Source organism: Pongo pygmaeus, chromosome 9 (assembly GCF_028885625.2).
Source record: "Pongo pygmaeus isolate AG05252 chromosome 9, NHGRI_mPonPyg2-v2.0_pri, whole genome shotgun sequence".
Lineage (NCBI taxonomy): Eukaryota > Metazoa > Chordata > Mammalia > Primates > Hominidae > Pongo > Pongo pygmaeus.
In genome coordinates this window covers 111,761,540-111,876,953 of record NC_072382.2, presented here as the reverse complement: position 1 = coordinate 111,876,953, position 115,414 = coordinate 111,761,540, and the positions used below count along the sequence as shown (strand labels likewise).

Genomic DNA, 115,414 nt, shown 5'->3' with positions numbered 1-115,414 from the left:
AATTCTTTGAGAAATCTCCAAACTGCTTTCCACAGTGACTGAACTAATTTATATTCCCACCAACAGTGTCTGAGAATTCCCTTTCTCCACACCTCACCAGCATCTGTTGTTTTTTTTTGACTTTTCAATACCTAACCACTCAGACTACTGTGAGATCTCATTGTGGTTTCGATTTGCATTTCTCTGGTAATTAGTGATGTGGAACATTTTTTCATATGTTTGTCATTGCTTGTATGTCTTCTTTTGAGAAGTGTCCGTTCATGTCCTCTGCCTACTTTTTAATGGAGTTATTTGTTTTTTGCTTCTTTAATGATTTAAATTTTTCAGAGACTCTGGATATTAAACCTTTGTGAGAAGCATAGTTTGAGAATATTTTCTCCCATTCTGCAGATTGTCTGCTTACTCTATTGATAGTTTCTCTTGCTGTGCAGAAGCTCTTTAGTTAAATTAGGTTCCACTTGTCAATTTTTGCTTTTGCTGCAATTGCTTTTGAGGACTTAGCCATAAATTCTTTGCTAGGGCCAGGTTTTCTTCTAGAATTTTTATAATTTGAGGTCTTGCATTTAAATCTTTAATCCAGCTTGAGTTACTTTTTGTATATGGTGAAAGGTAGTGGTCTAGTTTCATTCTTTTGCATATGGGTAGCCAGTTATCCCAACACCATTTATTAAATAGGGAGTCCTTTCCCCACGGCTTATTTTCGTCAATTTTGTCAAAGATCAGATGGTTGTAGGTGTGTAGCTTTATTTCTGGGTTCTCTACTGTGTTCCATTGGTCTGTGTGTCTGTTTCTATACTCATATCATGCTGCTTTGGTTATGGCAGCCTTACAGTATAGTTTGAAGTTGGGTTATGTGATGCCTCTGGTTTTGTTCTTTTTGCTTTGGATTGCTGTGGCTATTTGGGCTCTTTTCTTGGTTCAATATGAATTTCAGAATAGCTTTTTCTAATTCTGTGAAAAATGACCTTGGTAGTTTGATAGGGATAGTATTGAATCTGTAAATAGCTTTGGGCAGTATGGCCATTTTAATAATATTGATTCTTCCTATCCCTGAGCATGGAATGTTTTTCCCTTTGTTTGGATCATCTACGATTTATTTTAATTTTTGGTTTTTTTTGAGACAGAGTCTCCTCTGTCACCCAGGCTGAAGTACAGTGGCACGATCTCGGCTCACTACAACCTCCACCTCCCAGGTTTGAGCTATTCTCCTGCCTCAGCCTCCTGAGTAACTGGGACTACAGGCACACAGCACCACACCTGTCTAATTTTTGTAATTTTGGTAGAGATGGGGCTTCGCCATGTTGGCCAGACTGGTCTTGAACTCATGACCTCAGGTGATTTACCTGCCTTGGCCTCCCAAAGTGCTGGGATTACAGGCGTGAGCCACTGCACCTGGCACCTGATTGCTCTTGCTAAGGCTTCAAGTACTATGCTGAATAGGTGTGGTAAGAGTGGGCATCCTTGTCTTGTTCCTGTTCGTAAGGGGAATCCTTCCAGCTTTTGCCTGTTCAGTGTGGGTTTGTTATAGATGGCTCTTATTATTTTGAGATATGTTCCTTCAATGTCTACTCTGTTGAAGGTTTTTATCATGAAGGGATATTGGATTTTATCAAAAGCTTTTTCTGCATCTGTTAAGATAATCGTATGGTTTTTGTTTTTAATTCTGTTTGCGGTGAATCATATTTATTGATTTGTGTGTCTTAAACCAGCCTTGCATCCCAGTAATAAAGCCGACTTGATTATGGTGAATTAACTGGGTTTGATTTGCTGGTATTTTGTTTTGGATTTTGTGTCTGTGTTCATCAGGGATATTAGTCTGTAGTTTTCTTTTTTTGTTGTGTCTTTGCCAGGTGTTAGTATTAGGGTTGTGCTGGCTTCATAGAATGAGTTAGGGGGGATTCCCTCTTCCTCGATTTTTGGGTATAGTTTCAGTAGAATGGTATTAACTTTTCTTTGTATATCTGGTAGAATTAAGCTCTGAATCCATCTGGTCCAGAGCTTTTCTTGGCTGCTGGGTTTTTTATTACTGATTCAATTTTGGAACTTGATACTGCTCTATTCAGAGTTCCGATTTCTTCCTGATTCAATCTTGGGAGGTTATGTGTATCCAAGAATTTATCCATTTCCTCTTGATTTTCTGGTTTGTGCTCACAGATGTGTTGATAATAGTCTCTGAAGATCTTTTGTATTTCTGTGGGAACAGTTGTAATGTCACCTTTCTCATTTCTGATTGTGCTTATTTGAATCATCTCTTTTTTTTCTGTTAATCTAGGTAGTGGTCTATTGATCATTTTTATTCTTTCAAATAACCAACTTTTGGTTTTGTTGTTCTTTTGTATGGATTTTTGGGTCTCAATGTCAGTTCTGCTCTGATTTTAGTTATTTCTTTTCTCCTGCTAGTTTGGGCGTTAGTTTGTTCTTGCTTTTCTAGTTCCTCTAGGTATGATATTAGATTGTTAATTTGAGATATTTCCATCTTCTTGATGTAATTATTCATATTTATTTATTTATTTAAGATGGAGACTTGCTCTCTATCACCTGGGCTGAAGTACAGTGGCACAATGTTGGCTCACTGCAGCCTCCGGCTTACTGCAGCGTCTGCTTCCCGGGTTCAAGCAATTCTGCCTCAGCCTCCCGAGTAGCTAGGATTGCACCACAATGCCCGTCTAATTTTTGTATTTTTATAGAGATGGGGTTTCACCATGTTGGCCAGGCTGGTCTCAAACTCCTGACCTCAAGTAATCCACCCACCTTGGCCTTCCAAAGAAGTAGGCATTTAGTGCTATAAACTAACACTGCTTTTGTTGCATCACAGAAATTTTGGTATGTGTGTCTCTGTTTTCATGTATTCCAAATAATTTTTTTTTTTTTTTGAGATGGAGTTTCGCTCTTCTTGCCTAGGCTGGAGTGCAATGGCACGATCTCGGCTCACCACATCCTCTGCCTCCTGGGTTCAAGCGATTCTCCTGCCTCAGCCTCCCAAGTAGCTGGGATTACAGGCATGTGCCACCACACCTGGCTAATTCTGTATTTTTAGTAGAGACGGGGTTTCTCCATGTCTCCAGTCTCAGGTGGCTGGTCTTGAACTCCTGAACTCAGGTGATCTGCCCGCCTCGGCCCCCCAAAGTTGTGGGATTACAGGCATGAGCCACCACACCTGGCTGAAAGAATTTTTTTGATTCCTGCCTTAATTTCGTTGTTTACTGAAAAGTCATTCAGGAGCAAGTTGTTTCATTTCCATGTAATTGTGTGGTTTTGAGAGATCTTCTTTGCAATGATTTCTATTTTTCTTCCATTGTAGTTCTAGAGTATGGTTGGCATGACTCAGGTTTTTTAATTTATTGAAACTTGCTTTTTGACTGAGCATGTGGTCAATCTTACAGTATGTTCTGTATGTAGGTGAGAAGAATGTATATTCTGTGGTTGATGGTTAGAATAGTCTGTAGATGTCTATTAGGCCCCATTGGTCAAATGTCAAATTTAAGTCCAAAATTTTTTAGTTTTCTGCCTTGATGATCTAATGCCGTTGGTGGAGTGTTAAAGGACCCCACAATTATTGTGTGGCTGTCTAAGTCTTTTCATAGTCCAGAAGTACTTGTTTTATTAAGCTGGTTGCTCCAATGTTGGGTGCATATATATGTTCAGGATAATTAAGTCTCTTGTTGAATTGATCCCTTTGTCATTATGTAATGCCCTTGTCTTTTTTTTTTTTTTAACTGTTGTTCATTTAAAGTTTGTTTTATCTGATATAAAACTATTGACTCCTGCTCTCGTTTATTTTCCATTTGCATGACAGATCTTCCTCCAGCCCTTTACTTTGAACCTATGGGTGTCATTACATGTCGGTGGGTCTCTTGAAGATAGTAGATGTACGGGTCTTGTGGTTTTTTTAAAATCTAATTTGTCACTCTGTGCCTTTTACGTGGGGCATTCGGAACATTGACATTCAATGTTAATGTTGATATGTGAGGTTTGGATCCTATCATGAAGTTATTAGCTGGCTATTTTGTAGTTTCTATTGTGCGGTTGCTTTATAGGGTCTGCGAGCCATGTAAAAGTGTTTTGTGGTGATAGGTATTGTTCTTTCATTTCCATGTTTAGAACACCCTTAAGGATCTCTTGTAAGTCTGGTCTGGTGGTAAAAAAATTCTCTTAGTGATTGCTTGTCTATAAAAGAGGTTATTTCTTCTTTGCTTCTGAAGCTTAGTTTGGTAGGATATAGCATCTTTGTTGGAATTTCTTTGAGAATGCCATAAGAAGCCCCCAGTCTTTTCTGGCTTGTAAGGTTTCTGCTGAGAAGTTCCCTGTTAGCCTGTTAGTGGTGTTTGGTTACATGAATAAGTTCTTTAGTGGTGATTTCTGAGATTTGGGTCCCCCCATCACCCGAGCAGTGTACACTGTTACCCAATATGTAGTCTTTTATCCCTCACCCCCCTCCCATCCTTCCTCCCAAGTTCCCAAAGTCCATTGTATCATTCTTATGCCTTTGCATCCTCATAGCTTAGCTCCCACTTATAAGTGAGAACATACGATGTTCGCTTTTCCATTACGGAGTTATTTCACTTAAAATAATGGTCTCTAGCTCCATCCAGGTTGCTGCAAATGCCATTATTATTATTATTATTATTATTATTATTATTATTATTATTTTGAGACAGAGTTTCGCTCTTGTTGCCCAGGCTGGAGTGCAGTGGTGTGATCTTGGCTCACTGCAACCTCTGCCTCCTGGGTTCAAGTGATTCTCCTGCCTCAGCCTCCCGAGTAGCTGGGATCACAAGGCACACCACCATGCCTGGTTAATTTTTGTAATTTTGGTAGAGATGGGGTTTTGCCATCTGGGCCAGGCTGGTCTTGAACTCCTGACCTCAAGTGATCTGCCTGCCTCGGCCTCCCAAAGTTCTGGGATTACAGGCATTTGCCACCATGCCCGGCCAATGCCATTCTTTTGTTCTTTTTATGAATAGCCCTATGCACTTCTGTTAGCAGGTTTTATATTGGGCAGTGTGGTTTGACCTACAGACCAGTGGATGGCACTTGTGGGTAAAAGCCAGCTGCAGTCAACACAGATGGGTATATACTTGATCCTTGTCACTGGAAGAAGCTCTCTTTTTTCCTCAGGCAATGGATTGATCTGTGCAGTGCACCATAGTCTGAGCTCCCTGCTCAGCCCCCGGAAGGGGAGACCAAGACGGGTGGGTGGACGGGACCAAGATAAGTGGGGCTGGACTAGGAAGGACTGCTTACAGGTCCCCTAATGGCAAGCATAAGCACCAGTGCAGAGGAAGAGGTCCAATGGGCAGCCACCAAGCACCCAGAGGTGTGCCTAGGTGTGGAGCTGGGAAACTTCTCAGCTCCAAGTTCTCTGCACAGGGAGTGGGGGCATCCTAAACTCCTACTCCAGGAGAGTGAGTGGGTGCTCCAGATTGCTGGAGATCTGCCTGGAGGATCAAAAATGGCCCCCTGCACCATGATCTCTGCTCAGGAAGGGTGGAGTGACTCAGGCTATCAATCTGGGTAGGAAGGTGCTCTATATGCCTGGAGATCTCCCTGGGCATGGAGCAAAGAGAGTGCCTCCTACACCACAAACTCCGTACAGGAAGGATGGGGGTGATCCAGGCTGCTAATCCATGGAAGCAGGTGCTCCAAATGCCTGGAGGTCTCCCTGAGTGGAGCAAAGAGGGCCCCGCTACACCAAGGACTCACTCAGGAAGAGTGGAGCAGCTCAGGCTGTTAGTTCAGGTGAGCAGGTGCTCCAAATACCTGGAGATATGTCTGGGGGTAGAGTAGAGAGGGCCCTGCTGTGCCACGATCTCTAAGGCACCCAGCAATTACACATGCAGGCAGTTCCAGGGAGCCAAGTTGGCTCTGACTACAAATCTTTTTGCCCACAAGAAACTGTGGCCGTGGCAGCCCTCCTCCCACTCCAGGCCTGTAACAGAGGAGAGCACAATTCCAGTGCCTACTGCTGGGACACCTTCCACATTTGCTGCCCAGTTCTGGCTGTGGAGGACCCTACCCTGCTCCAGAGCAATGCTCCAATCTCTAACCTGAGACTAAAATGACTGCATGGCTACACTGCCAGGGTCACCAAAGAATGACTGACTTTGTGTGAGCCTGGATTAAAAGTGGCATCCTTCTCTTGATCCCCGGTCTGGGAAAATATCTGCCACTTTTCCATGTCCAAGCTGCTTCCTAAGTTAGCTCCAGGGCTTGGGAGAAATGAAATGCTCTCCCTTGGCCTGGGTTGTATGGAACCCCTGCGGAAAGATGGGCCATGAGGGACTCTCTGACCCTCCTAGGTTCTGGGGCGTCACTTACTTTTATTGGCTGAGTGCCATCATGGGGGCTACCTGCCTACCTTCTCCTTGGGATCTGGGGTGTCTTTTATTATGCTGGTGGCTTCCCATTTTCCATCTTAAAGCTCACAGAATTGATCTTTATGCACTATTTTGCTATTTCCAAGTGGCTGAGGCATGCTAGAAGCCTGTAATTCACCATCTTGTGGGGAAAAAAAAATGAGTGATGAAGATTGCTTATATTCAGATACCAAAAAATGCATTAAGATAATGACAGGTCAAAGCACCACCTAGTCAAACCCTTTCTGAGGAAACAGAACATACTCAGCTCTCACTTTTCATGCCCTGTTGGCTGGATTTCTTCTTGGCTCTCTTCTGCACAGGGCAGAAAGACTGCAGTGTGTGTTTATCATTAGGATGCTGTGATGGGAAGCTGAAGCCTCAGAACAAGAACCCACTTTTCTTCACCTGTGAATTGCCCACATCGATCAGGCTGGGCAGTGACCCAAGAAGAGTGCTTCTGTAACTATCAGATGTCAGTCCTGGTCAAGTTCTTTTCCCAACTGTGTAAGCCCAAAGCTGATGGGTGTAGCAACACAAAGCGGGGAAGCTAGTCACTAATACTTAGGAAATGCATTGATTTGGGGGGGCTTCCCTCCTCCAGCGTGGATGCAACAGTCATCAATCAGCACCATACCCTTTCCCTGGTGGTCCACTCATTTGTTTCCAGGCAGGTGGGGTGAGTTGCTTGACTGGTGGGTTTGTAGCCCAGTCCTGTTCCCGGATTTTCCTTTGGGGAATGAGCTGTCTGCAGGAAGCATAAGCACCTCCATGCCATAGTCTGCTCTTCCATGCCATAGTTTCACAGAGGCCAGGCTCCCTCCTGGGAGTGGCAAGTCTGGGGTTCAGTATTAGCCCAGTCGCCACAGGCATAAGCCCACATTCTCTAGTGCTAGCTTTATCAAGGATGAAGGTGGTCTGACAGCTTCACCGCCTTATTCTTTTGCTTTGTTTCTCAATGGATTTAGCCCGTGGTTCTCACTCGAATGTGCAGCAGAACTGCCTGCAGGAGTTGTGAAAACACACGTGCTGGGCTCCGCTACCAGAGTTTCTGATTCAGCATGTCAGGAGTGGGGCCCAAGAATTTGCATTTCAGACAAGTTACCAAGTGAAACCGAGGCTGCTGGACTGGAGACCACACTGAAGACCCAAAGAACACTTGGCTAAGAGAAGGCGTTCTGTTATTGTTCCCTCAAACTCCAGAAGAACCCAATGTTCTCAAGGCTGTCTGAGTCAGCTGGGCCTCCTTTGCTAACCTGGGGCTAGCAAACAGTCCTCGGTCAGCATGAGTAATTCTTACAAATCAATATCCTCTTCTAGCCCACAGCCTTGGGGAGAAACAAGTGGTTATGGATTATCCTCATTTCTGTTCTATGCAGAAAGCAAGATGAGTCAACAGCAGCTGTACATCAGCCCTGAAATGGCTATTTTAAAACAGAGTTTGAGACATGCTCAGTTCTCCTTGGATAAAACCTTGTACAGCACTGTGCACAAATAAAGACTTTTTAATAATGATGGAGCTAGTGGATTTTAATGACTTGTCATTGAAGTATAAAAGTACAAACATTTGCAGGTTAGGGAACCGTGTGATGAATGCCAGTGGATTCAGGAGAAGGCCAGAGCAGAGTGTGCATCCCCGCAGACATCCCTAGTGCTTTTCTCAGGCCCTAGCCCTCCCTCCAAGGTCAGCACCGTCTCAAACTCTAACAGGTAGGTATGTTTTATCTGGCTTGCACTTTATATAATTGACATCATTCAGCAGGTACTATGTGTCATGTCTGCTTTCTTTTACTCCACAAACGCAATGAATTCCTAAAAATGTCTCTCCTCTGATCACCCTTGTTGTTGACCACACATCCTTCACTCCAGCCTCTGTGAGTGGGCTGCCCGCTGCACAGCCTGCCTCCCACCTGCAACAAGTTTTTGCAACTTCCGGGCACAGTGTGGCTGTTCCAGTACAGCCAGTGCCCTCTAGGACTTTCCCATCTCCAGGGCTTCCTTCAGGCCTCCTACCCCCATCAGAAGGGCTTTCCCTTCTTCCCTCTGCCCATTTCCATCAGTCAGAGCAGGTGAGGCTCTACCACCCACCCTGCAAGGCTTATACCTTAGAGGCCTGTGCCTTGCTCTCTGTTCATCTGGGGGCATCTTGCTCTGCACAGTCCCTCAGAGACCTTCATTTCCCTACACCAGGAGGAACATACGACCTCTTAGGCACCATGTCAGGGAGACAGAGGCTGGAGAACCCCACAGGGCTGTTCACTGCCTGGGCTTGGGAATGACACCTGTCTCTTCTGCCAATATTTCATGGTCAGAACTAGTCATGTAGTGAGTTCTCTTGGCTACAAGGGGGATGGGAAAGGCAGGAGAGCAAAGGGAAGATTTGGTGAACATCCCTGTTGCTGCCACAGTGCTCAGATCAACTCCGTCTCCAGTGCCAGATTGTTCTATCATCCCCTCTGCCCTTGGGCTCTCATGTGCTCCCTCTCCCTCCCATTATTCTACAGTATCTGTATCTTGCACACCAGTGGTCTTCCAGGAGACATGTCTGGGGATGTTTGTGATTGCTGAAATTTGGGTGTGTGTGGCACTAACATCTAGCAGGGATAGGGCTGGGATGCTGGAAAACATCCTACAATGCACAGGACAGCCCTCCCAACACAAAGCACAGCCCAGTCCTAAGCATCGATAGCAGTGTGGCCAGAGCCCTGTAGTCCAGGGTGCCATTTCACCTGGTGTAGGTCTTGCTTACTCCTGCTGAATTGCAATCATGGGATAACAATCTGGGGAAACAATCATGGTGGCCTAAAGCCAGGCTTGGTGATGGACTGTGGCCTGCTGCCCTGGCCCCTTCAGTGGGCCTGATGACTCCAGGAGAAATGAGGGGCAGAAGTGACCAGGTAATAGAGCAGTGGCAGAGAAAAAAAGGTCATCTGAGTGTTATTTGTAATGGCTTCACCAGCGTTAAAAATATAGCAGATAGTCTGGGTGCAGTGGCTTATGCCTGTGATCCCAGCACTTTGGGAGGTGGAGGCAGAAGGATCACTTGAGACTAGGAGTTGGAGACTAGTCTGAGCATCATAGTGGGACACTTTCTCTACAGAAAAATAAATTGGCTGGGCTGGTAGTGTGTACCTGTAGTCCCAGCTATGTAGGAGACTGAGGTGGGAGAATCACTTGAGCCCAGGAGTTTACAGCTGCAGTGAGCTGTGATTGTGCCACTGCATCCAGCCTGGGTGACAGCGCAAGAACTTTTCTAGTATCTGTAGATACAAATATACATATATTAATAGCAGATGGCAAGCCAAGTAGAGCTTCTCACCTGGAGTGCTTCTCCCTCCATGTAGACTGGGCACTGGGCTGCATCGCCACCTCTGAGAGGAGCTGGCAGGTCCTGAGTGTGTACACTCAGGTCTGTTGCACCCTGTACCCACCATATTTCTTCATCAGTGCCTGTTTTTTAGTTGATGGTTGAACCAAGGTGCGGGTAACCCACATTAGCAAGCTTGAGTCATCACCCTTCACTGTCCTCACAGTGGGCTGACTCCTGTGGTCTGGCTGTGCCTAGCATTGGTTTGAGATGAGTCACATTCTAAGGCCAACTCTGCCATTTTGTGCTGCATGACTTTGGGCAAATCATTTAGCCTCCCTGGATTTTAATTCTGACACCTGTAAAAGAATGATTTGCTCTCTGTAACATAGATATTTTATTTTGTTCCTCCCCAAATACATAGAATCCGTAGATGCTCAGAACTCATCTTCAGTTCCTTCTGGTTTAATTAAATGCAGCAATGCTATTCATATGTCCTGTTACCCTGGACAGCCTGCTCACCTGGCCTTGAGGGATGGTTGTCAAAAATTTCCCTAAAGGCAGAAATGAAGAGACTTGGTACAAGTTCTGAGAAACCATTGCCCATGGCAACAAGGAACAGGATTACCCAAGAGAATTTACCATTCTCCTATTCATTCATTCAATAAGTTGTTGTTGTTGTTGCTGTTTGAGACGGGGGGTGGGCTGGCTCTGTCACCCTGGCTGGAGTACCGTGGCAAGATCTCAGCTCACTGCAACCTCCACCTCTCAGGCTTAAACCATCCTCCCACCTCAGCCTCCCGAGTAGCTGGGACTACAGGTGTGCGCCACCACACCCAGCTAGTTTTTGTGTTTTCAGTAGAGACGGGGTTTTGCCATGTTGCCCAGGCTGGTCTGAAACTCCTGAGCCCAGTGATCCAAGGGCCTTGGCTTCCAAAAGTGCTGGGATTATAGGCATGAGCCACCATGCCCGGCCACATTCACTCAACAAATATTTCTGACCCTCCTTAAAGTCCTGGGCACTGGAGATGCTGCAGGATGAGTGGCTGGAAGGCGTCTCTGCCCTCCTGGAGCCCCGCCTCTTCCACATCTCCCTCGGCGCCCAGCACTGGGGCAGGGAATCTGTGGAGCTCAGTAGTCCTCACTCGCTGAGAGCTCAAAGGAGAAGGGTACAATTGGAAGTCTCAGCTTTTTCCACTCAGAAAGCTGCTAAAGCAGCTGCTGGGTGTCTCTCCCCCACCTTCTCTCGTGCTGGCCCTGGAGCACAGTAGGCATGGGAGAGGGTGGCCGAGGGAGGAACAGGGAGGGGTGAGGAGTGTGCAGATGGCCAGGTGAGGGGGCCTTGTACCCAAGTCATCAGGAGTTGACGGAGCTGCTGATGACTCCAGGGTGTGCCTGGGTCTGAGTCTGAGGTGGTAACAGTGTCTCAGAATAAAAGCTGCCCCCTTTTTTTTTCAGGCCGCTGCTGCGGGACAGTGAAGCTGACTTAAAATGCCCCTGCCCTGGTAAGCCACCTGGTGTGTGTGTGATAACATGGCCTTGGACGCCTCTCTTCCCTTGCTCTGTTGGAAATTGGTATATATGCTCCGGACTGTACAGCCTGGTACTTGCCTTTGTCCATTGCCATTTCTGGGACCACCCTTCAAAGCCACACATTGTAAAATGAAGGCACAGGGGCCATGCCCCCATTCTTGGCCAAGCCCTGAGGCTCTGCTGCCCAACTCATCTAGGCCCCTTGACCTCTTGCCCACCAGGGCACAGGGCAGTGGAAGATACTGGGAAGGGGCCAACCTCACATAGCTCACGACCTTAGAGGAGCATTAAGATGCAGCCCTGGCCAGGCGCAGTGGCTCATGCCTGTAATCCCAGCACTCTGGGAGGCTGAGGCGGGCAGATCATGAGGTCAGGAGATCAAGACCAGCCTGGCCAACATGGTGAAACCCCATCTCTACTAAAAATGCAAAAAATCAGCTGGGCGTGGTGGCGGGCGCCTATAATCCCAGCTACTCAGGAGGCTGAGAATTGTTTCAACCCAGGAGGCGGAGGGTGTAGTAAGTCGAGATCGCTCCATTGTAGTACAGCCTGAGTGACAGGGCAAGACTCTGTCTCAAAAAAAAAAAAAAAAAGAAAAAAAAAGATGCAGCCCTGAGCTGGTGTGTGGGTGTGTAGCCTGGGTCCTGGCCACCACCTGAGCTGCTCTAACCCAGGCAGATCCAGACACATTCCAAGGTGTTAACTGGAATGGGGCAACCAAGCAGTTTTGTCCACTCATTCATCGTATGTGAACTGAGCAAACAAATCAACCAAGGCCCTGCCTTCATAGAGTGTATGTCCCAGGACCGGGCTGAGCAATAAAGGAGCCACACAGTTCATCTGACGGAGGTTCATGCTGTGGAGGAATATAACATGGGGCACGTCCAAGAGGGGGTGCTGGAGCTCCAATTTTCTAAATATCAGGAAGGCTTCACTGAGAAGGTGATGTTTGAGCAGATACTCGAAGTGAGAGAAGGATCCACGAGGCACCTGGAAGGATAAAGCCAGGCAAAGGGAATGACAAATAAAAATGTGGAGGTTGCAGTGAGCTGAGATCACACCATTGCTCTCCAGCTTGGGGGACAGAGCGAGACTCTGTCTCAAAAAAAAAAATGTTCTGAGATAGGAGCATGCACACAGACTGAGGAAACTGCAAGAAGGCTGATGAAGGGGCCTGGAGCCCTACAGAACAGAACTAGAGGAACAGCTTCACCAGGGTGACCACAGAGCTGTGTGCTGCCTGCTGCAGTGGCCTGGGGAAACAGGTAACTGAAGGTAGGGTGAGACCTGCCATGAGAGTGGCGACAGAGGACTCCAGCAGGAGACACTTTCTTCCTGGCCTGGAGAGGAGGGGAAGATTCTGACTGCTGAAGTTGGGAGGGAACGAATCCCAGCCCAAAGCTGGAGCTAATGAGGAAAACCTTGGCCATACGGGGGTTGGGGAAATAGGATGGGGTCCAATTTGGCTGGCACATAGCATGATGAGCACTGAAGGACAAGGCAGATCTACACAGTCAATTTCACTTTTGCAACTCAATAGCTTTCTTAAAGAACGAAGTCCAAGGCCAGGCACCATGGCTCATGCCTGTAATCTCAGCCCTTTGGGAGGCCAAGGCAGGTAGATCACTTGAGGTCAGGAGTTCGAGACCAGCCTGGCCAACATGGTGAAACCCCTTCGCTACTAAAAATACAAAAATTAGCCAGGCGTGGTGGTGCCTGTCTGTAGTCCCAGCTACTCAGGAGGCTGAGGCAGGAGAATCGCTCGAACCTGTGAGGCGGAGGTTGCAGTGAGCTGAGATCGCACCACTACACTCCAGCCTGGGCAACAAAGGGAAACTCTGTCTCAAAGGAAAAAAAAAAGAAAAGAAAAAAAAAAGAACAAAGTCCAGAGCAGTGCAGGGAGGCCTAGAGGCTGAGGCATTCCATAGCTGGATCTGCAGGTACAACTTACCTTGTTAGATTTTATTATTATTATTATTATTTTTAGACAGAATCTTGCTCTGTTGCCCAGGCTGGAGTACAGTGGCATGATCTCGGCTCACTGCAGCCTCTGCCTCTGGGTTCAAGTGATTCTCCTGCCTCAGCTTCTTGAGTAGCTGGGATTACAGGCACCCACGACCACGCCCGGCTAGTTTTTGTATTTTTAGTAGAGACAGGGTTTCGCCGTGTTGACCAGGCTGGTTTCAAACTTCCGACCTCAGGTGATATGCCCACCTCGGCCTTCCGAAGTGCTGGGATTACAGGCATGAGCCACCATGCCCGGCCTAGATATTTAAGAGAATATTCTGATTACTCTGTGGAGACAGGATTTAGGAGGGCACAAGTGGAACTGGGAAGATGGGGCCTTAACATCCTAGAGACAATGGAAAGGCCAGGGCAGTGACAGGAATGAACATTTGCTGGGTGGTGGCTCTGGGCTGGGCATGGTACTTCCTGGCGTGGTGTTCATCGTCACTTTTTGCTACTGGGGCTCAGGCCCAGGATTCCACTTGTGATGGATGGCTACAGGGCAAAAAGCTTATCCAGCATCACCCACATAAAAAGCCTAGTTTGATCCTACTTCCAAAATGTGTCTGGCATCAGTTCCCCGGCTTCTGGCCCTTGGGTGGGCCTTGGATGAGTTCTCCTGGGATGGCCATTGCGGCAGCTTCCCCCTGGCTGAACCCCTCTAGTCTAATCACCCTCCTCAAAATTGTGCTCCACCATTTGGTACCCATGTAAAAATCTTTGGTTTTTTCCCTGGCCCCGGTACTACCTGTTTGCAGAGACCCCAAACTCGAATGTCTTTAGTTGCTTGGTGTAATGAAATCAGCAGGGCTGGTGGCAGGGATCAATGTATAGTACATACATGGCTGGAGGCATTCAGCAAAAAGAGAAACAGGTTGTGCCAGCCAAAGCAGATATGTCTGTCATCAAGTCAAGCCCCAGTGTTCCCTCTTTATAATCCATAAAGGCCCAAATCCTGAGCTGCTCAAACAGCGGCCTCTGCAGCCTGGCCTCAGTGTCTCTAGCTTCCTTTCTTCGCCCTCACTACATTGGCTGTGCTACACCTCTGTCCCTGGAAGGTGCTCTGTCATGCCTCCTTGCTTCTGTACCTGATTTCTTCTGACTTTTATATTTTCTGTCCCCCAAAAGCTATCAACCTTTGGGACTTAGGTCCAAGTCTACCTTCTCTGTGAACCTGTCCCGTCTTCCCACAGCATGATCGTTGGTTGCAAGCATCATAGATGAGTCCCTCTGCCCTGACTTAGACGGTGATTGATCTCCAGGGCAGAAGCCAACTGATGTAATAGCCATGGCATAGTCCTAAACATGATGTAGGCAGTGGTGACCCTTAGTTCTCTCCACACACTCTTCTTTGGCATGTAACTTAGCAACTGGATCGATCAGTCAAAGGGGAAAATGAACCCAACACAGCCACTGTTTTTGCACCCCTGATTTGGGCAAAGGGGGAAAGTACTGAACCCAAATTCAGAATCAGGATGCAGTTGAGTTCTGCACTAGAAGAGAGGGCCCCCTTGCTTTTGTTAGAAAGACTGGGAGAGCTGCAGATGGAAGGTGACATTTACGTGGAGCTGAGGATTTTGTCTTTGCTGGTGAAGCAGAGATGGAGGTTATCCCTGGCAGAGGAGCCTGCAGGACACAGCCTGGAGGAAAGAGAGTGCTTGCCAGGCATACTGTGAGACGGGCCAGGGGTCCAGAGGCCATGGTGGGTAGGGAGGGCAGATGGTGGACCTGGGATGTCACTGTGCGGGGAGTTTTGCATGTTACGGTCAGACATCCTGGCCTGACCAGAGAGGCAGGGTGTGTGCTGGGCAGGTAGGAGGAGGGGCAGTGTCGGGGAGGAAACAGGGAATGTCAAAGGTTTCTAAGTATATCATGAGACGGTTAACTCTAGCTACAGGGTAGAAGGATTTGAGGTGGGGTGGAGCAGTAGGGAGACTGGATAGGAAGTGTTTACTGTAACAAGAGCTCCCAGGCCGAGCGCGGTGGCTCATGCCTGTAATCCCAGCACTTTGGGAGGCCGAGGCAGGCTGACCACCTGAGGTCAGGAATTCGAGACCAACCTGGCCAACACGGCAAAACTCGTCTCTACCAAAAACACACACACATGCACACAAAAGAGCTCCCAGGCCAGGCCAAGGCCCAGCCAGAGCCACGGAGAGGGACAAAGGTGAGGCAAAGGTGATGAAGGTGAGATCTATTCAGAGGCTGAATGGAGGACTTGGGGGGCTGCATATGTCCTTTGGGAGGGAGAGGGAAGAACGGGCACCAAGGTGGAGGCCTCCAGCTGGGAAGTGAATTCTGTCTTTGACACCTCTCATGTCCTGGACGCTGGAGCTGAACATCCCACAACCCTGTGTGGTGCGTTAAAAGATCCCCTTTCACAATAGAGGAAGTAGCTGAGCTTCAAGATTAAGGACCTGCTCAAAGTTGTGCAGTGCGGCAATGGGGGCACCAGATTAGCAGCTGGGTCTGGACCCCACTACCTCACCGCTTCCCACAGGAGTTTGCACTGTCCCGGCCTCAGGCCTCAGCCAGGGAGTGGTTGGAGTCTCACCGTTCCTGTCCCCGGGTGGAGGTGGGAAATTCTTCTCCATGAGCATCTCTCCTTGCCTTGGCTTTTTCTACTTTGCCCCGAGGCATTTTGCTTTCTAGCTTGACAGAACCAATGTCTCTGGAAATGTGTTTCTTTTCTCTGGAAGATGCATTTGGCTCCAGAAACTCTGAGCCTCTCAGAGGGTCTTTTGGGCACAGCTTCAGTCACAGTGGAAGGGGAGGTGGTGTGCGCTTGGCCCTTGGCAGGCTGCCCGCCAGCTGACTGTGCGATGTTGCGCTGGTTCCTTCAGGTCAGCAGAGAGGACTCCGAAAGGGCCTGGTGATACTGCTACCTGTTCAGATGAACTACAGCCCAGCAGGATAGGCCTGAGTTAGGGGACGCACCCACCACCTTCGGCTCCTAAAGAGTTCAAGGAGCACAAGCTGTGGCCTGACAATCCCCCTCTAACTTCCTGCTAGGCGTCCAGAGCCTGGCGTTGCTCAATCCTTGTAATCCTTGATTAAAATATTCCCTGCGCCACCCCTCACCACTTGGCATTTCCTGCTACCAGTCTGGAAAGCGGTATCACAAGTCTGTATATTAAGTTGTGAGAGAGATGGAGAAGGATCTTTTAAAGTCAGTTGCCATCTTCCTCTTTCCCCATCTGCCTACAGTCACTGCTGACAGGGTGATCACAATGTCCCCAGGCACCCCATGGCTGGGTGGAGCAGGAGGCAGAGTTGAGAATGCTTACCTTTTTGGATGACTCAGAGCCAGGAGATGATGGGGTGTGGAAGGCAGGAGCCAGGAGGGGTACTGCCTGGATGGGCTCTGGGGTTTGTAAAAGCTGGTGCTAGGCCGGACACGGTGGCTCACGCCTGTAATCCCAGTACCTTGGGAGGCTGAGGCGAGCAGATCACTTGAGGTCAGGAGTTTGAGACTAGCCTGGCCAACATGGTGAAACCCCGTCTCTACTAAAAATACCAAAATTGGCTGGGTGTGGTGGTGCGCACCTGTGGTCCCAGCTACTTTCTTGAACCCGGGAGGCAGAGGGTGCAGTGAGCCGAGGTCATGCCACTGCACTCCAGCCTGGGCAACAGAGTGAGACTCTGCCTCAAAAAAAAAAAAAAAAAAAAAAGAGAAAAAGAAGAAAAGGCTGGTGCTGGTGCACCCTCACCTGCACCCGCCTTGGCCCAGGGGCCTCCTGTAGTCCCCACTCCCGCCTCTCCCACTGCTTCCCACCTTCCTTCAATGTAGGCAATGAAGTTGAGCTTGGACTAGAACAGGCATCTTGCTCCAATCCTCCTTGTCTAATTTGCAGGGTTTTAACGTGTATTGCATTCACTATGGCACAATGTGCTTTGTCCTTGTCTTGTTAATTTGGCAACACACAGAGCAAACCCATAAATCTCCTCCAGAGTTTACTGAATAGCTTTTCATGTAGTTACCAAATTGTATTTGCCATCTCCCTCAATCTTTTCACATGCATATTTGAAAGAATTATTCAAATGAATGATAACTACATCCTTGGAAAGTGGAGAGCAGTGGGGAGAGGGCTTTGAAGGCTGAGACAGAAAGTCTCGCCTCTGGCAGGCCCCCCCCTCACCCCAGGGGCTGAAGGGGGACCCTCTGTGCACTGACACCCACCCACCCAGACCTCTGGACAAGAGCAGGAAGTGCCTTTAAACATTATACTTGCCGTTCTTTCAGTGCTCTGTTCCTCACTGAGTTCTCCTGGGGAACTAGGAAGGGAATCTGTTTGGTTACCTAATTAAACTTTCCTATTTTTAATCTCATGGTGAATTTGTGCAAAATACAAAGCACAGGGAAATGCCAGTGGCAGCTGCTTCAGCATAAAAGGTGTTGTGTTTGCAGTGGGCATTGTCAAGAGTCTGAAAGCTAAATAGGCCTTCTCTAAAAACACCCTAGAACGTCCCTGAGCATGATTGGAAACATTAGAAATAAATGTACTGCCTTTTACTCTCCAGGGCTACAAAGAATGCTAGAGTGGAGAGAAGAGTCCAGACTCTGAAATAACCTCCTTTGGACACAGAAGCTACCACTGTTGCTTATCAGAAGCAGCAGGCCCTGGGTTTTTCTGGGGCCTTAAGCAGTGAACCCTGGTCAGCTGGCTTGAGTCCCAACCCAAGCCCATCACCACAAGCCTCAAGACAGGAAGATCTCAGTGAAACCTTTCCTCTGATCCAAGTGACATCGTTGTCGCAGGTGTTTGTACATTAAAGCAGAGTGATGAAGGTGTGTGGGTCCACGGAAGAAGTAAAAATACAGCACTAGTTCATATTTTTCCTAGTCTCTCCCTGTCCCCAGGTAAAGTTATACCATGTTCAAGGATGTGCATTTATAGCATAACTGGTTTCATTCCTCAGACCTAACTTTGTGTAGAATAACTCATACCAAAGGTGACTAAGGGCCCATTCCTAGCACTGCTTTGCTGCACACTGAAATGGGAAAAAGAATTCTGAAAGCATGCACAGTGGGAATTGAATAATGAGGTTGTCTTTGAGTAAGTGCTTTTAGCTTGAGTCTTAGTTTCCTCATTTCTAAAATAGGGATAATGCTTGTTTCATAGGATTTTAATTTATGTAAATATATAGTGCTGGACCCTCAGATGTGAGTATTCTTTCTGCTAGCCTTATCTCTCCAACTTTGAAAGCAGCAGTTGTAAACTAGAAGGGAATGCTTAAGGGAAAAACAGTTGCCCAATGTCATCTGACATCTCCCCAGAAATGTACATCGTCCACCTGAGACCACACAGCAGCTATTGCTCTGTCCAGGTCGGCTCTGTAGGTTCCTATGGTAAGGGACCGACATTCCTTTTCACTTAGGTCAGGGGTGTGTGCGGTGGGGAAGAGATGCAGACAGGTTTGCGGAGCGCCACCTTCAGGAGTAAAAGTGGAGTGCAGGGGATGTTAGTGATGCCGTCGGAAACTGCTTAACTGTGAGATTCTGAAACCTTTTTGTAATCATCATTTGTTATTCCACTTTCCCTATTACAATGCAGATACAGAGAAAAACCCTTAAACCAAGAAGAGCTGAGTGATGGGAGCAGCAAGGAAGTGTGTTCTAAGAACTCTTTGAAGGTTAAAATACCACTCCTGAAATAGACCAAACCAGTGAATATATCAAATTACATTGATTGTTAGCATTCAAACTCTTCCACAGCATGACTATAGAGATAGGGAAGGCTCCATTGAGAACGCCTCAAAATTACTATGCATTTAAATACCCCTAGTTATTTACATAATAATGGCTGTCACTTATTGAACACACACTATGGATTTGCATGTTCAAAGCGTTTTACTTGTTTCAACTCATTTAGTCTTAACAACCCTAGGAAATGGGGGCAATTATTACTCTGTTTAGTAATTTGCCAATCTGCTACATGTATGATGTGTGGAGCTGGGTGTGTACTCTTAACCCAAGGACGATGACTGCACCTAGAGAGGAATACATTTTTTAAAAGGTTATTTTAAAAATCTTTAAAAAGGGAAACCTTTAAAATGTTAAAAAAATTAAAAATCCTTTAAAAACACAAAAATGAAAACCATTAACTCTAAAACAGCAACAGAGGCTGAGGTGCAAAGGCTAACAAATAAGGATGTTTAACTAATGAGAGGCCCAACTGCAGATGTTTTGTTTTGTTTTGAGTAAATTCACTATCATAGTTGTTTTTTACCAAACTCCCCTTCTCCCATGCCACTTCATTCATCAGTGAGTATTTTTTTCTTTTTTTTTCATTTTATTATTATTATTATTATTATTATACTTTAGGCTCTATGGTACATGTGCGCAACGTGCAGGTAAGTTACATATGTATACATGTGCCATGCTGGTGCAGTGCACCCACCAACTCGTCATCTAGCATTAGGTTTATCTCCCAATGCTATCCCTCCCCCCTCCTCCCACCCCACAACAGTCCCCGAAGTGTGATGTTCCCCTTCCTGTGTCCGTGTGTTCTCATTGTTCAATTCCCACCTATGAGTGAGAATATGCAGTGTTTGGTTTTTTGTTCTTGCGATAGTTTACTGAGAATGATGATATCCAATTTCATCCATGTCCCTACAAAGGACGTGAACTCATCATTTTTTATGGCTGCATAGTATTCCATGGTGTATATGTGCCACATTTTCTTAATCCAGTCTATCATTGTTGGACATTTGGGTTGGTTCCAAGTCTTTGCTATTGTGAATAATGCCGCAATAAACATACGTGTGCATATGTCTTTATAGCAGCATGATTTATAGTCCTTTGGGTATATACCCAGTAATGGGATGGCTGGGTCAAATGGAATTTCTAGTTCTAGATCCCTGAGGAATCGCCACACTGACTTCCACAAGGGTTGAACTAGTTTACAGTCCCACCAACAGTGTAAAAGTGTTCCTATTTCTCCACATCCTCTCCAGCACCTGTTGTTTCCTGACTTTTTAATGATTGCCATTCTAACTGGTGTGAGATGGTATCTCATTGTGGTTTTGATTTGCATTTCTCTGATGGCCAGTGATGGTGAGCATTTTTTCATGTGTTTTTTGGCTGCATAAATGTCTTCTTTTGAGAAGTGTCTGTTCATGTCCTTCGCCCACTTTTTGATGGGGTTGTCTTTTTCTTGTAAATTTGTTGGAGTTCATTGTAGATTCTCATCAGTGAGTATTAACCCATTCTTCTTACCCAGTGATATAGGTGGAGAAGAAATACAGTCCTTACCCCAGGTAACACTGTTGCCTAATAGAATATTCTCCTGGATTCTTGGCTCAGCCTGTGGAAGTACCTGGGGAACTCTCACACCTAATGCTTATTTTAAATATGCTGACTCCTCTGTCCACAATCAAACATCAATAATCAAATCTGCTGGCAGAGCCAAAATAAATGGTCTAAACCCATAAGCTCGCAGTTACACAGCTTAAAGTAATCAAGTGGGGGAAAAAAAGAATACTTAACAATGCAAATGGAAATTTTAGGGAAAAAGAAGAAAAGCAAAGGTCCAAAAAGCAATGTAGGAGGAGAAACCTGCTCTCTGAAATAGTGGCTTCTCACGCAATGACACAGAACGTCCACATGCTAAATCATGAAGACCATGACAATACGGTGACTGCATCGGAAACAGAGTATTTCATTAAGAGAAAATTATTAGGACAATTGGGTCAGGAAGACACTGCTGTCTAGAATAGTCGGGATACAGCGAAGATTGCTGTTTTACTTCAGCAAGAACAGGGTGGATGCCGCATTGTATTTGTTTGCATCTGTCCTTGAGTCATCCTTACGCCCACGGTCATCGCCACCATGTAGCTAGTGATAATAAGCCTGTGAGATAGGCATTCGGATCATTTCACAACTGTGTATGAAAGACTCTGAAAGAGAATTTGCCCAAATTTTACATATTGTGTCTCATATATATAGTTACCATAGTAATAGGTGCAGGACTGAGATTCAAACACAGCCCTGGAGTACCTGACAGCTGACTGCAATCTCTCCCAATCTGTGCAGGAATTTCACAGAAGCAGAGCATTTCCCCACAATGATCTAAGTTTTCCAGCCTCAACAACTATTAGAGATAAAAATTTCAGCTTCTGTTCATTCAAATCTATTCAATTTATTTTTACAAACAAAATCCTTATTCCTGTTGGCTATGTGGCCCCGTACATTCCAGGCCAGCTAAAGAAGTTAACTAGAAGCGGGATGTGTGGACCCTCGTTCTCTGTGCCCCACTACCTGTCAGGGTGTCATGGACATCAGGGCTCAAAGTTTTGTGCATCCTAGTAAATACCACTGCACCAATATGAGTCTTTTTGATACATTTTTTTTTTTGAGACGGAGTCTCACTCTGTCACCCAGGCTGGACTGCAGTGGCGCAATCTTGGCTCACTGCAGCCTTCTCCTGCCTCAGCATCCCAAGTAGCTGGGATTACAGGCGTGCGCCATGAAGCCCAGCTAATTTTTTTTTTTTTTTTTTTGTATTTTTAGTAGAGATGGGGTTTCACCATGTTGGCCAGGCTGGTCTCAAACTTTTGACCTCAAGTGATCTGCCCACCTTGGCCTCCCAAAGCGTTGGGATTACAGGTGTGAGCCACTGCGCCCAGCCTTTTCGATACAGTTTAAATCAACTGGCAGCCCTCATAATCAGAAAAGAGGATGTCCGTGCCATGTAGCATTACCTTACAAACTCCCTGGATGAGGTCCCTACCAACAATACTCTTAGCCAGACACCTGATCATACTTCAAAAGCACCGGGAACCAACACTATAATGACGGGTTCAGGAAAAAAAAACACTCTCATCATGCCTTAAGTTATGTCTAGTTGTCTTTGACATTTAATTTCAATTTTCATAGGAATTAATCATGGCTCTAACATTTACATTGATACTGACAATGTGTTTATCTTACACAACGCTCATAATGTGACCCACTGAATGCAAACTAGAGAAGTATGATGCTTTTATTTATTTAGCATCTATGGTGCCATATGAGATCAATTTCTTCATTAAAGAAAAACAAACCAGCATAAGAAAAACGAATTAAAAAAATTTTTTTTCTCAGTGGCAGAATCACATAGCTGTTTTGATACAGATTTCCAGTAGGTCTAAAATACTGCTTTGGGAATTGTAAAGATTCCATTACAGAAATACACAGAACAGAGGATAAATACAATCACATTAGTTTATCAGATGGTTGCACTAAACATCCTTTGCCTTACTTTTCCTATAAGAAAAGTTCGCAGGATCAAATAAAAAATTCTACTAGCAGCATACGACTCTGGTTTGGGAGGAAAAAACCCTGAAAGGAAAAGATAAAATCAATAACCTGGTACACTTGCAGTGAAATGCTTTGTCTCTGCAGAAGTTTGTTTGCACGTTTGTGAATATTTCACATAAGGTAAGAAATTTATAATTTCAAAAAAACTGAAGGAATTTGAACACATATTCTTCATAAAAACAAACGATTGCTTTTCAATGCCTTTTTCCCTTGGAACATAAGCTGCTTTAAGAAAGGTGGCGAAAGCTTTAATGAACAACATTTTGTTATTCATCTGAAATACTTGGACAGAAAACTGGCAAATTTGGTACATGGTTCAAGAAGTAAAACGTTATGGATTTTATAAAACCAAGTTAAAACATGCACATTTTCTACTGCCAAATGGCCAATACCTTAAATTGTCTTTAAATCTGAAAGACTAAGGATCTTAGGGGAAAAGCCACTTCTAATACATAACAGTAACACTGCAACAGGAGTAATAAGTAAGTTAATAGAAAGTATTAAGGAAAAACAAAGTAACCACTTAAAAAACAATAAACATTGTTAAAACCTAGAGTTGCATTCCAATTTTAAAAGAAAGTTTAACTATTTAAGTGGATAATGATGTTCATGCTGTTTAAATGTTCTTATGAAAATGATGTTATTGATGCAACACCCGGTATAAAGCACTGCGAATGAACATGCTCAGCAGCGTGTACTTCCAACGAATTCAAAATTACATATCATCATATGAAGAATATCATTCACCAAGGACAGTCCCAAGGCATCTAAAAATCCTAAAGATCTGGACAGACAAAGCAGAGATACCTTTTATTTCTCATAAAGAGTTACACTGTAACATGCCACTCATATTATAGCTACAATCATGCTAGTCACAATTTTTAATCTTACAGAATAAAGCTATAGCATGTGAAATTACAGTATATTTATCTTTTTAAAAATCATTTTTAAAGAATGGCAGATATGTTATTTATTAGAAGCCAAAACCAACAGAAAAATGTAACTGGTAAATGCAGCCAAAATGTATTTGTGGCTAATTAAATGCTGCAACAGAATTTCTTTGGTCCATGAGACTTTAAAAAACAAAAGTTTGGTAAGGGATTCCATTTATCAACAGAAATGAAAGGTTCATGAAAGAAATTCAATACATATTAAAACATTTTAACAGAGTGCTTCTTTTGTGGTTAAATACAAGAAATCTCTCTAATAAATAATGGGTGTAAACAGGTAAAAAAAACTCAAATGAATTAAGATGTTTTAATATGAATGTCTAACAATCCTCTTTTGAAGGACATCGAAAACTACCAGATTTTCTTTTAATGTCAACTGAAATGCAATTATGATTTCTTCTATTAACATACTAGGATTTACTGCTTGAGATCAGCAAACTATGGCCCACAGGCCCAATCTGACCGGCTTCCTGTTTCTGTAAATAAAGTTTTATTGGAACACAGCCACACTCATTTACATGTTATCTGTGGCTGTTCTTATGCTATAAAGGCAGACATGAGTAGTTTTTACAATGGCATTTGAAGTCCATATGATTCCTGTATTATTTACTATCTGATCCTTTACAGAAAAAGTCAACCCCTGCCCTAGGGGGCTAAGACAGTGTATGTTTCTTTACTTTTATTAACACTCTGTTTTCTCTTATTCTAATGCATGTGTGTAATTCGTCTCTTTTTAATACCTCATTTTATTTGTTGGTGTATACCTTGGAAACTTAACTGTTAGCTGAATTACCATATTTAATATATTTATGCCCAGCCAGAATCTGTTTGATTTCAGGTCACGTGGGAATTCTCCAGGAGTTAGATGACAATAAAATGGGTGCACCACATACCAACAGAATGGCCAGAAAACTGTACATCTTATTTTATCTTGAATAAGGAAGTTGGAGAGCAAAAAGAATAATGAAAACCAAACATACTTTAAAGTAAATACCATTGTAAATCAGAGGGAAAACAGCTTGAGAGTTCTGAAAACACACACACACACACACGCACACACACACACACCCAGAGCCATCCTCCAACCTGTCACAAACTAAGAGCTATAACATAAGCAAAGTATATTTGTTTTATAAATATATTACTGTCTATATACATATAGATACATCCATAGAACATGTTAAATAATCATTTGTATAATCAATACTACTTTAAGTTTTTTGTGTATTTTAAAATTACACATTCTATTAAAAATATCAAAATAATTCTTTGAAAATACCAAGAATAAAACCAGTGAAGAATTGCTTTCCATCCAAGTGGTTCTAAATCTTATCAATGGCCATCCAGACCCCAGACTTGGTCGTTCACAACTCAAAAGAAACATAGTTTAATTAGAGAAAAGTTAGCCATCAGAAGCACTCCCCCCAACCCCTGTTTTTAATACCTCATAACAAATACATATTTGTGTATATAGATATACATAAAATACTCTTCAGTTATATTACATATTCTCATAAATGAATTTTCATAAAAACACAAAGTTCAAGTTTACACCAGTATCAAATATATTATACTGGTGCGCATTTCTTCCAAATGTGTAAGTCAATGACCAACTCTTATCAGGATATATAGAGAGATCATAAAAACAAGACTGAAAACATCTGTATCCCATGCAAGAAAGGAGGAAATACTAAGGGCCAGTATTTGGCCAGTTGGGTACTATTCCCTCTGGACTAAGACACAGAGACAACAGACTGGCTAATTACTGTGTAAAGTACAGTCAACTGTCAATTATTCAGGAGCAAAATACTCCAGTCTGAATTCTTTTTTTTTTCGATCAGTTGACCATTTCTGGCAATTTCACTTATTAACAGATCTCTCTGGTTATTTATTAGCAAGTCTGGTAAAAGATTTGGTTAGAGAGAAAGTTTTGGCTAAAATGAAGGCTTGTGATCAGCTATGGATTTAATTTAATGATGGACTCCTTTGACTTATTGCTTTAGATAAGTAAGAATTTGCTGTACCTAAAGTCTGCCAATTATCTCGTTCTACAGCTCTGAACGCAACATTGCTGCTTCAAAAAAGGGGACAAATTGTCCTCTTCACATAAGAAAACTGCTATTTTTAAACTCATAATTAATTACACTGAAGGATTTAGTGTGGGTAGTTCAGAGCTATTCACTTCAGTAGAGGTGGCAGCTGGCTACACTATTTTCCCATAATTTAAAATCCACGAGGCAATGACAAATAGTCAGCTAATAACACGAGGTCAAATTCAAAGTGTCACACACATCTCACCTAAGATCTCATTTAAATAAATGTAAAATTTGGCGAATGTTCAAATAATTAAAATGGTAAAATGAAGAAAATGGAAGCAAAACCTACATGTATAATTTAAAAGTGATTTCATACTAAAAAAAAGTCTTAGAATATGACTAAAATAAAAGATATTACACATTTGTAACCCTGTTTTTGGCACTGAGTTAGCCTCTACATTTAAACTTGCTTTATAGTGACCAAATCAAGGAGAACAATTTCACATGCGAGTAGGGTTGCTTTCAGACAGACACCACTCAGAATGGGTTGTGTGGCTTCACCCATATTATTTCTGGGTACAGATGAGTGCCACGCTCATTTCAAACACAACAGCAATAATTGTGTAGAATACCACTTTCCTGAATTAAGTTTGCTGAACACGGTTCAGATTATTGGTTATGTCAATATGCACAATGCCTTTTAGAAGCATTTACTGTATACCCAAATCCTACTTCGTGCAACACACAGTGTCACACAAGTAGTGAAAATGTTATCCTAGTCAAAGGTGCTTGGACATTATTTTCAGGCAGCATTTTACCTTTATTTTAAGTTCACACTAGGTAAGTTTTAGGAGAAAGAAAATGCCAATAAATTTATTTAATGTGTTTTAATATATTATATAAAACTAAGACAGACACTTTCATTTATCTAAATTGTTATTTTTATTTTCTAACCTATTCTAGACCTCAATTTTACTTTAAAAATTTGTATTTAAATAAGGGATAAAATGTTGCCCAAAAGTCTAATCATAGTTACATACTTGTGTTTTAACTAGATCTACAAATCAAAATAGTTCTTATAGTTAAAAAGATACAATTTGTATCAACAGTAAAAGGTACTTTCTGGTTTTTCAGGGCTTCACTTCAAACTGTAGCATGTAGAATAATCAGAATAGCCAGGGCATCTAAGCAGACTACAGAAAAAGATCTGAATGCATCTGTTACATGAAGTACAATTCAAAACCTGGACGCAACAGTCAAGTGACGTCAATCACACAACTGTCTGCCACTGACTGCAAAATCTATCTTCAACTCCACAGAAATGTATTCACCGCTAGCAAAACCCATGACTTTGAAACCAGAAATATCCCTTACTAATACTAGAACAGACCTTAGTCTGTATCTAAAACTACACTATTTGTGGCAAGAGTCTGGCCTTAATAATATAACAGGCCCCCCAAGAAAACTACCTTCAGGAAAATGGAAAATATACAATATCTTACAAAAATTTTAAGTTACCATTTACAACTCCTCCATCACCATTTCTATAGTGCAGTATCAAGAAATGTTGCATATCCTCAACACATAAACCCACCTCAGGCCAGCCTTGATAAATAGCAGGAAAGCTAAAGAGTATGTTAAATATAAAAGTTGCATTGTGAATAATTAGATTCATTAAAAACAGGCAAGTGCTGTGAAAGGGTTGTTTTATCCAGTATTGTTGTGCCCCAAAACAAAAAGACAGACATATTAAAAATACAGGTTAATGGAAATCTAGGAATTCAGTTCCACTTCTACTGTCAAGAAGCACATCATAGCTGGATAACAAAGCTCTAACCTGTAACAGTTACAGCTTTTGCCTTATTCATTTTTAAAAAATGGAAACATTTTTCCATTGATTGCATCTGCTTTCTTTTAAATTGACCATATTAAATTAACTAATTTCTTAACAGAAAAAGAAAATCCAAACAAAAATAACACATCGAAAAGTGCCATATTGTAAATCATTCTAATATATACTGTAACCCATTTCAACATAAAACTGGTAACTTACATTTTGTTTAAAATATAAAGTCAGTGCTGTAGTATATCTTTGTTTCTATAAATAATGATTATAGCACAAAGAAGCCCACTTTCCCCAAATAAAAATAACTTAAAAAGCTGTAAAAGAGTCTAACTAAGCTTGGCTCGAAAAAACAGTTTGCTAGGTCTAGTCAAATGTCCCACATTCTGAAAGTATTGTAATTGCTTGCAATTGGATAGACAAACACCAAGTTAATAAAACACAAAACAAGGATAAAAAGTGCTGCGTATAAACCCCTGATGCACCAAAGATTAATATCAAAGATCACAGAAACATCTATTAAATCAAACTGGAAAAATTTCCAGCCAAGGATATAGCTTTAAAAAGGAAATGTTAAAAAAAAAGTTTAAATGTAAAGCAATCCCGTGATACTTCCACCATGTGGGGCTATACATACAGATTCCATGATACAGTATTTCACATAAATGGATACTATATAACCTCCTTGCTGAGAAGGAGATCACATGTGCTATTGTAGCAAACCTCCCTCAGCATTTGAGCTGAACAAAAAACTACTAAACACCACAAAGATGCATCATCTTTCAATAACCCAGCTGGGATTTCTCCACTAAAATGGCTGCGGCGAGCTGCTGGGCGTCTGTCATGTGAGGATTCCTTTTCATGACAATTCTCACAAGGTCAGGTGGGAAGATGTTGCACAAATTGATATAAATCTTTTCTCGGTTGTCTTGATACCTTGGGGGATCTTGCGGCATTCCACAGTATGGGATCCGCCAGGCTGGCTCCTGCTGCTCAGGGAGGCTCTGGAAGGTGAACTGCTCATAACACGGCTGTGTGGAGTTATCGGGCAAGGAATAAGTCTGCCGGTACCCATAGGCGTCGATCCCATAACCTGGCCTCTCCCAGCTTCCCAGGCCTTCCTGGCGGGAATAAGGCTTTCTTTGTCGTGAAGGAGAACTGTCATAAAGTCGAGAGTCAGAGATGCTGTCTATTCTCGTGGCCACCAAGGACCTCCCTAGGTGTGGTGCCTTAGAGTGTGCTGAACTTGGAGGAGAGGGGTAGTCGCCAGGACAGCTGGACCGGGCGCCCACAGCGGAGTGCTGCAGGTGCAGAGCCAAGTGCGGAAGAGGAGGCTTGTGATGGAACTTTGGTTCTTCGTGACTGTAACTTTGCCCTCTGGTTAAGGGGTCGTGGAAATTCTGGAGGAACGGTTGAGGATTAAGGCGGCTGTGAGGGTGCATGTGTTGACACTTCAAATTCTCCTCTAGCTGTGGGTCGGGGGAGCTGACATAGGACCGGTCATTGTAACCCACGTAGGAGTCACTGCTCCCACAGCTCATGCTCCCTTCACTGCTGCAGTCAGAAGCTACGGAACTTATTCTATAATCTGTGTCTAAGGAGAAACGCCTTTCAGGGCTTCGTGGGCCTGAGAGACTCAGATTTGAGTATGCATTCAACATGGAATAATATCCGATGTCGACAGGTGAGTCGCATTTTGGATACTGCTCATGAGGCATTGGCGTTCCATGATTTTTGGTTACCATCATCATTGAAGGATATTGTCCCTGTGGTCTTTGATCCTGAGGGGGGAAATGAACTCCAGATGGAAGGCCATTGCTTAAAGATGTAGTGCTTTGGGGTTTTGCAGTAGAAGTAGCTGGGATGCTAACTAAGGAAGGTACAGACCTGGTTTCCAATTTGTTTTTGGTGGGAAGCTTTTCTTCTAGGTCTTGGTAGACTTGAGTCCTTATGCTTGGATCTGATTGCCTCTTTGGAGCACCTCGTTTGACATCAGAAGTGCTATCAGCCTTGGTGCTACAAGGAACACTGTTGCTTTTCACCAGTCCTCCTTCGTTTGCAGTTTTGGCTGCCGTATTTCTAGACATAGCACGGAGTTCATCAGCCACTGACCGCTGTGGCTGACTGCCCCTTTCGGGATGGTAATATTTGCACTTGTGTCCATAGGTACACTTCTTTCCTAAGAAGAGTAAAATTAATTAGGCAAAGGAGCACACCATCAGATCCTGAAAACTCAGTTTGGCCCTATGATTTTAACTTGTAGAAGAGACAATGATAGAAATGGGAGCTGTGCTAAGTGTCACCCTGTTCTTTACTCTTGAGAAACGTCACTTCTCAGTCTTCTCATTTCTTTACTATCAAGAACAGGAGGAAGTTGGCTGAATAAGTAATAATCACCTCCAGAACTTTTTTTTGAGACAGGGTCTTGCTCTGTCACCCAGGTGGAGGGCAGTGGTGTGATCTCAGCTCACTGCAACCTCTGCCTCCTGGGTTCAAGCAATTCTTATGCCTCTGCCATCTGAGTAGCTGGGATTACAGGCATGCACTACCATGCCTGGTGAATTTTTTTGTATTTTAAGTAGAGACAGGGTTTCTCCATGTTAGCCAGGCTGGTCTCAACTCCCAGCCTCATGTGATCTGCCCACCTTGGCCTCCCAAACTGCTGGGATTACAGATTTGAGCCACTGCACCCAGCCACTTCCAGAACTTTTGGCTAATACCTCCGTGTCCTCAACTGCTACCTGCCTCTTCTCTTCCAGTAGGACTTTATAATTAGGTAGGAAATTGTGTTTTGAAGAGCACAGTGTACTACTGTAGGGTGATAGAACCATGCTCATCTGATTTGTATCTAGATGAAAAAACTCCAAATTTTTATTCACTTCAAAACTAACTTCATGTAGAATTAACAGTGTTTTTTGAACCATGTTTTAATATAAGGAAATGCATTTGTATTGAATCCAAAAAGGTAAAAATAATTCTTTTTCATGGCTAAGACGTTTTCTGAAATTTAATTGGAATCCAAAGAACTGCATATTTATTATACCATCCAAAATTTTAAGTGTTTATTTTTGTTAACAGAAGTTTAATAATATATTGTGTTCTAAAGGCATATACCCAATATTCATAAAGCAAGTTACCATATGGACAAGGCTGCTTTTTGTGTTCAGGAACAATAGGTTTCTTCCTCAGAAAATTATCCAGACTGGGGCCGTGTCGGCCAAGAGGGTCATCAGGGGGCATGAACCTGTCATGGAGATAATAAAAAAATGATACCTAAGTAGGAGGCTGATAATTTAATTCTAAAAAGAGTACAAAGATTTGTTCCCTCTATAAGGAATTTTTTTAGCAATTTTAATCCAAGTGTTTTGATTCCATGTTTACAGAGTAAAAAAGAAATCAGTAAATGAAGTTCTCATTTCTTAATGAAAATTGAACTGTTTTGAGCTGAAATTGTATTTGTTTTAATTCAAGTAAGTTTTGAGTTGAGCATGTCCTATTAATTCTTCCTTCCTCTCAGTCTTGGGATTTTCTAAGGGTTTTAGAAAACGATTTCAGTGACACTTTAGGAGAACTTTATCAACATACACCTCATGAAGTGGATTGCTGCAGGTGGGGCGAGGTGGAGCAGCTGAGAAGAAGGGAGGCGGCTAGAACACAATGGGAAGGTACGAACTTACCAAACATCGGTTAGTGCTAGGCACTTTACACACTACACCATGGCATCCTAACCATGATCCCATGAAGTATTAGCTCCATTTTACAGATATGTAAACTTTTCTAATTTAGGTTTAGATAAATTAAGTGATTTTTATCCAATGTTGCATGGTACAGTCAAGATTCAATGATATCTAACTCCAATCTATTCTCTTCCCCTATTTGAATGAGCTTCTCAGTTGAGATAGAAAAAAATGTTAAGGAAATAAGCCTACTATTTCGGATGGGCTAATAAAGAAGAGAAGAATTTATGCCATGAATAATGAAAAGAAGTTATGCTTGAAGAATTCTGCTATTCATTATATCACCATTTGAACTTAAACCCAAGTATTTACCTATAAAATGTGAATAATGGGAATAATGTATGAACCCTTACAGGAGTGTCAACATGGCTGAGTAGTAACACTTAGCAACCACAGTGTTTATTATTACAAAACAATATGGTAACATTACATGTTACAAAACAGAAGATAAAGTCACTCAATCCCACAATCTTAATACAATTACTTTCCAGGTCTGTGTTAGATTTAAGTCTTTTTCATTGTGCACACATCATTTTACATGGCTTTAATGAAACACAAATATAATTTTACACTTTGTCTTTTTAACACAAAAAAACTTTCCCATGTTTCTTAATAGCCTTCATAATGATTCTTTTTTTCTTTTTGACACAGAGTTTCGCTGTTTCACCCAGGCTGGAGTGAAGTGGTACCATCTTGGCTCACTGCAACCTCTGCCCCCCTGGGGTTCAAACAATTCTCCTGCCTCAGCCTCCCAAGTAGCTGGAATTACACGCGCCCACCACTATGCCCAGCTAATTTTTTTTTTGATTTTTAGTAGAGACCACACCTGACATAATTCTTTTTTTTTTATAATAACTCTGAAGAGCTGAATAATATTCCAGTAGGAGATGTATCATAATTCGATTGATTTCTCTATTGTACATTTAGTTGCCCTTGAATTATTGCAATTATAAATAATACAGAAATGAACACATCTGGTCTTTATTTATTCCTCATTATATATTCCAAGAAATGAGATTTTTGGGTTGATGGAACACAGTATTCTTAAGGCTTCTGTGAACCTCTGCCGAATAACCTATCAGTGCCTCTTTAATAGCACAAGGCATACACAAAATTATTTTTGTGAATTAAATGAGAAAATATATTCTTTTTAGATTCATTTGCATTTTTAATTAGCACAAGAGGTGAACTTTTTCTACATATTTATAAATATATTTACTTCTCATGAGACATGCTTGATGTCATTTGTTCATTCATCAACTTTTAGACTCTGATCATGACCAGAGTCTTACATTAGTATAAGAACTTTAAAAATTCAGGTACAGTCACGCACTGCATAACATCTTGGTCAACAATGGACTGCATATATGACGATAGAGCTGAAAAGTTGCTGGTAACGTAATAGCACAATGCATTACACATGTGTTTGTGATCATGCTGATGCTGGTACAAACAAAGCTACTGTGCCCCCAGTCGTATAAAAGTGTAGCACATACTATTATGGACTGTGCATAATAGTTGATAAACCATGATGTCACTGGCTGTGCGTGATGGCTCATGCCTGTAATCCCAGCACTTTGGGAGGCCAAAGCAGACAGACCACTTGAGGCCAGGAGTTTGAGGCCAGCCTGGCCAACATGGTGAAACGTCGTCTCTACTAAAAAAAAAAAAACGAAAATTAGCCAGGTGTGATGGGGCGTGCCTGTAATTCCAGCTAGTCAGGAGGCTGAGGAATGAGAATTGCTTGAACCTGGGAGGCGGAGGTTGCAGTGAGCCGAGGTGGCGCCACTGCACTCCAGCCTGGGCGACAGCACAAGACTCCGTCTCAAAAAACAAAAAACAAAAGAAAACAAAATATCCCCAACTATGTTACTGGTTTATATAGTTACTATATTACACTTTTTGTTTTTATTTTAGAGTGTATTCCTTCTACTTGTAAAATAATGTTAACTGTAAAACAGCTTCATGCAGTTCATTCAGGAAGTATTTCAAAAGGCATCGTTACCATAGGAGATGACAGCTCCATGCACAGTACTGCCCCTGGAGACTTTGCAGGGGAACAATATGCGGGGGTGGAGGACAGTGATTTTTGATGATCCTGACCCTGTGTAGGCCTAGGATAATGTGTTTGTGTCTTAGTTTTCAACAAACACTTAAAAAAGAAAGAAAATAAATAAAAATAGAAAAGAGCTTATAGAATAAGGATATAAAGAAAGAAAATGTTTTTGTACAGTTGTACAATGTTTTAAGCTAAGTGTTATTACAAAAGAGAAAAAAGTTTTAAAAACTAAGAAGTTTATATATTAATAGTAAAAAAGTTATAAGCCAAGGTTAATATATTATTGAAAAAAGAAAAGTATTTTTTGATAAATTTGGCACAGCCTAAGTATACAGAGTTTATAAAGTCTACAGTGGTTTACAGTAATGTCCTAGCCCTTCACATTCACTCACCATTCATTCATTGACTCACTCAGGACAACTTCCCGTCCTGCAAGCCCCATTCATGGTAAGTGCCCTACAGAGACGTACCATTTAGAAATCTTTTATACCATATTTTATGGTATATATACCTCTTCAGTGTTTAGGTATGTTTAGATATACAAACATATCGTACCATCGTATTACAGTTGCCCACAGTATTCAGTACAGTAGCATGCTATACAAGTTGGTAGCCTGGGAGCAACAGGCTGTATGTACCACATCGCCTAGGTGCGTAGTAGGCTGTTCCAGCTAGGTTTGTGTAAGTACACTATATGATGTTCACACCCACAACGAAATCGCCTGAGGATGAATTTCTCAGAACGTATCCCTGTTGTTAAGCCAAGCATGGCTTATTTAGTAAGCTATCAATGCTCTAAATTGATTTTAAAAGGCAGTCCTTTGAGGGTGAAGATGGGAATTCCCCGTGTCTGTTTCCTCAGGTTCTCCAGACAGAGTCTTAGAAGACTTCCTCTGCCTCAGGTGTTCTATGAGTGACTTACAGGGAAAGGTGGGGCCTGCCACTCACACCGGGCCACCTCCGGCAATGATTCTGCAGTTTTCCTGATTCCCACTGAGGAACAGTGGGGAGATCAGTTGTTAGAAACCTGTTTGAGGTCTGGACAGTGGCAAAAAGAGAATTCTGTAGCAGCTGCCAGGGATAGTTATATTTTCACAGAAGCAATATCATTGGCAAGTAAATGGTTTTACTTACTTGTCATTGACAAATGAATACATTAATAATCGTTCATCTATGAACTTCTTCCATTCTGGTTTCTCATTAGCCAAATCCCTGTAGTTATCATTGGACACAATGATACCGTCCGACTCAAAAGCCAGCTTCACGATGAACCTGTCGTCATAGCACACCACTCTCCTCCCCTGGACTCGCCGGGATGGCGTGAACACCAGGATTTTCTCCTTCTCTAATTTACGTAAAATTTCCTGATCTGCAAGAATAATGACAGTAGGATTGCAGAAAGTAAATACACAGGTAACACACATGGCAACTTTCATACGATGTGAAACTCTAAAACATAAGCTGTATATATGTAATCCTTTAATTAGGGATTATGATTTAATTTGTAGATACAGCATCATTTCCAACTCTCAATAGTATTTTTCCTTCAGGAATTTTAATAATAAAGACTTTAAAACTAGTTAAAAAAATATGAACCATGTAAAAGTGAAACATGACTGGGCAAATTCTGACTGTCATTATGCGAAGCTTTTGCTTAAGAGCTGGAGCCATCAGCATGAGCACTATGGACACAGCTTCTTCCACGTTCCTACTTGAATACCATTCTAATAAAGCAGCTGTATGTTGTGTGGGGTTCAGGTGTGAGCAATACATTTTTTTCCTCCTAAGTTTGTTTGCATACTTTGTAGTTATTTTCTTCTAACTAGTGGGAGAGTATGAAAGGAAGTAGAAGTTGTCGAGGTAGCAAAGGGAAAAATCTTTAAATGCAGAAAGTTCAAAGAGAGAGGAGGCAGTAAGGTCAGAAGTGTTGTTATAAACATGGCTACAATACGCTCCATGACCTTTCTGTAAGACATCGTAATGAATGCCAGCATTCTTGTGGGGGTCAGACTGAGTAAAAGATAAGAAGTCATTGTGTGGAGAAAACATCTGTTGATTAGAAAAGGCCATGTAGAGATATGCTCATTTTGTCTGTGGTTGGCATATTCTTTTCTTTTGTGTGTGTGTGTGTGACTGAGTCTTGCTCTGTTGCCCAGGCTGGAGTGCAGTGGTGTGATCTCGGCTCACTGCAACCTCCGCCTCCCCGGTTCAACTGATTCTTGTGCCTCAGTCTTCTGAGTAGCTGGGATTACAGGCGCCTGTCACCACGCCTGGCTAATTTTTGTATTTTTAGTAGAGACAGGGTTTCACCATGTTGGCCAGGCTGTTCTTGAACTCCTGACCTCAGGTGATCCACCCGCCTCAGCCTCCCAAAGTGCTGGGATTACAGGAGTGAGCCACCATGCCCGGCTGGTTGGCATACTCTTCTCTTATAGCACTTTGTAACTCTATTGACTTGTTTTGTGATTTAAGAAAGGGTACTAGAGTTCATATGTTAATCAATGATAAAAATTCTCTTTCAACCATCCTTTCCTTCTACTTTTGCTCCTCTGTCCCCCATTTTCCCACCATTGTAAGTTCTGGCACGGAGTGTGGGGCACAAACCTACAGATGTCATGATTTTTTTTTTTAAAAACCTCACTACTTCTCAATGCTTATTAACTGGACTTACTAAGTTTTTTTCAATCCATCTCTGCAACAGATGATTATTACATACCTTCCTGGTATTGTGCTAGGTGTAACAGCCATCAAGATTAAAAATAACCTCTCCAAAGGAGCCTCAGTCTGACTGCACTGGACAAACACATAAGCCAGGTAAGCAAGGGTTGTAATTGCCACAGCAGAAGTGTGAGCTGGGTACAGATGGAAGAGTGACATGGGTCAGCTCTAATCCTGGCATATAGATTGATGATGCTCCTGACAGATGAATTCATTAAGACCAGACATTTGGGAGGCTGAGGCAGGCAGATTGCTTGAGCTCAGGAGTTCAAGCCCAGCCTGGCCAACATAGCAAAATCCTGTCTTTACAAAAAATACAATAATTAGATGAGTGTGATGGTGCACACCTGTAATTCCAGCTACCTGCGAAGCTGAGGCAGGAGAATTGCTTGCACCCTGGGAAGTGAAGGTTGCAGTGAACCAAGATCACGCCAGGCTCTCCAGCCTGGGGAACAGAGCAAGACTCTGTCTCAAAAAAAAAAAAAAAGACCAGACCTTTGTATGAGTGGAAGAAATGTGGGCATCAGCAAATCATGGACAAATCTCAAGTTCTGCCACTTTCCACATCAGACAATCACAATCTTGTTGAGCCTATTTCTTCATGTTGTCAAATGCAGTTGATAGACTATGAGAAGTACATGAGTTAACTTGCGGCAAAGCAGCTAGCACAGTGCCTGGCAAGCTCTCAGTAAACACTGTGCTCTTCAACTTAATTTTGTTCAATAGATGTAACTGCTGATCTCTCTGTTTTTTTTTTTTTGAGATAGAGTCTTGCTCCGTCACCCAGGCTGGAGTGCATTGGTGAGATCTCAGCTCACTGCACCCTCCACCTCCCAGGTTCAAGCGATTCTTCTGCCTCAGCCTCCTGAGTAGCTGGGACTACAAGTGCACGCCACCATGCCCAGCTAATTTTTGTAATTTTAGGAGAGATGGGGTTTCACCATATTGGCCAGGGTGGTCTCGAACTCCTGACCTCGTGATCCGCCCGCCTGGGCCTCCCAAAGTGCTGGGATTACAGGTGTGAGCCACTGTGCCTGGCCTACTACTGTTGATCTCTTTTAGAAATGACAGAATACCAGTGCAAAAGCAAGTGCCCTGTCTCAATTATAGGAGTTGTCATATTATAGTTTTGTGTATTAACCTGATAAGCATTTTGAGGGCAGGTGCCATGAGTCATTTATCTTTGTATCCATCAGCACCCAGCCCATGAGGCACACCAGTAGATGTTCAATGACTGTCTGTGGAATGAATAAATGAGTTACTTAAACCTATATACTCTGAAGTCTTTCAGTTCTTTCATCGTCTTACGTTCATGAGTAATCTATGGTACTTTATTATTTGTGAGGATGTTTACTCATCTATGCCATGTCTTGATCCTCACCAAAGTGAGTTGTAGATTAAGTTCGGTGGCCTCACAGTCATCATGTTGCTTAATTTGCATTTCTTTAATTGTTAATGAGGTTAGGACACTAATTAGGATAACATAAATAATCCTGACATAAGTAATATGGGTTCAGTAAAACTAGCAAGTTAACTGAATTTCTAGTCTTAGCACAGCACTTGATACATAGCTAGTGCTTGTTAAATATTTGATAAATGAATGGAAGATTGGCAAAAGTGCTAATCTGAATCTATGATGCTGACAACTTAAAAATATTTCTTGCCGGGCGCAGTGGCTCACGCTTGTAATCCCAGCACTTTGGAGGCTGAGGCGGGTGGATCACGAGGTCAGGAGATCGAGACCACGGTGAAATCCCGTCTCTACTAAAAATACAAAAAAAAATTGGCCTGGCGCGGTGGCGAGCACCTGTAGTCCCAGCTACTCAGGAGGCTGAGGCAGGAGAATGGCGTGAACCCGGGAGGCGGAGCTTGCAGTGAGCCGAGATCGCGCCACTGCACTCCAGCCCGGGTGACAGAGCAAGACTCCATCTCAAAAAAAAAAAAAAAAAATTTCTTATCAAGTGTCTTTTTTGGTGCAGTGAAAGAGTATTGGGCTACTCAATTTAGCAGGTATTATCTGGTTGAGGGTTTTAGTCAAGAGAATTATTACCCTGGGGTTATAATACCTAAAAGCCTCTGACATTAGTTTGTCATTTTACAAAGCAATCTGCATACTGATGTGTTGCAGGGACTAGCATGCTGGTATTTTTAAAACTAAACTTAGACACACTTACACAGTGTACTATCATTTTCTCTTCTCTCTTCATGTTCAAGAAGCTTTAAAGTCATTTACATGCTTAAATATTGTTTTTCTTTTTTTTAGTTTACTTTATCCCTTCCCCCGTTATCAAAATATTGTTAAGTTCCCTGTAGAAAATTGGAAAGGTAAGGACAAGTACTAAGAAGCAGGGAGAAATAAAAATCTCACAAAGTTGCAACTAAGAGGCAATTACTCTTAACAGTTTTGGTGTATTTCCTGCTCATCATTTTCTGTGTATTTTGTTCTTTCCATTGTTGATATATGTGTATATATATATGTATGCCTGTGTGTCTGTATAGACAGACACACAAAAATAAAATCTGCCTTTTATGTAAAAGAGCATTTCTGCAGATCATTAAAAATTCTGCCTGAATATTCGAATGCATATTCTATCATATTGATATCTCCTAATTGATTGAGCCATTCTTCTAATGAATGAACACTTTTTTTTTTCTATTCTAAATAACGATACTGCATGGGATGTCTTGGGTCATAAATATTTGTCTGTACTTCTGCTTATTTTCTTGGAACTTACTCTTAGAAGGGGAACTAGTGGATCCAAGAATATTAACATTTTAAGACCAACTACTTTCTTGACAGGTTGTAACAATTTCCACAGCAGCCTATGAGTAACTGCTTCAGGGCATTGAATGCTATCAGTTTTTTACTTTCTGCTATTTTTTTTTTTTTTGAGATGGAGTCTTGCTCAGTTGCCCAGGCTGGAGTACAGTGGCATGATCTCGGCTCACTGCAACCCCCATTTCCTGGGTTCAAGTGATTCTTGTGTCTCAGTCTCCCTAATAGCTGGGATTACAGGTGCCCGCCACCAGGCCCGGCTAATTTTTTGTGTTTTTAGTGGAGGCAGGATTTCATCATGTTGGCCAGGCTGGTCTTGAACTCCTGACCTCAAGTGATCCATCTGCCTCGGCCTCCCAAAGTGCTGGGATTACAGACGTGAGCCCTGCATCTGGCCATCTCTGCTAATTTGCTGGGTGAAAAATAACATGGTTTAGATTTGCATTTATTTAATTACTAATGGGGTTGAACTTTTTTTCTTCTTATTTGGTGCTTATATTCTGGGAGTTGTCTATTCCTAGCCTTTTGATGCTTATATACTGGAAAGAAGTTTTTTTTTTAATCAATCTGTATGAGCTCTTTGTATTAAGGGCATGATTCTTTGTTGGATTTTTTTTCCTTAGGCAACTTGTCAATTATCATTTTTAAGAAAGTTTCTCAAAATGCAGGAGCTTTAATTTTGATATAATTTTATCTCTCTTTTCCTTAGTAATTTCTTCTAAAAGTTTTAAATTTAGATAATTCTTATGGTCTCTGATGGTTTGATTTTTGACAATTAGTCTTCAACCACCTGGAATTTATTGTTATATAGTGTAAGATAAGGGTCTAAACAAGTACACTTTTCCCAAAGGGTTATCCAATATTTGATGCTACTGGTTGAATGATGACCTCTCTGCTTTACATTTATACATAGGCTAGGGTCTGGTTCCACTTTGGACTCCACCATGACTTGCCTATTCATTCTTATGTTAATTTAACAATGATGTAATAATTACACATAAAAATTAAATCTTTTTTTTTTTTGAGATGGGGTCTCACTGTGTCACCCAGGTTGGAGTGCAGTGGCGTGATCTCAGCTCACTGCAACTTCTGCCTCCTGGGCTCAAGTGATTCTCCCACTTCAGCTTCTCAGGTATCTAGGACCAGAGCACATGCCACCACACCTGGCTAATTTTTTGCATTTTTGGTAGAAACAGGGTTTCACCATGTTGCCCAGGCTGGTCTTGAATTACTGAGCTCAAGTGATCTTCCTGCCTCGGCCTCCCAAAGTGCTGGGAATACAGGCATGAGCCACTGTGCCCAGCCAAAAATTAAGTCTTAATCATCCCCTTTGGGTATATAGTAGATGGTCTCTTTATTTATTTTTGTTTTAAAATGTTTTACAGTTTTCTTTACACAGGTGCCTCAGTTTTTGTCAATACTGGATGCAGAGAGAAGGACAAGAAAGGTTGGATGTTGATTGTAAATCACTGTAATTGAGCAAAATGTTCACCAACAATAATTAACAGATACAGAGGACATCATTGCCTGAAACTCATACATTTAAAAACTACAAAATAATACAAAATACATTCCTTTCTACTGGACTGAAGCACATCTTACGGTCTTACATGTCTTTTTTGAACTGTTGTTATTAGAATCTGACTGCCACCTAATGTCACAATAGCACATGAGAAAATTGGGGCCCAAAGGGGTTCATTGTGTGGCTCAAAGTCTTCATAGCTAGTGAAGGGCAAAGCCAGAATTTGGATCCAGGTCTTGTGACTTCTGGCATCTCTCTAAAGGTCAGAATTTCACAAAATTTGAAGTCAGAGTTTCCACAAAAGTAAAGAAAAAAAAAGCTGGCTTATGTAGTGATGATTAATGTTTAATTAAGAAAACCAGATAGTTTTCAAACTCAAAAACTGGACAGGCATGGTAGCTCATGCCTGTAATCCCAGCACTTTGGGAGGCCGAGGTGGGCAGATCAGTTGAGGTCAGGAGTTCGAGACCAGCCTGGCCAACAGGGTGAAATCCTGTCTCTACTAAAAATACAAAAATTAGCCGGGTGTGGTGGCATGTGCCTGTAATCCCAGCTACTTGGCAGGCTGAGGCACGAGAATCGCTTGAACCTGGGAGGCGGAGGTTGCAGAGAGCCAAGATCGCACCACTGCACCCCAGCCTGGGTGACAGTGCGAGACTCTATCTCAGAAAACAACAACAACAAAAAACACTTGTGTCCCACTGCATGCACTGAGTAAGTGAAATGGATTTAGGATACCTGACAGTGTCAGACACCTGCACGGGTATTATAGGAAAGCTAGGTACAAGCAGCCGCCTGGAATAAGCCTACCTGTAATGAGAGCATCAGGTCGGGATTGCTCTTTCCTCCAAGCAGGAACAAAAACTGTAATGTCTTTGTGGCCTCTTTCCAAAAACCAATCCACTGCCAATTTTATTCCTCTGCAGGAAAATACTTCTTTGTTTCCATGGCTGAAAGATTATTACAGAACACTTAAAACACAACAAAACCTAAATTTAAGTAAATTAATTCAAGTTTGTAAACAGAAAGTATTACATAATTACAACAGTAATAAGAAATGTCACAGTTAAAATGGAGTTTATAGCTCAGAGACACATAAAGATAACTAAGTTGAAAATCAAGATCTGTGAGGAAAAACAAAAAAGAAAATTGGGATGATTATTTTCCAGAGAAGAAACAAAAGTGAGTTTTCAAAGGCAAAGTTGTAAAGGTTAACTAGTCAGAAAGACACAAGCTGTTCAGAATAAAGAAAACAGAAAGGGCTTCCTTCAACCACAGCAAGAAGAATTTCAGTCAAATGTCAAGAACTCATACAGAAAAAAAAAAATCTGTAAAAACAGTGGAACTGAATACTTATGAGTTTCTAAAAACTTTTCTTTCTCAAAAGTTCTTAGTGTATATTTCAATACTCAATGACTGAATAATGCACAAACTTTATCAGGTGACCAATGTAAAACAACATACTATACACTCACTGAAAGGAAAAACATGTTCACAATGCTTAATCTCATAGAAGAAACACTTTGCATATACTGCAGTGAAAAGACACCTAGTTTCTGTTCAACTATATTGTGTTGGACAAGGATTAATGATGACAAAAGGGCATTCAAAATTGGATTAGCAGCCTTAGTGCCTAAAAGAAAATGCCCAACTAAGAGTGTAGTCATTCAGTACGTATTTATCTAGCACTGGGCCCTGCTTGTACACTTTAACCTAATAATTCAAAAATAATACTCATTCCAATGTTTTTGAAGAAAAAGTCTCCTATTTTGAATGCAGTAATTATGTTCTTTTATAATGTGAAGGCTCCATTTGTTATCTATAACGGAGATATTTTTTCTTCTTAGGACTAAGGAGGGCTGAATGAAATATTGAAGGTAAATGCTTTGTTAACTTTTAGCATAAAGTAAACATTAGGCATATTAATATTTTGTTCTAGGGTTCCCTGGGAAACCCTAGAACCATCTAACATATGGCTAATCATTTTTAGTAAAAAATAGAAATAGACTGACTTGCTTTGTAGATGTTGAAGGCTCCAAACACAAACAAGAGAAAATACCTGGTTCCATAGTCCTGTACTAATGGTCCAGGGCATGATTAGATGGGAAATCAGATGCACTAGAGTTTCAGAAAATGGGATAAGGAAAGGGAGATTTTGAGGTCATTTTCTAGGTAAGAAGGGTGACCTGATAGCCTGGTGAATGCCCTAGCAAAAGGTACAAAGTGATATTAGGTTTCATGGAAAATAATGAAAGACTGAAATCAGTCTTCTGAAAAACTGTAGAAAATGGTATCTCTAGAGAGAACACATGTACCAAGTATTCCTAGATGCAAAAAGTCAGCTTGCTAAAACCTCACTACAATTTTACTTTGCATTAATGCTTTGAAATCTATTGCATTATGTCTATGGCCATACCACCCTGAACGCACTGGATCTTGTCTGAAATCTACTGTATTCAGCTTTGCTAGTAAACTAATGATACTCGGTTTACTGAGAGTTGAGCATTTAATTGCTTCTGGCTCTAACGACAGGCCCGCATAGACATTTCTTCCTGGTAATTTCATTTGGTAAGGATAACTGTCACATTTACTCACTCTAGAAACAAAATTCTATCTCCTAAATAATTAAATAACTTTTACTTTCACAAAATGTGTGCAAACAGCAAACCATTTACAATTATGGGATAAAGATTCTATAGATGATAAAACAGGATACTGTACTATGCAATTCTGATAATAAAGGTTGTTTCATTATCCTCCTTCTCCACAAAGACTCACAGGGAAAAAACAAGAATGAGGATGAAAAACGGCACATCGTTAATGGTAAATATCTCCATCTGGTTTAAAAAAACATAATCCTCCGTGTGTTTAGGAAACTGTGGTCAAGTTTTCTGTTATTTGCAGCTGAAAACATCCCTAATTGCTATGCTAGGCACAGCTCTATGAATACCCAGAAAAAGAATATATTTTATGGCAAAAACCATTATTAGGAGCAGAAAAGTTATTAAGTAACAGTTAATAGGAAGCTATAGTCATTCTAAACTCATCTCCAAATTAGTAACACAAAAGATCACAGTATTACTAGAAGAAATGAAAAAAATCCACAACCATACTAATTGACAGAAGAAGAAAACATTTAATAAGGATATAGGTAATTGGAATAATCAATTACAAGCTTGATCTAATGGACATATACAAATTCTGCAAAAAACTAAAGAGAAAAAATTATTTTAAAAAATATGAAAATTTTATAAATAAATTGGCTATGTACTAGGTCACAGAACAGATTTCAACAGATATCAGGAATCTGTACCATACATACAATACACTCTTTCACCACAATATGTTATTACATTGCAGATATAACGTCCTTGTTAAAAAATTAGTGTTGCTATAGCAGCAAAACCAATTTACAATTTTAATTTAAAAAGATCCAATTTGTAATGTAATAAAAGCCATACAAATCTTTAAAAAAAGACATGCAAGAGCTTTATAGACAAAATGAAATTTGAAAACCTATATTAAAGGGCACAAGGGAAGACTTAATATACTATTTTTATGGACAGTAAGACTCGATTAATAAAGATGGCAAATGATTTCAAATTCATCTGTATGTTGCAATTCCAATCAAATCCTCCAAAGGTTTTTTTCACAGAACATGAGAAGCTAAACTTAAAATTAATATGGAAAAACAAGAGGCCAGCAATAAGGTGACATTAAAAATCAATGAGGAAAAGATGAACTATTTAGCAAATGGTACTAGGGCAACTGGTTATTCCTGTGAAAAAAATAAAACTGCATTTTAATCTCACATCATATACAAAAAACAAATTGTTGATAGATCAAATATTTAAATATGAAAAGAAAAATTATAAAAGTTTTAGAATAAATTACCAGAGAATTCACATCAGGATAAGAGAACACTTCTTAAACAAGACATAGAACTACATGCTATTAAGAAAAACAGATATATTGGAGCACATGAAAGTTCTTTATACAAAAGACTCCATAATAAAAAAACAGGTCATAGCTTTGGAAAGGAGATTTGCAACATATAATACCAATCAAAAGGTTGGTACTCAGAATATAAAGTACTCTCGTATATTAAAAGAGGTAGCCAGTTGTTTTTTAAGGCAAAAGATATGAACAATCAATTCACAGAAGAGGAAACTCAAATGACCAATGAACATAGGAAAAGATGTTCAATAGTAAAGAAATGCAAATTAAAGCCAAAATGAGACACTACTTCACACCCATCAGATTGGTAAAAATAAAGTCTGCAAACACCAGATGTTGCCAAGAATGTGTGAAAGTAGGAACTCATACATCACAGGTGGGAGTGTAAATTGGTATAACTATTTGGGAGAGCAATTTGGCAATACTTCCATAAAGCGGAAGGCGTACTTTCTCTAAAACACAGTAGCTCTGCATCCAGGTACAGTAAAACCCCACGGGAACTTGAAATTAGATTCAATACAATTGGCAGCTGCCTTTCATCCTCCTCCCAGCCTTAGATGGCACTTGGGAGCAAGCTACTGTTCTTATCTTTTAAACGGCGAGGGAAAGGCAGGTAAGTGGGGATAAGCAGGGTGGGTCCCTGAGTTACCAGGACTTTCCCAGCCAATATTCCCCTGATCAGGCCCCAAAATGAATGCTAACTGAGAAATCTCTAGAATGGCTGCTGTTGTCTTGGAAGTCTGTGTCAGGCATCAAGATCCAGAATCATTCATAGTAATAATAACTTAAGCCTGAGCAGACAGTTACCTGGTGGCTCAAATCTGCAGATGGGACTTGTCACACTAGGAGAGGTTTTGGGAGACTGAACTTATTCTAACCTTACTGACGCATGATGAAGGATGTGACTCATCATACGTGCTAGATACAATATAAGGGACAACTGGAGGAGGTACTGATAAAGAATTACAAAATCAGAGTGAGCCAGATAAAGAATGATGAAAAACAGGATGTCAGAGTAAGTGCCATGTATCTACTGATGCAAATGAACTATCTGTTGACTATTTACTAAAAAAAGGACCGTAGCTTTAATTGCTTATAAATAGAGAACATTCACCATAGCTCTATAGCCACTTATGGGCTATCTGCATGGATGCAGGGGTTTTCTGCTTAGTAACAAAATTAGTTAATTCTATATTTATGAATTAGCATGTTCCTCTGGGCCTTGATTACTTTTTTATCCCAACAATTTGGCAATAAGGAAGATTGGTATATCTCAAGTGAGTCCTTTTGGTGGTTGAATTTGTTGGAGGATTTGTGGTCACCTGTGATTAGGTAAGAACTCTGAATGTTTGCCAAAAAGTCTCCCTCTGACTACTTTGGCTGAGTGGGATTTGGTTCCCAGGGAAAATTCCAAAGCCTCTCTGCAAATTCCAAGTTACAACTGAGCAAAATGGGTAACTCATTGAAGGTCCCATCTGATTCATCACTGGCTTTAACAGTAGAAAAATATGAGATGCCTAGAATATTGTCAGTAGGTCTCTTTTTTAAAAGTAAAAGGCTTCTTTTATTCTCTCACATTTGGCATAAGCATACTTATAAAAATCCTGCTTTGTGACGGTCAAAAGAAAGCTCATTTGAAGTAGACAAATTGATGTATTTACAGGAATTCTCAGAAAAACCCCACTCAAAAGGATTATTGGTATCTCTGGATCTCAGGAAATAAAAGAAGGAATGAAGTGGGCAGCCACAAAGAATGAATTAAGAAACTGGATGAAGAGATTAAGTTACTGAAAGCTCCTTTCTCTTCCTCCAGGTTCTTGACCCCTCTCTGCTGTTGCTCTTTCTGCTTTTTCTGCTTCTTGTTACCCTTCTTTGCCTCTATCTAGGTCCTAGAAGAGTGGGGCAATGACCTTCTGGATGGATGGATGATTCCCAATGGCTACAGGATCTGGAGATAACTTCCCTTTGGAAGGGGGAAAATTGCTAGCCTTATTAGAATATTCTAATGTGGATTCCATCTCCAAAACTTCCCTAACTTGAACATGCAAAACACAGCTATGGAGGCAGAAATGATGAAGAAGGAACAAGGAGTCTGCGAAACTGGATAAGAGACTGTCCTAGAATTAAGGTATTAGGTTGGCAAATGGTTGCCTTGGTAACTTGGATGAAAGGGGAGGCAAAAGGAGTAAGGATACCAAACAGCAAAATGAGACTGACACTACAGTGCCATACAAACCAACTTATTTTTTCTTTTCTTTTCTTTTTTTAAATTTTACTTTAAATTCTGGGATACATGGGCTGAACGTGCAGGTTTGTTACATAGGTATACATGTGCCATGGTGGTTTGCTGCACCTATCAACCCATCATCTCGGTTTTAAGCCCTGCGTGCATTAGGTATTTGTCCTAATGCTCTCCCTCCCCTTCCCTCCGACCCCCTGACAGGCCCTGGTGTGTGATATTCCCCTCCCTGTAGTCATGTGTTCTCATTGAATCAACTTATTTTTTCATCTCAATGGAAGAAAATCAGCCCTACCCTTTAGTAGCTCCGGTGACTCAAATGACTTTTTAAAGTGATCCAGGACTGCCAGGTACATCAGACATGGTAGCAGTGCATATGACCTTTTCCCCAGCTGATGGTACCAATCTTAAAGAGTTATTTCCCAGTGCTCTGAAAAGATCTGGAAACATTTGCCAAGGTGCTCTGTGGCACACTGGCTGCTGCATGGAGTTGCTCTGGCTGACTGTGTTTGACTAATGGAACAGGCATGATGGCGGCAAATGATAACCCCTCTTGTAAGGGAGTGCCCTGGCCTCAGGAAGCTGACTGCCTCCTCAAACAAGAGGAGACTACCTCCTCTCATGCCTTAGAAACCCACTGCGAGGTGACCTGGGAGAAGCTGCGATGCTGCTATTGGGTGAGTCCCCATTGATATTCATCAGTGGCTGACTGAGGCATTTTCTAAATTAACAAGGATAGATTTAAGGGCAGATCAGAATAGACCCTTATTCTTCTCTACTTTTATGGCAGACTTGTTACTGGGAATTCAGGCGTAGGTAAAAGAAAAGGTATGTGGATGGTAAGGATAGACAAGTTTCTCAGGTATTGGCAATAGCAATCCAGTTTTGGGAAAAAAAAATGTAGAAAGATAAAGACAAAGAAACTTAAGATTGCAGTGTTACCTTCCCAGTTAGAATTGTTCACAAGGGGAGCAAACCCCTTTCTGGGACTACCAACAAATAAGAGAAGATCCTCTAATGAAAAGTCAATAGGTCACTACTATAGGAAGCTAGGACATTGGAAAAAGGGATGCTGGAAGAGACTGAGGAAGATGCAAGAGATGCAACCCAACCATGAAGCTTTATAACCCCCCACCCCAGAGATTTCTCCCCTCGGGAAATCAGACAGGAAATAACGGTGCAACTAGGAGCAAAAGTGACATAATGGGAGAGCCTCAGTGCTGTAAATGGGACAACCTCATCTGTTTGCTTGTTTTTCCTGTCTTAATCTTTTCCTGCTCTGTCTTGTGGAGACTAGAGCCACGAATTCTGCAGTTTCTGTTCATCTTTCTTGTTTTAGCCTGACCCATTAAAACAAGTTATGGGGCTGGGCGCGGTGGCTCACGCCTGTAATTCTAGCACCTTGGGAGGCTGAGGAGGGCGGATCACGAGGTCAGGAGATCGAGACCATCCTGGCTAACACGGTGAAACCCTGTCTCTACTAAAAATACAAAAACAATTAGCCGGGCGTGGTGGCGGGCGCCTGTGGTCCCAGCTACTCAGGAGGTTGAGGCAGGAGAATGGCGTGAACCCAGGAGGCGGAGCTTGCAGTGAGCCAAGATGGCGCCACAGCACTCCAGCCTGGGCGACAGAGCGAGACTTCGTCTCAAAAACAAAACAAAACAAAACAAAACAACAAGTTATGGGTTTCTCTCAATCATCTTCTACCTTTTCTTTTTCGTCTGAGATTCCTGAGCCAATAGGTCGTCTGTTAGAAGAACATGCCTCTCTCTTGTTTCTTACTGCTGTTAATTTGTTGTGAAGAGACCTGCTGTGTAGCCTAAGGGCCATCACTTTCTGTACTCTGGGTATTTGGAAGATTCTAGGAGACAGGGCACTTGAGCTGGTGAGTATGTGCTTGTTTATATCAAGAGTAAGTATGTGCTGGGGATCTTCCATGCTATGGGCCACATTTTGAAGAACAGAGGTATCCTAACATCAGTGGCAACTAAAATACCACATAGGATATGAGATGCTGATTTACTAGAGTCACTGCAACTTCCCCCCCAAATTTCTGTAATTTGTTGCAGAGCTTATATTGGATAATAAGATGAAATTAATCTGCAGACCAAGCTCTGAAAAGGACTACTACACTTTGGACTGGGTTAATTGAAACCTCATTACTTCTATCCAAAAATGCCTACTCAGTTTCAGGTAAAAGCAACTCCTTATGAACTAGACAATTGGAAATTAGGGAGAGCTAAATGAACATAAATTATCTTAACAAACATATTCTTCATAAGGCTTTCACTGTTATAATTTTTCATTTTTCTGTAAATTCACTTTGTCTCATAGCTCTAACAAGATTATCTTTACTCAAGACTAATATATTGGAAAAGCACATAAATTCTACTTTTCTGTCCTCAACAGAAGGACCTAAGAAGTCAAAATAATATCTTGTATCCTATATCACCATATGAATTGCCACCGGAGAATTATGCTTGTTTATTAATGGCACTACATTAGCCACCTACAATGGTTAATAGATAATAGTGGTGGGTTTTGTAATGCAGAGAAAAATTCAAGGGACCACATATTGTAATGCAATGTGCCTCAGTCTGGGGCCTAGAAGGGAAGATGATGGGACAACCACTTTTAGATCTGCCATATCTAAAAAACCATAATGTTACATATTAATGTTTTCTTTAGGTATATATACAGATACCATTAACTAGGTTAACCACAGAACAGGAAGGGTTATTTTAGAATTATAACTGTTACCTTCCAATGATAGACACGGGGAGTAATTGAAAAACATGGAAAAACCTAAAAAGAGAATGAAGGCATCTATAAAAAGAGACTGCCTCTTTTTAATACTTTATATGGCAGTGAAGAAAAGAACAAAGGAACCTCTTTTCAGTTATCTTTTTATTTCCTCAAATTTGATTTTACTACAATTTGCATATTATATAATGCTTGTTAAAAACCTTGGAAATTACAGGTGATCTTTATTTCTAAAACTTATATAATACGTATATTATTTACCTGATTAAAGAAGACCTAGTCTTAAAAAGTCTTTTTCACAAATCATCTAAAATCTAATGATACAAAGTACCTAGAATGGCACATTTCAGTACCCCAAATAGAGATGGCTCTTGAAGATACTGAAAATAACATAGCCTCTGGAATTTGACAGGAGTTTAAATCTTTTCTTTACCACTTTTCTGTGTGAGCTTGGGATTCTTATTCTGAATCTCAATTTCTCATCTTTAAAATGAAAATAACCTCACCTACCTCATAGCGTTGTGAGAACTGAATAAGGTAATAAACCTAGCCAAGTGCCTGGCATATCGAAGTGTTCAACACATGCTAGTTTCTTTACTTTCTCATGTCCTCTCAGTCTTAATGTTTAGAAAATGGAAAAATCTTGTTTTGGAATCAAAATGAAACCAATAAAATACATCTTTATTTAATAGCTTTAATCTCACAATACTAAACTGTGACTTTTAGAGCAGAATGCATGATGTGTAGAGATCACTAAACAGTGTTTTAAAAAGAAACCAAACAAAAGATCAAGGTCATTATGGGATTCAAAAGGACATGCAACTGATTTTCTATAACCTTCTATATATCATCTTTTATTTAAATTAAAAACTTGACCTGTAAGTTTGCTATATTCTAAGATGTACTTGCATAAGATACCCTCCACTAGAAAAATAAGTATGATTATAAAACTTCTATTACTTTAATGGGTAATTAGATTAACCTACCTATTGTGATAAGGACACAAGTTAGCAGAGTTTGTCAATGAAGTGGCTAGAATGGAAATATAAAGGTATCTTTTTAGGCTGGGCACGGTGGCTCACGCCTGTAATCCTGGCACTTGTGGGAGGCTTAGGTGGGAGGACTGCTTGAGCCCAGGAGTTCAACCAGCCTGGACAACATAGCAAGACCCCGTCTTTATACATATATACACATACACATATACATATACATATATGTGTGTGTGTTTTTAAAAATAATCTTTTTAAACTAGAAAATCATACTTGAATCTTTAGTATCAAAATCCTTCCAGTTTAGATATAGTTAATTATATTAGAGAAAGAGTATAGTAGATTTTAATCACAGAATAATTATAATATTAATAAATATTTATAGAACATTAAATTATTAATATAAAGTCCAGGTACTCTTCAAATATTTGGTGAATTAATTTTATTTTTTTCTCATATTTTAGGTCTGATTTTACATAAACCATCTTGGACACATGAAAATAGATTTTAATTTTAAAGGACTCTAAAAAGGTGACTTTAAGACCTTCTTCACTGATATATTTTTCAATGTTTAATGATTGTTAAATTCTCTTACATCTATTCCGTAGTTCTTAAGCAGGGGGAAGAAGTGCAGCTGCCTCTCATCTTCAATACGAAAATACAGAAACGTAGAAACAGGATATTTTACTTTTTCTCATTGTAGTCCAATTAAATTTCATATTTATTTGAGAATCTATAATTCATCTTATGGGGATCTGGAGTTTTTTCTTTTGTACTGAAGGCTCATAACTACTTATGCATGCCTATTTTGTTATTCTTACAGCTACTCAATGTTATTGTCTCTGATCTCTTTTCCAATATACCAAAATCATTCTGAAGCTAAATCTCATTCACAGGATGCTAAATATTAAACATACCACTAGAAAACTAAATCCATGTCCCTTGTCATAGATCATTTAAATCAACGCTTATCAAGCTGTGTTCCAAACAGAAATTCCATGGCATGGCAGGACCTTCTGGGGAGTAGAGAAGGGAATTTTTAAGTGGGAATACAACCCTGTATGTACATCCTTCCCAATTCAAACAGAACTCTGCTATTGCTTGATTTAAATATTGGGCTTCCATGAAGAGATTTGCAGGATTGTACTGCTTTAAAGGAAAATAGAAGCCTGGAAGTCATCGATTTAGGACAACAAAAATATTTAACACCAAAATTACTATGGAAGTCTATTATGAAGTAATTATTACCCTTCAGTTGGTTATGAGCTTAACAGCAGTACAGTTGAGAGAGGTAGCTTTGAGAATTGAAAGGGCTAAGGAAAAAGGAAAGGAAAAAAGATTTCCTTCACCATGTAAGGTCTACAATTTGAGGCAACATCTATCTGGTCAAGATCCAGTCTAAAGATAATGAAGAAAATCTGTTTAGTAGATGTAAAAATGTCTTATTAACAAAAGTAGAAAACATGGACTCTAATCACTTTTTCCCCATTTTGTGTAACTGGTAACACTAGTTAGGTGAAGATCTGTGATTAACTTTATTTCTATGTAATAGGATTACTAAGGTTGCCAATTTTTAGGTTGGAGTTTAAATAAGCACACTTGAGATAACAGGAAAGTTTACTGCTGACTGGTCTATTAAAGTACATGATATTGATGACAACTAGAATTATGTACTTAGAATTATAAAGAGGTGCAATAACTCTAATATCTGTCTTTGTCAGGCTCCACAATGATATAATTAAACAACAACAAAAGGCTAGCTCTGATTCTTTGATTCTTTTCATAGGCTCTAAGGATTTTCTTTAAAAACAGTAAGAGAAATGGGGCACTGCCAAATGAAGTAATACCTGTGACACTCACCTAGAGGGAATTTAAGCTATCCTTTAATGAATGTTACTTCTAGTAAATTGGGGCTTACAAAACAGTCTACTGAGAGGCTATTCAATAGAAATATAATGTGAGCCACATATATAGTTTTAAATCATCTGGCATAGCACATTAAAAAAGTAAAAAGCAGCTGAAGTTAATTTTAGTATGTATTTCATTTAACTCAATATATCAAATTCTTTAAATCCACAATCAACATAAAAGTTATTCAAATAGTTTACATATTTTTGTATGAAGTCTCTGAAATGTGATATGTAGTTTATATTTATAGCATATCTCAATTTGGGCTAGACACAATTCATGCAGGTCTACTGCACGTAATTTTGATATAGTTTTGTTGAGAGAGCCAAAAACAAATTTGTATGAATTCTGGCAATTTTTAGTCTCATCTGTAGTCTAAACCATACATTTGGACTGGGTGTCCAGGATGATTTTATTAACTATAAGTCAGTGCTGTACTTAAATGATAAACAGGCAACAGGAGAGCAAAACCAACCAAACAATTGAAGGCAAATTTTAGAGCCTAGGCAAGAAAGCCTTCAGTATTCAAATTTATATTAAAAAGGGTTCTCAAGTTCATACAGCTTCACAAAGATTAGATATAAGAAAAGCTTTGTACTTTTTAAAAGATGAATCAGAAGCTTAAATCCTGATTGTACAGATTGCTAAACTCTGCTTGTATTTCATAAACACATGGGCTTAGTTCATTTTCTTGATACAGAGGAAAAGTTATCACAGCTTAATGCATTTTCCCTGTTCATATTCCGACTCTATAATCTATATCTGATTTCTGTTCAAACTTGAAGAAAATTACTTCAGTGATTTACCTGCAGTGCTTTTTTTAATACCCCAGTTACAATCAGATATGTACTAACATCAGCTGTTTTCCAATATGACTCTTTGCGGGGCTGAGTATAAACTCTCAAGCAAATGGTTATTTCTCTATTCTGTGTCATTTGATTGGTATACAAAACCAATGATATTCTTGGTGCATCTTTTTCCAGGAGTTGTCCACAATTTAACTTTTGCATATATTTTCAAACATAAGTGGGTCTCTTTGTCTCCAATCTTAGTGCTCAAATCCATTCTCTACATTTCTCTATAGAGTGATTTTTCCTAAAGGCAAATGTTACTATGCCACTTTTTACCTTGCTTAAATTCTTCTGGTAGCTCCCTATCACTAACAGAGAGAAAATACAAGCATGGATCCCATGGGCAAAAGTGGTTCACCTGAGATTATTAGCCAACAAAACATTTATCCTAATACTCCACACGAACGTGCAAAAATAAGGCCTACCCACCAGTCAGGGGAGAGATTTAATCTAATCCCAGAAACCTGGGTTCACTACCCAAAAGGTAGGACTTGCCATGATAAAGGAGGGAAAAGTTTCAACAGTCTGTTCATATCCAAAACACAAGACTGGTGTGGCCAGCTTCCATTCTAACAATCAACAGAAGAATGTGTGCTATGGCATGATGTGGAGGTAGCCATGAAGCTCTGGGCTTTTTCTTTCATCATTCTTATTTTATATAAAATCTGGAAGAAGCTGAAATGGGATATGGAGATTTAGTTAATTTTAATGAAGTCGGATGACTAGGTCATGGAAGAATTATTGAAGGACTCAAACACTTTTAGGTACCAAAGGGGTCTAACATCAATTTATCTCATTCCCACTCTGGATAGCTCACTAGAATTTGTTGTTGCTGTTGTTGTTTTTGAGATGGGGTCTCACTCTGTTGCTCAGGCTGGAGTGCAGTGATGTGATCTCAGCTCACTGCAGCCTCTGCCTTCCAGGCTCGTTCCATCCTCCCACCTCAGCCTCCCATGTAGGCATGCACCACCATATCCAGTTCATTCTTGTATTTTTAGTAGAGATGGGATTTTGCCATGTTGCCCAGGCTGGTCTTGAACTCCTGGCCTCAAGTGATCCACCTGCCTTGGCCACCCAAAGTGCTGGGATTACAGACATGAGCCACTGTGCCCGGCCTTAATTGTATTTTCTTAACGACAAGTCATCTGAACCTAAAACCACGTAAAAATCTAGAAAGCACTGGATTCATTTAAGAAAATATATGAATTTAGCCGGGCATGGTGGCTCACGCCTGTAATCCCAGCACTTTGGGAGGCCAAGGCAGGTGGATCACAAGGTCAGGAGATCAAGACCATCCTGGCTAACATGGTGAAACCCCATCTCTACTAAAAAAAAATACAAAAAGTTAGCCGGGCATGGTGGCAGGTGCCTGTAGTCCCAGCTACCTGGGAGGCTGAGGCAGGAGAATGGCGTGAACCCGGGAGGCGGAGCTTGCAGTGAGCCGAGACTGTGCCACTGCACTCCAGCCTGGGCGACAAACCGAGACTCAGTCTCAAAAAAAAAAAAAAAAAGAAAATATATGAATTTAAACTGGAGGGTACATGTGGATAGAGACTAATTCTATATTCTACAAAAGTAGAATGCTAGAAGATGTATTTTTAAATAACTCCTCTGGTAATTCTGGTATACAGCCATGGTTGTAGGTGTTCCTCAGGGATCTATGACCTTCCTTCACTATTCCCTCGTTTGGCAATTTTATGGCTTTTGGTCTTACATATTATCACTAAGGTAATCATTCAGACATTCTGGATTATTATAAGAAAAAGATCATTTTGTGGTCAAGTTTGGGAAAGATCAAACAATAGAGAGGTAATCTTACTGAAGTCCTTCTCAAAGCCCTATGAGCATTCCATACCTCTATGACACTTGGCGAGATTCTTTCTACTCCATTAGAAAGGGTTGTTTACATCCAAACTGATCTCCTACCTCCCATACATCACTGCAAAAATTATCAGTATAAGGCACAACTCTACTCTTGACACTCCTCTACAGAAAACCCTTCAATTACCCTTGGATTACAGAGCCAGCTTTAAATTCTCTAGTAAGATCTGGCTTTAACCTTTTCAACTTAGTTTTTCTCTTTTTTATATAATGAAGAATATAGGCTTTTAGGTCAGACATATTTGGGTTTGAATTCCATTTTGTCTTGGCAAGTAGTTCAAATCTTGTTGCATTTGCTAATAAATGAAAGAAAGATAATACTGCCTCCACCCGAAAAAGCTATTTAGAGGATTATAGGTTGGTTCTCCTCATAGTCTATGTCAAAGAACTTGCTGTCACCTACAGAAAACAGTAGTTCCCTAATTTCAGCATACATCATTATTGGAAGCCATACTACTTACAAAGTGATGCCTGAGTTACACTTTGAACTTGACTTGGTAGGTCTGCATGGGGCTCTAGAAGTGCATTGTCCAATATAGTAGTCAATAGCCACATCAGGATACTGAGCACCTGAAATATGGCTATTCTGAATTGAGATGTGCTATAAAATATACACCAGATTTCAAAGACTTAAAATCAAAAGAATAATGCAGGCCAGGAGTGGTGGCTCACGCCTGTAATCCCAGCACCCAAAGTGCTGGGGGGCCGAGGCAGGCAGATCACTTGAGGTCAAGAGTTTGAAACCAGCATGGCCAACATGGTAAAACCCAGGCTCTACTAAAAAATAAAAAAATTAGCCAGGCATGGTGGCATGTGCCTGGAGTCCCAGCTACTCAGGGAGGCTGAGGCACGAGAATCACTTGAACCTGGGGGCGGAGGTTGCGGTGAGCCGAGATGGTGCCACTGCACTCCGGTCTGGGTGACAGGGTAATATGTTGTCTTAAAAAAAAAAAAAAGAATAATGTAAACTATCTCATTAATAACTTTTTAAAATTGATTACATGTCAGCAAGATATTTTAGACATGTTAGCCTAAACAAAATACATTAGTCACATTAATTTTACCTGTTTCTTTTTACTTTTTAATGTAGGTACTAGAAAATTTAATATGACATACATGGTTGGCATTGTATTTCCCTTGGACAGCACTGATATAGAATCTGCATTTTCAATAAGTCCCTCAGATGATTCTCTGGTAGGCATCTTCAGATCACCTTCTGAGAAACTGCATATGAAACTCTAAGCTCTCCAGAGGAAGAACTGATGCTTTTATACATATATCCTTTTATCTTCACAGCGCTCTGAAATTGTGAGCAGTTACCCATAAGCTGATTGAATTTAGATGTGCTTTAAATATTGAGCCATCAAAATTACAAAAAAAAATTTCTTTTAAAATTTTATTTTTTATATATATGTATAGATATATAGATAGATATATAGATAGATAGATAGATAGATATTTTGGTATAGGTAGAGGTGTTCCCTATGTTGCTCAGGCTGGTCTCAAACTCCCGGCCTCAAATGATCCTTCCACCTCGACCTCTCGAAGTGTTGGGATTACAAGTGTGAGCCACTCTGCCTGGCCAAAAAAATTTTCACTGAAAGTTGTTCCCCCCAGTTCCTTAAGAATTATTTCTGATTTGCATTTCTTGAATGGAAACAACTCAAATTACGAAACAATTCAAACTACAGCTTTGGTTTTTTCTCAGATCAATAAAATACATAGTTTATTTTCTAGAAGAATTAGGGTTATTTAACTTCCTAAAGAAATAGACCATTTGACTAGATTCTAAAATTGTTGAATATTATCATATCAAATTATTCATTTAAAACTACTGATTAATACTAAACCAGAAACACACACTAATTTTTATACCATAGAAATTTAGCCAGATGAGGACAAAAAGAGACATATCTGAGAAAAATGGGTCTCTATACAGGGATAAATGAAGTAAAGATGGCTGAGTGCCCTGAAAGAAGAGAGACGGAAAACTAATGTTTTCTAAAGTTAACATCAGGATACAGAAAAATGTTGACTTTAATGACCGTGAGAAGCAAAAGAGCCACAAAGTTAGAAATAACTTTTAAAGATTATTTGGTAGTAATTTTCAGTAACGATTTTTCCACTTACCTCATTGCCACATTGCTGCCATCAATAACTATTGGTCTCAGATTTTCACCATCATCTGTTACAATCTCTTGCATTGGAGATTCAGACCTCTGAGATTCCAGGGAAGAAGTTTCCCGTGTTATAGTGTTAATTGTACTAACCGTTTGATCAGCCTCACTTTTATTTCCAAGTTTGACAAGTTCTCCCAAAATATCATTGATTAAAGCATCAGTACCAAGTTTGTTTAGTACAAGCTGAACCTGTTCTTCAGAATAACCTAACTTAAGTGCAAACTCCAGTTTTGTTTGGTATTCTCGTACCACATCAGGGGGTTTCTTTGCTTCCTTGGATGTAGTCTGGGACTCTTCAGGTTTAAAGTCTTGCAAAATTTCATTGCGCTTGAGTATGTGAGGCTCTAAACAGGGAGACCTGCAGAGTTGTCTGTGAGTCTTAGTTATCAAGCCTGGCTCTACTGAAATGCTACCCAATTGTTCTGACTCATGATCAGAATTTGTGTTTTCTTCAGAGTCACCAGAGCTTGCATTCTCTTCAGACACCTCTTTTTCATCCTTCCCCACATTAATGGTATCCATACTTGGGTTTTCTACTGTTGACCAAGGTACAGCTGGACTTAACTGTGGGTCAGTGCTCTCCACATAAAGGTGGCCGAGGTCATGCCCTAGGTGATCCTTCAAGCCCATGAAGCTGTTACGTGTACTTGACTCCACTTTGCTGTTTTTTCTGTATTCCTGAATGCAAAGCACCCCGTATTCCTAGAGAAAAATGTAAAATATTTAGAATTTCATAGTTATGGCTACATTTCTGTCTCAATGGAGAAGTCAGAAGAGAATTACTCAACTACTCAACTACTCAAAATACTTTGTATTTTGTCTACATCCTCTCCTCCCTCCTAACACCCTTGCCAAGACAGTATCATCTGCCATTTTTTCAGATGCAGAAGTCATAAATTAGAAAGGCCATGTAATTCCTCCAAGGCAACAAAGTAAATAAGTAGTAGAACTGTATTTTTTTACCCAGTTTCGTCTGATTCTAAAACCCATGCTTTTCCCACTATATCATTCTCCTTCTCAATCTCGATGGATCAGATTTTTCTACTTTTAGGACGGCTTATAATTCTAGAGTGACACATAGAATATTATCAAAAAGTATGTTTTTAATATGCATGACAGGTTAAAATTTACATTTTTCTCTAACAGAATTCATAAGTATCTATAAATATTCTTTTAAAGAGAAAGCCACGTAGAAAGAGACCATTAACTTATACTTGAAAAATCATTATTAATCTGGATGAAGCTTAACAACAATCTAAAGAACTTTCAAAAATAATATAGATACTGCAATGAAAGAACACATATTCTAAGATGGCCAGAAGGGAATTAAATAATTACAAGGTGAGTTAAATTCTTCTTAGAGATGAACAGAGTTTTGCCCTAGTAATCATGACTTTTTGACTATGGAACATAGTAACACAATATAATTTCTAGCATTATGCTATCCTTATTAAGTGCCAGGGAAACAACAGTCTATTTCATTCCAGGAAAAAATAAAAGTTTTATTCTATCTGCTCTTACGGAAGCAGAGATGATATCTCACCTAAAATTAGCAGCAAACAATTAGGCATATTAAATAAACAATGTTATCTCAGTTTCTTGAATTTTATGGCAGAAAATGCTCCTGTATTATATCACATTAACTAGCCATTAATCTGCATTTGGTTAAAAAGTCATCTTTTTTCCTATTTTTCACCATATAAGAATACTTTTACTATTTAAAATTGGTTTGTTTTTTGCCATTTTACTATTTTTCCTTAAAGACTATTGGAAATGTTATTTCTCTACTAGGAATGGGTTAGGAAAATAAAGCTATTTTCTCTGGTGCTTCATTGTAAGAACTATATCCACATCAAGGATTTACTTTTTTTTTTTTTTCCGAGAAGGGAGTCTCACTCTGTTGCCCAGGCTGGAGTGCAGTGGTGTAATCTCAGCTCACTACAAACTCTGCCTCCCATATTCAAATGATTCTCTTGCCTCAGCCTCCTGAGTAGCTGGGATTACAGGTGAGTGCCACCACGTTTGGCTAATTTTTATATTTTTAGTAGAGACAAAGTTTCGCCACATTGGCCATGCTGGTCTCAAACTCCTGACCTCAAGTGATCTGCCCGCCTTGGCCTCCCAAAGTGCTGGGATTACAGGCGTAAGCCACCACGCCTGGCCTCATGATTTACTTGTTAAGGTAATTCTAGTATTCTATGCAGATACAGCATTAGCAAGCCAGTGATAGCTGAATTTGAGACTGCCATAAAACACCTATTTAAAACTAACCTGAAAAAGAAAACTGAGAAAATGTTTCTAAAGCTCTTCAACATCATATTTACACTAGAAAACAGCTATTATATAAATGTTAAAAGAAAATGCTAAGTGATTTTCTGAGAAGTCACAAATTTGAAAGCATACCTGGTAAACTTTAATTAGAGAGTCAAGTAATGAAATACATTTTGTTAACTATGGTAAATACTAGAGAAGAGAACATGGAATCTTCAGCTTGATAATACACTTAACATTCCTTCAGTGTAGAACTCCTACACAATTCTACAGGAATTTCCTCAGGGCCTATTCCCTGAGAAGACAGACAACTTTAATATCATTGTTCTACTAATACAGGATTCATTAGTTTTAAAGAAACATCAATTTCCCTGGCTCCGGATTGCCCAACTCATAAAAAGAAATATCCCTTAGGAGAGCTCTATATACATCTGCTTCATTATGAAGTTGTATCCCACTTCAATTTTTTCCTATTAATATGGATATGCATGAGCCCAATTATTTAGAATTGAAGGAAGGAATTTTAAAAACAGATTTTTACACCCTGTGATTTATTAACTACTGTAATATACTAACACCATAATGCAAGTAACAAATCACAGCAGCATCCTAATAAAGGGATACAGTTAAAAGAAAAGTCCACACCATGGTCTTCATGGCGCTCCCACCAAAAGTATCTTAAACGAGGAAAACCTATTGGAAGCTGGGCTGCTTGGCAACCAGAAGCTGGTTGCTAAGCTGCACGCCTTTAACATGCCATCATGAATGCTAGCACAGTGAAAGAATAATTTGGTATGAACAAAAGCCTATAAAAGAGACTGGGACTTAAGTGCGTCTGGTTTACCCTCCGAGAACAATGCAGCTGCCAAACCAATCTGGAAGCTCCGACATCATTGTTCTGTAAACCCCACAATCTGCTCTGACTGCAGGAAGTGCATTTAATGGGCAACATTTTTGATCTCCCCTGAAAAGTTTGGGTTTTGTGTAAGTGCTGTTGTGAGATAATTCTTCAAGATAATGACTTGCTGACCAAATCCCTGAATTGACCTAGGAAATATTATTTAATATTGAGCAATTTGGGGTTTGCTTTTGTTTTTGTTTTTTTACATCAGACAAAATGAATACCTTATGAAAAATACAACCAGTGACAAATATTGGAATGAAATGTTCTGCTTAAAGGATAAGTGAGTAACAAAATCAGATACTGCAAAGTTTTTAAACTGAAAATCAATCACTCTAAAAGGTATTTAAATCTTTCTATATCTTCTATCTAATATTTTAAAAAAGTGTCAGTGATACTACCTAAACCTACTATACCATGTAATTTTATTATATGGCTATCATGATACAAGGGGGAAAATAGGATTTTCAGTTTTTTTAATAACTAAATCACACAAACCTCATTTGTATACCAATGTATTTAGTCAATACCACATATTTTTAACGTATGATAATTTATGTAATTTGCACATAATTTTAAGTAAAAAGTTTACAATAATTAGGCTGACTTTTTAATGCTAAGGATAAATGTAAGCCTAACCTACTTAAAAAGAAATTAACATCCAATTTTTCTAGGCAAATAAGTTTTGTCTTAAAATATTCTGGTTGAACTTTTTTCACACTGACAGGCCTCTCTTCATCTTCTAGATTTCATTGGTTAGCTCAGAGAAGGTTATCCAGTGTCATCGTGTACTAAACAAGCAGTTAAATGATTTTTAGTGCTTGCAAAACAAGAGGTTAAATAGAAACAGTACAAATAGGGACAAATGAGTTCAATTTCTAGGCCTATAAGCGTACTACAAATTTGAAATAACCTGATTTGTATTGATCCAAATGGTAAAGATTTGGTTTTTAAAACTTTGATCTCTAGAATACTTCCTTACCCACTTGTAATTAGCAAACGATTGCCCTTACTTAATAGGGCACCTAAAAACAACCCAGCATTTGGCAATATCTTGAAATCATTCAATGAAAAGCTACATGATAAAGATTTAAAAACAAGGTATTTAAATAGGCTGCAGTATTTGTTAATATAATGAAATACGTAAAACTTACAAGAAATTACTGTGAGAAACTTAAGAAGAAAGAATGGTATATAATCTTTATTTTCGTTCAGCTCTTTAAAAATGATTAACAGAACTTTTAAAAGAACGGAAAAGACCATTAACAGCACAGAATGTATTATTACATGTGAAGTAGAAAATACTTTTCATTTCTTAAAAAATTATTAGACTTTTAAGTTTGCATTTACTAAAATGTAAACTCATATAAACCATCTTAAATTTAATCAACGAAATATTAACTAATAAGGGTAATTTTGCTCATTTCATGAAGCAGCATAGTCCAAGTTTCACAAAGTAGGTCAGTTTTTACTCCCATAGTTATCAAAAAACTCCAAGAAATACAGCTAATTTTTAAACTGTATTATCAGGGCTCCATTGTAATTGACCTTAAGACACTATATTCTTGAACACAAAAGGAATTGGGCAAATATATAGTGATTTGTGAAGATTTCTATAATTATAAATCTATAAATTCCTTCCAGATACTGTATTAGAAACTCAATTTTTCTTGCTAAAAGGCAAGTTGAAAATTAAACAATATTATTTGTTGAAAAAGAACTAAATGTTCATGCTAATTTTGTAGATGATGATGAAGTGTAGCTAATTCTTTTAATTATCAAAAAGAAACTTTGTACTAGCTGAATGCAGGTTTACAACATAATGGCTATTCACTAGAAATTTATTGCACACACTGAAATTCCTCCATCCAGTGACCAAATTTTCTGAAAGTTCTCATTAGTTGACTTGGATAATTCTTCATCTCAAATCAGATTTAAAAAAAAATCTTTTTTCTATTCTAAAGAGCCTCATATTAATCAGGAATATTAGACCATAAACTTGTTAAGCCGATTTATTTGTTTGTAATGTAAAGTTACAATGCCATAAAAGTGGGTTCTGGTTGTTATCCAAATGGTAATACTATGAGAACAATAAAAATAAAATAATGAATATGTAATAAATACCTACTGCTGTAGTCTCTGTGTATTTAATTACCATTGTATTTGAGTGAGTGCTGTTGTCTGCATCCCTCTAGCTAACAAAGGAGGGATGTCCCTTTGAACAGATTGGTTAATGCTCTGGGGCAACAGATGTCTACTGGAACTGCAGGAGACCAGCAACTGGTGGCCTGCCCATCTTCGGAAAACTTTCAATAGACTTATGCATATGTTCGCACAATAGGGCATGTGGTAGAAATGAAAACCTCTTTTTAACCCTTTACGCTCTTTCTTTCCCTCCCAACTGATAGATGCAAGTCTTTGTTTCTTCCTCCCTTCCCCTTTACAGAACTCTTGAAGAAAATAGTTCTTGGAATGACATCTTCAATCTAATGTCTGAAACTAACATAAGGGAGAAGAAAGGTGAGAGTGAAGAAATTAGAAGCTGTACATGAATACTGAGATTGCTGACAAAGCAACTGAATGCTTAATCATCACATCTAAAACAAGTTGAAACGTCTACCTACATCAATCCATCTCCCCAAGCTAGACTTTTAAGACAACAGAAAGCTCTATCAAATCTTATCATTTTATAGCACCTGGGTACGACAGTGACATCTTAAGAAACTTAAGACTTTGACAAGGTAAGATTCAAATCCACCATTTATCAAAAATACCGGAATATTTATTATAACTTGACTTTGAGCTCCAAATGATTATATGCCATGCCTAATGCCTTATAAATGTTCATGAAGCTATAAGTAATTATTTATGTAACTTTAGACTAGAAAAGTGTAAAAATCTGCTTCGCAGACATATTTTACAAAAATAACTTAATTTTCTGGTATGTTGGCACTATGTAATAATTTGTAGACTTTCATTGGAGGTGATTTCTTTTACAGAGTTCAAATTAATACTCTGAATATTTAGCAAAGTTTAACTTCCAAGGCATTAAAGTAGCACAAATACTCACGTTAGCAGGAAAATACAAAGACATTGGTTTCTGTAGCAGCTTCAGCAGTAAACTCCTTAACACAATTTTAGCTGCAGACTTCCAGGCAGGCAAGAAGAACAATGAATGGTTGAACAGATGGAATGGCAATGTCTTTGCTTAACCTATTATCGAGTGGAATAACAGCCAATCATAGGCCAGAAAGCTCACAATTAGTTGGCCGGGCAGATGCAAGACAACCTCAGCACCCTGTGTCAGGTTCGTAGGTTTCTAAGATAAGCAAGTTGATGTCATTCGCAGGGTCTGCCCCGGGCAGCATGTGTATTAACAAGGGGTGTGCAGCAACAATAGGCCATACAAAGCTGACTAGTAGGCAGCTGCTCTATGAGAGCGGAGTCATTAGAGAGCAGGCTGCCAACAAGAAACACCTGGCTTGGGCAGACTTCAGTTTTTCCTCCTTGTTTTTAATGCATGAAACAAAGAAACCAATTATATTTTAAAGTAGTAAAAGTTGCATGTTTTCAAAAAGTTAAGGCTATACTGTAGTCTTCTAGCTTTTCATTTTTATTAAAGAAAATGAAGTGTGTCAAAGTAGCAATTAACTATTGCAGTAATCCCCATCTTTAATAAATGAGTTACTGGTGAAATGAGACAGAAGGGTATAGTCAAACTATTTCCCTGGAAATAGTGGAAAGTGTGTATTTTTAAGTATTTGTTAATTTGTTGCAAGACAAGAAAACAAAAAGAAGAGATGATGAAAATACAATTGCAAAACAAAAAGACTTAAGAGATCACAAATAGAACTGATTTTTAAAAATTCACTGAAAGTGTAGATAAAACACAAGTTCTGTCTAACTTTGTGCCAAATGAGTCACCTAAACTGTACATTTAGACAGAATTATTTAACTTCAACTTAAAATCATCAGAATAACCTATCCTATGTATGCCAATAGCAGTGTAAAATTTTTTTTACTATGGATACTAGTTAACCACATAATTAAAGAGAAGCAAAGTCTTTCATTATATTTTAATATACAACATAACTGTTTAAAAGTATTTGTATTTCATAAAATTTGTAAGATGTAATACTCAAATTTCAGCTCAGGAACAAGTTAACATTATAAATACTATGACTTTTTGTAGTGTATAAAGTATATAAAAATAAGCCCCTTTGGTGAGTAAACTTGTTATCCCAGATTTATTTCAAAGTTTCAGGTTGCAGCATGTATAATACTATGTACTACTTGCCTTTGTGGGCTGCATAAGTTATACCTGGAGTGGTCTCTGTTTATGAACAAAAAAAAAATCAATCAAAATGTAAATACTATAAGGCATTGTAAGGATATTTCCCTACTAAAGAAAAAGGAAATCTATAGCTGTTCTGCTATTTACTTATGTGATGTAGAACACAAGCACGCACATTCCCTTTTCATTCCAGTGCCAATTAAAACAGTGAAGGCAAAGAACTGCTCTTTACATACAATTTTCTGCTATAGGCTGATTTATGCAGAGCCTAGACTTCTTCATTATATGATCATGAATTCTAAAGATATAAAAAGTACCCAAAACAATCAAAATCAATCTCCTTTTATACACAAATACAGAAGCTACACACAATTAGGATCATTTGTGAATAGTTGGAAAAAAGTAACACTAGTTTGGGACTCCTGGCCTTGTCCTTATTGTGCCTACTCAAATGCAAATGAGATAGTCTCTATTTACTAAATAAGAAGATCTACATGGTTAAGATTTTTCAGTTATTGCACTGAAAACACTCCTTATGCCTACTAAAAACTGAAAATTATTATTGTTTCCAGAAAGAAAACTAAAAGATAAAGTACCATATTACAGCTCATCGTTTACAGATATTTCCTCAAGAGTTCCAATATTTTATTGATGTATGCCATTCTAAAAATGGTAGGAAATTTAAAAATCAGTGAAAATATTTTTGAACTAAATATAATTACTAGGTTCTGAATGACAAACTAATTTCTAAAGTAAGACCTATTCTTTCTTCTGCTAAGGGTTATAGCAGTATTGTTGAAACAGTTAAGGCGATGGTCTCATTTCATAAACCCATCAAGGATCAAGATAAAGCATCTCTAGTATTATCGCTTATTGCAAATTACAATGTGAATTACACAGAATTCAAATGTCACATATTGGGTAAGCAAATGGATGTCCCAGAAATGAAGAAAGACTTTATCTCTTTTTTTTTTTTTTGTTAGTGGTGGTGATAGTTCTTTTTGAAATCTCATGAGTAAAAAAGATATCAGCCCTGAAAGGAATAAGAGAAAGGCCACTGTTATGGCTAATAAATGTAATTCTTCTGGTAAAACTGAGATTGATTGAGTAGGATAAATATGAAAAACGTAACATATATCCACACAAAGTACTTACAACTGAAACCTAATAAAACTTAATAGCTGTGCACTGACTAGAAGAGACACTGAGGTCAGTATTTATTAATTCATATTAGAAACTCTTTCTTTTGTGTATATCAAGGAAACTACTTGGTATGAATAGACAGTCTTCTTTTTTCCCTTGGGTTTTCTCTTTATCCCTTGCTACTATAGTTACTACTTTACAGCTTTAATTTAGGAGGAGGAGGAATCTGCTCACTAATGCCTGCCACTGTGAACACAAAGAATGAGAGAAACTACCCTAGGGCTCAGCAGGAAGCCTGATCTCTAGCACTGGATTAAGCTTTTTTGCAAACAGCAAATAAAGGCAGTGATCTGAAAAAGCTAATCAGATCCCGCTGTGGTATTTAGACTATCTAGGTTGCTAGTATTGGATAATGTTAAGCACATTAAAACATCTGTAGGTGAAAAGACAGCCCCCAGGCTGGCTTTCTTAGTCACATGGCCCTAGTCCACTTTCCACTGCAGGGAAAATACAAACAGCTGGACTGGGCTCTGTTTGGGTCACTGCAATAAATGACTGAGCACAATGCACACTTATGACAGAAAAAAAAAGACAGTGTAGTTTTAGGAGTATTATACTAAAATCTGTCTTTGCCAAGGGTGGGTCTAATATTTGAAACTTCAACCATTTGAGAGGGGCTTGTACTTTTTCTGACGTATGAATGTGAAACAAGTAAGCTTTGATGTGGGGGTATGGCATCAATTATCTTTGCCAGCAGTGATCTGAGTTCACTTCCTGGGACCACTCTCTTTAATATGTAATCTTTTTTTTTTTTTTTTTTTTTTTTGAGAGAGAGTCTCACTGTGTTGCCCAGGCTGGAGTACAGTGGCACAATCTCAGCTCAGTGCAACCTCCACCTCCCAGCTTCAAGGGATTCTCAAGCTTCAGCCTCCAAAGTAGCTGGGACAACAAGCCCCAGCCACCACACCCAGCTAATTTTTGTATTTTTTAGTAGAGATGGGGTTTCACCATGTTGCCCAGGCTGGTCTCAAACTCCTGGCCTCATGTGATCTGCCCATCTCTGCCTCCCAAAGTGCTTGGATTACAGGCATGAGCCACCACGCCCGGCCTATAATTTCTTTTGATCCTAATGATAACACCATGGAAGTAAGATTATTATATCAGATTTTCCCAACTGTCCCCAAAACGATGAAATTAAAATTTTAACCAAAAACTATTATTTTTGAGTGTTAAAAAAAGAAGCAACCACCACCACCAAAACAACAAAAGCTAATTCATACACATAGTGTAAAAGAATAGAGTAAAAAATCAAATAGGCATTAACTCTAATATCTGAGAGTTATTATATTTAGGAAGTCAGACAGGCCATGAGCTCTCTTGTAGAAAGCTACTCTTCTGAGTGCTATTTGAAAAGTGTTAAAGACTAACTTTAAACCACAAAACAATGCTAAGAATATTGCCTGTATGAATTAAAGACAAATAAATTGCTGTAGATCTAGGGAGCGCTGGTTAACAGAAAGTCGTAGGATCAAATGTATCAAGAACCTGATAAACATCTGAGACATGCCCATTCCAGAAAGTACTGTTGAAAGTGTTAGACATTCTCCTAACTCCTTTCTGTCCATGAAACCATGCCACTTTTCAGAGAAGAGGCAGACACCGAAAGTCCCAACATTAGCCCATATTTTAAGCCAGCCCTGAATACAATCCACCCATAGTAACTTCTGGAAAAATATACCTTTATATTTAACATTAACCGTAAGAAAAAAGATCTCAACTGTAATCAAGATCATATGTTTAAAATAAATCATCAAATATAAATGAGTTTATATAAAATAAAGCTCATAAATGGAAAAGTATTAATATGGGGTAGAAAAAGAACATTAATATTAGTGTACTTATTCATTAAAATATGAATATTGGGTAGAAAATAACTAATATTATTAACCAATAAGGAGGACAACAAAAATCAATGAAAGTAGCATTACTGGAACATGCAGTGCAAATGAAAAAAGTTCCAAACACATTTTCTGCTCATACTTCCTCCAGTAACATGGCCATCTCTGCCATTTCTTACTGTTAACATTAATCTCATTACTGGAAGTGGGGGCTGAGGGGAAGGTAGATTAAAATTATCACCATGATATAGTTACCTCCATAGCCATTAAGTAAACTGTTGGTATTTTAATAACAAGAAAGAAAAACGGCTGGGTGCAGTGGCTCGCACCTATAACCCTAGCACTTCAGGAGGCTGAGGCAGGAGGACTGCTTGAGCCCAGGAGTTAAAGACCAGCCCACGCAACATAGGGAGATCCTATATCTCAAAAATAAAAAATAAAAAAATTAGCCAGGCATAGTGGCACGTGCCTGTAGTTCTAGCTACTTGGAAGGCTGAAGCAGGAGGATCACTTGAGCCCAGGAGTTCAAGGCTGCAGTGAGCTGTGATTGTACTACTGCACTCCAGCCTGGGCAACAGAGTGAGACCTCATCTCAAAAAAAAAGGAAGAAGAAAACAACAACTACTTTTCGTATCCAAATCCTAAAAGAAATTGTATCAGAACTCATATTTTTTTGTAAATCATATTTGCTCCTAAAAATACTAAGCAACTACCAACAGGTAAATAAAAATTAAAAGGCAAAAAGAATAAGATATAATAGATGCATATCAATTTACTCTTTTCTTCATCAGCAAGAAAAACAGGCCTTTTGGAAAAGGGCTTGGGACATTTATTGGAAGAACATGAAGGAGCTCTCAGGGTCAGAAAGAGAACTCAACATTCAAGCCTTCAGGTCAGAGACGAGGACTGAACCCCGGGTTTCAGTTGCAGAGCTTCTAGACTATCTATCTCTCTCTGATGATTCCAGCACTATGTTCTCTGACCTTGTGTTCTCCATTCAAGGTTCAAATTCCTGAGACAGAGAATCTGATGAGCACAGCTGAAATCATGTTACTTACCCCTTTGCCCTACTACTGTGGCCAGATGTATGTGGGGCCATGATGGGCTGCCCTGTCAGGCCGTAAGGAGATGGTGGGGGGGCATTCCTTAGGTGGGGTGATATTAACAGAAGCAGAGCAGGAAAATGCTATGTGGACAGAACATCTGACACCCAGTACGGAAGGACATTAAACACATTAGAGAGGCTGGGCATGGTGGCTCATGCCTGCAATCCCAGAACTTTGGGAGGCCAAGGCGGGCAGATCACTTGAGGTCAGGAGTTCAACACCAGCCTGGCCAATATGGTGAAACCCCGTCTCTGCTAAAAATACAAAAAAATTAGCATGGTAGCATGTGTCTGTAATTCCAGTTATTCGGGAGGCTGAGGCAGGATAATCCCTTGAACCCAGGAGGTGGAGGTTGCAGGGAGCTGAGATCACACCACTGCACTCCAGCCTGTACGACAGAGTGAGACTCCATCTCAAAACAAACAAACATAAAAAACCACACACACACACACACACACACACACACACACACACTAGTGAGAGATTCTATATGGTTCCCATACAATCCATCCAAATGACTTAAAAAAGGAAGTAGAAATGGAACAAACTTATCAGTCTTGAAGAACATATGTATTGCTTGACTTCCATTTTCACATCTATGAGCAACAGTGTATCTCATTCCCAATTTCCCTTAAGAGTAGCTATCGTTGTTGCAACAGTGCATTCTTAAAACCTCATAGACACCTTTGTCTATTTCTCAATTGTTTCATTCATTTAATACATACTGAAGATCCAGTTAATCAATTCTTGATTATTTTTCTCTTCTCAATTTTCTCATTCCCATGGCCATGAGCATCCCTTAGGCTAAGCATTTATTCCCCCAGGCTTAGATTACTTTTGTTTCTTAATTTATCTCCTTCCTTGAATATCCCTTAGGTACCTCCCTGCCAAAGTAATTTTCAATGACATCACTCTTCTGCTTAAAAAAAAAAAATCTCAGCTGCAAATCAGAAGTCTCTGGTCCTCTGCTTTGTTTTGTTTTCGAGGCTCTGTCTACAAACGGGGCCTCCTCTGGCCTTGTAATCTAATTTCCCACTTAAGGTGAAGGGACAGCAAAAGTGAGGGCACAGATGTCTCTTTGCCTTAAGTGTTGTCTTGCACTACTGCCTCACCTATCCAGATCAAATCTATTGTTCTACGCCCAGCTCAAGGCTTATTTTTTCCATAAAGCCTTCTTGGACTAGTTCAGTTTTTTTTATTGCTTTCCAATTCCTTCAAACTTCTATAACATGAATAGTCTGTACAGTACAATTTAGCATTTATTTATGAACCAGGATGTAGGCTTCTTGAGAGCAGAACCATTCACTCTCCCATAATCTACACAGTACATGCAGCAGTGTGCTGATCTCTAGAAGATCCTCAAGTGAAAAATTGACCAATAAAAAAAAAATAGGCCCCTGCAGATTTGAATGCAGGCATTCATGAGAACAAAAATGCTGCTCTGCTAGTCTTTATTTCTCCCTATGACAGGGTGAGTTTATCAGAGCCCTCGGCCATAGGCAAAGTTCTTGTAGCCCTGATACTGCCACTGGGGCTGCTTCCAACATTCAAAGAAGCTCAAGCCTCCCAGTGATGACAGGTCTTTTCCCGCAGTCTCCTCTGGATTCGCTTCTCAACTAGAGCTGCACCTGCAGAAGTTCCACTGCAGCTTCTGCCTCCCCACTTGAGGATGACTTTGATGGGTAAGTCTGTGAGGACCAGTCCTTTTCAACTGCACATTTCTCTTTGAGATCTGCCCACAAGCAGAAAATACTTGGGTGCTTTGCTCTCCAGCATGGCCTGGGACTGGATGGTTAAATCTAATTCTGGGGTTCAGTGTTACTAAGCTCTTTATACTGTTCTCTTAAATCACCTTCTCTCCAATAGTTCTATGGATGGAAAGGGCTGCTATTTTGATCTCCATGTGCTTGGCTCCTTTGTCTGTTTCTCAATTGGTTGAGAAATAAAGCAGGAAAAAGACCCCTCAAACTCCAACAATAATCAAGAATAAAAAGAGTTTTGTTATGAAGAACTACTAAGAAAAATAAAGGGTAATAAAAACTATATGAATTAACTCTAATCAGACCACTTGTCTAACACATTTGAAGGGATTAAGTTCAAAAAGGAAGAAAAAAATTCAGTCACAAGAAAGACAATGCTCCTCAAAGTCAAAATTCTTAAGGTTTATGAAAATCTTTCCATACTATGTCATCAAGAGTAGATAACCTTCAATTCTGTTTAGGAACCAGAAACAAATACAAAATAAATCCACAAAAACAGCATTCCTTTCCCTGGTCTGAAGACAAAGAAACTCTTCTACATTCATTTTAAATGAAAATATAACCCATATCCCGGGACTTCATCCAAATATTTCCCAGTGATTAGTTTCCCATTTAGTGTTTTTTAAAAAATTCATTAAGCAAATAGCTCTTAAAAAAGATTATCTTCAATTCCTACAAAACCTGTAAATACTCACAGAATGAGGAATTTTAGAAAAGTACAAGGAATGCAAATGACATCCAAAGTGCTGATGTAATAGGTTCTAAGGCAGCAAGTGTATGGGAAGAGAAAACTCATGAGTCAAAGAGGACATTCGGTAGTCCCCCTTTATCTACATTTCACCTTCCTCAGTTTCAGTTACCCACAGTCAACTATGGTCTGAAAATATTAAATGCAAAATTCCAGAAATAAACAATTCCAGAAATAAACAATAAATTAATACATTTTTAATTGTGTGCCATTCTGAGTAGTACAAGAAAATCTACTGCCCGCTTGCTCTGTGGCACCCAGGATATGCATTATCCTTTTGTCTAGTGTATCCACACTGTAGACCCTACCTGCCTGTTAGCTGGCTTGAGGAGAAATGAAAAAACGTAGTATAGATACACCTTGACTTACAATGCGGTTATGTCCTGAGAAACCCACTTGAATGGTATCTGTGTACTTGAAGTACAGTTTCTAGCAAGTGCATATGGCTTTCGCACCATCATGAAGTTGAAAATCTTAAGGTGAACAACCATAAATTGGGGACCATTTGTATATATATGTATGCCACAGTTCCAGGCATCCACTGTGGTTCGTGGAACATACCCTTCGAGGATAAGGGAGGACTATGTATGATTTTTTTTTTTAAAGCAGAAGGCACATGATTATTATTCATGTTAACAAAATACACTCGTGGTTATATTAAGTATAACTGAAATTGTCAGAAAAAGATGACCAAAAATGTGTAATTTTATACAAAAGAAAATGTCTATATAAGACATCCTGAAATTATAAAATAACTGATGGTAGTTAAATGACACTGTATGGTAATAATATTCACAATATCACCATCAAAGCCCGGTCAGACCTCATCTCATCTCTCCTTTGGATGCCACTCTCTGACATCCTCAGCCACCACCTGGTATGTGCTGCTCATCTGCACATTTCCCATCTTGTAAGATGAGAAAATGAAAAGCTTGAGTTATAATTTCCAATGGCCTCACACTACTGATTTTAAATAACTGCATACTACTGATTTTAGACAAGTGTGCTGATGTGCAAGAGGCTAGGAAAAAAAAAAAGGAACGGCTGTGTTAAAAAACACTCAGTGAGATTAGCACGAAAGTTTATAACAAAACTTTTCTTTAGAGTTCTATACATATCAAAAGGTGATGTAATATTTTAGGCATTAAATTAAGAATTCTGAGCCTTTAGGACAAGATTCCTTCTAAATACAAATCATCATATACTATAAAAAGTTAAATCTAGAATATGACTCATCCTGAACAGCTGCCAAAGCATTTCGATTGTTAGCTCTAACAGGGCCGGGATTCTTGTGTGCTTTCTGAAGTATCCCCACCACATAGAAGAGTGCCCAGCACACGGCAGGTGAATACAAATGTGCTAAATCAATAATAGCCTTTCAATACCTGGACCAAAATCTCTTTTCTGGATTTATTTGTTTACTTCCCTCACATAACCTATTCTCCAGCCAAACACAGGTACTTAAAGCAGCAGTTCTCTCAATTTTAGATATACATTGATATCATCTCAGGAGATTTAAAATATATTGATACCAAAGTCCCACCTAGAGATGTTACTTTTATAAGTCTGGATGAAGCCTGGCCAGAGGCATTTTAAAAGCTTCCCAAGTGATTCTAATATGTAGCCAAGGTTACGGAAATTGACTTAAGAGTTTCCTTCTTCCCAAGTACTTTTCTCCACAGTTTCACCTGTTAAAATCCTACCCATTATTATTGAAGATTAGCTAAATACCTGACTCAGCCATACCTGAAACACTGTTAAATTCATCTTTAAATTATTTGAGTTTTGCACAGGGTCTGGCATATGGATAGGAACTGATCAATGTTTTAAGTGCTGCATAATCCTGGGAGCATGGCACACAGTAGAAACTCAATACACAGTGATTGAAAAATGACACACAGCTGATCCTCATCATGTGCAGATTCCCCATCTTTGCAAATTTGCCTACTTGCTAAAACTTATTTGTAACCCCTAAATTAACACTTGTGATTTTTAGGTCATTCCACAGACAAGTGTGCAGGGAGAATGGTGAAAAATTTGAGTTCCCCAAGGCATATGTTCCAGCAGAGGCTGAATGAGAAGCTCTGCCTTAGTGTTTCATGTCTTTGTAAACAAGTCAAGTGTCCTCTTCTTTGAAGTCTATTTAGTGCTACGTTTTCCCCATTTTTGTGTTTTGTTGGTGAATTTGCTGTTTAAAATGGCCCCGAGTGTAGCCAAAATGCTGTCCAGTGTTCCTAAGTGCAAGAAGGCTGTGATGTGTCTTATAGAGAAAATATGACTGTTAGATGGGCTTTGTTCAGGTGTAATTTAGAGTGCTGTTGGCCATCAGTTCAATGTTAATGAATCAACAATATATATTAAATAAGGCGTCTTTAAACAGAAACACACATAAAACAAGGGTATATATTGATAGGCTGATAAAAATGTTGTGACCAGAGACCATTTCCCTTAGCAAATGGGCACCTCCTAGGTGCCAAGCACTGAGGCTACAGTAAGAACAAAGCAAGTCCTCTCCTCTCCCCAAGGTTTCAGTGCAGTGTGTTTTAAGAGGCAGGGGAGAGAATTTAAATAATAAATACATGTCAGGTGATGGTAAGTAATTATAAATCAGGGAAGGCATCTTAAATAAGGTGATATTTATGCAGATACCTAAACAAAGTGAAAGGATATGTATAACAGGGCTATGATCTGAATGTTGGTGTCCCTGCAAAATTCATATATTGGAAACTAACATCCAATGTGATAGTATTAGAGGTGGGGCCTTTGGGAAATGATTAAATCACAAGGTTCCGCACTTGTGAATGGGATTACTGCCCTCATAAAAGAGACTTGAGCAAGCTCCTTTGCCCCGCTATCACTCTGAGAGGATGCAGTGACAAGACCCCACTGATGAGGAAGAGGACTTCACCAGACATCAAAGCTGCCAGCACCTTGATCTTGGACTTCCCAGCTTCCAGAACTGTGAGCAATACATTTCTATTATTTATAAATTACCCAGTGTAAGGTATTTGGTGATAGCAGCAGGAACGGATGAAGACAAACAGGAACAAAGCTGTGAGATGAGAGTGTGCATGGTGTGCCATGGAACAGCAAGGTGGTCAGGAGCCTCCAAGGGAAGAGCCAGAAGAAGCAGGAAAGGCAAGGTTAAGGGAAGTCAGGTCATGTAGTGCATTAAAAGGCAATGCTTCTCAAGCTTTAAACTGCATTTGAATCATATAAGGGTCTTGAAGGTTCTGACTGAGGATATCTGGAGTGGAGTCTGAGATTCCACATTCTAACAATTTCATAGGTGATGCTGTTGCTGTTGGTCCCTGGACCCCACTACTTTAAGTAGCAAGGTTTTAGGTCACATGAAGTAACTGGCTTTTATATTGAGATGGGAAACTGCTGGAGGGTTTTGAGAAGAGGAGTGATGATCCTATTTTATATTAATATCTTTTCAACTTGGGCTTACTTCCATACTTCCAGTTGTGTTCCACTGATCTTTTGCTATTTCTGTGCCTGCAGCACATGTAACTAGATTTGTAATATATTGGGTACCCTGTGTGCAAGTCTTCTCATTTTCATATTCTTATCCTGGTTATTTTTGCACGTGCATGCTTCCAGATACTCTTTAGAATTGCTTTGACAAGCTTTAACCAAAAAGCTGTTGAGAGTTTGATGGAGATCGTGCTGCAGTAATAGGTGCTTAAAAAGCATTGCTGACTTATTAAATTGTTCAATCAATGACAGTTCATTGAAAATTTTAAAATCTTTCAATAGTGTTCCCTAGATTTCTTTATGGGGAATTTATACATTTCTTAAACTTTTATTTTATTTTATTTTAATTTTTTTTGAGACAGGGTCTCACTTTGTCAGACAGGCTGGAGTGCAGTGGCGCCATCCTGGCTCACTGCAAACTCTACCTCCCAGGTTCAAGCAATTCTCCTGCCTTAGTCTCCTGAGTAGCTGGGACTACAGGTGTGTGCTACCATGCCTGGCTAATTTTTGTATTTGCAGTAGAGACGGGGCTTTACCATGTCGGCCAGGGTGGTCTCGGACTCCTGACCTCAGGTGATCCACCCGTCTTGGCCCCCCAAAGTGCTGGGATAACAAGTGTGTGCCACCACGCACGGCTTGTATTTCTTAATAAACTTTTCTTAAAATATTTTGCTTTTTGTTCTTGCTGGTGCGATTGGAGGTGTTTCTTCCCCCATTATATTTTCTAACTGGTTATTGTTGGTGTCTAAAGAAACACCTATTCTTGTACATAAAACTTCAGTGAAAAAGTTTTACATGTCTCAGTGAATTCTTAATGGTAGTGTTTCACTGAGGTGCTTGGGTTTTGCAGGTATATATAATAATATAACATAATCAGATTTCCTCTTCCTTATCAATTTTTATATCTCTTGATCCATGCTTTTGTTCCAGTGCATTACAATATTAAAGAACAAGGGTGATTTTGTGTTGTTTCTGATATTATTGGGAATGACTCTAGTGTTTTAATACAACATATATATATGTGTATATACATAAAATACGTGTGTGTGTATATATATACATATATATACGTGTGTGTATATATATATGTATATCTCATGTGGGACAAATTAACCTCCCCATGCCTTAGTTTCCTCAATTGTTGAAAAAAGGATAAAATATGGTTGTTTTGAAATTTAATGAGCTAATAAATATAAAACTCTCAGAACAGTGCAAGGCATATAGTAAGCCCTCATATGTTAGCTCTATGTAATTATAACTTTATATACATCTATACATATACATACCACACTACATACAGCCTTTGAAAATCATTTACAGAGATACATTTTTCTCCTACATAAAAGATTGAGAAAAAATTGAGAAATGTGGATTAAGTTAAAATGATCTATTAGATGATCACAAATTTTTAACTTATATTGTGAATTATACTAGTAGATTACCCAATATAGAAATATGATTACTTTGAGGAGGATTACATATGCTGATATTTCACTAAGAACTTTTACATCAATAATCATAAGAATGGCTTGTCACTTTCTTTAAACCTATTTGCTTTGCCACCATTTAGGCACCACTATTTTGTTGATTTAAAAGTGGTATGGTATTCCATTCAGAACTTGCTCTCAATGGCAAACCAACTGGCCAGTGCCAAAGGAAGCTAGGCTAGACTGGACCACTTGTTCCTATAAAGGGACTACTATTTCCAGAGATCTGGCTTACTGGTATTCTGAAACTTGTCTCTGAATACTTACTAATAAACTCCAGGGTACAATTTATTCTAGTATAAAGTACAAAGAAAAGAAGATGAACTACAGGGTGATTTTTATAATTTATGGATATAAGAACCAATCCATACCATGCCTTCTCCCTGAAATTAACCAAGCAACCTGTACAAGTAACTGAACCTCTCTGTGTCTCATTTTCCTCAAATATAAAATGGAGATGATAATACCACTAACGGCGTAGGGTTGTTATGAAGATTAAATGAGCTAATATACATAATAACTTATAACAGTGATTGTCACATAGTAAATGGTGAGGTGTGTCTTTAAAAAAGTTTAGTGTAAAAATGAAATTGCAGTACAGAAAAATAGAAAACCTGATTGTCATTATTTATTCCATATTCTCATTACTATAACTCTAAAATGTCTCTCCTTAGTAATACAGAAGAATATTATGCAGGCAAAAGCTTTAACTGTGTCCCAGTAGCTCTTACCACATATTTACAGAACCAAGAAATCAAATGCATTAGAGTTAAAATGCCCTAGAGTTAAAATAGCCAACTCTATTCCTTTGTGCATGATATCCTAACATTTGAATTTTGGAAAATAAAGAAAATAATTTAGAATAATGTTTCTCAAGGGAAGGAGAAATAATATTTAGTTTGGAAAAGCCAAACATACCTATCCTTTTTATTAAATAAATTATTAAAGATTAAAGTGCTGGGATTAACACTTTGGCTAGTGCAAATAATTAGAAAATAATGTTAGAAATTGGTAAGGAACATAAGTGTAAGAATGCTTTGGAATGAGTGATTTAGAGGAAATACATTGATTTAATGGTGGGTAGGAGTGAAGTCAAGAGGGAGAAAACTGAAGTTTAATTAGAAGAAAATACAGCAGGTACCTGAAAGGAAACAAAGATTTTCTTCCAGAAAATAAGAAAACAGGCTGGGCGTGGTGGCTTACGCCTGTAATCCCAGCACTTTGGGAGGCCGAGGCAGGTGGATCACCTGAGGTCAAAAGTTAAAGACCAGCTTGGCAAACATGGTGAAACCCCGTCTCTACTAAAAATACAAAAATTAGCTGGGCATTGTGGCAGATGCTGTAACCCCAGCTACTTGCAAGGCTGAGGCAGGAGCATTGCTTGAACCCAGGAGGCGAAGGTTGCAGTGAGCCAAGACCAGGCTATTGCACCCCAGCCTCGGAGACAGAGTGAGTGAGACTCCATCTCAAAAAAGAAAAAAAAAAAAAAGGAAAAAAAAGAAAATGAGAAAACAGTTAGGTGTAGTGGCTCATGCCCATAATTCTAATACTCTGGGATGCAGGGGTGGAAGGATCACTTGGGGCCAGGAGTTCAAGACCAGCCTGGGCAACATAGCAAGACCCCATCCTATGAAAAAACAAAATAGGCCAGCTGTGGAGGCTCACGCCTGTAATCCCAATACTTTGGGAGGCCAAGACGTGTGGATCACTTGAGGTCAGGAGTTCGAGATCAGCCTGGCCAATGTGTCAAAACCCCATCTCTACTAAAAATACAAACATTACCCAAGTGTGGTGATGTGCGCCTGTAAACCCAGCTACTCAGGAGGCTGAGGCAGGAGAACTGCTTGAACCTGGGAGGCAGAGGTTGCAGTGAGCAAAGATCACGCCACTGCACTCTAGCCTGGGTGATAGAGCGAGAATCTGTCTCAATAATAAATAAATAAATAAATAAATGAAAAAATAAACTAGCTGGGTGTGATGGTGCATGTCCCACTACTGAAGAAGCTGAGGCAGGAGGATCACTTGAGCCCAGGAGTGCGAGGCTGTAGTGAGCCATCATCGTGCCACTGTACTCCAGCCTGGATGACAGTGTGAGACCCTGTCTCTAAAAAATAAATAAATACACAAAAATAAAGAAAATGAGAACTGAAACCTTCACTTCAGTTTCACAATATAGATGGTGGATAGTGAAAAATTATTATAAAATAAATGGCTATAGACAAATTTAGAGCAGCAGTACCCTCCCACCTCTCCTATAATTTCATTAACATTTGAATTTCTAGCCACAGAATTCCCCTAAAGTCATAAACTGCTACACTTTTCAGTTAGCTTTCTCCAAAGATCTATAAATTATTGAAAAGTTAAAGCCATAATATTTTTCCCCTAAAATAACTGTTAACTAAAAATCATTTGTGTAAAAAAAAGATCCTTGTGAATGAGTTTATTTTATTGATAGTGGTATAACTTAGACGTATAACTTAAATATAAAATACCTTAGTTCTTGGGGCATTTTAGAGACATGAGCTAGTTGATCAAATTTTACTTCAAACTTCTATACAAATAATACATTTTTAAAGTAATACTTTCATGAGTAGCAGAAAAATCGCAGCATGGTCCACGATTATCCAGTCAAACTAAATGAAAGGTTAAGCTAGTATCCAATGAATTAATTTACTCAAGGAAACATTTATCTGAATGCCTACTATGAGAAAGAGATGATGCTTAGTTAAAGACGGAGGTTACAAACACGAATACAAGTTGCTACTCTTAAGAACTATAAAATATATTAAGGAAACCAGATAAATGAGTATCTGTAAAACACAGGGGATGCCTGCATATAGGGATATGTCATAGAGTACAAGAGACAAAGACTTTGCTTCAGATTTGGGAAGCCTCTGAGAGGTGACATATAAACTGAGTATACAATGACAGTGACAAACTATTCCTATATTCCCTATGGTATATGTGTCTGTGTTAGGTAGAAGGAGGGGAGTAAGGTGAGGCAAAGAAAAAAAGGATTGTTGCCCAGAGAACAACAGGATCAAAGGTCCAGAGGAGTGAGAGATGATACAATGTACAGAAAACTGTGTGATGAATACTCCCGGAGAAGCGGCTAGTCAGTCAGGATGTGGCTGGTTCATGGAAAGTCTATAATGCTATACGGAGTTTCACCTTTGGTAGTGGGGAACTACTGAAGGTTTCTGAAAAAGGGAATAGTGTTCTTCTACCCACATTTTAGAAAGGTAACAGGAACCACTGAAGGTTTCTGAGCACGTATTTCTATTTTAGGATGACAACTCCAGCTGTATTAGTTTTGGGGAGGCAAGAAACTCAAAGACGACAATTTAGGAAGGTCTTATAATAGTCTAAGTAAAAGTTGACTAAGTTACCTAAAGTTATGCAGAAAAAAAGAGAAACAAACATGAGACATTTTCTAAGATAGAGCCAGTGGGTTGAGTCAGGATTTGATACTAAAGACAAAAGAGGAAGGAGTTATAAAATAACTGATGGCACCAAATGATACAAACACATCACAGAATGACAGAGAAGAGGATGTGGGTCAAGGTTACTAATGGTCCCTGAGAGAGCTATTTCTGCAAAAGGAAGAGAGATGGGATAAACAGGCATATTTTTGTAACATAGACCCCTTTCTCAGTCTAATGAAGTCTACAGACTTCTTTTCAAAGTAAGGCTTTTCAATGCATAAAACAAAAACATAGGATTGAACTGCAAAAGAAGCCAATTATATTATAGTCCTCAAAATGTTAAAAATTGTGGTACAGTAAAGTATGTGTTTTTACTAACACATTAAAAAAACAAGATGTAGCAGCAAATCTATTAATATGATTTTGACATAGTTAAAAGTGTAAATATTTCAGGTTATTTGTTTCAACTGTAATATGTAAGGAAACATCATTTCTATGGGTGAATACTGCTATTAACATTGGGCTTGTTGCTTACATTCATAATTAAGGGAAATGCTAAATTTCAATTAGAGGTTGTAGGAAAAAAAGATGAAAATTTTTTCCCATCCCCAACATCATACAATCTCCAAATTCTATCTATCGACTCTTTGGAGAAGCATGGAACACAGGTTAAAAACTCCTGGCTAAGAAATAAGTACGTGCTAGAGAGAGATGACAGCATATGTTTGGCAGGAAAAGAGTAAGATATAGAAGGATTATTTTGGGGATGGCGGGGAGGGATAGGAATAGTTTCAAAAGAAGACTTTTTTTTTAAATCTTTTTTTTGGGGTTGGGGGGATAAGAACTTTAAACCAGGAGACTGGATTCAGTGGGGCAGGAGAGATGACGGGTATATGCATACACATCTGTGTATGAATGAATTAATGAATCAATTAGAACAACAGAAAGAATAACTTACAGAAAAAAGAAGGAATAGCAGTGAAATGGGGAAAAACAACAGACTTGGTTCAGTCAGGCAACCATTGGCTTTCCATCCCATAATTCTCTGCCAAAACCAACCACTCTCAACTCTGCAGTCCTTCTTGGCCTCTACAACACCCAGTGGGCCAGGACTGACTGGGAGTGGAGAGTGAAAGGCAAGGAAAAGGGCCTCTGGCAGGCAACTGCCAGTTATCAGAAGGAAGCAGGAGGTTAACTTCTGTGGCAATTCTATCTCCTTTTCTATTCCTTCCTTAATCCTTCTCAGCGCTTAATGCTGCCATTTGGCAATCTAAATACTTTATTCCTAGTTGCTCCTTCCATTATCTCTTCCACCAAAAATCAAAATTCCAAAAGGGATCGGGTGTGGTGGCTCACACCTATAATCCCAGCACTTTGGGAGGCAGAGGCAGGAAGACTGCTTGAGCCCAGGAATTCCAGACCAGCCTGGGCAACATGGCAAAACCCCATCTCTACAAAAAATTAGCCAGGTGTGATGGTGCACATCTGTAATCCCAGTTATTTGAGAGGCTGAGGTGGGAAGATTGCTTGAACCCAGGAAGTCAAGGCTGCAGTGAGCCAAGATAGTGCCACTGCACTCCATTCTGGGCAACAAAGCCAGACCCTGTCTCAAAAATATATGTATATGTTCCAAAAGGAAGATCAGTGAAGGTGTTACAATGCTTACATGACTAAAGTAATTAGACATCTATCTATGTGAAGGATTTTTGAGAAGGGGATGTAAATGCAATGGATATTATAAGGACAGCAGTCCTAGTATGTTCCTGGTCTGTGGACCTCCTTCCTTATCCCTGCACCTTTCCTCCTCTATGCTTGTGTATGTTCACATGCATGAATGTTCACATGTACATGTGTGCACATGTGCATGAGCGTGCACACGCACTGAAAGAGGGGGATGTGGGAAGGATAAAAGCAGCTTACCCTATTTCTCATTTGTGGAAAAAACTTTTACTCCATTGGATTTGGTAATCACAAGGCTACTGGGGGCCAGGTACAGTGGTTCACGCCTGTAATCTCAGCACTTTGGGATGCTGAGGTGAGAGGATGGCTTAAGCCCAGGAATTTGAGACCAGCCTGGGCAACACAGAAAGACGCTGTCTCCACAAAAACTAAAAAAAAAAAAAAAAAATCAGGCAGGCCTGGTGGTGTGTGCCTATACTCCCAGCTACTTGGGAAGCTGAGGTGGGAGAATCCTTGAGCCAGGGAGGTTCAGGTTGCAGTGAGCTGTGATCATGCCACTGCACTCCAGCTGGGGTGACCAAGACTTTGTCTCAGAAAAAAAAAAAAGCTACTGGGGAAGCAAAAATCTGGCAATTAGACAAATGAGTCAAGTCTTCAGAACTGGTGTTTCTAAAATAAGTTACTGACTTTTATTTTACCTTCTAAATCTGATTTTTTTTTTTTGAGATAACAAAAAAAGTTGAGTAAGAATCTATCACACATTGAAGGATATGAGAATTCTATACACTATATATAGGTTTACAAATTATTTCAGGATTTTGATCATATGTAAATCCATGTTTAACTGTCCTGCTCACATTAGGTGTATACCATCAAATAAGTATCCAATCTAGTAAAATGCACATTCATCTGCTATCAAAGTAGGAAATAAACAGTTATGATCTACCTGTTATTTTGAGGAATGCTCAGGCCCAAGACTCAGCACCTGGTAGCACACTTGCCAAAGTAACACTGCCTTCTGGCTGTCACTCAGGGGTTCCAAAGTGCCTTCTCCACCTGCCACATCTTCACTCAGGTGCTATCACAGCACGGGATGATCTCGAAGCTAAGCTGCAGCTGCCAATCTGGTATGTGCTTCCCAGACATCCAGGCCAGCAGTACAATTTCCCACCTCAACCAAATCCACAAAATTAATTTTGTGAAGTTTTTTCTTATAAGCTGATTCCCGATTTTTCTTTAAAAATCATACTTTAAATTATACTACCTACACTCTGAAGCTAGTCTTTCTTTTAGTACAGAATATCTTTCTAGTTTGTAGAATCCAAATTTACCTTCAAAGATTAGCTGCTTCTTGTTCCCTACTCATGTTCTATTCCAAAGAGGGGTTTGAAAGACCTTAGGAGCAGTCAGAGGCTCTCTCATTAATGTACTCAGAAGAACTGACAGAACACTAAAGAGTAGGAAACTTAATGGGAAATAAAAGGGCAGTGATTTGATGCATTAGTTGTCTGTTCATTGTCTTACAGGAATCACTAGAATTGCCACCCTTCTCCATTCTCAAGAATGTGGAATAATCTCTATAATTCCACTATTCCTATGGCAGTTTATTCATTCCATCCATAAGCAGGACAGGAAAGAGGAGTTAATTATTATTTCCAAAGCTTTAAAATCTTGAGTGTGAGGGTGGAGAGTATTCAGAAGTGCTCCTGGAAATACTATTAAACTGGTAAAAAAGAGTACAGTGGGGGCCATAGAAAAGCCATAGGTGCTGGCTCAACTTCCAATCCCCAAGAAATCCTATAAAACCCATAGAAAGGAGCATACCAGGGCCAATCAGTGTGGAGAACTATTAATATCACAGGGAAACTCCATTTAAGGAACTCAAATATTTTTAAAACAAACTAGGAAAAATACATTTATTTTCAAAGTTACACCATCCCTATCCTTACACAAAAAGGACAAAAAGCCCTGACAAGCAGAAGTTTTATTTCTCTTATCCACAGGCCTTAAATAATGATGATGGTATTAAACTCCAAGGTTTAGGTGTTTAAACAACAACAACAACAAAACAACAATAAAAGCAACCCCTGTATCTCAGGTATTCACGTAATAATTTACTGTGGGCTGCTTGACTTCAAAGTTGAGATTCAGGCAGACATCTGTGCCTGTAACTTTTGAAAAATAACTTTTTCAAGGCATTGAGGAAAAACTGAAACCTGGAAGATAGAAATATACTCTCATTGTGATGCATAAAAATGAGAAGTTAGAGGCAGATAGAAAGCCAAAAACCAACCAACCAACCAACCATCTAAAAATCCCACTATCCGTAAATTAAAATGCTCTTCCAAATAACTGTAGTTAAAGAGAAATAAAAATTACAGACTATTTAGAAATGAATGACAATAAAATTATAGCCTATGGGATATGGCCAAACTGACAGTCAAAGAAAAATTTATGTTGTAAATGCATCTAATAGAAAACAAGAAACAAACTAAATAAAATATTTAAGTTGGAAGGGTTAAAATGAGCAGACAAACCAAATAAAGGTGAACAAAGGCATAAAATTAAAAGCAGAAATAAATAAATTAGGAAGCAAAATTAAAAAGTAAAACCCATTAACAAAATGGAAAGCTGGTAACAAATGATGAAGGAATGAATGACTGAATAACCTCCAAAAAATATGACCAGGAGGTCAGGGAACTCCACAAATATATAACATTACCATTGTAATATTCAATGAAATGAAAGGGATGCTTAAAGTGTGCCATTTCTGCATAAATCTGTATGCCAATAAATGAAGAACCTATAATCAAAGCTGACTTGGGAAGAGGTTATAAATATGAATAACCATGGAAGGAATGAGAGCTTTATTAAGGATTTATATACTCGATTCCATTCCTAACAAAGAATCCTTTACCCATAGATTCTATGGACATGCTATAACAAAACTCGAAGCATCTAACAATTCCTATGTTTCTTAGATTATCCTACAACACTGAAGATTGAAGGCATCCCAACTGGTCTATGAGGCTAGCCTACCTGCTGACAAAGCCCAACAAAGATGGCACCCAAACTAACCAAATATATGAACAGATTAATCTTACATGCAAAAGTTCTAAATGTAAGAAAGAAATTATACAGTATATTCAAATTATAATAATATACATTAACCAGGTAGGTTTTATTCTATGATAACAGATTTCCTAATATTGAACAACTTTGTTAATTCAACTTGTTGCATTTATTGGTTAACAGCTCTTAAACTGGATTGAGTGTGGAAGATGAAGTATCAAGAACTTCTAGATTTTTGATTTGAGCGGCTGAGAAGAAGGTAGTAGCATTTAGACTTAGAAAGGAACAGATTTAGAGGGATAAAAATTCTGTTTTAGATAATTTTAGTTTCAGATACCAATAGCTATCCAAGTGGAGCTGTCCACAAGACAGCAGTGTACAAGACAGAAGTCAGGATCGGAGATATAAATATGGTAGTCATCAGCACATGGATGGTATTTTAAAATACAGTATTGGATGGACTATTTTGGAAGAGTGTAGAAAAAGAGTCGAGGAGCAAAATTTTAGTAACCTAAGAATAATTCACCTAAATTTGTGAATATCTTATTTTCATGTAGTATACATGCCACTAAACTTAATCATTTTTTACATGCTAAATTAGGAGTTCAGTACAAAAACTATTTAATAAAAACCTCATGATATCACAATGTGGTTTGTCTGCCAGCCTCTGAAAAGCTCCATTTCAATAGCACTGTCATTTTCAGTGTTTGTAAATTATCTGAACCTTTTTTGAGAGAGCAGGAGCTTTCAAACAGTGCTCTTGCAAAGATATCTAAGGAGCCAGGTAAAGAGGGCATAAAGATCATGATCTTAAGACTCCATTAAGGCCAGGCATGGTGGCTCATGCCAGTAATCACACTTTAGGAGGCCGAGGCAGGAGGACTGCTTGAGCCCAGGAGTTCAAGACCAGCTTTGGTAACACACTGAGACCTCATCTCTACCAAAAACAAAACAAAAAAAAGCCAGGTGTGTTGGCACGCATCTGTGGGCCCAGCTACTTGGGAGGCTGAGGTGGGAGGATAGCTTGAGCCCGGGAAGTTGAGGCTGCAGTTAGCCACGATTGTGTCACTGTGCTCTAGCCAGGGTAACAGAGAGACACTCTGTCTATGAAAGGCTGGGTGTGGTGGCTCACACCTGTAATCCCAGCACTTTAGGAGGCCAAGGCAGGCGGATTGCTTTAGCTCAGGGGTTTAAGACCAGCCTGGGCAACATGGCAAAACCCCGTCTCTACAAAAAATGGAAAAATTGGCCAGGCGCAGTGGCTCACACCTGTAATCCCAGCACTTTGAGAGGCCAAGGTGGGCAGATCACCTGAGGTCAGGAGTTTGAGACCAGCCTGGCCAACATGATGAAACCCTGTCTCTACTAAAAATACAAAAATTAGCCAGGTGTGGTGGCGGGCGCCTGTAATCCCAGCTACTCAGGAGGCTGAGGCAGGAGATTTGCTTAAACCCGGGAGGTGGAGGTTGCAGTGAGCCAAGATTGCACCATTGCACTCCAGCCTAGGCAACAAGAAAGAAACTCTGTGTCAAAAAAAAAAAAAGGAAAAATTAGCTGGGTATAGTGGTGTGAGCCTGTTGTCCCAGCTACTTGGGAGACAGAGCTTCCGTGAGCTGAGATCATGCCATTGTACTCCAGCCTGAGTGACAGAGTGAGATCCTGTCTCAGAAAAACACACAAAAAAAGACTTCATTTGAATAAATGGTTTTGTACACACTGTATCATTTACCTTTACTCCTATTTTACAGACATGGCATAAAAAACAAACAACAGTGATAAAAATAGGTCTCAAAATTTATACCCCTGACACAAGGGTAGAATCATTAAAATTTCAGCCTTCCTGGATTTAAACTGATTGACAATATGTTCAATTCAAAAAGAGACCACGTCTTAAACACTGAAAATATATTGTTGAAGATGTTTCATAAAAGATACTTAGGGATTTAATAATTTAAGGGAATCCCTCTATGGCATGTAAGTCTATTTTTAAGTTTATCACATTTGACCATTATAGGTATTTTCAGAACATGTGTATATAAGCAGGAGATACCTCTGTTAGAAAACAAGAAGTCCCATTAAAATTGGAAAAAAAAAGGCTGAATGCCTACTACTAACCAACACTGTTCTCTGATTTCAGCCAATGCAATAAGACAAGAAGAAAAAAGGTATGAATTGAAATACTGAAAAAACCCTGATAGTATTGGGTCATTATTATAGATCCTGAAAATCATGAGACTCAACTGAAAAGTGTTGGAACTAGGTCCTGCAATTGATCTAACAGTACATTAAAGGGTTCATTCAGTAAGGTAGCCAGATGATTACATAAAAACAAATAACTTTCTTTTGTATCAGCCACTACCAAGTATAAAATAATAGCATATAATGAGGAGACATCACATTCATAATAAATAATGATAGCTAACATTTCTCAAGAATTTAAGTGCTTCAATATATACCATCAAATAATCTCTACAACCATTACCGTGACATTACCACGATATGTATTATTATCATCATTTTACAAAGAAAGAAACTGAAGCTTAGGGACATTTTATAAGAAACTTACCCAAGATCACATACATAACCCCCAAGTGTCACAGCAGGAACTCAATCTCAGTCTCTCTGACTGTACAAAATGAGCTTCTTAGCACTATTATGCCCATTCTTATCTATCAAATGAACACAAATAGGCTGTGTGGGGAAACAGTGATGGGTGCAGAGAAATGGACACATACATTGCTGATAGAAATACAAATTGGTATAACTTTTCTAGATGGCAGTTTGCATGACCACATCTAGGAATTTGTTAAAAATATATTCAGTAATGTTAAACAGACCTATATATACATTTATCACACTGTTATTACAATTAAAAAACTGGTGACATTTTAATAAATATTTAACAATATAAACATAATTAAATTGCAGTACTTAAATATGTTGAATGCCATTCAGCTAATAAAAATAATCTCTTAAAAGGATGTTTATGACACAGGAAGACTCTTATGATACACTGAATGAAAAGCAAGAACCAAACAAAACTATATATGCATATACTTTTAAAAAAGAATGTGTTTATAAAGATTAATAGATTTTTTAAAAGATGAAAAAAAGAATTATAAATTTTCAGTCATCTCTAGGTGAGAATTATAGGTGATTTTCACTATCATTTTATGTTTTCTATATTTCACATATGTAATAAAATGCTAAAACAACTCAAAATGTAACCTTAAAAAATAAGTTGAAATAGTCAAAATAATAGAAATGTAGTTTAGAAAACACTTCCCCCATTTGAAACTATTTTTTCATGATGATTTAACATACTTGATGCCCATTTTTTTTTTTTTTTTGTTACTTAAGGCACTTTTCTATCTTAGCAAAAATATAAATAATGTATTTTAACCTAAAACAGACATTTTTTGCTCATTTAATATCTGTTCTAGTCATTTAAAATTACATCAAAATTTCATAAAGTATCTAATACATAAGATCATCAACTCAATGAGGCCATCAAAGAAAATGATGCCAAAGATTTTTTTTAAAGTGTAAGTCAACAATGAGGAGACAGCCTCAACTATATGGGAAAACTGTTCCCTGTGAGTGCATAATAAAAATAAATTATAAAATAAAAACCAAGATTTGAAACAGATTAAATCATGGAATAAGGATAAAATTAAGCCCACATAATTTTGAATAGGAAATGAGTACAGATGACTAAGAACAAAGAACAAAAACTAATTTTAGCTTCACCCTATAAGACATAAAGTAATAGATTTGAAATCTCCTTGAAAAACCCAAAATATAAACTGACATATTAAAAGCAATAAAAGTGAACTTGATTTTATATCTGGTTATTTCAATTACTCAGAATACAACTAACAGCCAATGAATAAGTAGAAAAGCAAAACAAAATCTCTGTCCAATCAAATCAACGACACTGCTAAATCATTTCAGAATATTGAGTGCCTTCTATGTGTCAAGCACTTTTATACTCATTATCTTGAATCACTGAAAACAACTCTTCAAAGTAGATCATGTTTGATGGATAACAAATCAAAGATAAATTGAGATTCTCGCTGAAGGTCACAACCAGTAAACGGCAGAGCTGGGATTCAAATCCAGGTCTACCTGATTTCAGAGGGCCCACCTGCTCTCTCCACACTGTGCAGCCTTTCAGGTCTTCAACCTAGATTATCTGAGTATCCTACAGCTTTTAATTACTGCCTGAACATTTTTTATTTAATATATAATGTTAGCATGTTGTCATCCAGGTTCACAATCCACAGCCTAAGTCTCTCCTGCAAATTACAGGGAGGGAATGATGATGTCAGCAAGGAACAGCTAACATCAAGGAGACAAGACCCCAAATCACTAACATGAATCCATATAAATTGGTTCTGGCCAGGTGCGGTGGCTCACTCCTTAATCCCAGCACTTTGGAGGCTGAAATGATCCCAAAGTGGATTACGTGAGGTCAGGAGTTCAAGACCAGCCTGGCCAACAAGGCAAAACCTCGTCTCTGCTAAAAATACAAAAATTAGTTGGGTGTGGTGGTGCATGCCTGTAGTCCCAGCTACCTGAGAGGTTGAGGCACGAGAATTGCGTGAACCCAGGAGGCGGATGTTGCAGTGACCCAAGATTGCACCACTGCAGTCTACCCTGGGTAACAGATTAGAAGTGGAGCCTAAAGATATGACTGAATTGCTGCAATCTCATGATATTCTCAAAAAAAAAAAAAAAAAGAATTGGTTCCTGCTGCCCCCTACCATCTAAAGCAAACAAAAAGCATAACAAATATTGCTATGCCACTTAGGATAAATTAGAAATCTCAATAACTGCTGGGTGCGGTGGCTCATGCCTGTAATCCCAGCACTTTGGGAGGCCGAGGCGGGCAGATCACGAGGTCAGGAGATCGAGACCACGCCAGCTAACACAGTGAAACCCCATCTCTACTAAAAATACAAAAATTAGCCAGGTGTGGTGGCAGGCGCCTGTAGTCCCAGCTAGTCGGGAGGCTGAGACAGGAGAATGGCATGAATCCAAGAGGCGGAGCTTGCAGTGAGCCAAGTTCGCACCACTGCACTCCAGCCTGAGCAACAGAGCGAGACTCTGTCTCCAAAAAAAAAAAAAAAAAAAAAAAATTCTCAATAACTTGGGCCAAGCTACTTAACATCTCCAATCTCCAGGCATCAACTCCATTACCTGGAAGATAAGCAAAACAGTACATACCCAATAGAGTTGTAAAACTAAATTAAATAATTTAAGCAAAGCTCTCAATATTGGGCCTGGCATAAAGTTAGTACCAATAAATGTTAGCTACTATTATCTTTCATAGTAAGTGAAATCATAGGCTACATATTATTTGAAAGAAGAAAAATATACATGTGTATAAATTCTTCCATTTAAAATAGTTAAAATGTTTTGCTCTTGAAAACTTTAAAGACTACCTTTTTGGAAGATTCACTTTTATAATATTTTACTAAGAGAAGTAAATAAGGTTAATTATATTCTTCAAAGGCAAATGTGTATTGCCCCTTAAGAAATCACACAACGCATTCCAAGTTAAATTTTAAATGTTTGGGTATCAATTCTATCTGCTCGGCATGTATTACTATAACCATCTCTTACTCATCCATAGGCAAACCTTGGAAATATTGTGGTTTTGGTTCCAGACCGCTGTAATAAAGTGAACGTCACAGTAAAGTGAATATCACAATAGGGCAAGTGATGCAAATTTTCTGGTTTCTCAGTGAATATAAAAGTTATGTTTGCAACATTCTATAGTCTCTTAAATGTGTAATAGCATTATGTCTAAAAAAAGTACATGCCTTAATTAAAATCAGTTTATTGCCACAAAATTCTAATAATTATCTAAGCCTTCAGTGAGTCATATTCCTTTTGCTGGTGAAAGGTCTTGCCTCAATGTTGATGGCTGCTGACTTATCAGGGTGGTGGTTGCTGAAGGATGGGGTGGCTGTGGCAATTTCTCAAAACAAGATGATAATGAAGTTTGCTGTATTGATTTCCCCTTCCTTCCAAGAAAGATTTCTCTGTAGCATGCAACGCTGTTTGATAGCATTTTAGCCACAGAACTTCTTACAAGGTTGGAGTCAATCCTCTCAAACCTTGCCACTGCTTTGTCAACTAGGTTGAATTTTTGAAATCCTCTTTGTTGTCATTTCCACAATGGTTCACGGCATCTTCACCAGCAGATTCCAAATTAAGAAACCACTGTCTTTGCTCATCCAGAAGACACAACTCCTCATCTGTTCAAGTTTTATCATGAGATTGCAGCAATTCAGTCACATCTTTAGGCTCCACTTCTAATTCTAGTTCTCTTGCTATCTGTTCCACATTTGCAGTGATTTCCTCCACTGGAGTCTTGAAGCCCTCAAAGTCATCCATGAGGGTTAGAGTCAACTTCTTCCAAATTCCTATTATTGCTGCTATTTTGACCTCTTCCCATGAATCACAAATATTCCTGATGGCATCTAGAATGGTAAATCCTTTCCAGAAGGTTGTCAGTGTATTTTGCCCAGATCCATCAGAGGAATCAATCACTATCTATGGCAGCTGTAACCTTAACAAAATATATTTCTTAAATAATAAGACTTGCAAGTCAAAATTATTCCTTGATCCCTGGACTGCCAGAATGGATATTTTGTTAGCAGGCATGAAAACAACATTAATCTCCTTGTAAATCTCCATCAGAGTTCTTGGTGGTACCCTGTGAATGAATAGTAATATTACATATTTTGAAGGGAATCTTTTTTTCTGAGCAGTAAGTCTCAACAGTGGGCTTAAAATGTTCAGTAAAGCATGCTGTAAACTGAGGTAAACTGATCCAAGCTTTGTTGTTCCACTTATAGAGCACAGGCATAGTAGATTTAATTAATTTGATAGCACTGGGCTGGGCGAGGTGGCTCATGCTTTTTAATCCCAGCACTTTGGGAGGCCAAAGTGGGTGGATCATGAGGTCAGGAGTTCAAGGCTAGCCTGGCCAATATGGTGAAACCCCGTCTCTACTAAAAAAATACAAAAATTAGCTGGACGTGGTGGCACGGGCCTGTAGTCCCAGCTGCTCGGGAGGCTGAGGCAGGAGAATCGCTTGAACCTGGGAGGCAGAGGTTGCAGTGAGCCGAGATCGCACCACTGCATTCCAGCCTGGGCGACAGAGCAAGACTCCGTCTCAAAAAAAAAAAAAATAGCATTAATTCCCAAGGGCCTTAGGATTTTTCGAAATGGTAGATGAACACTGAACTCAAAGTCACCAGCTGCATTTGTCCCTTAGAGAGTCAGCTTGTCCTTCAGCCTGTCCTTGCAGTCAGGCATTGTCCTCTCCTCTCTAGCTATAAAAGTCTTAGATGGCATTTTCTTCCAATATAACGCTGTTTAGTCTATAGAAAAATCTGTTTAGTGTAGTCACCTTCATCAATTATTTTGGCTAGATCTGGATAACTTGCTGCTTCACCTAACACTCTTGCTTTTTTCCTTAAACTTCACGAACCAGCCTCTGCTAGCTTCCAACTTTTTTTCTGCAGCTTCCTCGCCTCTCTTAGCCTTCATAGAACTAGGGAGAGTTAATGCCTTTCTCTGGAATAGGCTTTGGCTTAAGGGAATGTTGTGGCTGGCTTGATTGTCTATCCAGACCATCACCAGCAATATAGAAAAAGTATAGCTGATACTTTCTCCGTATCAACAATAAGGCTGTTTCCCTTTCTTTTCATTTGTGTGTTCACTGGAATAGCACTTTTAATCTCCTCAAACTTTTCCTTTGCATTCACAACTTGGCTGTTTGTTGCAAGAGGCCTACCTCTTGGCCTAGCTTGGCTTTCACATGCCTTTCTTCCCAAGCTAAATCATTTCCAGCTTTTGAAGTAAAGTGAGAGAACCTGAATCTTCCTTTCACTTGAACACTTAGAGGCCATTATAGAGTTATTCATTGGCCTAATTTCAATATTGTTGTGTCTCACAGAATAGGGGGGCTGAGAAGAGGAAGAAAAACAGGGCAATGGCTGGTCGATGGAGCACTCAGAACATACACAACACTGCTCGATTAAGTTTACCATCTTCTATTGGCACCCCCCAAAATTACAGTAGCAACATCACAGATTACAGATCATAGATCACCATAACAGATAAAATAATAATGAAAAAGTCTGAAATATTGCAAGAACTACCACGATGTGACCCAGCAACACAAAGGGAGCAAATGCTATTGGAAAAATGGCACAGACAGACTTGCTTGACCTACAGTTGCCACAAACCTTCATTTGTAAAAAAAAAAAAAAAAAAAAAAAAAAGCAATGTCTGTGAAGTGCAATAAAATGAGGTATGCCTGTACTTCCTTTTGTTTATCATACCCACTTACCAGCAGATTCATTTAAAGTACTATATTGCTTTTTGCTGGGCATGGTGGCTCATACCTGTAATCCCAGCACTTTGGGAAGTGGAGGCAGGTGATCACTTGAGCCCAGGAGTTCGAGACTGGCCTGGGCAACATAGAGAGACCCTGTATCAAAAAAAAAAAAAAAAGTACCATATAGCTTTTAATAATAAAAACACATTCATGAAGTATTTACTATATGCCAAACTCTGTAGAAGAATCAGGATAAAATAATGTGGCTCAGAGTCCTTGCCCTCAGGGAGCCTAAAGACTACTAACAAGGTAAAAATCCTAGGTACAGTATGGTGTACTATCATTATCATTTTGTACTATCAGTTAATTCTTATGACTAATCTATAGGTAGTATTTTCTCTATTCACAGATGAATAGTAGAGACAGAAAGCAGAAAAGAAATGAAGAAGAGTTAACTATCATCTAATATGCAAGTGTTATGGGAAAAAAAGTATTTTGGAAACACAGGGAAGTAAGCAATTACCAATTACTTTTGCGTAGGACTGGGGGATTAGGAAATGCTTGTTTCTTTTTTTTTGTTTTTTTTTTGAGATGGAGTCTTGCTCTGTCACCCAGGCTGGAGTGCAGTGGCACAATCTCAGCTCATTGCAACCTCCACCTCCCAGGTTCAAGCAGTTCTCCTGCCACAGCCTCCTGAGTAGTTGGTTTTACAGGCACATGCCACCACACCCAGCTGATTTTTGTAACAGTGATATGTTTTTACTTAAAAATTAATGTACAAATTCTGTAAAGTATAACTACAGGAATAAAAAAAAATTGGGTGAATATATATCAAAATATTAACCTGAAGTTATTTCTGGGTAAGGAGATTTTAGGTGGCTTTCCTTTTCTCGGTACTTTGCTTTTCTTAACCAGCTTGTAGTCCCTTAATAATTTAAAATATAAGTAGAAAAGTCAGCATTAAAATGAGATATTAATGCTCATCATCAACCTGTCAAGCACTTTCAAAGTTAATACTTAGTGGCTCAAACATGGGATGAATCAGTACTCTGACTCTATGTTAATGGTTGTACAAATCAATATAACTTTTCTGAAAAGCTTTTTGGCATAAAAAAACCTTAAAGTTTATTCTGTTTTATCACTACTTCTAGGAATCCATCCTAAGAACACAGATGCAGAAAAAGGAATTTCACTGGGCTAGTTAACTAAAGCATTATAATATTAAAATATTGGGAAAAAATACATGTCTAACTGAAACAGTAGAATGATTAAATAATACAATGTTAGAAATATTTTTAAATGTCATGAGAAAATCCTTAGTTATGTTAAATGAGAGAGTGAAGGTAGGATATCAAGTTCTATAAGTAATACAATTCCAATTATACAGGAAAAAGATGTATCCTTTTAGAACCAAACTCCTAAGAAAGATGACTTTATTATTTTGCTTAAACCTCACAATACTAGATGATTAAATAATAAAATGTTAGAAATATTTTTAAATGTCATGAGAAAATCCTTAGTTATGTTAAATGAGAGAGTGAAGGTAGGATATCAAGTTCTATAAGTAATATAATTCCAATTATACAGGAAAAAGATGTATCCTTTTAGAACCAAACTCCTAAGAAAGATGACTTTATTATTTTGCTTAAACCTCACAATACTAGACAAATCTATTGACACGTATTAGGTTACACAGACTTTAATACAGTCATGTGTCACTTGACAAAGTTATGTTCTGAGAAATGCATCCTTAGGCGATTTCCTCTTTGTGCAAACATCACAGAGTATACTTACACAAACCTCTAGATGGCTATACAGCCTACTACACTCCTAGGCTATATGGTATAGCCTATGGCCCTGGGCTACCAACCTGTACAGCATATTACTGTACCAAACACTGTAGGCAACCGTAACACAATAAGTCTTTGTGTATCTAAGCATAGAAAAGGTAGAGTAAAAATGCAGTCTATAAGATAATAATGGTACACCTATATAGGGCACTTACCACGAATGAAGCTTGTAGGACTAGAAGTTGCTCTGGATGAGTCAGTGAGTGAGTGGTGAGTGAATACGAAGGCCTAGGATATTACTGTACATTACTGTAGACTTCATAAACACTCTACACTTAGGCTACCCCAAGTTTATCAAAAAATTTTTCTTTCTTCAATAAATTACTCTTACTGTGACTTTTTTACTTTATAAACTTTTTCATTTTTTAACTTTTGGACTGTTTTGTAATAACACTTGGCTTAAGACAGAAACACATGGTACAGCTATACAAAAATATCTTCTTTCTTTATATCCTTATTCTATAAGCTTTTTTCTATCTAGAAAATTTTTTACTTTTTAAACTTCATTTAAAATGAAGACACAAACACATACATTAGCCTAGGTCTACACAGGGTCAGGATCACCAAGATCACTGCTTTTTCACCTCTACATTTTGTCCCACTGGAAGGTCTTCAGGGGCGGTAACAGGCACAGCACTGTCACCTCCTATGATAACGCCGCCTTCTGAAATACCTCCTGATAGACCTGCCTGAAGCTGTTTTACAGTTAACTTTTTTTCGTATAAGTAGAAGGAGTACACTCTAAAATAACAATAAAAAGTACAGTATGGTAAATAAATAACCCAGTAACATAATCGTTCATTATCTTTCTACCATCAGCAGCACTGTAGGTTTGTTTACACCAGCACCACCACAAACATAAGAGTAATGCCTTGTGCTATGACATCAGGAGATGGCTATGACATCACTAGGTGACAGGAACTTTTCAGCTCTATTATAATCTTATGCACCACTGTCATATATGCAGTCTGTTTTTAACTAAAACATGATTATGCAGTGCATGACTGTATTTGTTTTAACAGGGACTTAGCCTGGCTAAATTAATTGGAACCCTCATTCTGCTATTATTAATTGTGGGAACTCGGGTAAGTTATTTAACCACATTGTGGTTCGGTATCCTCATCTGAAAAAAGAGGTACTGAAATACCTCTTCATAAGCAGGTAGTAAGCATTAAATGCATTAATACATGTACAGCACTTAGCACAATACTTGGCACAATAAATGTCTCATAGCGTTCTCAAACTTAAACCACAATGCAGTAAACCAAGTGATATCTAAGCTGAGGCCTGAATAAGGTGTGACCCAGGCGAAAGGTGAGGGAAGATAGTTTAAAATGTTTCAGGTAAGCAGGAAGACCATGGGATTTTCTACTTATTCCATATCCACCCTTAGAGATGTGATACTTATCTTAAATGCAGAATGCTTTGAATGTTCAGGTATCTGCTTATGAGCTCTGCTTCAGGCTACATTACTGGGCATAAGAATTATTGTCAGTGTTGTAATGTAAAACCGTGTATATTATACTTTAGGTGCAATTAGTTTCCATTTTCCCTTAAGAAAGTAAAACAATCCTCTGATGATGCTAAGAATAATTAAACAGAGAGAAATTTGCCATAACGTTAAATGAGTTATCTCTGGATTATGGGACTACAGATGTTTTAAAAATTCTTTATACTTCTCTATATTTTCTAATTTTTTCCACAATAAGCACATTACATTTCTATAGTCTGAGAAAAGTTATAAAAATCAATAAAAAATATTACTCATTAAAAATGTTTGTTGCTTTCACTGAAAAGTGCTCCTTTTTGTGAACCACACTGCTGTTACATCATTTGCCATGCTGGACTGAAACTGGAGTCTTTTGATTTGTCTCTTTAGTGAACCCAAGCAGCCTGGCAAAAAGACATGGTCCTTGCCTTCAACTTATCTGGCCAGACAGGATTTCTGTATTGTCCTATTACTGTCATACTTTGCAGAGGAAAGGCTTCTCGTCTTACATACTCACTAGGCATCACTTAATTTTCAAATGGTGTATGTCAACAAAACAACATAAATGATGACACACTTTTTAGAGAACTAAAAACAGAATCCTATCGAGGCAGAACTTGCACAGTGGTTAAGATCATGGGTTATAAAGTCAGACTGCCTGGGTCTGAACTCCTTTCTGCAACTTACTAGCTATATGACTTTGGGCAAGTTACTCAAACTCAGTGTCTCAGCTTCCGCATCTATAGACTGGGGATAATAGAAGCAATGCATAAAGGTGTTCAAGGGTTAAATGAGATAATGCATGTAGACTTAGCATGTTGTCTGGCACATCAGTGTACAAACATGACTATTACTATGTCACCTACAAAAACCAAAACAACAGTAGAGAATTGATACCGCCACAACACATATCTGAAGTTATCTTTATGCTATCAGATGCCAAAAATTACTATGTGTCAGACATTTAATTTACACATTAATCCTATGAAAATTTTAAACAAATCTTGAATCACCAAGAAATTGGAGATCTATTCTGGGGTGAAATACATCTTTCTTAAAAAATCACATTCTTGATTGATCATCCTTTCTCTGAACTATTAATTGCAAAACAGCAGCATAGATTATAACATGTGTTTTGTTGAATCTTCACACGTTTTCACTTCGTAAAGTCATGAGATTTCATATGCTGCAGGTCCATGAGGCATATTAGCACTTAAAACACAAGAAGCTTTTTTAGAACATTTGGTAGATTTACGATCAAACCCCGGAATCTCAATATTTTAGGCTTAAATTTGGAATCGTGATTGAATTAATTGTCATTATTCACTGACCATCTTATTTACTTAATATTGCTCTAATAAAAACTATACTCCAAAACTCTATTCGCCAACTTACCCACTCACTACTCCTGTCATCTGCCCCATGTGCCACATACTGGACCGCCCACTCCCTGCTTTCCTGCCAGGGTTCACTGACTCATTTGGAAATGACTCCCAACCAGCTCTACCTACTCAAATCCTACCTTTGAGGCACTCCCCAGTACCTGAATTTCTCACTTCTTTTTTCACGGAACTTAGTACATTCCACTTAGCATTATGTTCTGTTCATAATTTATCCTTTTAGAGGTCGGGGGCCTTACACAGCAGCTAGAGTGATAATAAGTAATTATTTGCAGAGGGAACAGAAGCATACCAGTTTCAAATGAGCAATAACTGCAGATTAGTGTTATTCTACATTCCAACAGTAAAAAGATAAAAACATTCTCTACTTAATACCTTGTTTCTTTAAAAATGCTATCAAATCAGAATTAAAGAATCCTAAATTTATGTACAAAAACAATGAAACACACTAAGAAGTTATAACAGCAACACTTTTACATTTGTGATAGTAACTAAAATTAATGTAGCAACCACTGTGGTCTGCTAGAATGAAGACCTAGTTCTAGAATGAGAAAAATGTTTTAAAGATAAAATTTCTATTAACAACTTGGGATCCAATTTTGCAGACGTTGGTAACCCATGAAAACCTAGCTCCAGAGAAGCCCATAATATAAAATACGGTATTTTTATATAGTCTGGTCATTAAAACAAAAATTTAGTAAAAGGAAGTGACTAATAAAAACTCCCATCAGTATAGAAACATTCCAAGTTTCTGTTTCCTATCCTTTAATATTTCCCATTATACTAAAATAGTTCCGTTAGACTTCCATTATTAAAGGCTAAAAAACGCCAGTCACTTTGTTGTTGTTTATTTAAAAGTTCATTTTACTTTGGTTATAATGTTTAAGTACTTTTATGGTGACCAAATACTAGAAGTAGAATCTTGTAACTTACTTTGAAAGTAAAATAGACTCTTTCATGTAAAAATATTAAAACATTTTGACCTATGGGTACATAGTCAACAGGCCATTCTATTTTTATGGTACCATCAAATAGACAGATTTAGGTAACTGGAAATAAGCATGCCAAATTGTTGAAGAAAACAGGTGAAGAGGGGGTCAAGTCTGAAATAGGCATCTTCCTGGGCTTATCACACTAAGATTAATTTTACAAATGTTTGATGAAGCTATCAAGTAGTCAAACACCAGAGAACACTAAAATTAAGAAACTGCTACTAAAATTAATTGTATATGTGATTAAATAAATGGAAGTCATACCGTCTAAATCCTAAGTCCATTAAGACAAAAACATTTATAACACACTGTATTTATGACTTCTCGTTCTTGAAAAGTCAAAAATTGTGTTTGAGGTTTATCTTTTTTTCCGTTTATAATATGCATTTTAAAAGTGGAAAAACTCAAGCACGTAACAAGTGAAAAACTGAACAACGTTGCCAAATTTCTAAACATACAATACTTAGCTCCAATTATCTCTGCATCTATTCTAAAATGGTTTTAAAAAAGTCTGAATCAATAAGCGCCTGATGGGCCTGGGGTACTCCAATACAGTCTTGTCAACCAATAGGAAAACTTTTTCCTAAATCTGGATTCGTATTTCATCTTTTTATCACAAGACACCGAGCACAAACCGAGATTAACGGATAACCAAATGACAAGAACCCCAGACAGAGTAATCAGTACTTGGATGTTAGGGCTGTTTTTAAGGACTTGAAATGAGACAGCTTAGGGAAGAAAAGCGGGATTCATTTCTCCAAGTTATATTTGTAACACTTCTTAGTAGGGAGTTAAAAATGTGAACAGCCGAGCTAAAATGAACGCAGCGTGTAAAAGGGATCTGGACTGGAGCCTGAGGGTGAAGGAGGGACGAGGGGGGAGTGAGGGGCTTTCGTGACGCCCGGCCTGGGGGTGCTGGCGATCTGGATGGAGGGATGGATAGTTAAGCGAATGGCCGGGGCTGGATCCGAGATGCCAAGTGATGTCTCGCCCCACGAGCGCGCGCGACTCTGAGCCGCTGGGGCAGCGCAGTGTGTCCGTTTCCATCCGCGGCGCCCGAGCCCGCCTCCATGTTCACGATCTATGCCCCCGGGCGGGCGGGGAACCGGTGCCTTAGGCCGCGGGGCCGGGGAGCCCGGCCTCACCTCGCCCGAAATCCCGGCGGGGACGGCGTTGCCCGCGGGGAGGATGCGTCGGGCTTTCCGCTCGGCCCCACCTGAGCGGCGGGAGCTCGGTGACTCGACCTCCGGAGCCCGACCCGCCTGGGCTTGGAGATCACACGGCGAGGTCGCTGCGGCCCCGGCGCCCTCCGCCCGGCACCCGGGCGCGGCCCCGCGGCCCTCCCCACGACTGGCTACCCCAGGACCGCTCTCGCCGCGGTCCGCGCCCCCCACCCCCTTCCCGAGGACAAACCTGGGAGCCGCCACCCGGCATAGCCAGCCCCGCGAGAAAGCGGCGAGCGGGCGGCGGGGCCCGCGGAGACAGCGGCCACCTTGGCCCTCCCGCGCCAAGCCGCGCCCGCCCGCGCGCCCTCTCCGCGGGCCGCAGCCCCGGCGCCCCCTCCCCGGGTTGCACAACTCACACACCCAACGCGCGCGCACTCGAATCTGCTGGTCAACCTACTTGCATTCTCTTCTCCGCAGCCATCACTACATGCCCTGGAGCTGGGGCAGCCCCGGGGCCCTCCGGCAGGCGGCCGCCTCTCGCCTCAGCCCTGGGCTGCCGCGGCCGCCGCTAGGGCGCGGGGCGAGCGCGAGGCTCCCTCATGCCTCCCGCCCGGCCAGCTGGCCGCACGCCGGGGCCCCGGCTCGGGCGCGCCCGAGCGCTCGGCTCGGCCCTGCCCGCCGTCCGTGCCGCTGCTCCGCGGGCGAGAGCGAACCCGGCTCCGCCGCCTCGCTCCGCGCTCCTCGCCCGCCCGCCCGCCCGCAGCCACCGCAGCCGCGCCGCTTCCTCCTCCCCTTCCCTCTTTTCCTTCTCCTCCGTCGCCGCCTCTGGAGCTTAGGTTGGCAAACCAGCACCTGCTGCTGGAGAACGCCGAGAACTGAAACAGGAAACCCCGAGCCAAGGGGAAAACCCGAGAGGCGTGGAGAAGGGTGAGGGGAGCTGCTGGAACCTGTCGGGCTCGACCCAGCCGCTGGGGCTGCCCGAGGTTCCCGCGCCGCCTCCCCTCGCGCCCATTCCCTGCCCCGGCCCAACCCAGGGGTCCCGACCTCCCCGCGCCGCTCCCCCGACCTGGTGCAGGACGGCGCCTTTCCGCTCGGCGACACCTTCTCCACCCAGCAATAACACTGATCATGTCCCGGGCAGTCAAGGAGATCGACGGGCCGCCTTCTTAGGGCAGGTTCCCCGTAGTTGTTTACTTATCAATATTCCGTGATGAGGGAAAACCACACCCTGCATTAGCAAGGCCAATAAAAGAATTTAAACAAATGAAGCTGTTGGGATTTCACCCAGGGATAGGACTTCTTTCAGCAAGGAAATTGGCTTTGATGGAAATGGCAATCGTGTCAAAATCGAGGTTGAACCCAAGATACATCCAGATATCTTTCAGGAGATCGGAAGGAAACAGCCCTTTGCACAGAGGTGGGCGCCTGAATCGCAGGCTGAAAAGCACCGGGAGCAGAGAGCCTTTCTACTTCTGTGAATCGTACAACACCCAGTACAAACTAAGTCAATGTTTCAGAAATGTTCAAATAACCTTATTCACCTGTCCTTGGAATCATTACGAGGAGCCTTGGGCAGGATGAGTCTGCTTCTGGAGTGAGAGGGAGGGACACTGAATGGGTTGTACCCCTACCATGTGCTACGGGCCAAATAGCCTGCTTTAAATCCACTGTCCCGTTTGTCACCACAGCCATGTGAGCTGGGTATTAGAAACCCCTTTATCCATCAGAAAATCGAGGTTAGAAAATTTACCTGCTGTTACACAGCTTGAATGTGAGGTATTCAGGTCTGTTATATCTAAAGAACGCATTTGTTTCACTGGACCACGATTCATGCCTTTGGCCAACTTTTCACCTTTCATAAAATTAGTTATTGCCTCTGAGTTGTTTTCAGTAGGGCATATATATGGTTTAAGCCTGGATCTGTTGAATTTGCTTGGACTGCCTAATGGTAGTGATATTCATGATGCTTATTGGGGTTCAAACTTGATAATTTTCAGTTTAATATTCTCTACCAAATATAGGCCTTTATGGCTCAGTTGAGCAGCACAGATGTCCCCATCTTTTTGGCCAGCATCAGTTGCTCTTTAGCTGTTGATGATGGAGTCCTAGCTGAGAGTATCCTACTGGCTGGTGCACATGGGCATCCTGACTCTGCCTGTGAGATGAAAGGAGAGTGTCTTACTGAGTCTGTTTTCCACGTCAGTAGGCCAGTCATTAAGCCGATTAAATAAAATTGCAGGTAGGCAGGTAGGCTGGCTTCTCTGGTTCTGTGGTGCACACTTTTTTTTTATATAGAGTCTGACCCTGTTGCCCAGGCTGGAGTGCAGTGGTGCGATCTCAGCTCACTGCAACCTCCGACTCCTGGGTTCAAGCGATTCTCCTGCCTCAGCCTCCCCAGTAGCTGGGATTACAGGTGTGTGCCACCACACCTGGCTAGTTTTTGTATTTTTAGTAGAGACAGGTTTTCCCCATGTGCTTAGGCTGGTCTCAAACTCCTGGCCTCAAGTGATCCACCTTCCTTGGCCTCCCAAAGTGCTGGGATTACAGGCGTGAGCCACTGTGCCCGGCCAGGTCCACATTTTTTCATACCACCCTGAAGACCCTTAGGAAGATTGGTAGCCTGCTGTCTGCAGCCAGGTCAGAATTTATCGGCAGGAAAGTAGGGGCTGGGAAAGCAGCCCCTTTACACTGTGCCAAAACCTTAGAGGTCTCTGGAGCAGAGTTAGAGGCCCTTAATCTTAGGATCTCTAAGGGACCTAGCAGGGCCTTCGAACGAGGCTGGCTGTTTGACGATAAGTGACAGCATCTATGGCACGGGTTTAGTAATGCCAGGAAGTTCCTCCACTCCGCAGTATACTGCCCACACAGTCTACCTCTTACCTTGTATCGCACAATTGACTCAGCTGAACTCCATTCAATATTGATTAAGCTTGGTTAAAAATCAAGGTAAAAGAGATGAGTAATAGTTATAATAACTAACATTTAATGAATGCTTACCATGTTCCAGATACTATTCTAAGCACTTTGCATGAGTTGTCTCATATAATGCCCACAAAACCCCTATAAGGAAATACCTATCACTATTTCCATTTCACAGACGAGACAGCTAAGACCAAGATTATAGTCAGTAAATAACAGTGCAGGGGCTAAAATGCAGTTTGACTCTAGAATCATGACCCATTATGTGAATAAGATACAGTAACTGCCCTTATTACTTTACTATTTATTTGGAGAAATGAAAACACATGAAAAGTTAAAAGAAAACTAAGAAGAGAAGATAATTTATAAGTGTCAAATGTGAGTATAGGTAATAAATGCCATGAGGTATCAGAAGACAGAGGAATCACTTTAGGTTGGGGTGGTTAGGAACACTTACATAGAAGATGAGTCGGGGTTTCAAAAAGGGGAGATTTGAACTGGATTGTGATGAATGAGTAGTATTTTGATAAGTGGAGAGGATAAGGAAGCACATATTCATAGAACTGACAACATATATGAAGAGTGCCAGGGAAATTTCGGGAACAGGATAACAAACAGCTGGAAAGGAAAAGTAGGACAAAATTACAGAGATTTGCAAAACAAGCAAGGAATACACTCTCACTCATGCACAGGGTGACAGAGCAAGAGAGAGAGAGAATTTGGCTCCATGTAGTCTGTGTACCAGTAGGGAATCTGGAAGGAATTTGGTCAGAAAGTGATAATGTCCCATTAGAGGAATACCAATATTGTGATGGTCACCGGTTGGTTTGGAAAAGTGAGGGAAACAAGTTTGCAGGCTAATATGGGAGAATTGACCTGAAATCACGAAGTGGACAGTGAGAGAGGGAAAAGAAGAAATGCGCTAGTGAGACACTGTGGTATACAAATCATAGAGGCTTTGTGAACGATTGAGTGCACTTAGTGGAGATGGACTTAAGAAAAGGAAGAAGTCTAAAATGACTTCATGAGTGTGAATGTGAAACCTGTAGTATTACTAATGGAAAAAAGGGGCAGTGTATGAGTACAGAAACTACTTTTAAAAATGTTCAGAATAGTTTGGTTTTAGGCATGTATTTGAGATAACAGCAGGATATGCATGTGGAAATTTTTATAGTCCTATCTCAAAAAGGCAGATAGTTCAGTAAATGAGAGTATTCATTATCTACTATTGAGAGCATCAGTATGAAAATTGAAAATTTTCACTATGATAACAATAACCAGGCATGGCTGTTCATCTTTAATAAACCAGAGTGGAAAGAAAATTTCAAATAAACATAAAATGTTTATATGACTCAGTATTAAATAGGCATTAGGGAATTCCACTCATATTCTCTTTTTACCCCCAAATTATATTTACTTAGAGAGAAAGAGAGAGAGAGAGAGAATGAATATATTGGGAAGAATTTTCATGGATTCAGAGGATGTTAGGATAATGAAAAGAAACTTAGAGATCATTGCAAAATTGAGGATCAAATTCTGATCATCTGATAGTAGACTTCAAAACAGGCATTAGGCAAATATGGCACTTTAGCTATTATTGATTCTGGATAGCTAAATCTTTTTTAGTTACAAGTTAAGTCTGGACCTTGGATTGCGACTTGGAATTGCGCATAATTAAAGAACTCTAGCGGCTGTGGCTTCAGAGTAGGCAAAATCTTGGAATAGACTCACTAGTAAAAAGCAAATGCTTTGGAAAGAGCAGCTAGAGGGAGAATGGTCACAAAGGCAGCAGTCCTGCCTTCTAAAATATGGCTCTTAGGTAGACTTCCACACACCTAGATTCACATTTGAGCCTTAAAAGTAGAGTTTCAGATCCTCTTCACATCTCGCCTTGGCTGCCTTAGTCCAGAACTTCCAATTACCTTGTCACCTTATCTAAGACCTCCCAGGGCTTCAGGTGGTCACCCTCAGGTGGCACACCTCCTGGCAACTGCTTTTAGTTCTATTTAGAGGTTTCCCAGTTGTGTCCGTAGGAGTTTTCTCATTGAAAACATGTGGACCCCATGGCTACACTTGGTGTTGCAGGAGAGTTCTGTCTCCTCCTTTCATGTCTCAGGCTTCTACCATTTCTGCCAAAACACTTACCTTAGTTGAAGTAATATCAGTGGTCCCCCGGAGGCACCTTCACCTCTGCCTCTTTGGCCGGCACCTGATTTCCTCTAGTTGAAGAGCTTCACACGCATAACCAGGTGACTGTTGTGATGTTTCATTCACAGATTCTTGTATGTCTTTTAGCGAAGTTCTGGTTAATTCCAACAACCCGTGAAACGTCAAGCATTACCGCATTACAACCATTTACTAAGCACCTGCTGTGTGTAAGGCAGACACTGAGGGCTGAAATACATCCTTGCTTATGAGCTTCAGTGACTGGCTAGAGTTCCTTTTTAGTACTGAGTTCTTAGGAAAAGGAAACTAGAGGACACAAGAAATGTGCTGCTGACCAATCTCAGGGCTTCTTTCTTTTGGTGGGTGACCACGAGATTCCTTACCAGCAGCATGACTCTGTTTTTTCCCCAGTATTTGTAGGAGGCCACCAGAGACAGGATTGCAAGGTTTTAAATACGCTAGTGTCATGAAGTCATGGATTTTCTACCTGAAACAGATAGTGTGACTGCCCTGCTATAAGCCATGTTTGGCCAGTGTAGGAATTTTGAGAACAGTGAACGCTTAATACTCAGATGGCATTTTGCCACCCTGACAAGGACCATACCTGCCATTCCATTGTAGCTCGCCTTGCCCAGAAGTTTTAAAATTTTTCCTTCAGCCTGGGATTTCAAGTGTACTACAGCATCCTCTTCATCTATACAAGCATCTGTTGTTTTAAAAGGAAACTGGTAAGTAGAATTATAAATGTACAAAATTTAGATAGTTAAAAACAGAGTTATAGAATTTGCAGGTTAGAGTACATCTTCTGTTAGAAGACTGTATTGCAGAAATGTTAATTGTAACGTTATTTGCAAAGGCAAAAAGTATTAGAATCAGTCTAGATGTCCATTCACAGGAGACTTTAAATAAACTGCAGTATCTCCATACATTGAAATACCATTCACCTGTTAAAAGAGGGTGGTGTGGCTTTATGTGTATGGAATAAACTTTAAGATACATTGTTTGGTGAAAAGGGAAGGTAAAGACCAATGTCTACTACCATTTGTGTAAAAAAACTCTGTGCTTGCTTATATATGCATACAAAATCTCTGATGAACACACAAGAAACTGGTAAAGCTGGTTGTCTCTGAGTAGAAGAACTGGATAATTGGGATGAAAGGGTGGAGAAGAGTCTCACTTTTTACTCTATACCCTTTCATAGCTTTTGAATTTTAAATTGGGTACTTGAATTCGCTATCAAAAATATTTTTTAAAAGGCTGCATTTATTGGTGATATGTGCTCTGTCTATGCCTTTCTTTTGCATTCTGTGAATAACCAGCCACTGTTTTTTTCAAATAGTAGCCCAGTCACAAGGAAGAGGAAGTTATAGGAGTCCTGTGAGTTGCACGTGTGAAGGCTGGGGCTTCCCAGGCAAGGGAAAGATTCCTATGATCATATGAAAGGGGAGATCCCATTATTGCTCAAGGATTCCCAGCCGGCATTAAACGGTGTTAGTCATTGTTTTTACAACTCAATTGTCAAAAGCTCTAAACCCAGATTCTATGAAGATTTTTGTTGAGAACTGCTTTACCCAAGGGGAATATCCAGGAATGTTCTTGTGGGCAGACACAGGAGGAAGTGCACAGAAGCTGGAGGTATCACAGTGGGTCAGCTGTAGGCATGGGGTCGAGGGAACATATGTGTTTGTTCATAACACTCGTCACCTAGAATTGTGTTTGCTTATTTGATTTATTATTGGTCTTCCCACATGAGAATGTAAGCTCCCTGAAGCCAGGAGCTCTGTCTGTCTTGCTCCTTGTGGTGCCCTTAGTTTTTCTGTGCCTGGCATGTGGAAGACACACAGGTTGGCGATGGACAGTGGGAACCCTGATGACTCTCCAACCTGTGGCTGCTTGTTTAAACATTAATTTGTTAGAAGGTAGTAAAGACATGGCTGTGGGAACTAGGATTCAGGACTCCAGTCTCTGAAAGTTAGGATTCAAATCTCAGAGGAACTGGGGAATTAGAAAAATATTCAAGCATGAGGGAACAAGGAAGGAGCCAACTACTGAACTAGCAGAAGAAGGCAGGGATTCAGTTAAAAAAGAAAAAAAGAAAAAGATGAGCAACTGTCCAGCAAACATATTAAAACAAAACAATTCTCCAAACAAACAGCAACTAGCACAGCAATAAAATAGGAGAGAGAGCCCATAATTAGGGCTGCAGTTTACAGGAACAGCAGGATTATCAGCAGGGCAGGCTTGCTGCCAAGTCACTGAACCACCGGAGACTTGAGTAATTGGGATAGATCAGGTCACTTGACTTAGGGTCTATATTGTCTTCAGAGTCTAGGATGGGGGCAGGTAAGTGAGCTTAGTGACTAAGGACAGAGGCATAGAGGGGAAACAAGCAATCTAGTCCCAGGTACTCACTTTCAACTTAGGGTGGAAGTTAATGGAAAATGTATACTTACAGCTATTTTGATTGAACACTGAATTCTAGGAGATTTTCAGCCCAAGAATATCCAGGAGTCAGAAATAGGGGATTTAGCCAGAAAGGAAATGTTAAGCACATCTCTATGAGTCCTATAAGCAAATGCCATCGGCCTTGGTGGGCAGCGATTAAGGCCAGAGAGATAAATAGGCTAGAGACATCCAATAGTTTTTAATGGTTTCGGTGGGTCACAGATCATATTCAGGGATTTGGTGGAGGTGAGCTCTGACCTTAGAGGAGCGATTTGTCTTCTGCCCTTTCTGTTCTGTGGTCAGTCTAGAGCACACAGGTTTAAACTTACAGACAGAGGTAAGTCCGGCTATACTTTGGGATACATTAGAGCCATTCACCTATTCCTGTGTCTCATGGTCCTTCATTTTAGTTAAAAGACTTACCTTACTTGAAACAGTATCAGTAGTCCCCTGAAATGTTTCTCCAGCTCTTCACTGGTCATGTGACTTCCTCTAGTGTTTGAGTCTTATACACAGACCTCTGAAGATTCATTGAGAAGGGCTAGGCCTTCTGATTCATTCTTACAAGCATCTGTTTTTAAAAGTGAGCATTGTCTGTCTTTGGCAGTCCCTACTTTCTAATGGAGATTTTGCTAGAGAAATACAGAACTTGTCATTTTATTTTGGATAACTACAAGAGGCAGTTAAATGTTCAGTAAGCTTTGGCAAGGACAACTTGTTTACGAGAAGACACTGTTCTGATGAAATGTACTACTACTGCTTTTTGTGGCTTACTTTGCTAAAACATATGTTTGCAAGAGCATTTTAGAGTGTTGGTAGGATAGTGTCTATATAATTACTTGTATTATCTTAATGGTCAGTTCTCTATGTACAAAAATGGGAGCTGGCTTTTTTTAAGACTTTTATATATATAGCCAACCAACAGTTAAATTGAGGCTCAAATGCTTCATCTGTATGGCCTTGAAGAAGTGTTAATGGAGATGGATTTTTACTGCCTTCAACATCTGGTTCATTTTAGTTTTTTAATATATTATTTTAAATTGTAACAGAAAAACATGCTCATAATAGAAATTTTTTAAGGAACATAAAGTTTCAAAAATGTAAATGATCTCTAATCCCATCACCCAGAGATAACCAACCACCTCTTCTTTCATTGTCTTAATGCTATGCCTATATTCTACTACTTTTTTTATTTTATTCAATCAAACAACTGTTTGTTGAGTGCTGGCACTGGACTCAGAATCATAAAAATAAAAGACATGGCCCATATCTTAAATAAATTTAATAACTCAGTCACCTGGTATCCCGAGGGCTTGTTCTCAAAATAATTCTCTGTCCATTTTGTGGATTTTTTCATTGAATGAATGTTTACTGAGCACCTGCTGTGTTCTGGGCACTATTAGGATACACTACTACTTCCTAAGTCAGACTTGGAGAATTCCTAAGTTGAAGGCAGGTGCTGCTTTCTTCAGTGTATCCTGCCAACCCCTCATCTTTTATGTCTCTCTCCTTTGCTTATTCTCCACTAGAGACACTGACCTCGTTGTTCTTTTTGTCTGTCTTTCTGGAGCATTCTCCACCCCCCCCCCCCCCCACACACACACAAATCTACAAGGCTTATTCTCTAACGTCCTTTGGATTTCTGCTCAAATGTCACCTTATTAGAGAAACTTTCCCTTAACACCGTATCAGAATATCACACGTATCTTCCCTCTATCTGCATTCTGGTCACTACCCATCTCCTGAACTCTGATTTTTTTTTATCACATATATTAGGTAATTGTAAGTGCCTATATATATATATATATATTTGCTGAGAAGGGGGCCAAATAGGATGCTTATGGCTTCAACCTTCACTTAACACAGGCTGAAAACTATAGACTCATGATACTATCAAGATTTTGATGGCTGGGGAACAGATCAGGATCAGAATATAAGTATGGTAGATTCTGTCATGTTAATAAATAAATAATTTTATAGGAGAGGCAGAGTAGTGGCATATGAATGGAAATTTGTTTGCCAAAGGTGAAAATGTAGGAAAGTTTATTTGAATAAGGTAAAAAGAGAGCAGACATGGCATCACTATTAGGATATATCACAGGAAACACAGACAGATGGTAAATATGTAGGTGAGACTTTCTGCAGAGAGATGTCTAAATGGGCACAGTGAGAAACAGCAATGAGTGAAGTCTTTAGATATCTAGGAATCTGTTGTACATTGTAATCAGCCAGAAGCAGAATATCTCGTAAAGTCATGACTTACACTGTGGATTCTGTTTTCCTTTGGCTTCTGTGATACCACTTCTTTCCTGGATCCTCCCCTTACAATCCTGATCAGTCTCTTTGGGGTTTTCTTTGTATGTTGAGGCCTACAATGAATATCTCTTGATCCGTTATCTTGTGGCTCCACCCACATGCCCTGGCTTTTCTCACACATTCCTGTGTTGTTAGCTACTGCCTACATTCTGATGATTGCCAAGTCTATCACTGTAGTCCATTGTACCTGGCACGGAGTAAGTGTACAATAAAACCATCACTTGATTATTCAAAATTAATAAATGGGCTTTGTTGAGCTTCTACTGTGTGTCAGCTATTGTTGCAGGTGTTGGAAAAGTTTCCTGCTCCAATACAGCTTATATTATATACCCAACATACAATTAAAGACACAAAATGTACACATAAACAAATGAACAAAAGAATTTCACATAATAGTAAGTGCTCAAAAGAAATAAACTAGAGTGGAGTACTGGCAGGTCTGGAGCTGGCATGTGGGTGGTAATCAGAGAAGGCATCTTTCAAATGCCATTTGAGCTGAAATGATGTTCAGGAGCCAGCCTTGCAAAGCAATTTGCAGGTGGAGCATATAGCAAGTGAAGGAGCCTCCAGACAGTATAAGCAGTGTATTGGAACTTGGAGAGGGAGGGGAGTGTGACCTCAGTAGAGGTGGCCCCTTCAGGTGAGTCCTGGGCTCAGCAGTTTGCCTCAGGAACCCACATCTTCCCATTGTCTTACCCCTGGCCAGCCTCACTTATTTTCCTTACTTGCCTGGTGCTTGTAAACATTTACGTTCATGTCCCTTTCCTGCTCTTGATAAATTGCACTGGCAGTTATCAGAAGCTCCATGTTTCACTTTACTTCCTGGCCTTCACATCAGCTGCTCTCTCTGCCTGCAAAACCTTTCCCCTAATAGCTCTGCAAATGAAGATTTAACTCGGCATTTCATTCCATTCTAGAAAGCCTTCTTTGATCTCATCTATCTGGGTTACATGTCTTTACTCTATACTCTATACTCTTGGTTATACCATGTGATAACCAAGGCACAGAAAAGTTGAATAACTTGTCCCAAATCACACAACAGAGACAGGATTTGAACTCAGGCAGTCTAACCTTATTCTTAACAACCTCATGAGGCATGGTTGTTAGGAGAGTTACGTGGGTGATGCAGCCACGGCTTAGCACAAACCATGACATTTAGAAAATAATCAATGTTAGGTCTAATTACAGACACAAGCTCTGTTCCAGAGAAGCTTATGGTTAAATGAGGGAGCTAAAAGCCTAGTAAACAAAAGAAAAAGTTTGGAGAAAACAATTTGAAATTCTAGAAAAATGTTTATTATAGTTTTTATTGTTTCTCTCATTTGTATCCCTTTCTATAAAGTACTTGCCACTAATAACAGTGATGATGAAATTCTTTGAAGAAGAAAATATTTGAAAAAGAGAAGGTCTTGTGGAAAAAAAATGATGAATTCAGTTTTAGACATGTTGACCTTGAGATGCTTCTGGAATATCCAATTAGAGATGAGCAGTAGGCTGGACAAATGGCAGCACAATTCACCCCGTTACTTAAGCATCATCCTTGATTCTTCCCTTCCCTCACTTCCACATCTAATTCAGCAACCGGGCCTTGTTGGTTCTGCTTTCAAAATATATCTGTAATCTGTCCTCTTCCCTTCTCTACCACAACCCTGATCCAAACCAACAGTATCTCCCTGTGCCTCGCTTTCTCCATCTGTAAAATGAGGATAGTGTTTACCTTATGGGATTGTCATGAGCCTTCAATAAAATAATTTATGTAAAACACTCAGCATATTACCTAGAACATAGAGGAAGGAGGCACCAAAAAATAGAGGACCAAGACTGTGTGGAGCCAAGGAATCAAAGGAGCAAGTATTTCTAAAAGAAAAATGTTTATCAGAAGTTAAGAAGATTGGGAACTTCCAAACATGTAATATCTTGTTCTGTTAGGACATGTTTTCCTAAGAGTGGTGAAATAGAAAGTTGAACAAGGTTATTCTACGCAATCAGTTAATCAGAACAGTGTATACAATTATCTCCAGAAAGATTGAGTCAACTGGAGTCTCTTGATTAGAAGCAACAAGAGTCAGTTAGAATCTGGTTGACTCAGATCACCTCTGTTGAGTCAAAAGTTTTTGTGCCAGGCCATCCTACAGGCTGCTGACCAATCTGTGGATTGGCTTTTTTTGGGGTCAGTTACCCAATCCTGTTCAATCCGTGGAGACCAGAGAGGGGTAAAACAAAACCACCATGGTCAGTTAGGGCTGCCCTTGGGGCTCCAGATGGAACAGCTTCCCTTAGAAATGGCTCTTGGCTCTGGATGTGGCATGCATAGTTATGTTGAGGAAAAGAATGAGGTTTGAAGTCTAATGCCTGGTTTTGAGTCCCAACTATGCAGTTCCAGTTGGGACCAGCTGTGTACTGTGAATAAGTTAGTGAATTTCTCTACTGCTTGGCTTCTCCTTTAATAAGTAGATATGTTCTAAATGCAGCTGGGTGCGGTGGCTCCCAGCACTTCAGTAGGACAAGGTGGGCAGATCACCTGAGGTTGAGAGTTCGATATCAGCCTGGCCAACATGGTGAAACTCCCATCTCTACTAAAAATACAAAAATTAGCAGGGCGTGGTGGCAGGCGCCTGTAATCCCAGCTACTTGGGAGGCTGAGGTAGAAAAATTGCTTGAACCTGGGAGGCGGAGGTTGCAGTGAGCCGAGATTATGCCACTGCACTCCTAGCCTGGGTGACAGAGCGAGACTCCATCTCCAAAAAAAAAGATATGTTCAAAATGTCATAGATGTTTGCTTTGGAAAGCACTTTTTTAAAACACAACCATCCTGAATCATCCACGTCCTGAATAACCTTTTAACTTACTAAGAGAAACATTTTTAAATGGAATTATTAAGTTAATTGTTAAAAACCCTTTGTTAAGATACTTTGCTAAAGTGGCACTACTCTCTGGGAATAGGATGGATATAATTTTCTCAGATGGTTTTCTTTTCTTTCAGAATTATAGGAAGAAGAAATTCCTTAATGCTAGTGAGAGATAATATTTGGCCGACTCCAGCCAGAACGGTCTACACATGCACAAGTCACTGGTATGATTTTATTTCCTAAGAATTAGGTTGAAATGCAGTAGACTAGCCAAGACTCTCCTTTTTTAAGAAATTAATTATTTTTATTGGCAATCATTATATATATTTATGGTGTACAATGTGATATTTTGATGTTTGTATATATTGTGGAATGACTATATCAAACTAATTAGCATATGCATTATCTCACCTTATTTTTTTGTGGTGAGACATTTAAAATCTACTCTCTTAGCCATTTTCAAGTACTGTGTACAATATATTGTTAAGGATCTTCTTTAAAGAAGCAAAATTGTATTAAGGAAACAACACTTAATACAACTTAATGACAAGAAAGTGGAAGGAGAATTAATAAAATGAGAGCAAGTTCAATGGGGCCAGAAGGTTGACCTAGGAGTCTTTCCTTTTTTTCTTTTTTTTTTGAGACAGTCTTGCTCTGTTGCCTAGGCTAGAGTGAGTGGCGTGATCTCGGCTCACTGCAACCTCCACCTCCCAAGTTCAAGAGATTCTCCCACCTCAGCCTCCCAAGCAGCTGGGATTACAGGTGTGCATCACCACACCCAGCTAATTTTTGTATTTTTGGTAGAGACGGGGTTTCACCATGTTGACCACGCTAGTCTTGAACTCCTGACCTCAGGTGATCTGCCCACCTCAGCCTCCCAGAGTGCTGGGATTACAGGCGTGAGCCACTGCCCCCAGCCCGACCTAGGATTTCCAAGATGTTCTCAGTGGTTGGGAATTTCTCCCAAAGCCACGCCCCCTCAGTAGGCCAGTCAGCTGAGGAGAGAGAACAGGCTAGAAGCCACAGTATGGTATGAGGACTGCAGAGGTAAGAGAAAACAGTTAAATGCTGATGCACGTTGCATGTTAATACACAGTCATTGCCTCCTGGAAACTACATTCTGGGATTTAAAGTGAGAATACCCCAAACTCACAGCACATGTTTTTGCAATCTCAAGGCTGACAATTGCCTTGCCATTGCAAAACTTGTGTTTCTGTGTCCTTTTCTCTCTTAACTAATTAGCCTATGCATTACCTTGGCTTGCTTGAGAAACTACCTCATTCCCCAAGCTATAATATATAGCTGGAGTAAATATTTTTAAAAATAAATATTGAACATTTTGTTCATTTTTTATTTTTAAAAAAGTCCAATATTTTCTAAAGTAAAAACAATGAAATAATCAGGATTCTGGTCTCATGTGATAGAATTTATTAAAGAATATTGGTATGCCTGAGAGTCTCTAGAAGTGCTGGAGAACTGAGCTTGGAGGCTGTGGAGCCTGGCACTATGACTAACATTATGCAACAGAAGTATTCCAGGAAGATATCAACGCCTCTGCCGATAGGCACTGACACCACAGCTTGTCTTACCTCTAGCCTGATGCTGGCACTGGAGGTGGCCACTAGAATTGTTATGCTTGCTGCTTCTGCAAAATGAATATAGCTTCTGTCCCTGCTATTACCCTTGCCAGAATGGACTCCTTGAGGTTCCTCCTTCTTTGGTCATGAGCTCTGGGTTCAAAATGTGAGGGGAATGCATCCAATCAGATGACTCAAAGCCACATGCCAGCATCCTAGCTGCAAGAGAGGCCAGGCAAGCTAGTACTTAGAATGTTCAGCTTCTAGAGTGGGAAGTGGGCTCTGCCTCATGAGGTTTCTCATGCATAGCGAAGGGGCTTAGATGCTGGGGAGCCAAAAACATTAAAAATATATACAAGGTTTGTCTTCTGTTAATAAGCCCTTGATTTAGTTAATACAAGATATTTTGACACACAGCCTCTAATATTTTAGACATTTCCTTTATGGCTCTCAATTTTTGTTGGTAATTCCTGCAAGGTCCCCAAGAAAGTGATTCACAAGAGCCTTTTACCTAAATAATTTTTCTCAGGAATATTATGTAAATAGTATTTTTACTTCAAAATCCTAACATTTACCAGCATTAAAAATCAAGATATGTTTTTTGTTGCACAAATATAATTGTTAATATATTGAATAATTAGCCATAAAAATAATGAATCAGTTGGACACTTTTATGTTTAAGATATGCCAAAATTATATAGCATGAAGACATATATTATCATGATAATGTATTAAACAAGGAAGGAGTATCACAATAAATATTTTATTTATTCTTATATATTTTTTAGATTTCTGTCTGGACCTCTGACAATATACAGATGTAGTAAAGAAGATTCAATCTCTTTTTGTTGCTGGTGGACTATTTTTGTAGTCCAATATCTAGACTAATAAGAAACTCTCTTATCAAAGCTACGTAATAGTCATTTCACAATTGATTAGCAATGCTAGTCGTGATGCAGATACATGCCACATGTAAAAATTTCTAATATCTATGGCCACTGTTTATTCTCTTCCAACTCCTAGTGTAATTAATTTAGAAGTTAGGAAATTTATAAGCCAGATGGGAATTAGACTATGCTCAAAAGCCCAGGAGATTTTTGTCCGTATGTTTTTGGTTGTTCCATAGTGAGACCATATTTTCCCCAGTAATGTTAATGAAGGGATGAGTGGCCTTTAGTTGGTGCTTACTCAGTCTTTGTCTTTCCTGTGAGTCATTATTGTTTTCTAGCTAGATACTGTGGCCAGCCCCGCTTTCAGTATGTCATTTTCATTCATTTGGAAACTAAAGAGCTGTGCTTTGCACCACGTCCTTGATGTCAGCAAAGCCAGCTCTGTTGGACTAAAATGCAGAGACATGTTTGCAGCTAGTGCAAAGAGCTGCAGGCTGCCTATCTCAGGGAAACAGCTGCGTGGAGCATGTTAAAAGCTCCATTTAGAAGGGTTTGAGGGCTGTATGCCTGGAGCTAGTAGCACCTCAAGGCTGGCCTTGGTAAGAAAGCTGGCCTTCATCTTTGTGACTGGGAGGTACAGAATGTACCATGTAGGGGAGATATGAACTCCCTGTAAAATAGTGACATGACAAATATCCCTAAGTGTCCCATGGGATGGTCATCTTGTAAGGGATAAATGAGTTAATGCATGTAAAACAGAAAGATTCTTGGTTATTAAAATGATCTAAGTTTTCACATATGTTATCTCATGCAATCTT

The 115,414-nt window shown here is 39.7% G+C and overlaps 1 protein-coding gene across 5 annotated transcripts; it reads right to left on the bottom strand.

The window, feature by feature from the left end:
• Nucleotides 1-19,759: 19,759 nt before the first annotated feature.
• On the bottom strand, nucleotides 19,760-104,724 carry ZC3H12C (zinc finger CCCH-type containing 12C). Of its 5 annotated transcripts, none has more exons than XM_054437437.2 (6): nucleotides 104,499-104,724; nucleotides 56,864-57,615; nucleotides 40,956-41,095; nucleotides 34,264-34,498; nucleotides 30,471-30,577; nucleotides 19,760-29,512 (listed from the first exon to the last, which is right to left on the bottom strand). In XM_054437437.2, exons 2-6 carry the CDS (start codon nucleotides 57,541-57,543, stop codon nucleotides 28,116-28,118), a joined length of 2,559 nt encoding a protein of 852 aa, XP_054293412.2. In that variant the 5' UTR covers nucleotides 57,544-57,615; nucleotides 104,499-104,724; the 3' UTR covers nucleotides 19,760-28,115. The 5 variants fall into 5 exon arrangements, with proteins under 5 accessions (XP_054293412.2, XP_054293411.2, XP_054293408.2 ...); XM_054437436.2 differs by lacking the exon at nucleotides 104,499-104,724 and adding an exon at nucleotides 100,501-100,638; XM_054437433.2 differs by lacking the exon at nucleotides 104,499-104,724 and adding an exon at nucleotides 99,892-100,240.
• Between the last annotated feature and the right edge of the window lie 10,690 nt (nucleotides 104,725-115,414).

Bases quoted from the DNA above. Each gene is read 5' to 3' on its own strand.
- ZC3H12C (XM_054437433.2), bottom strand. From the start codon at position 99,915: ATGGCTGCGGAGAAGAGAATGCAA. The intron at 41,096-56,863 runs GTAAGTGGAAAA...ATAATCTTTCAG, and splicing joins GGCAGCAATGTGGCAATGAG to CCATGGAAACAAAGAAGTAT. The intron at 30,578-34,263 runs GTAAGTAAAACC...TCTCCATGACAG, and splicing joins TATTCATTTGTCAATGACAA to GTTCATGCCCCCTGATGACC.